Source organism: Dama dama, chromosome 18 (genome assembly GCF_033118175.1).
Source record: "Dama dama isolate Ldn47 chromosome 18, ASM3311817v1, whole genome shotgun sequence".
Taxonomy (NCBI): Eukaryota; Metazoa; Chordata; class Mammalia; order Artiodactyla; family Cervidae; genus Dama; species Dama dama.
The window spans coordinates 113987135-114129669 of NC_083698.1; the positions used below are offsets into that span (position 1 = coordinate 113987135).

Genomic DNA, 142535 nt, shown 5'->3' on the forward strand with positions numbered 1-142535 from the left:
GGACGCTGAAAACGCCTATGACTGTGGCGTTTGTCTCCGGAAGGTGCCTGCCACCAAGAGGTTGACTTTACACAGCACGTCCCAGGTCCTGGTGCTGGTGCTGAAGCGGTTCACACAGGTGAGCGGGGCCAAAAGGGCTCAGGAAGTGCGCTCTCCCCAGTGCCTCGACCTGCAGCCCTACACGTCTGAGCGGAAGGCAGGCCACTGGGCTACGTGCTCTATGCCGTGCTGGTGCACTCCAGGTGAAGCTGTGAGCGAGGACACTACTTTTCTTACGTGCGAGCGGGCAACGGCCAGTGGTATAAGATGGACGATGCCAAGGTGAGCGCTTGTGACGAGAGGGCTTCCCTGAGCCAGAGCGCCTACGTGCTCTTCTACTCCCGGGAGGGTGCGTGGCAAGGGGGAGCTGGGGGAGGGGCAGCGGCCCCCCTCACGGCTGACCCCACACACCCCGGGGAGCCTGACCCCTCCGGCCCCGGGGAGCCTGCGGGAGACGCCAGCGGCAGAGCTCCTGGGTCGCAGGTGTTCCCGGGGCACACAGAGGTCGAAGGAATCAGCTTAGAGCAGTGGAGACGCCTCCAAGAGCACAAGCGGCCGAAGCCGGCCTTCGACCTCCAGAAGATTCAGTCAGCCCTGCCTGCCGGAGCAGTCGTGATTCACCAGTCCAACCACGGAAGAGGGAGAAATGGCAAGCTGCCTGAAGAGGAGCACGACCGGCCCGGCCGTCCCAGCACGGACAGCCCGCCTCCGGGCCTCACGAGCGTTGGCAACGGCCCTTTTTCCAGCGGGAGGGCCCAAGCGACCAAGAGGAAGAACAAGAAGCCGCGGCCATCTCTGGGGCTGTGGCGGTAGGTAGGCTCTGAGGCACATGCGTGCAGACGCCCAGGCACACTCTGCGTGCGGCACGCACTGTGTGACCCACCAAGTGTTCCGGCGAGGAGAGAGTTCCTCTCGGCCGTGTGGCTGGTGCTGCCTCCTGGAAAAAGGCAGGGCCTGCAGTGTGCCCGGGGCCGCAGTGTTCACCTGGATCGTGCTGAGCAGCCGAACTCTCGAGGGCTTTCTCTGCTGGGAAGTTTCTGGAGAGGATGGGGTGCGTGACTGGGTTTGAGCACGATCCGAGGGCCTCGTACTTTGCGGGGGTGGGAGAGTCCTCTCTGGACGGGACTTTGGGTGTGGGTTTGCCTTTCTTTTCCCGTCTGCATTCTCTGGCCACACCGCTGGCCTCTGGTGAGTGATGCGGTCGGGAGACCCCTCCCAGTATGCCCACAGCCAACGGAACAAGGAGACGATCTCCTGAGCCCTCCGGGGGGCAGGGAGGAGCAGGTGCAGGTCTGTGAATCGTCTCCTTCTGGACGGTCCGGCTCTCCAAAACGCCCCAAACGTCGAGCAGGGTCTGGGGAGAAGATGGGCGACCAGACTCTATGAGTGGAAGGTCCTTGGGAGGCGTAGTGCTACTTGGCAAAGGGACCTCTGGCAGGAATGATGCAGGGATGTGTTCGTCACCTGCAGGACGCTCGTGCCCAGAGTTGCCTGGGCTCCATTTACGGTGCAAGACGTGTGCTGCAGAACCTCCAAGTGCCAAATGGGAGAAGCGATTCAGCGTGCCACAAGCACCAGCACCAGCACCACCGGCACCAACACGAAGGCCAAGGAGAGAAAGGCGACCCATGGAGTCCCAAAGAAACTTCTCCACCAGCATGTCACAGGTGCCTACGTGGAGATGGGTCATGCAACCGTTGCTTTCTGAAAGCAAAGGTCCTCCCTGCACTGAGGAAAGGCCCAAGCCGCCCTAGATTGTGAGAGCAAGACAACTGGACATCCGAATCTGTCCATCCTATGTGTCAGTCAGTTGTCTCGTCCAGCTTGGCTCCGGACAAACGCCGCTGGACCCGATGAGACGCCGCCGGCCTCTGAAGTGTCTGGGGCGGTGGGGAAACTGTCCTCTCCTAGCTGCTTTCCCGCCTGCCTCGTGATCCCGTTACCTGGTGGAGGGGCGCCGGAGGACCCTTATCGATCCCCTCTTGTGGTTGATTTCTTTCTCCTGGTTGCCGGATACAAACCCCAAACCCTCCATCAAACGGTGGACCTGGAATTAGCAATGTAGCATCTCGGACCGAGAGGGACAACTGTGGCTCCAGACCGCGCTAGTCGGCTCAGCAAGGAACAGAGAACGTTCTGCTGGCTTTTTACCCCCACTCGATTACCTACAAAGCACCGTGCCCACCACACACAGAGAGGAAAAACAATGATGAGCAGTATCTTCGCCCAAGAACACGAACAAGCGTGCCCTGGACGAGGAAGTCGAGCCACACACAGACCGCCCTCATTATCACCACCAATCTTCCTCTGCCCCATCGCCTCAAATGGACTTACTGCTTGCCCTATCTACACCCTCTGAAGGAGAAGAACGAGCAGAAAAGGAGAAGGAGAAGAAGAAGGAGAAGGAGGTGAAGAAGTTGAAGAAGGAGAAGAAGGAGAAGAACGGTGATTGGAATGGCGTGGCAGAGGGAAGGGGAATGTCGCCTGATGCTGGGGGAAATCCGTGCAAAAGAGAGACAAATACTGGCTGATCTGGCTTCTCTGTGCCATAGGAAGGAGGCAAAAGGACAGCAAGTGTGTGAGCACGTGCGTCATAAAGCACAAAGCAGTAGGGTCCTGGGATGGGATGGGGCAGCGGGAGGTGGGAGGGGTGCAATAGGCTAAGGAAGAAAATGGGGTCACGACCGTCTTTTCCTAGTAAGGATCAAAGGAATCACCACATCAGCTATGGGAACCCCATGGACTGTGGAATGCCCATAGTGTGGGAAGGCAAGCATAATATCCAGGTCGGGAGAGCAAACAAACATACCTGTCACACACCAAGAAGGAAAGCAACAGTCACCCTCCTCCAGGAGGGAAATCTGTTTATACCTTAAGTTATAGTGCGTTTTGAGACCCTACATTGGGAACATGTCACTAGAAGTCAACTAGTGTAAATAAAGTAGAAACAGAGAATAAAAACAAGCAAAAAAAAAAAATAATAAAATGAACAGAAAATACAAAAAAAAAAAAAAAAAGAAAGAAAAAGAAATAAAGAACAAGACAACTAAGGTAGAAAAGGAGCTGAAGAAATGAATCCAAATTTGCAGCAAGCCTATGGCTTTCTGAAGGAGCTGGCTTTGGACCATGACCAACGGCCCTGAAGGGAGAAAAGCATATGTGCCACAGTCGCGGCATGATTTGGTGCTAGGACCCTGAACGCTAGAAGAGTGGCTCGTGAGAAACCATAGAAATTGGAGTGGACCTCAGTCGAGAGCAAAGTTGAGGCAAGGGTTTCTTGTTGTCCGAGGAGGGTTTGTCCTCAGGCAGGGGACTGGGATGGGGAGAGCCCTCTAGGGGAGAGGGTAGGTGGGCAGACATATGTTCCCACAAGTGTGTTAGGATCTGAAGGGCGAGGCCACGGAATTCCTCCCCAGCCCGCATGTGTGTGCTGAACTTGGAAGCCCTGCAGTGACTGTCTAGCAGGCAAGTCTGGAAGGCCAAAGGCCCCGGGAATCATTTGCATCCTGAGCCCTTTGGTCCAGGGCCAGATCGGAAGTGCGTGCGGGGGTTCGTCATGGGGAATTCCCGGAGAAAAGTGTCGGTGGTGGGATGTCGGGAGTGGGAGTGAGCACGCCCTGGGACGCCTCAGCCAATGAGGAGCTTGCGTCTGCAGGGTTGGGGCTGTGGGAAAGCCATGAAAGGCCCGAGGGGGCGGGGCCCAGGCCCTTTTCAGAGTAGCACCATCTGCGGGAAGGAGGCGTCGGCGTGCAGAGGCAGGTAGGAGATGGAAACACTTGTGGGCCTTGTTGCAGAGACCCGGGGGCTGCTTCTGTGCACGGGGGAGGTGCGTGTCCATCTCCCTTCCATGTCTTCCCCGGAGGGCATGTTTGTCGGCCCAGCGCCAACGGTGCGGATGCCCTTCGGGGACCCTCTGTCCCTGAGGGGCCGTCGCCGGTGGTCGGGCGGCCCCAGCGGGGTGACTTGGCTCCTGGGTCAGCAGGGCTGGCGCCTGGCCACCAAGTCGCCCTGAGTTGGAGGGGTCGTGGGGGGTCAGGGCTTGGCTTCAGAATCTGGGGAACACCTGCTACGTGAATGCAGCGCTGCAGTGTCTGAGCCACACGCCGCCCCTGGCCAGCTGGATGGTGTCCCAGCAGCACGTCACCCTCTGTCTGGCCAGCACCTCCTGCACGCTGTGTGCCATGTGAGCTCACGTGACCCGAGTCCTCCTTCACTCGGGAGAGGTGATCCGGCCCCACAAGGACCTGCTGCCGGGCTTGCACAGACACCAGCAGGAAGATGCCCACGAGTTTCTGATGTTCACTCTGAATGCCATGCAGCAAGGGTCAGCATGTGTGAACCCAGTGTAGGGCCCTGGAAAGGGTTCCCCTTCCTGCAACGCTAAGAGGAACAGTGTCTAGACTTTCATCTACCATTGGGAATGAGAAAGCTGAACAAAATACATGAAACAACTTTTCTCATACCCTGAACAGCAGGCAGATAGGGTTCCAGGGCTAGGTTCCTCGACTGAAAGTGAACACACATGTCAACCTGACAGCTGCAGGTAGTAGGCTCCATAAACAATCTGGCAAAAGCCTGAATTGAGAACACTGGTGAGTTGGGACGCCAGGGAGGCTATAATCTGTGCGGCAGCACAGCAGAAAAGAGAAAGCAACTCAGAAACTTCCACACCTGCCTGATGATTCTTTTAGCCTTTATTGAATATCAGTCTAAGGACACACAGGTGATTCCATAGTGAATAAAAACACAAAAACAAAACACTGGTCTCACAAGCAAGAAATAAACCAATTCCTTCTACATTAATTTTTTTTTTTTTTCAAAATGTGGCAATTAAATGAAGGCTAATGAGCATTACACACATACGTTGGGTACATTTCTAGACAGCAATTTTTAAAAGATATCAATAACCCCATTCTTGTCATAATTCTACTAAGAAAGTGAAAAAAGTAATGTGAAAATGTCTTTGCATACAAAAGGTATTCAAATAGCTTTAGTATTCTTTAAATTTTTTTTTTTTAATTCGTGGCAAATTGTTTTACCATTGGTGGGAAATTGTTTTACCATTTTGTGTTGGTTTCTGCCCTACAACAGAGCAAATTAGCCATATTTATTTATGTGATATTTGTATATATCACTTGCTTCTTGAGCCTCGTCCCCCTCCTTGAATAGCTTTAGTTTTAGGATGGGAAAGTTATAAGGAGCCCTGTATTTATTGTCCAAATAGTAAGGAAATCCATTAACAATGTCACACATTCCTGACTCGATATTATGCTTCTATTATCATGTCTAGGAAGATTTTAAAATACAGATCAGTAAGTGCATTTAGTAGCTACTCTTTGCATTGCAAGGGGTCAGCCAGCACCACTTGCATCAGGCTGAGACTAAGGGTACACATAGGAGTGATAGCAAAATAGGAAGGGCATGTCCTTCTCAGGGCTTGTGATGTAGGGAAGCTGGAGGCAGGCTGAGGGGAAGAGGGGCACCCATGGGATTGCTGAGAGGAACGTATTTCTCCCCACCGCGTTTCTCTCCCCCCATTTGTTTCTAATTGGGAAGGATACCGGAGGAAACAGTCCCCCACCAACACCTGGCCGTAGGGCCTATTGCTGCTGCCGGGCATGGGGCAGGGCCTTGTGGGTTGTAGGGAGAGTTTTCTTTGCATTTGAACAAATATTTAAACATACCAAAACTCCTCTTTCGTCATTTCAACAAGTCAGCTCGCTATTCTGTGGGTAAACTTCATCATTAATTACAGACAATGGTAATAGAGTAACGCTGAGTAATAATAGTAATGTTAATTATAATTTCAATATCTTAGCAACTATAATTCACATTATGGCAAATTTCAAAGCCACAAGTTATCTGGTCGACCTTTCAGCGGTGATCACCTCGTTACAACCAAATAGCTTAAATGCCACCAGGACAAAGCCGCTGCAGGGATGCAAAGGCACGGTACCCCCGCTCCTCACTCATTTCCTCGGAGTCCCCTGCAGATTGCATATACATGTCTCCCGCGTTCTCCCATCAACGCGAGTTCAGAAGCTCTTCAGGCACAAAAGACCGCGCCAGGCTCGCGTCTCTTTGGTACTTCAGCGGACGGCACATGTCGCTTTCTGGGCCTCAGATATTTGGCGCCTCTGACCACCGCGACCGGGCAGGACTCGAGCCGTGCTTTGGGCGATCGCCCTATTCACCCGCGACATTCCGTGTTGTCACCTGCAGTGAAAACCGTGTGTGTTCACACAACTTCCGGGCCCGCAAGGGGCCACAGGCTCCACGGGAAGGCGCAGCCCGGCCTTGGACTATCACAGAGCTCGGTGACACGATAGCGGCCGTCGTGGAGCAGTTTCCACGACGCCCGGCTCTGGTGCGAACCTGGGACCCCAGGGGGCGAGGATGTGCGGCCTGGAGACACAAGCCCAGGGACCGCGGTGCCGGCCGTGCACGCAGCCCAGTGCCGCTTTGTTCCGAGCATCCGGCTTTGCCGAACTCCGCGGTAGGACGCCCGGAATCCAGGAAAGGCTGGCGAAACCCAGCCCCGTCCGCAGATGGAGACACACGGCTGCTACTCCTAGCTGAGACGGGAAAACTGGAAAATGTGACACAGAACTCCTCACCGGGCACGATCACTCACTCCTGGCCACAAGCAGTAGCCGAGGGGGCCCCTGCGGGCGGAGGAAACACCCGGACCGCTTTCCAGCTGTGAGGGTCACAGCCCGTTCTCGCCACACAAATCGGTACGTTCAAAACCAGCGGGAGTAAGACGCGTCCAGTCCGCGGAGACGAGGCCCCGGCGTACACGCTAACGAGCTCTCCGAGCACGCACCTGGTCGGGCTTGCCCAGTCCCGGAGCCTGGAGATCGATGAGGGGAAATGAACACGCCTAACAGCGACACAGGTGGCCGACCGCCGAGCCACAGGAGCTCCGTCGTGAAGACTCTCTCTCCCAGTTCTCTCCGGAGCCCCCACGGATGAAAAAGCGTGGGGAAATACTGGTCGACCAGAGCAACCGTCATGCCCCACTCTTTGGCCTGTAGCGTCAGAGCGCCTCACACAAGCCTGCAGGAGCAATTTTCAGCAGGAGCAGATCTACTCAGGCCTCTGCGTCACCGGGGTTACCGCCGCCAGTGCTGCCGGAGTGTGGAGCTCTGCTCCGTATCTGCCGGCTGAATCGCAGCCCTTGTGAAGGTCGCCGAAGGGACGGGATAATCTGAAAGCCACCACCAGGGGCGCCCGACAGCCGGTTCGAGCGTCCACGGGACGAGTCGCCGTCGCCGGCAGGCCGCAGCGGCACCGGCCGCCCGAACACCCGAGCTCACCCGGGGCCTCTGCCTCGGAGGGGGCGCCTGGCTCGAACAGCGCGATGCGGCGACGCGCAGCGGCCCCGGCAACAGACGAGGGCGGGCGAGAGGGGGAGGCTGCGGTGGAGGAGAGGCCCTCCCCGCGAAGTTGCAGGGCCGCAGGCCAACCTGAACAACCAGAAGGGAGATTCTGCAGGGGATTGGGTTGTGGGAACTGTAAGCTGCCGGGACCCAGCACACGAGATCCCACCCATGACAAGGTCATGAGGAGAAGGCCTGACAAGCAAGGCAGATCAGGACTTCAGGAATTTCGAAAAGCTGCCCTAGCGCTCACCTTAAAGATGATCTCTCTCTTTCTGATGCTTGCTATATTAAACTACTCCCTAATTTCTGTAATACAAGTAGAAGGCCTTCCCCGATTTCTCTCCAAACAGAATCAACTTAGAACTTTAAACAACATGTCCCCCAGATGGTGGTATCCTATAAGATTATCCAGGATGAAAGGAGTGTTTCAATTTAGACCCCTTTGATGGCATTCTAGCCTGCTTGGCAAATGCGTATTAATGTAACCCGAAAATATTATTTTAAAAGTGGTTAGAATTGTTCATTTTAACCAGGAATGCTAAACAGGGGCTGCCTCACCAGAGCTGCAGAGTCTCTGTGTTGTAAACCTTTTAGATAAATTCAACTAATAACTTCTGCAAAAGGAGTAACCTTTGTGTTCATTAAAGAACAGATTACAGGAAAACAGCTTTGCATTCACTAAGGTCATAAAATGTCAATAGGCCCTAGACCAGAAAATAATATATAAGACACTCACAAAGAAGTTACTGGAAACACCCTGGTTTCCTGAGGGACAAAATGATGTAATGTTAAACTTTCTTCTCCTAAAAATGTACTAACTTAGAATGACTGGCTTCTTACTTCAGCATTTGACAACATTTTGCTGTCACTTTCAACTAGGTATCAGAAGGAAGAGAAAGATGGAAAACTAAGTTTACATGGGACACATTGTGATATAAGGTCATTTTCCCCCTGGTTAATGTTTTCTTCCAGTGGTGATCCCCCTGGTTCTGGATGCTCATCTTTGTCAGACGGTGCTTGGCTGGTGGTCAAGATGCAGGTGCAAGGCCTCAGGAGCCCTCTTGGGCATCACCCTCTCAGCTCAGCTGTCTCCAGAGCATCTCCAGATCTAACTGAGAGAGTCAGCACACAGCCCTCCCACTGTTTCCCTGAGGCACCTCTGCCTGCAGTCCCTTCCTGCCCATGGGGAGGGCTTTCTTATCTATGCACATCTTCCCTTCCCTCTTTCTCAGGAGAGTGGCTTCTGAATTGCTTTTCAGGGGATACATATTATCGAATTACCTTTCCTCATTCTAACTCCCTGATACAAAGAAATTCTTCCTACCACTAGGGGGGCCATGTATCTTTTAAAAAGATACATTTTTTAAAGAAAAAATGTTAAATTTTGAAGAAATTCTTCCTACCAGTAGGGGCCCATGTATCTTTAAAAAGATACATTTCCCTGCCTGCTCATTTCTTATTGCTGGTATAACAAATGAGCACAAGCTCCTTTTCTCATCCCTATGAAGAGGTCCAATATGGATCTCGCTGTGTGTGCATCGAGGCGTCGGCGGGGTTGCGTTCCTTCTGGAGGATCGGGGTCTGTTCTTTCTAGGGGTCACCGCACTGCTCACTTGTGGGCCCAGCAACCACATTGGTCCTGTTGTGGCTCATGTCCGCACATCTCCTTCGCCAGCTGTGACCCTCCTGACTCCCTCTCTGACTTCTGAGGACCCTTGGGACCACATTGCACCCACACCAGTAACCTAGAAGGGCCTCCCCAGGTGTAGGTCCTTTTGTGAGGCTGTCACGGCTAACGCCATGGCAGGCAGCCTAGATTAGGAGTAGGCCTGGTTTCCCAGGGTAACATAATAATCAGGCCTCCTAGAGCCAGCCAATCAACAGATGCCTAGCCAGAGAAAAGGGAACCTCTCAGGGGAAAGCTGAAAGCCTCACGTTGGGCCAACAAAAATTACCTTGCAACTGTGTAACCTATCAGCTTGCGCCAACTACGCACTGTGTAACCAATCCGATTGTGCCAACTACCTGCTGCTTATTTTGACCTAATAAATACCCGAGAGAACTGGGGCTCGGGGCCTTTCTTCCTCACACACCTGGTGAGGGCGGGAGGCCCTGGCTCGAGTCAGTAATAAATTCCCCTATTGCGAGTTGCATTGTTTCGAGGAGTCTTCTTTCCCGACCGGGGACTCGGACTACGGGCAGAACATTTGGGGGTTCGTCCGGGATCCCTTGACCGGGGAAGAACGCTCTTTGGAACAAAGGGGAAAAAAAGATAGGGAATAGCACCGGTGCTCAGGCAGGTTTAGAAAAAGACCAGAGTAAAGCCGAGGCCCTGCTATGAAGCGGGAAGGTGTCTGGCGCAGAAAAAGACCAGAGTAAACCCGAGGCCCTGCTGTGAAGCGGGAAGGTGTCTGGCGTTAGGGAAAGCTTTCCATGAGGGAACGGACTGGCTGTTCCTGCTGGCGTGAGGCCGCGGCCAGCGAGCGCGCTGGGAGGCAGCCAGCTCTGCGGGAAGGAGACCTCCTCTCCTAAGCCCGAATCTGGAGAACAGTGGACGCCATACGGTAAGGAGACCCTTGTTCCAGAGGATCTGTGTCGTCGGCCGATGTATGTCTGTCTGTGTGTTTTTCTGTATAACTGCCGGCATTGTCTCCTGTCTCGTTGTTCTCTGGTGTGTCGTCATCTACTTCTTCCTATAAAGCCTTGGAGGCTCATTTCTGTTTCTGGGAGTTTCAGTGAACAGGCAGACAGTTGTCGGGGCAACTGACGAGTCCCGGCCAGGGCTACTCCCTGGCGGATTCTGAAGGCCTCCCAACAAGTCAGCCCTAGTAACGGGAGCCCGAGAGGGTGAAACTCCTTTCTTTTTTTCTCGTATTCTAATCCGAGAATCTGGCCAAATAAAAACCCGTCTGTGTGGGCACGGGACAGGCACTTAAGAGCTGATAGGGCGCCTGCCACTGGAAGACTCCCGTGAAAGGATAAAGGGGTCATGGAACGGGCTAGAAACCCTTAGGGTGCCCGCCCCCAGCAAGAAAACTTCCGTGCAATGACTAAGGCACTCAAATAGTTCCACAAAGCATACCACAAGCCCAACCTCCTGGCCGCCACCACTCCCGATAGGATTTATTGGTGGTAATTCTCGGTGACTTTCTTCTGACTCTCGCTATGGGGCAAGAAAATCTACCTCACTCTCTCTCATGACTGATCATTTCTTGGATGTCAGGGCTAGAGCGTATGATCTGTCTCTACTGGTTACAAAGAGTAAATTAATAACCTTTTGCTCTGCAGAGTGGCCCGCCTTCCAGGTTGGATGGCCTTCAGAAGAAACTTTTCAACCTTCTATTATTCGGGCAGTGAAAAAGAAAAAGTTATGGCTCCTGATCCCTGGGGCTACCCGAGCCAAGTCCCATATGTTATGGTCTGGCAAGATCTAGTAAAAGATCCGCCCGAATGGTTAAAACCTTTTGTTCACAAACTCCCTGATTCTCCTAATGTACAGGCCCTGGTTAGGAAAACTCCCACTGCCCCAGAGGAAGCCAAGAAGAATAAGGGCCCAAAACCGGTCTTGCAGGAATCCTCGGACCAGAACCTGATTGACTTGGAGACAGAAATTAGGCCCCTCCTCTGTTGCAGGTTCCCCCGGGGGGAAGAGCCCCCCCCCCCCCCAATGAATCAGAAGGGACAAGGGAATCCCGACCCCGGAGAAAGAATAGAGGAAATAGGGGTGAGCAGGATCATGGGGAACCTTCATCTACTGTACAGGCACTCCCCGTCCTGGTGGGACCAGCTAACCCGGACGGAGAGTGAACCTATCAATACTGGCCCTTTTCCCATTTTGTTCACTCATAACCCCACCTGGGATGATTGCCAGCAGCTGTTGCAGGTGCTCTTCAACACGGAAGAATGGGAGCAAATCCTGGCAGAGGCACGGAAACGGGTCCCGCGGGTCGACGGGAGACTAACCGCCCAGCCTCATCTCGTGGACGAGGGGTTTCCTCTGTTGCGGCCTAACTGGGATTTTGAGCGAGTGGAAGGTAGGGAGCGTCTCCGAGTGTACCGCCAGACTGTAATGGCTGGCCTGCGGGCCGCAGCTAGGAAGCCGACAAATTTGGCAAAGGTAAATTTAGTAAGGCAAGAGCCCACTGAGAGCCCGTCAGCCTTCCTAGAGAGGCTAATGGAAGCCTTTAGGCAATATACACCCATGGACCCCCAGGCTGAGGAATCACGCACTGCAGTTCTACTAGTGTTTGTGAATCAGGCAGCCCCAGATATTAAGAGGAAATTACAAAAGATAGAGGGGTTAGGAGAGCAGACAATACAAGACTTACTGAAAGCAGCTGAAAAGGTATTTAATAATAGGGAGACCCCAGAAGAAAGGGAGGAACGACTTCGTCGGGAGGAAAGGGAACTAGCTGAGAAGATCAGGAAAGAGGATAGGGAACATAGGGCAAAAGAAAACCGGAAGAACCAGAGAGAGCTAACCAAGATTCTTTTTGCGGGGATGAAGGCCGGAACAGAATTGAGGGAGCCTCGAGACCCCCAGACGGGAGAAACAGAGAGACCAAAAAGGCAGGCCCTAAAGAAAGATCAGTGTGCTTACTGCAAAGAACGGGGGAACTGGAAAAATGAATGCCCTAAGAGGGACCCGAAGAAAAGAACAACCCAGAGAAAGAATTTCCCCTGGAACTTGAGTTCTATATGCGGGGGAAGACAGTGACTAGGGGAGTCAAGACTCGACACCCCTCCCTGAGTCCTGGGTAACCATACATGTAGAGGGGAAACCCGTTGGCTTCATGGTGGACACTGGCGCCCAACACTCTGTTTTAAATCAAAAACTGGGACCAATGTCTAAGAAAACCAGCTTGGTGCAGGGAGCCACGGGGACAAAAAAGATATTGTTGGACCACAGAACGGAAAGTAAATTTGGGGACCCATCAGGTGTCCCATTCGTTTTTGGTGATACCAGAATGCCCTGCCCCTCTACTTGGACGGGACTTGTTGACTAAAGTTAATGCTCAGATCCATTTTGACCCTGGGGGAATGTCAGTCACGGATGGACTTGGACAGCCGATACATGTCTTGTCTCTAGCTTTAAGAGATGAATACAGACTTTTTGTGCCTAAGCCCTCAGAGGTTATAGCACCAGATATACAACCGTGGGTCCACAAATACCCGTTGGCATGGGCAGAAATGGCAGGAATGGGACTAGCTAAACAGAGACATCCGGTCGTCATCAAACTAAAACCCGAGGTGACTCCTGTGAGGGTGAAGCAATATCCTATGAGCCAGGAGGCTCGGTGGGGGATCACTCCCCACATTCGATGGCTCATGGATGCCGGAATTCTCAAGCGGTGCCAATCCCCTTGGAACACCCCCTTACTACCGGTGAAGAAGCTGGGGAATATGGATTACAGACCTGTCCAGGACCTATGAGAAGTCAACAAGCGGGTGAGTGACATACACCCTACTGTCTCCAACCCGTATACCCTCCTGAGCAGTCTGCTGCCTGAGTACACTTGGTACACTGTGTTGGACTTGAAAGATGCTTATTTTCAGCCTACCCCTGGTGGCCCAGAGCCAGGAAATATTTGCCTTTGAGTGGACTGAGGGGGAAGGCCAACCGGTAGTACAACTAACTTGGACCCGCCTCCCACAAGGGTTCAAAAACTCCCCTACCTTGTTTAACGAGGCTTTGAGTAAAGACCTCTATGAATATTGGACTCGCCACCCAGAGGTCATCCTGCTGCAATATGTGGATGACCTTATGTTGGCTGGAACCACAGAGGAGGCATGCAGCCATGCCACCGGTAACCTCTTACAGGCTCTAGGCACCTTGGGATATCATGCTAGCACAAAGAAGGTGCAAATATCCCGGCAAGAGGTCACCTATTTGGGGTATAAGATCAGGCAGGGGCAAAGGTGGCTAACTCAGGCCATGAAGGAAACAATATTGCAGGTACCAGAGCCCAAGACCCCCCGCCAGGTGAGAGAGTTTTTAGAGACTGTTGGATATTGTAGACTATGGATCATGGGGTTTGCTGAGAAGGCCCGGCCCTTATATGAGGGAAGTAAGGAGACCCCAAACTGGACTTGGACTGAGCCAATGAAACAGGCTTTCCAGACACTCAGACGGGCCCTACTAAAAGCGGCCAGCCGGGACTATGCCGCCCCCATATTAGCCATGGGACTTCCACCTCCTGGTACGGGGACTCTGCCTCCAGTCCCCAACTATTCCCTCCCTGACCTCATTTGGATCAACGAGGATACCACCCTCCAGAAGGATAACAAAGATGGATGGTACCGAGATCAAAACAACAACCTGATATTGCCTGCCATCCTGGGTCATCACCTATGTGAACATCTGCACACAACTACACACTTGGGAGAGAAAAAGACCTTGACTCTTCTCCAGACAGCCTGCCTGAGGTTCCCTCGACAAAATGCAACTGTACAAGAAATAATCCAGGCTTGTAAAGCATGCCAGCTGATGAGGACAGGGAAAAGGCAGCACACTGGAACGAGGTACCGAGGGGAAGAGCCAGGGCAACACTGGGAGATAGATTTCACTGAGGTAAGACCAGGCAAGTACGGGTATCGCTATCTGTTGGTTCTGGTAGATACCTTCTTGGGGTGGGTAAAAGCCCTCCCCACTAAGGGGGAGACAGCAACAGTGGTTGCTAAAAAGATCTTAGAAGCGATAGTGCCTAGATACAGGCTGCCAGTGACTATGGGCTCTGATAACGGACCTGCCTTTGTGAGCCAGATTGTACAAGGGCTGGCCCAAGCTCTGGGGACAAAATGGAAGTTACATTGTGAATATAATCCCCAGAGCTCAGGACAGGTTGAGAGAATGGATCGGACCCTAAAAGAAACTCTGACAAAGTTGGCAATAGAGACTGGCGGGGACTGGGTGACCCTCCTTCCCTTCGCGCTCTTTTGAGCGCGTAACACCCCATATAAGCTGAATCTTACCCCTTTTGAGATTCTGTATAGAAGACCCCCTCCTGTGTGTCCTATATTCGAGGGAAAATGCCTACCACCCCCTACCTTGGGACAATTTCAGCAAACACTGATACATGAGGGTCCAAGCAAGGGGACCATCTCCTCACATAATATTGGCCCGGGTGATTGGGTTTGGGTAAAACGACACTAATCTAAAGCATTAGAACCTAGATGGAAAGGCCCTTATGTTGTTCTCCTTACCACTCCTACTGCTGTTAAGGTCGACGGGATCGGGCCCTAGGTTCACTGCAATCACGTGCGGCAAGCCACCCCAGAAGAACAGGAGAAGATGCAAGCAGAATGGGAGGCAAGACCTCACCCGTCAAATCTTTTGAAACTGAAACTCGTACGACGGGAGCCCTCTTAACTCTCCTGCTGATAACAGTTTTCGTTGGCCCAGGAGGAACCAGCCACAACCCCCATCAGCCAGCTAACCTGACTTGGGTAATCTACAATCCTGAGACTGGAGAAATGCTTAATTCAAGCTCCAACGTGGCCCCAAAGGGACATGGTGGCCAGTACTGACCTTTGATTTGTGCGTGCTGGTGGCTGACGGTAATGGGTTTGGTCCCCACCAACTGACCAAGTTCTTTGCCCATGGCTCTTTCAGTCTGTTCACCTGTAACTGTGAGTGAAAAGGCCCAAAGTACTACGAACAGGTGCCTGTCTGTGTCTGCCTGGGGGAGAAGAAGGGATCAGAACCAAAATGAAAAATGTGGGGAAATTGACTCTTTTTATTGCGCCGCTTGGGGTTGCAAAACCAAGGGAACAGTCCATTTCGCACCTCCAAGAATCCTTGAGCTCCTTGGCTGAAGTAATGTTACAGAATAGGAGAGGTTTAGATTTGCTGTTTCTGCAACAAGGAAGATTATGTGCAGCACTGAGAAAAGAATGCTGTTTCTATATTCAGGGGTGGTACAAAAATCTCTCTAAAACGTAAGAGAGGGACTAGCCCAGTGGAAGAGAGAACGAGAAGCCCAACAAGGCTGGTTTAAATCTTGGTTTCAGCGCTCCCCCTGGTTGACCACTTTGATTTCCACCCTCCTGGGTCCACTCATAGTATTAATATTGTTACTGACTTTTGGTCCATGCATTTTAAACCATCTGGTCTCATTTATTAGGGAGCGCCTAAATATCATCCAAATTAAGGTATTGAGACAACAATATCAGTCAATTTCACAGAGTAAAGAGGAAGATTCCTCTACTTGAACAACAGACGGGGGAAATGTGAGGCTGTCACGGCTAACGCCATGGCAGGCAGCCTAGATTAGGAGTAGGCCTGGTTTCCCAGGGTAACATAATAATCAGGCCTCCTAGAGCCAGCCAATCAACAGATGCCTAGCCAGAGAAAAGGGAACCTCTCAGGGGAAAGCTGAAAGCCTCACGTTGGGCCAACAAAAATTACCTTGCAACTGTGTAACCTATCAGCTTGCGCCAACTACGCACTGTGTAACCAATCTGATTGCGCCAACTACCTGCTGCTTATTTTGACCTAATAAATACTCGAGAGAACTGGGGCTCGGGGCCTTTCTTCCTCACACACCTGGTGAGGGCGGGAGGCCCTGGCTCGAGTCAGTAATAAATTCCCCTATTGCGAGTTGCATTGTTTTGAGGAGTCTTCTTTCCCGACCGGGGACTCGGACTAGGGGCAGAACACCTTTCTGTAACCACACCCACACACGTGCCTTTTGCCATGTGAGCTAACACAGTCACAGGTTCTGGGGATTAGGACCCGGACATCTTTTGGGGGGAGGGAGCTGTTGATCACCCTACTCATTCTGCACAACTTGAAAGAAAATTACTTTAAACAATTGCAAAGTAACTTCACAACAGCTCAGAGTATAATCAACTACTAAAATATGATATACAGATAATAAAACAATTGGGTCATAATGCGGGTCAGAAGAAACAGGCCTAGAAGAATGCTTTCCTAATTTTTCACCAGCAAGAAACAATGATCAGACTGTATTTGGATGACACCTGTCAGGGCCGTGTCCTGAAACATGAGGTCGGGGAGGGTGTGTGGGGTGCGCACAGACAGGGCTGAGCCCCGAGGGTTCCAGTGACCGCAGGCCCAGAATCCACGGGACAGTGAGGCCTTCTGAGGGTTCAGGCAGGAGGAGCCCCAGACACTAGGGCGGGAGCTGGGTGGGCAGGATGTGGCTACCGGTGTGGGGGTCCCTGAGATGCTGAGGCTTCTCACCACCTATTTGTGCAAGTGTCCCATCGTCTTTAACTCTCAGTTACCGTGGGATGTCCTGATCTGTAGCGTCCATTCAACACAAAAGCACAACGTTTTAACAGCAGCCTGGCAGGGACTGAAGAGGGCGGTCCGGGCCGCTGAGATCAAGAAGCTCCTGAGAAAAGGAGCACCGCCGCTGAGCCCGGAGCCCGGGGGGACTCCTCCCGCCCCGCCCCTCGGTGATTCCCAGCCCCGGAGCTTCCCGCTGGGGTCCTCTGCTGGGGAGGCCCGGGCACCCGCACATCTGAGCCCTGGGCCCCGCGACCGAGCTCGGGGACAGGCCGCGCACCGATTCTCCTGGTCCTCCGCCCGCACGTTCCCGCGGAGGCGGCCGAGGCCCCAGGTCGGGCCCGGGGAGGCGAGCGGGCGGGGGACACGCGGCCCCGTCGGTGGCCGCGTGCGGGGAGCGGGTGCAGTTTCTCTCCGCGGTGCCGAGCCCGTATGATCGGAAGTCCTTAGCCCGGCAGAGGAGCCGCTGTGCCGCCGGCGGGGCCCCCGGGTCATCCTCCTTCCCGGTCCGCGGGGAATTGGGACCCGTCTCCGCGGCCCGTAGGCCGCCCGGCTCTCTCCTCGCCTCCTCCCGGCTTCTCGGGGCGCAGCCGGCTGCCGGGTTCCCGCGCCCGCCGAGGCGGCCAGGGGCCCAGAGCTCCTGCGGGGACAAGACTCCGGATCCCGCCCGGCCCCGTGCTCTCAGTGCGAGTCGCCTGGCTCGCGGGCGCGGCTTCCCGGAGCGGCCGGCCGAGCGGCAGCCCCAGTCGGGGAGACGCGGCCGCCGGATGCGCCGTCGGGCGGGGACACGGAGCCGCCTCCGCTCCTGGCCTCACCGGCCGCCCCGTCTGCAGCCCGAGAGCCGGGGTACACCGCGCGAGGCCGCTTCACCGTCTGCCCGCAGAGCGCAGGGGCGGCCCCGAAACTACGACTTGGGGTCAATTGCAGGCGCGCCGATTCTTTGATCCATGTCTCTGATGTGAAAGGGCCCAGATCTCCCACCCTGGGCCGAAGAAATATTCTTTATAAATGTTTTGTAGAAGGCATTCTTTCCGCTGCCAAAATAAGATGGTGGGTGATTTGAAACACCGCCGTCACCCACACTGTTGGCGGTGAGCCTGAAGGGCAGGTCTCAGTCCCGACTCCCTTTGGGTGCACGGAGCACAGAACACTGCCGACATGGCTGGTCATCAGCCGTCAGAGAGTCAGCTCCAGGGCTGGACTCCGGCTCCAGGGCTGGGGCTGGAAAGGCGGCTTCTGTCCCTCTAGGAGGCTCACTAGATACCGGTGACTTGATGGGTGAGGAACTGTGCCCAGAGAATAACTGCTGCTCAAAACTCGATGGGTGCCCAGCGCACAGCAGGAAAGAGGGTACCGGACAGGGCAGCTTCACCCCCTGCTGGAGGCTGAGGTCACACAGATGAGGTTGTTGCAGCAAAAATAGAAATGAAGCTTTTCCTCTCCTGAGAACAAGGAAAGTAAACAGCGAAGAGACTAGAGAAGAAACATGACTGGTCGTCAAAGAGTTAATCACTCCTAGTTTTAAGTGTTACTAACCTGCAGTGTCTGTAACCAGAAGTCCCCTAATTCTATGTAATTTTCATCCTGTACCACATTTTTGCTCTCCCTGCACCCTCTTGTAGCAAGTCACCCCTTAGAGCTGTTTGTACTTTGGAAGGAAGGTGGCAGGCTGACGGACCCAGGAGACCCAGGTTGTATACAGTCTCTCAGTTACCCCAGGTGGGGACAGGGCCCTGCTGCTGGTGTGCTAGCCCACTGTGTGCCCCCCTTGGCCAGCTGAGAAGTAAAGCCATCTACTTCCTCCAAAATTCCGTCTCCATATTTTTTAATGTGGTGGGTAGAGAAAGGCGAGATTTTGGCAGTAACAAGGTGGCCACGCATGAGCAGGGGAGGGGGCGGTGGACAGAGCATCCCTGGGGAAGGACTTTGCCCCCTCACACCTCAGGCAGCTTTTGGTAGTATGGTGTTTGATTTTTGATAATAAGTTTCATAGTTTCAGCACATGGCTAGTACAATCACTCTGTTTTGGAATGGTGATCTCTATGGGTGGGAGATTCCGCTATAACTGGATAGAATAGGGCATGCATCTTACATCCCATGGACCAAATTCTGCTCCCAGATTGTGCTGGTAGGACCTGAAAGCTAAAACTGGTTTTTATATCTTTAAATGGTTGAAAATAATTCTTAAAAGTAATATTTGCAGCATGAAAATTATTTTCATTCAGATTTTCTTGTCTATAAGTAATGCTTTATTGAGACAGGCTCTTTTATATACCTTTTATCTGTGGTGCTTCTTGGATACAATGACTGAACTGAGTAGATGCAACAGATGATACACGGCAAAGCTAAAATATTTACTTTCTGGATCTTTACAGAAGTTTGCCAACTGCCGCTCTAAAAATATGGTAGTTTTTTTTTTTTTTTTTTAAACACATATGCTGAGAGCTATACTTTAGAAACAGTTACACTGTGAATTTTGTTCTTTGAGACAAATCTCCTCTAGGTGGGTGTAAAACTGGTTACGTCACTCTCATTAATCTCAGTTAGAGAACTGTGTACTCAGATGCTACTCAGTTGCTAAGTTGTGTCTCTTTGTGACTCCATGGACTGTATCCCTCCAGGAACCTCTGTCCATGGAATTTTCCAGGCAAGAATACTGGAGTGGGTTATCACTTCCTCCTCCAGGAGATCTTCCCAACCCAGGGATCAAACCCAGGTCTCCCTTATTCTTTACCATCTGACCCACCAGGAAAACCTCTCAGGAGAATGGTCAAGTTGAATCAAGTTCTCAGAATGATGTTTACTCTACTTTCTGTCTCAACTGTCACTACTTAATTGAATCTCCCATCCTTTTCTACCTTGATTTGTCAAATTTTCCACCTCTGCCTGTCCCCTGCCCCCAAAGGGTCTTTCTGCATCCTTCTAATCTATCCTTCCTACAGCAGAATGTGTTACTTAAAAGAAAAGAAAGAAAGCATCACATCCTCCTTAAAAAATTTCAATAGTTTCTCACTACCTCCAGGCCCAAGATTCCAGGAACTTCCATAAAGGTCCCCTATGTTTCTCCTCACTGTAATCTTCCAGCCATTCTGGACTTTTAGTGCCTGACACTATACATTTCCCCCCGATTCAAGACTTTATCTATGCTGTTCCTCCTGGCTGGGGAACTCTTCTCCCTACCCCTTGTTCTACCAGCTCCCCATTATTTCACATTCATGTCTAATACCCCTTGTTTAGGGGAGTCTTCCCTAAACCATCAGCTCCCAGACCACCTGCATTCACCCTCGGCAACATTCATCAGATTGTCAGTTCTTATGTGATTTCCTGCTGGACCAAAAACTTCATGAAAGCAGGGCTCTGTCTTGCTCATGGTCCTTTGCTGGCACCTGACATGAGTTGATTCTCAGTCACTATTGAATGGATGATTGAAGGATGGGTGCCAAGGGTGTGCTATAAAGGGCCTGGCTCTGCGATGATCTGGAGGTGCCACACATCTTCAGAGGATTTGGAGATTGACCTAGGTAATCTCTAACATTCATCAGCTCTGACATGTATTAATCTTTGGGCTTACCCCCAAGCCTGTTCCATTTGCTCTTGGATATTTGGTTGAACATTGGTTGTACTCAGTGACTTGAGATTCAAGATTAGGCTGTGGATAAAAAAGTTAAAAGGGACAGCAGTTTGGTTGCAGATAAGTACACACATAAAATAATCTACATAATTTCTGTGATCTTCTTTAAGTTACACCATTCAGAGAATAGTCACCACAATCACACAGTCATGCACTTGGCCAGATAGTTTCCTGGGTACTAAATTACTATAGCCAAAGAACCAAGTGTTATCTCTGAAGGTCTAGGAACTAGCCACATTTGGCCAATGGAGAACTTAACTTATGGCAGTTTTCATCTTTTGCTAAATATAGACACTGGAAAGTGATAGATGACCCTCCAAGGGGACTAATCAAGCAGGTTAAAACTTGTACTCTAGAAACACAAGGGATCCTCTCCATGGGAATGTCACTTTATTCAAAGCTTTCAACATCCTCTGAAATGGGGAACATACAGGGTAAAACTCTGCCAGCTATACTTGCAATTAAAATTTGCTTGTGGCTTTTTATATGAGTGGATTCTCATTCATATCTCTCTGTAGATTTCAAGATCACAATTAATGTTTCCTGAATTACAGAAGTCAGTTCTGCATCACCTAGGATTAGGGCAGATTCAAACCCACTCTTGTGGTTTAATGTAAAAACAACCTTCTGTAAAGTGCTATAGAACACATGGTCAGCTGACTCTGTGGCTAAAATCTGGGGAAAGTCTCTTAGGGAGTTGTTTTCCTGCCAGATGTTTGATACTACAAGGGGAGAGGTTCAAGTATGGATTTGTGTTTCCAAACAGTTGCTCTAATTAATGCAGTGCTTATCAAAGGTGATGTCCGTTATCACCATTGTTGGAAACAGAGTCATTACTGAATGACCACACCCTTTTCTGATGTGGAGTGGAAATGCCCCAGAGCCGCACACTAGGGCTGGGAGAATCTGCCCCATGACAGGCGGTGGGAGGAAATCACATTCCTATCTCAGCGAGTTTACCATCCACTGAATGATCATTCTCACAGGCAGCCCCAAGACTCTACATGGAATGTTCAGAGGGTAACTGATCCAGGACCTCCTAAGACCTGCACTAGTCCTGCAGGCCGACAGAAAAAGGGTGATCTAACTTACACGTGGCATCTTAAAATAAATAAATAAGTAAAAAACAGAGCACCAAGGTCATCAATACAGGACACAGATTGGTGGTTTCAAAGGGTGGGCTGTGGTGATGTGAGGAGTGGGCGGAGGTGGTCAGAGGAACAGACTCACAATTATAGAAAAGTAACTCATGGGGTCATCATGTGTAGCATGGCAACTATAGCTAATAATACTATTTATTTTGTGCACTTAAATTTCCTAAAAGAGTGGATCTAAAAAGTCTTCATCACACACACGAAAGTTGTAGCTATGTAAGATGATGGACATGAGATGGACTTATCATGGTGATCATTTCAGAATATATATAGATAAGGAATCATTATGTTGCACACAGAAAGCTAATATAAAGATAAAAGTCAACTATGCATCAATTAATAAAAACTCGAAAATGGTGGAAGGATGATATGCGCTCTCACAATTGCTGAGAAAGATAAAGCATTGAGCTTTGCATCAGAGTCTGCAGTCTTCCTTCCTCTCATCAATGGAAAGGGTACGTACAGACTTGGATACAGCAGATGGGATAGGCCTGGGGTTCTGCATTTCTCATAAGCTCCCAGGAAATGACAATTCCTGCAGATCCCTGGCTGCACTTTGACTAGCAAGGTGTTAAAGCTCCTGAGGGTGGAGATTAACTGGGCTGGTTTCTAAGGGATCCAGTTACAATTATGATGAGTACAGCACAGGGGCTTTTTTGGCCTCCATTCCTGGCAGTGTGGACAGCTGCAGGGTGAGCTGAGGTGGCGATTCCTTGTGCAGAGAAGAGGAAGATGGCAACTTTCATCAGACTAGAAATGATGTGATTTCATGTTCATATACTGACCTCTGCAGACACATGGAGCCCACCAGCAAAGACCTTCAGCAATAAAGGCTAAAATAACACTATGATTTGTTAATTATAATTTTGGAATGCTATCCACAATAAATAAACTAGATTAAAACAAAATGATTTTATGCCACAGCTCAAGTGGTTCAATTACCTGGGAGTTTTTTTTCAAGTTTTATCTTTTTTTTTTAAATTGGATTGCGTCTAATCTTTTATTTATTTATTTTCAAGTTTTATCTTGAACTAATCTTGGAGGGCTCAGCAGGAACCCTTCTTAGAAGTGTCTGCAATTACATGAGGGCTTGCCTGAGTGTGTCACTGCTTCTCCAAAGCTCTGGTGGCAAATAAAACATAAATGACATAGGAAGGACCCTTTACTACACTTGTTAAAATATGGCAGGGACTTCCCTGGGAATCTATAAGTTCTTGGTCCCCGTGAGGAGTAGAAAGTGAGCCTGCAGAAGACGCAGATGGGCCACAGGAGAGGAGCCAGTCGAGCTCCTCGCACTCTCAGCTCCTCTGATAAAGGCTCTGTCTGACCCCCAAGACCCTCAGACACGCCTCCCGAGGGCCGCGGGTCCTGAGAGGCCTGGTGTGGGCCCCCGTGTTCTCCTCTGACCTGGGGGAGGAAGCGGTGGGCTCAGGAGAGACCCTGGGCGTGGAGTGAGGGCCCCGGGCTCGGGCTGGGCCACGCGCCGAGGGACAGCATCCCCGCGCTCGGCTGGGGTCAGCGTCCACGGGGGTAAGATGAGCGGCCCGGCCGCTCTGGGGTGTTTCTCACGGTCCCTTGATGCTTCAACAGTCCTTGGGCCCCAACAAAGCTGGCAGATGTCGGAAGTGTGTGACCTCGGGCAGGACTCAGCGGTAAAGAATCTGCCTGCCAACGCAGGAGACAGGTCCGGCCCAGGAAGGCCCCACACGCCGGAGCAGCTGAGGCCGCGCACCGCGACTGTCGCGCCGGTAGAGCGCGGAGCCGCAACTCCTGCTGCCCGTGCCTCCCGGAGCCTGTCTCTGCAGCAGGAGAAGCCGCCGTGAAGAGAAGCCCGTGTCCCACCGCTGGAGAAATGCCTCCACGGTAGTGAAGGCTCGGCACAGTCAAAATAAATGAACAAAAAGATTATTTAAAGAGAAGAGGTGTGTGGCCTCTGGGCCCTGAGCAGCCCCCTGGAGCCCGTGGGGAGGCTCTGGCCGAGGCCGTCTCCAGAGACGAAGGTGCCGTGGGGCTCGGGGCGCAGCTGGCCCCTGACACCCCGAGAGGACTGCCCTCTTCCTGCCCACCTTCTCCGCCGGCAGGCTGGCAGGGGGGCAAGTCCTGGAGCCTGTCCTCACTCCCAAGTCTGGGTGGCCTGTACACGGGGTCTGTGTGAATCGGCATAGGGCATTTCCGTCTGTCCGTCCCTTCTCTGTCCCTCCCCGGCTTGGAAGCCCCTGGAAGGCAGGGCTGGTGAACTGTGCATACGGTGATCCTGGGCCGCCAAAGACCCAGCGGCAGCAGACCCTGAAGAGTGACCAGGAGAGGGAGCCGGGGTGGGTGCACCAGAGGGCGAGGGGCTCTGCTGGGAGATGGGGAGACGGGGACGGGGGCTTCCTAGAGCAAAAGCTGCTCCCCCACAGCATGGACAGGGCCTGAGATGAGACCCAGATGGCCCTGCAGTCCTGATGTGGGAGCCGCAGGCCTCAGTCTCTGAGCAGGTGAACAGTGAGCACCTCTGGGCCTGAGCGAGTCGTGGAGACTGGATTCCGGCCCTCAGGAAGCCCTGGGCCTCAGAGGGGCGTCAGGCAAGACATAAGTGCCCCAGCTTGTGGCAGGTGCTCACCGAGAAAAGCCACACAGGGCCAGAAGAAAGACAAGGCGTGACGGCACAGACTGAGGGAGTCAGAGGGAATCAGCAGAGCGGTGGTTTTCAAGCCAAGGCCTCGGAGAAATGCAGTTCAGCAGCCAGGAACCAGGTGCCAGGGGCCAGCGGTAGGTGCAGCAGAGAGAGAAAGACCCCCTAAAAAGGCAGATGTGAAGGCAGAGCATTCATCTAAACTCCTGGGTGATGTCAAAGGCGGCGTGGACTGCTGGTTGGATGCAGGGGGTGAAGGCTGGCCGAGGAAGGGGTCAGGGGAGAGTGAAAGACCGTCAGAGCCTGGCTGTGGATGCCGCTCTCCTTCCAAGGGACATACGAGTCACTCAGATGCTATGAGTAGAGAACCAGTTAAAGCAGATGAGTTATCACAGGGAGAAAGCTAACGGGAGGCAGAGAGGCTGCAGCCAGAGGGTGGTCAGGAGCCCAGCAAAACCACCAGTGAGAGGAGCCCAGACTGAACTCAGGAGGTGGAGAGCTGGTGGGAGGAAGCCTGTCAGAGCAGTCCTGGAGGAGGAGAAGGAGGAGGCAGGACAGGAGGAACATGGAGAGCAGCTCCTACAGATGCTGAGGACCCTCGTTGTTTGGGGATGAAGGGAAGCTCAGAGAAGTCAGTCCCTGCAGGAGGAAAGTCTTGAGCTCTAATCTCTGTCCAGTGTTTCCCCAGATGCTACTCTCCGTCAGTTCCCCAATGAAGGCTGTGTTTTAAAACTAACACGGATTACATTACTATAACCCAGTTATCATCATCACAAAACCTATGAAAATGTTTAAAAGTTTGATCAATAAAAATTGAAATAAACAAGTGACCAAACCGAGCTACAATAATGGGCAAATGACTGCACCACTATTCACAATAACCAAGTTGTCCATTGACAGATGAATGCACAAAGATAAGGTGTATACACACATATTCCCTGATAGCTCAGTTGGTAAATAATCCACCTGCAATGCAGGACACCCCAGCTCGATCCCTGTGTTGGGAAGATCCACTGGAGAAGGGAAAGGCTACCCACTCCAGTATTCTTGGGCTTCCCTTGTGGCTCAGTTGGTTAAGAATCCACCTGCAATGTAGGAGACCTGGGTTCAATCCCTGGGTTGGGAAGATCCCCTGGAGAAGGAAACAGCTACCCACTCCAGTATTCTGGCCTGGAGCATTCCATGAACTGTATAGTCCGTGGGGTCTTAAAGAGTTGGATACGTCTGAGTGACTTTCACTTCATTTCACTTCATACACACATATACTGAAAGATTATTCAGTTTTCAAAAAGAAGTCAACCCTGCTCTTTGCAGGGACATGTATGAACCAGGAAGGACATTATGCTAAGTGAACAAAGCCAGAGGCAGAAAGAGAAATCCTGTATAATGTATACGATGAATAAAATAGTCAAACTCATCGATGCAGGGTGTAGAATTGTGGTTGCCGGGGGCAGGAGAAGGAAAATGGGGAGCTGCTGTTCACCAGGTAAGATGTTTCAGTACTGCAAGATACACACCTTCTGGAGATGTGCTGTATATACTTTGTCTATAACTAATGACACTTTGTTGTTGTGTAGTCACTCAGTCATGTCCGACTCTGTGACCCCATGGACCATAGCCCACCAGGATCCTCTGTGATGGGATTTCCCAGGCAAAAATACTGGGTTGGGTTGCCACTTCCTTCTCCAGGGTGTCTTGCCAATCCAGGGACTGAACTGAAGTCTCCTGTACCGGCAGGCAGATTCTTCACCACTGACCACCAGGGAAGCCCCAATGACACTGTGTTCTACACTTAGAAATTTGTTCAGAGTGTAGATCTCACTAGACTACTGTTGAATGTTCTCATTACAACTTAAATATAATATCCACAGAAGATCTGAAAGGACTTACTTCAATAGACATTTCTCTAAGGAGATATACAAATGGCCAACAAGCACAGAGAAGAATGCTCAACGCAAATAAAACTCACAATGAGATACCACTTCTTACCCATTAGGGTAGCAATTATCAAAAGACAGAAATAAGATATGTTGGTGAGAATGTAGGTGAAAATTGAATCTTGTGCAGAGTTGCTGACAATATAGTATAGTACAACCACTGTGGAAAGCACCATGGCCAGTCCTTAAAAAACTGGAACTAAAGTTACCACATGATCCAGGAATTCCACCTCTGGGTGTATATTCAAAAGAACTGAAAGCAGAAGTTTGAACAGATATTTGTGCAGCAAGGTTCATTGCTGCATGATGCACAATAGCCCACAGGTGGAAGGAACCCAAGAGTCCAGTAACAGATGACTGGGTAAACAGAATGTGGAGTATGCATAACCTGGAATATTGCTCAGACTGAAAACATAAAGGGAACTCTGGCACAGGCTACAGCATGGATGAACTTTGAGGACATCATGCTAAATGAAATAAGCCAGACACAAAAGGGCAAACACTTAACGTTCATTTATAAAAGGTACCCAGGGAGGGAAAGTCTCTCAGTCATGTCCGACTCTTTGAGACCCCATGGCCTGAATTCTTCAGGCCAGAATAGTGGAGTGGGTAAGCTTTCCCTTCTCCAGGGGAGCTTCCTAACCCAGGGTCGAACCCACATCGGCCACATTGCAGGGGGATTCTTTACTAGCTGAGCCACAAGGGAAGCCCATGAGGTACCTAGAGTACTTAATGACTCAAAGTAGTCAAATTCATAGACACAGAAGGTGGAATAGCGGTGGGCAGAGGCTGGGAATAGGGAAATGGGGACTGGGTCAGTGGGTGCAGAGTTTGAGTTTTGCAAGAAGAGTTCTGGAGCTGGGTTACACATTAATGTGAATGTACATGTCACAGCTGAACTGGCCACTTAAAGTGGCTAAGAGGCTAAATTTTAGGTTATGTGTATTTTATCTCAATCTTAATATATAAACAATTATTTACTCATCTTTCAGTTATTCAAAAGCCAGGCATTTTGCATGATGCACTCAGCAAAAAGAAAAAAAAATGTATATTTACAAATAAATAATTATTTACTCATCTTTAAGTTATGCAAAAGCCCTGCACTTTGCATGATGTACTATGCATAGAAATTAAATAAGCAGGGTGACAATATACAGCCTTGATGTACTCCTTTCCTGATTTGGTGCCAGACTGTTGTTCCATGTCCAGTTCTAACTGTTGCTTCCTGACCTGCATACAGATTTCTCGGGAGGCAGTAAGGTGATCTGATATTCCCATCTCTTGAAGAATTTTCCAGGTTGTTGTGATCCACCTAGTCAAAGACTTCGGCGTAGTCAATAAGGCAGAAACAGCTGTTTTTCTGGAACTCTCTTGCTTTTTCGATAACCCAACAGATGTCGGCAAGTTGATCTCTGGTTCCTCTGCCTTTTCTAAATCCAGCTTGACTGTCTGGAAGTTCATGGTTCATGTACTATTGAAACCTGGCTTGGAGAATTTTGAGCATTACTTTGCTAGTGAGTGAGATGAGTGCAATTGTGTGGCAGTTTGAGCATTCTTTGGCATTGCCTTTTTTGGGATTGGAATGAAAGCGGACCTTTCCCAGTCCTGTGGCCACTGCTGAGTTTTCCAAATTTGCTGGAATGTTGAGTGCAGCACTTTCACAGCATCATCTTTTAGGATTTGAAACAGCTCAACTGGAATTCCATCACCGCCACTAGCTTTGTTCATAGTGATGCTTCCTAAGGCCCACTTGACTTCACAGTTCAGGATATCTGGGTCTAGGTGAGTGATCACACCATTGTGATTATCTGGGTCATGAAGATCTTTTTTCTACAATTCTTCTTTGTACTCTTGCTGCCTCTTCTTAATATCTTCTGCTTCTGTTAGGTCCATACCATTTCTGCCCTTTATTGAGCCCATCTTTGCATGAAATGTTCCCTCGGTATCTCTAATTTTCTTGAAGAGATCTCTAGTCTTTCCCCATTCTATTGCACTAAGGGCAACTCATATTTAAATATTTCTAAACACATTCATCATATCTTTTAAAATCTTTTGGATAGCTTTAATCTTGGACATTTTCCAGCTTTACTCTTGGGAATCAGTGTGACTTTTCCTTTCAGAGAGCATTGTTTGATATGCTTGGTCTTTCCCCACAGATCTCTTCCCCAGGGTTAATTAGTAGAATCAGATAGTGAGTCACCTTTTTCATCAGATGAAATGTGGATAAGAAAGAAATTTGTTTTAACATTAATATTTGTACACAGAGTGTAGAGTCCTAATCACCAAGCTTCTCACTTCTCTCCAACTCAACATGCAATAGACTCTTGTTGTAGCCACCCAGATCCCAGGGACAGCTATGCCCATGAGTTCTGGCCAAGTTAAATTGAGTAGAACTTCCATTGGCTCTGAATAGGCCTGGCCTCTGAAAATGTCCCACAAGGCATCCTTTCCCATTTCTAGCTGAGCAGAACAGACCCAGTGCCAGGGCCAGATTTGAAACCACCGGTTGTTGATGACAAACCTATAACTCAAAGGTACCATGGCCGCTGAATCCTTTTGTTGAAAGGAAATCAACAAGCAGAGTCACTTGACATTTGAAAGCCTATGTTCAAGTAAAGGTAAGATTTTATGATGTTCATGCAGCTGATATTTTCTTGTTTATATGCTACAGTGAGTAACTGTAACTTACAGAATTATGGATTAAAAAATAAACTAAAAATTCTTTCAAATTCTGAATTAGAAAATAGTTTTTTGAATATTTGAAAAGATAAAAAATACATTTATTTATTTAAGAAACATTCAGCATGTTCTCTCAAGCATTGTTTTAGAATTTCAAGATGTACATTTGTGCCCGCATGCTAAGTCACTTCAGTCATGTCTGATTATGTGTGACCCTATGGACTGTAGCCCACCAGGTTCCTCTGTCCATGGGATTCTCCAGGCAAGGTACTGGAATGGGTTACTGTGCCCTCCTCCAGGGGATCTTCCTGACCTAGGAATCAAACCCGTATATCCTACAACTCCTGCATTAGCAGGTGGGTTCTTTTACCACTAGAGTCACCAAGATGTACATACACCAAGATGTATATACATTAAATATAATCCCATAATTTTGCTTTCAGACATTTTATAGTCAGTATAAAAATACAAAAGTGGCCACCACTCCTGCTTTGGATAATTGAAGTTGACGTGTGGTGGATATGGGTGGAGAGGCAGGAGGTGTGGATCATCTTTTTTTCTGGGAACACTCTTAGTTCTGGCTTTTGACAACAGTTTCAATATACAGAATTTTCTAAATCCAACTGGAGCCAAGGAACTTCTCAGCCCAATCTGTGAAGCCTTAATCCATAATCTGTAGCAACCAACCCAGAAAGCCCAGTCAGAACCCCTGCAGTATTAAACCTCAATTCTTCTTCTTCTTCTTCTTGCAGTCGCTCAATAGTGTCTGACTCTTTGTGATGCCATGGACTGTAGCCTACCAGGCTCCTCCGTCCATGGGATTCTCCAGGCAAGAATGCTGGAGTGGGTTGCCATTTCCTTCTCTAGGGGATCTTCCAGAGCCAGGGATAGTCAGACTTTAATACTGACAGCTTCCTTATTTTTAATCATCCTTCCTATTTAGAAGCAAAAGGGGGAAACCAAATATGTCCTTCAAACACACATAGAGGAGGCCCATCTTCTATCCAGTCCTCCCCCAGTTTTCCTGCATCACGATCTCTGATCACATGTGCTTCCTTTTTTCTACCAGAAAACTTTCTCATGCCTATGCCTGACTCTGGGAGATAGCAAAGGAGAGAAAGGCCTGGTGTCCTGCAGTCCATGGGATCACAAAGAGTTGGACCCAACTTAGTGACTGAACAAAGCAAGCACAATGCCCGAGTCTCTGCCGAACAAAAGGGGTGGTAACTGAGTCCTTCACATTATGGAGCAAGAGTGCAATAAACAGTGCTCGTTCTCTTTAGGGTGATTTTTGTTTGCCTACAGATGTTAGAAGAGTGAGAACCAAATAAAAGTCAGGACAACATGTGGTGCTTGTGTTAAATCTTAAAAAAAAAAAAATCCTTTATCTATCACAATATTTAAGTTGAAATCTGATTCACATAAAATTTATTCTGTAAAATGTACAACTGAATGATCTATCATCTGTTTACAAAGTTGTGCAACTATCACCACTACCTAAATCAGAGCATTTCATCTCCTCACAAAGAAAGCCACTATCCATTCAACAGTCACTTCCCCTTCCACCTTCCCCCAACTTCTGACAATCTGTGTGCTTGCCTGTTCTGCATATTTAAAGTGCATGGATTTGTACAACAGTGGCCATGTATGCTGGTTTCTTACACGTGGTGCTATGTCTTTGAGACCCACCTATGGCTTAGCACATGATTCATTCCTCTGTTTGACTTGAGAATTTTCCTTTCTAGGCAATTATAATACACACACACACACACACACACACACACACACAACCAAGTTCTTTTCTTTTTAATTGTGAAAAACTCACAGAATATAAAATCACCATTATGGCAATGTTACGTGCTCAGTTCACGTCACTAAGAACTGTGTTTGTGCAGGGACCCTCTTTGCTGCACCGGCCCTGAGCCACCAGCTAGCACAGCACACCAGCCCAGCCATGACACCCCGTCTCGGGACCCTCCGTACCACCCACCTGATTAGGACCCAACACAGGCCTCCCCATGGCGGCCTAAGAAGAGAACTCCATGGGGTGGGCAGTGGTGGTGAAGGAGAGAGATACCCAGGAGAAGGACAGGAGAGGCAGGTGGAAGAACCTCTCATGCTGAGCTCCTAAGTCTCAGTCATATGCTCGCCAGACCAGCCGTTCTTAACTGCTGGGGCCAGAACCGGTCAGACGGGTGGGGGAAGTGTGACCGTGGACGCCAGCAGCTTCAGCCAGACACCCGACAGTCTACACTGCAAACCTGCCAGGCCAGCTTCAGTCCCCGGGCCAGTTGCAGAGCCCCAGAGCCCCAGCCTCATGTGGGGGGCTATGCCAGCCACACCCTCCAGAGCTCCACATCCCCAGCTCTCAGGAGAGTCCTCTGAGCTCCCAGGAGATCATGTCCACTCAGGGTGAATGACAAGCGGCGTTAGGCTGGGACCAGTTGGACGTGGCCGCAGTGAGACCAAGTTTCTCTGTATCTCTTCTGCTCCTGAAGCACCCACTTTCTGTTACTCGCTCAAGCCTTGCTTTTTCCAGGCGTCCCCTCAAATACAGCCAGGCTGCAGGGAGGGGTTTCAGGGCAGAGCAAGAGCTGCAGCGTCTCATGGTGAGCAGGGCTGGCCACAACTCACCCTCGACTCTGGGAGAGCATCACTGTGGGTCAGAAAATGACCCTCTGAAGGCACAAGCGACTGCTCCTGGATCACACAGGGCTCTTAGAACTTAGGTTTGTCTTGTGACCTCTACAGCTGTCTCTAAAGGATGGACCATCTAGCGAGGAGACAAACTGATCCCTCGTAAACATAGTCAGATTGGTTAAGGACCAAGTGGGTGTGGTGGGGCTGTGGGAACGGGGATGGGACCTGCCTGCTTCCATTGGTTTCCCACCCCCCACTCCCCTGACCTTCTCCTCCTCAATATCATAACCTGTATTGGGCTTGCTTGGCCCAGACAAAATGGAAGTGATCATTCAGTTACTCAATATTCAGTGGAATAGTCATGAAGTGACATCAAGTGTAAAAAGAAATAAAACTGAAAATAAAATCTATTCAGACAGGTAATGTTTTAGATGAGGTTCGTGTCAGAGAAGATTCTTGGGCTCTGTGTAAAGGTTCCCCTGAAACTCTGGCCCTGGAAGGAGGGAGAAGAAGATGACACCTTTGGTGAATGTGACCTAAGCCTGGTTTGTGTTTAACCAGCTCATTGATTTGGTCATTCATCATCGTCACATTTTCTGAGCCCCATTCTGCATCTTCGAGGTCGTCACAGGGCTTACAAGCTGGAGAGCTCATTGAAGTGTAGTTAAAGACTTGAGTGGTCCTTAGTGAGGCAGAAAATGGTGCGGGCAGAGCAGGGGATGGAGAAAGGCATTGTGGACCAGGTGAGATCTGAGGTGGGTCTCCAAGGGTGAGTGATCAGTTAGCTAGGGCCTGGCTCTGAGCGGGACTCAAATACATGATGAATGAAAACAGAACTCTTCCTGAGAGAGCAAGAGTGCCAGCTCTTCTGTAACTGAGTCCAAGCTTGTAGTGCTCACCTCATGACAGGCCAATTAACTGAGAGATGAGTTGTTGGGGCAAGGACAGCAGCTTTATTCAGAAACCCGGGACTCTTGCACCAAGGACCCATCTTACCTGAGATAGAATTCAGGCTTCTTTTCTATTTATACAAAAAGGTGTTGGGGGGAAGGGGGGGAGGAAAGTCAAATATTTCTTCATTCCAATCATCCTCCAGAGGGGATGTGTTCATTTCTGCCTCCCTGCTGTGACTCACAGGAGAGTCTGGTCAGGAGGTTTCCTGTGAACTGAACAAAGCTATTTTAGCTTGGTGCTCATTACCTGGGATGCAGGGTTCCCAGAGATGGAACTTTATGTATAAGCATATAGGCAACATTCCTTTAGCTGTTACCTCATAATAGGTAGACTATGAAGGGTCCTTGTCTATGATGCATTCAGGCCAAAGCTCAGAACTGCAGTCACACGGGGGCGATGTGGAGAGGGCCCGCGGGGTGCCCACTCCACCCCCTCACAGTCTTGCTGACTAAGCAGCCTGTGTCTTGACTCCCCAGGGCACCTGTCTGGGCTGTTCTCTCAGACAGGGCTGTCAGAAGCAACAGTCAGCTGGGCTCCTCCCTGATCAGGCCCGAGGACACCAGCTGCCTCACCTGAAAGGGCTCTCAGTCATGTTTGAGGCTTTGCGACCCCATGGACTATAGCCCGCCAGGCTCCTCTGTCCATGGGATTCTCCAGGCAAGGATACTGGAGTGGGTTGTCATTTCCTTCTCCAGGGGATCTTCTCGACTCAGAGATCAAACCCAGGTCTCCTACATTACAGGCATATTCTTTACCATCTGAGCTACCAGAGACATGCATAAGAAACTGCTACTCCCAAAACTGGGGTCAGAAGCCTGGGTGTTTGGTTCAGGCTCTACGAGGCATTTCACATCCTCCTAGCATCTCCTCTCATCTCCCTGAGAAACTCTCATGTCTCAGGACACCTCTAACCAATACTCTGCTTTTGGTGGGATCTAGTGCTCAGAGGTTAATATTTTCAGCCCAGAGAGACACAGCCTGTGCTTTAGACATGAGAAACCCTCCCATCTAGCCCCAATCCATCCAAACCTCTCCCGTTCCCCAGATCCCACAGCCAGCAGACAGTCCCTGAGTCTGTTCAGCAGACAAGCTCCCACAGTGTCTGGCGCTGAGGCTCCTCCCGCCCCCGTGTCCCCTCGGCCCTGCACGATGAGCCCCAGTCCTGGGAATGGAGGGGCCCCTCTGCGCTTCTTCTGGGGCTGCTGTTGGACCTTCTTCCTCCTTCAACCAGAGCAGGGAGCTGGGCTCGTCCACGCCCGGGAGTGGGGGGTAGGAGGGGACGAGCTGTCACTCTCTCTGTCTCCCGCAGCCCTGGGGGAGGAGGCGCTGGGGGCGGAGGCGGACGGGGCTTGGCCTGCTCAGCGCTCAGGACTCAGGGCGCATTCGGGGCAGGCTGAACCTACTGGGGAATGTTGATGGTGACAAGCTCTTTCCATCTCTGTAGGAGCTGCTCCAGCTCACCAAGCTCTCTCAAAACTAGCACCCGTATATAAACACCCCGGCAACAGGGGGTGGGCTAAGTATTTTCCAGGAAACTCCTCTCTAACCTCTGGGAAACATTCTGACACGGTCTCTGATGATGCAACAGAGGTCCGATTTGGTTAAGAATCAACGAGGACTCACTGTTTGGCACATGGATCTCCAAGCTATGTAGCGGCCTTGATGGGAGGGGAGTTTGGGGGAGAAAGGACACATGGATGTGTATGGCTGAATTGCTCCCTTTGGTGTTCACTTGAAACTATCACAGCACTGTTTGCTAATGGGCTATACCTCAAATACAAGGCAAAAGTTAAAAAGACAACAACACGTGACCAAACACTCAGGAAAAGAAGACACTGGATGATTTGGACATTGGCTTCAAAAGTACATTTTGGTAACACAGAAAACCACAGTGTTTTAAAATCCTAGTTTATGATTTAGAATCTATGATATTTAGATGACTGATCAATTGTTTAATACAGGCACCAATAAAAATACTGAAGACTAACCGGTTTTAATATCATTTTCTGTTTTCATAAATTTTGCACTATAGACTAAAGCCAGGGCACATCATATCTGTTTATCTGTCTCCCTCCCTCCATCTCCCTCTTGCTGTAGTTTTAAATTTATGTCACTAGAGAGTTCACTCCAGCTTTCCTGCAACACACACCTTCATTCTGTAGGAGAAGTGATAACACTCGCTTGCACTCGTGGTGCACGGAAGGAAGGAGACTGGCGGGAGACCCGGCCTGGCCTCAGCCTGGGGGCTTTGCCCCGACACTCACTACCTGGTTCCCTGTTGACCTGTAACAGGGCCTGGAAAATCCTGTGAGGACCCCTGGCTAAGAACCTTCATGCACGTCTCGCCATTTACATCATGAGCACGGAGTTCCCAAAGATCTTCAGATTTCTGATTTCTTTTGTCTTCATTAGTCTTCTCACCAGGGGTGTCGTTAACTAAATCAGCCTATATATTATTAATTTTAACATATATATTATTGGTTTATAGATATTATTATAATAAAATAATAATACATCACATTTAATATTTACTTGCATTATATATACATGTTTATATAGCATTATGTTAAAATAAATTAAATTAATAAATATAAATAAACTAGCATAACAATATGAGTATATATTACTCCTCAGAGGCAGGCCTTTGCCTTTTGTATCGTCAGCTCTTCCTACTGACTATATTTTGTTTGCCAGAAAACAATGAAGACTGAGGCCAGAGGGAAAGTGAGGGGAAGGCAGGCAGAGAAGACCCAACCTGAAATTACAGGGGAGACACAATTGAATCACTCAAGTGAAAGAAGTGTGTTCCTGAGACCAATCTGAACTGCACAGTCTTAGTGAGGGGAGCGGATGTGACCCCTCACCCGGCCCATTGGCCCCTTCTGGGGAGGCTGAGCAGGAGGAAGCCTCCTCCAGGTGTCTCTCCTCCGGCTCCTCCCGGGGACCCTCTCATCCTCCCCAGTCTCTGCTGCGACCTTTGTCCTTTGTTGCCAGCAGGCCTGTTCACTGCCCTCCACTGTTCTCCTACCAGCTCTCTTTCCTTCCCTTCCTGATTCTCTGGGCTGCTACCAGCCAGGCTGGAGATGCAGGCATCACAAGACCTCCCTCCAGCCAGTGAGCTGTCCTTGCCCCGCCCTCCTCCTTGAGAGCTGGGTTAACGGGGTGCCTGGGGTTTATTACTGAGGCTTTCCTTGCTCTCAGAGTCCTCCCTTCCAGATGCTGAGATGTGCAGGGCAACTAAAGACATTTCTGCATTTCCCTGAATGTGGATTCTAGATGAACCTAGTTTGCTTAGAGCAGAATCATATTGTTCTAAACAAAGATTTTTATATTCCCCCAAACAGGAAATGGTGACACCTCAAAGTCATACTGTTACATGACAAAAGCAAGTTGTAAAACAACACACATTATTTGTCTAACTGAACTAAAACATGATACTACGTTATCTGTGTAAATATATATATATATATATATATATATATATATGAAAATGTTTTTTAAAAAGCTGGAGGAATATATACAAATGAACCACAGGCACCTTGATAGGGATGAAAGAGAAATTTTACTTTTACTCTAAATTATCCAGTTTTTTTCTGTGTACTTTTAATTCAGGATGAACTTGAACTAGAGTGTATGTTGTTTGTATTAAATAAACACTTTACATATGATTGTACAGGACTAGCTTATCATAAAAACCGAACCAATATATTTCAGAGTCAAACAAATGATAAGCTATGTGGAAGAGATTGAATATTGGCTGAAGGGTTAATGACAGAATGAGCACACAAGCAGCACAATCAATGAAATGCGGGCTGCACACTGCTGTCTCCTCCAGTCACTAGAACATCCCTTGAACACTTGCTGGGCTTAAGTCAGCCTGGAAATCAGTTACCTGTCCAAGGCAAGCCAGAATTAATGCCAGGCCCATATTAAAGAATTGTCTTAACTAATTTGGCTGCCAATATCTCTGAGGGGAAGAATATGTACACTTTATTCTCAAAAGTTATTTTGGCCTGTCCGACAATGGATTATTTCATTAAAAACAAAACACTCAAACTAACATTGAAAACCACCGTTTTGGTGTACCTTAAAGCTTTTGCCATTTTAGAGCTTTCTCTTTTTCTGTCATCTCTTAAACACATGCAAAATATATACAGTGGAGTCCCCAGCAGGAGCTGCCACTCAAGGAGCTCTGGGCCTCAGCCCTTACTAGGAGTTAAAGTGGCAAAGAGCATTTTTGCTCCAGAATTCTAAAGGCATTTTGGTGTTGGATAATCTGAACCTGTGGAAAGCGTATGATAGCCTGATAATGTTTCTTACAACTGCCACAGTTCAAAGATTTTCAATATCTTACTTTCTGTAAGCAAATATTGAGAATGCTCAGGAGAGAGCATAAATATGATGACATAACTCGTTATAAATAGCATATAAGTAGAAAGTGTAGTTAGATGTGAGTCTAACTTACCTTAAATTCCTAGTTCCTGTGACTCTCAGTCCATAAGGCTCAGACTACATTCTTTGGGCATTTCTACGGAGTGGACCGTAGGTGGCACTTTCAGCCTGTTTAAAAAACAGTTCACCGGCTTTGGCTTCTTTGCTTGCTTTTTAACTGTTTTACCACCATTGCACAGAAAACAAAGTCATTTTGTACATACGTGTATGAAGTCCAGATCAATGTCTTGGGAGCAATTTCAGAACACAAAGCCATTTAACTGAATCTATAGGAAGCATTTACAAATAACCACAGAAAAGACTTTACCTTTTTGTAGATCCAAACTGCAAAAAGAAAGTGAAAGTCACTCAGTCATGTCCGACTCTTTGTGACCCCTTGGACTGTAATCCCGCCAGGCTCCTCTGCCCATGGAATTCTCCAGGCAAGAATGCTGGAGTGAGTTTCCATTCCCTTCTCTAGGTGTTGGGAGCCACCAGGGTGTGCCCAAACCGTGACAAGGTCACGGGATGAGAGAGGAACCTGCAAGGCAGCTCTTTCTCACACGGGGCTGCCCCAGGGGCCCAATATGTCCCCTCTGGAGCCGCCAGGATGAGAAAGGAATCTGCAAGCAGCTCTTCCCCTCGAGGTTGTCCCGGGGGCCCGGTATGTCCCTTTCTTCCTTCTGTCTTACTGTTGTTGGGCTTTCTATTAATTTTTGGAAATATAATATATAGTAATAAGGCCTCCCTGGAAAAGTCCAAGCCTTTTTTGGAAATGCTCATGATTGCTCTGGCTCAGGACATGACCATAAACATCAAGTCAGCAAAGAAAAGGTCAGAGGTATAGTCTGGCTGCTTGCTTAAAAGATTATAATGTTCTAGAATAGAAAAGAGTAGAGGCATTTAGATTTAGAAGTAGATGTACTGCATCAGTTTACTTGCTCCTTGGTTGAGAGGGTTTTCATTATTGCTATTTCCTTGCTGCTATTTGTTTATTGTTTCCCTTTCTTTAAACAACATGATATTATGGGCATTTTTGTAGAGTTAGGAAATGGGGTACATAGATGTCAAGAGATTTATATTAACCAGCTTCACTGCCATTATCTCACTATTAATAGAGGTGTTTTGCTGCTTTAGAGGTGTTTTTGCTGTTTAATAGTTAATCATTGTAAATTGAGACTTTGTGGTTTCAGGTAAAGAAAAATATCAGGTTTTTCTCATGGTACTATTCTCAGAAATGTCAAACATGTTACTGTGACCCTTCCCATGTATTGTTTTATTGTCCAAAGAATTTACACTGTACCTGAGATTTGTAGGACATTGTTTTTGTTAGAGTGAAAATGTTAGGCCATTGAGGCAAGAAGACTATGTACGGGATTTTAAAAAATAAACCCTGTAATCAGAAACATTCTAGATGAATGCATAGGGGAAAAACATGGGAAAGAAAAATATTGACAGATGCATGAAACTATATCGGATGTAATATGTGGTGACGTAGGGGAGAGGAAATGTTCATTCTGTACAAACTGAGCTATCCTAAAAATAAAAAAAAGCTACCTCTTCTACTCAACCTTCTGTGTGTGTCTGTCTTCTTCCTAGCCGACGCCACTCATCCCTTGGGTATTCCTGGTCGTGTCGGGGCTGGACCTCGGCATCTAGGGAATCTTCCCAATCCAAATTATCCAGTAATAAAATGCTTTTGGTGTTTGTGTTGCAAATGCTCATTGCTACTTTAATTTCTGATAATGACAGAATCTCAGGTCAACCTAGGCCCTGTTCTAAACTAGTTTGTGCCCTGTAACCCTGGTCAGACACATAGACTTTATAAAGTTTGGTTTCTCTTGTTTGGAAACAATTTGACCCAGCTCAAAAGTGAAAAGCAAACTACTAGACCTTAAAATGTTTCAGTAGAGTACAATCAAATGCTGTTGATTCTAGGTACTTCATAGGATGTTTTTAAGCCTTGTCAGCCACCAGATTCTCTTGATTCTGAAAGCTGGGTTTACTAGGGACTGGTAGCAATGGAAGTGTGATGAAATCACTGCAGCAGTGTTCTGCTCCAATGCACAGGATCTGGACAGACTAGGAACAATGATAAAATATTCTGAAGGGGTGAAATCAGGGCATTTAATCTTATCTGAACAAAAGCTTGTGCACCGACGCATTTTATGCATCACTTCAGGGTGGCCACAGGCTCCCTGGGCTCTCCAAATCCCTCAGGTTAAGAGCTCCTGGCCCGGGAGTGAAAGAAAATAAAGGCAGCCCTTCCATCTTCCCATTCCGACCTCTGGTCCCATCACAGCCTCACCCCTGAGAGGGACGGTGGACGCTCAGCACGCTGTCCCAGCCGCACGGCTGCCAGGCGAGTTACAGGCGCAGCCCTGCCCAACGGCCTGCTGCTTCCTGCCTGCTGTCGGGCGTTGTGAGAAGGCCCCAAGGAGATCTAGGAAAAGCAAAGGGGAGTCCAACTCAGCACAGCGGCCGGGAAGCAGGAGGGAGCTAAAGAGACAGGAAGCACGAGTCAGTCAAGTAAGGACCCACTTCTGGCTGTGCTGATAACGGACGTGGCTGAAGCGTCCTGCCCCTTGCGCGCGCGTCTCTGCGTCTGCAGGCACTTCCGGTTTGCCCCACCGTGAGAGGCGACTGCTTGTCAGAAGGTAGATCTTTTCTGTCATCAATAAACTGTCTTTTCCTTGCTGTCAGCCCTGTAAGCTGGCACTATATGCTCCTTGTTCTATTGGCTGCTAACATTTCTGTAAAAGGAGATCTAACTGTCAAGAGTTCAAGATTCCAGTGGTCTGTGAAGTCCCACCACCAATCTACTCTCCAGAGTTGTGTTTGAATCAGGTAAAAATGCTCATTACAGACTTAGGATTGAACATACTAATGTGAGAACATGAATGAATTTAGAAGTTTTAGAATGTCTAATTTTAAAGGTATTTGTTTATCTTTAAAGCCCAATGAGAAAATTTTACTCTTGCTTATCTTGTCTGAGGAATAACCATGGACAGATACTGAAAAAAAGCTACAAAGTTTGAGGCTTTGAAGAATGGAATTAAAAGAGAATGGGTCTCATGTAGAGTAACTCCTTTGGGATGAAGAGCTGAGAGGAGAAACAAATTGATTCAAGAAAAGATCTTATTATTAGAGCTGAGGTCATCTGCCATTTAGTCAAATTTACTTTTCTGCATGCCAGATCAGACTTATACAGACTTGTACAGACACACAATACAACTACCATCTCCACTGATACACAGAGGGGTGCCCTGGCCACCACTTCAGACCACCTTGTGGGGCACTCAAGATGCTCAGGACTCCCTCCTATGTGTCCTGGGGAAGTGACTCCCATGAGGTCCAACCGCTGAGCCTAGTTTTACTCTGTTTTCAAACAGCCCTTTAAATCCCTGAGGACAGTGCTCCACTCTCTCACCACATAAAATGTCCCGGCATGTGTCACTGCTCCTCATCAACATGGCTGCTGGTTTGATAATCAGTCTTAAGATATGGTCACCTGATTCTAATATTCTTTATTATGCTGAAGTCAGTCAAGTGTTTTATATCTTACTAGCGTATTAATACGTCAGATTCAGAGAAATAATTCAATTATGAAGTCAAATGATTATCCTATCCACATGAAGTATATAAGTATAGTCTCTGGGAGATGGTGAAGGACAGGGAAGCCCAGTGTGCTGCAGTTCATGGGGTCAGGAAGAGTTGGACATGACTGAGTGACTGAGCAATGATAAAATATTATCTCAGTTCATAATGAATGTACAGTGCATAGGGGAAAGTGGGAGAAAAGTATTTTAAAAATTGGATCGAGCTTAGCTAATAAAATTAGCAGTGGTTAAAGTTGTTTGAGGGAAGAACATAATGAATTATGAATTAGGAAATTTTCCTCTTATGTGAAAGGAAAAAATCAAAAGTCACAGAACATTCTCATGAGTAGACATATTTATTTATTTATAAACTGTTTATTTTCTGTCAACCTACTTCCATTTTAAGAGTTTGTGGGGTTTCCATGATGGCTCATGGTAAAGATTCCTGCCAATGCAGGAGACATGAGTTCAATTCCTGGTCCAGGAGAATCCCACGTGCGTTAGAGGAACTAAGCTCTTGCACCACAGTCATTGAGCCTGTGCTCTAGAGCCTGGGGTCCACAGATGCTGAGCCCACGCTCTGCCACTTCGGCAGCCCATGACAGGAGAAGCCGCTGCGAGAGGAAGGCCGTGCCCCGCAACCAGACAGTGCGCCCCGCTCACCGCAACCAGAGCAAAGCCCGTGCAGCAGCAAGGACCCAGCACAGCCCCACCCAAGAAAAGAGCCTGTGCAAGACCAGCCGAAGCCCACTCCGTGTTGTCCCTCCCCACCCCGTGGCCTGAGCAGTGGGCGCTGCAGGCCAGCCCTCGGGGGCACTGCGGAGTGGGCAGCGAGCTCGCCTGCCCGCCTGTGGACTAGGCCACCACCTCAGATGGAGCAGCCTTGCACTCAGTTGCTGACGTCACCCATTCACCGTGACGTCCTCCTTGGTCAGAGCCTGCTCACTGCCACCTGCCTTTCCCTTTTAATCTCTTCAGAATGTGCAGACGTGGCGATCAGACACGACCTCCCGAGTGTTCACAGGAAACGGTGCTGCGCACGGGCAGAGCTGCCCGGGTGAGCATCCGCCATCAGACCCACCGACTGAGCTCCCTTTGTGCCGGGAATGGGTCGTCTCCAGAATGCAGAGGAGAGTCTGTCACGTAGACCGATGGTGAGAAGTTCACAGGAGTCTTGGCTCCTGGACGCTGCCTGGGTCTGGTTAGTGGAGGCTCCAGGAGTGAAATGGCCGACCACAGGCGGCGGCAGCAAACTGCCGCACAGCTCGCTGCCGAGGGTTCCTGGAGGAAGCAACGGTGACAGAGCTGGGTTTTCAGTGGCAACAATGGCATGAGCTGTCGACAGAAGTTTCTCCCAGGTTCTCTTTGATTCCTAATGTAGACGCCCTCACTTTTCCTTCTGTAGATGTACTGCGCCACTGGGAAGTAAAGGTTGGTGCCACCTAAGTGGGCTCCTGCTGCAAGGAACGTGATGATGTCCCCCTTCATTTGCCGGACATCAAGGACCCAGAAAGTGTAAAAGATTCTCTTCAAGTTATGACAAGAATCCAGACAGTGCCATATGGACCACTGTCTGGGGAGTGTGGAAAAAGCCTGAGAAGATGTTTTAGAGAAGCCAGATATAATCTTTCTGATAAAACAAACTTGACTTTCATTCAGTTGTTAGAAATAACACTATGAGCTTTACTCTTTAGAGCTTTAACATTTTTTATAATGTTTTGACATTTATGAGAAATTTATAATACATGTACAAGGTTCAAGAACCTAAAAATATAAAATATTTTATATTACGTTTTTCCTCCTTTCACAGTCAGTCATGGTGTTTCATTTCCCAGGAATCTTTCCAGAGACTTGAATTTTTTACAAATTATTTATTTGGCTGTGCCAGGTCTTAGTTGTGGCCTGTGGGACATTTTCCATGGGAACTCTTAGCTGTGGCATGTGGGGTCTAGTTTCCTGACAAGGGATTGAACTGAGGCCCCTACAATGAGAGTGCAGAGTCTTAGCCACTGGACCAGGAGAGATGTCCCAGAATGCCATTTATGCAGACACAAGCAATGAATATCTGTTTCTTCTTCATTCTACATGGTGGTGCTAGTGGTAAAGATCCCACCTGCCAATGCAGGAGACAGAAGAGACTCGGGATCAATCCCTGGGTCTGGAAGATCCTCTGGTGAAGGAAATGGCAATCCACTCTAGTACTCTTGCCTGGAGAATCTCCATGGGGCAGAGAAGCCTGTGGGCCTACAGTCCACAGAGTCACAAAGTGTCAGATATGACTGAATGACTTAGCACACAACCACATTTAAAGACATAAATGGTAGTATACTGTGCACAATATTTTATTATATCGTGCTTATATTCAGCTGACAATATCTTGGGGAAAACTCTCTCTTGGGACACTATTTTCTGCAATTCAGTCCACTGAATGGATGAGGTACTATAACACACTTTACTGGTCCACATTGGAATAAACACTAATATTCAGTTACATCTTGACATCACAAAAAACAATGTAATGCATAACCTTAGCCTATGTTATTCCACTGCAGGAAAATGTATAAATTTCTAATGCATTGAATAATGTCCAACGATCATGTGGGACTGAGAATCCCCACCAGCTAGAGTGAAGAAACCTCCTTGAATATGTGGGGCATTCAGCCAAGGCACAAAAAATGCATGTATTAGAGCTGAAACTAAAAAAAAAAGAAAAAAAAGAAAGAGGGAGAGAGAGAGAGATATGAAACTAATCACAAGCCTTAAAATAAAGGGAACATAGACTTGTACTAACAAACCTTAGCAATAATCCTGAAAAGTGTGTGTTATGCAAGTAACCATTGCCTACCAGGAAAAAAATAAATTAACACTTTCAGAAAACATATAAATAAAACAAAACAAAAGCATTTCTATCACCCAGGAACCTTTAAGACATTTAGGAGTTCTGTGTCAGACAGCAGGTCTGATGTATATTTCATATTATCTTATACCCACTCAAAAAAAATGAATGTAAACCCCTTTATATACACTTCAAATATTTTAGAATATTCAAGAAATTGACTACTTTTTGGAAAAATATGACTTGTCAAGACCATTAATTAAAGCAACTAAAGCAAAAGAAAAATGAGCAAGGAAGGCTATAAAGTAAAAGTTTTCGAGAATTACTTCTGAAAATCATGTAAAAGCTATGCAAGCAAAGAACAACTGGCTACAAAAGTACCACATAGTTTTAGAGAATCAAGAATAGAAGAACAGAAGACATCTGTATTTTGTGAATATAATTTAACCCTGCTGTCAGAACTTGATGTAAGTGACCTAAAACAAAAGCACACACCAATTTCACCTACTATTCTTGGCCTCAAAATCCTAATCTATTAAATACTAATAAATGATATATGAACATTTACAGAGAAATTCTCCATCTCTAAAAAACTTAGGTTTACTCACAAGTTTTGTTCTTTTAAAGTAAGTCAAGTTGTATATTCTAAGAAGTGCTTGCTCCAGAAGACGTGGAATATATGTACAATGGAAAACTGCTCAGCCATGAAAGTGAATGAAATAATGCCATTCGCAGCAACATGGATGAATATGGTGATTTCATATTAAGCGAAGTAAGTCAGATAGAAAAAGACAAACATCGTATGATATCACATTTGTGGAATACTGAAAAAATGATACAAATGAACTTATTTACAAGACAGAAGTAGACTCACAGACATAGAAAACAAGCTTATGGTTACCAAAGAGGATCACGGGGGATGTGGGGAGAGGTAAATTAGGAGTTTGGGATCAATATGCACACACTACTGTATATAAACTAGGTGGACAACAAAGACCTACTGTATAGTGCAGGGAGCTATACTCAATATCTTGCAATGATCTATAATGGGAAAGAATCTGAAAGAATATATAGTCTCTCAAAGAGTCATGTCCAACTCTTTGGGACCCCAGGGTCTGTAGCCTGCCAGGCTTCTCTCAAAGGAGAGGTCACAAAGAGCTGGACACAACAGAGGGACTAACATTACATCCCTACTACTATGCTCGTTCTTAGCCAACTTGGAGAAAGACATGAACTCCTTATCAGTGCCGCATTAAGTTTTGCTCTAAGATGCCTGCTATATAGGGAACAATTTGAACATATTCTGAATTTCAGTTGTGCTTGCAAGTAACTTTGTGAGGACAAACAGCTGGTGGATGAAAGCACAGGTGATCCAGAGGAACCTAACCAGGCAGGAAAACACAAAACACACTTAACACACAATAAAATAGTAAACTGACCGAGTACATGGCATCAAGTCATACTCCTTCGTTCTCCAGCTGTCCACATGTAATTGTCTACAGTCTGCTGTGATTCTTGGCTACTTTAAAATAGAGTGTATTAATAGGAAATTGAGACATAATAAGGCAAACAGATCAGGAGACAACTGTCATTGAAAAGAGAGTTGATGGATTACAGCTCCCAAGAGGAGGGACAGGCCACGCCATTGGGTCACATGGGAAAGGATCGGACTTGTCCAGAGAGGGAGGGAGGGGAATTCAAGGGAGGGGCCTTTACTGTGACTCCTCAGGAGGCAACAGTGATCTGGTGTTCAGGTTCAGGACTGACTAGTGTGTGTGGTTCTAGCAGCCATCCTTGGTGTCTGGCTCTGGTGACAAGGGAAGGGGGACTGAGGCCCGGAGCACAGCTAAAATGTCACCTCCTCAGAGATACGCCCATAGTGCTGGAAGGCAAGCATAATGTCCAAGACGGGAGAGCAAACAAACATACCTGTCACACACCAAGAAGGAAACAAACAGTCATCCTCCTCCAGGAGGGAAATCTCTTTATACCTTAAGTTATAGTGAATTTTGAGACCTAAATTAGAAAGATGACTCTAGAAGTCTACTAGTGTAATCAAATGGAAAAGTAGAATGAAAACAAGCAAATAAAATAAAATAAAATGAACAGAAAATACAAAAAATAAAAATAAAAATAAATGAAATAGCAAAAGAAAAAAAAAAAAGAAAGAGAAGAAGAAAGAAAGATAAAGACAACTAAGATTGAAAAGGAGCTGAAGCAATGAATCCAAAGTTGGAGCGAGCCTATGGCTTTCTGAAGGAGCTCGCTTTGGACCATGACTAACGACCCGGAATGGAGAAAAGCACATGAGCCACACTCCCAGCATCTATTGGTGCTAGGACCCTGAACGCCAGCAGAGTGGCTAGTGAGAAACCATAGAAAATGGAGTGGACCTCAGTCGAGAGCAAAGTTGAGGCAAGGGTTTCTTGTTGTCCGGGGAGGGGTTGTCCTCAGGCAGGGGTCTGGGGTGGTGAGACCCCTCAAAGGGAGAGGATACGTGGGCAGATATTTGTTTCCACAAGTGTGTTAGGATCTGAAGGGTGAGCCCACGGAATTCCTCCCCAGCCCGCATGTGTGTGCTGAACTTGGAAGCCCTGCAGTGACTCTCCAGCAGGCAAGTCTGGAAGGCCAAAGGCCCCCCGAATCATTTGCATCCTGAGCCCTTTGGTCCAGGGCCAGATCGGAAGTGCATGTGGGGCTTCGTCATGGGGAATTCCCCGAGAAAAGTATCGGTGGTGGGATGTTGGGAGTGGGAGTGAGCACCCTCTCGGATGCCTCAGACAATGGGGAGCTTGCGCGTGCGGGGGTGGGGCTGTGGGAAAGCCATCACAGGCCCGAGGGGGCGGGGCCCAGGCCCTTTTTCAGAGAAGCACCATCTGAGGGAAGGAGGCGTCATCGTGCAGAGGCAGGTAGGAGATGGAAACACTCGTGGGCCTTGTTTGCAGAGACCCGGGGGCTGCTTCGGCGCACGGGGATGGTGTGTGTCCGTCTCCCTTCGACGTCTTCCCCGGAGGGCAAGGTTGTCGGCCCAGCGCCACTGGTGTGGATGCCCTTCGGGGACCCTCTGTCCCTGAGTGGCTGTAGCCAGCAGTCGGGCGGCCGCAGCGGGGTGACTTGGCTCCTGGGTCAGCAGGGCTGGTGCCTGGCCACCGAGTCGCCCTGAATTGGACAGGGCCGTGGGGGGTCGGGGCTGGGCTTCATATTCTGGGGAACACCTGCTACGTGAATGCAGCGCTGCAGTGTCTGAGCCACACGCCGCCCCTGGCCAGCTGAATGGTGTCCCAGCAGCACGCCAGCCTCTGTCCGGCCAGCACCTCCTGCACGCTCTGTGCCGTGCGAGCTCACGTGACCCGAGCCCTCCTTCACCAGGGAGAGGTGATCCGGCCCCGCAAGGACCTGCTGGCGGGCTTCCACAGACACCGGCAGGAAGATGCCCACGAGTTTCTGATGTTCAGTCTGAATGCCATGCAGCAAGGGTGCTTGAGTGCATCCCAGCCGTCGGGCCATCCCTCCGAGGACACCACCCTCATCCGTCAGGTCTTCGGCGGAACTAGGAGGTCTCAGATCCAGTGCGTCCACTGCCTCAGTGTTGCAGACACGTTCGACCCTTATCTGGACATCAGCCTGGATATCACGGCGGCTCAGAGTGTGGAGCAAGCTCTGAGAGAGCTGCTGAAGCCTGAGAAGCTGGACGCTGAAAACGCCTATGACTGTGGCGTTTGTGTCCGGAAGGTGCCTGCCACCAAGAGGCTGACTTTGCACAGCACGTCCCAGGTCCTGGTGCTGGTGCTGAAGCGGTTCACACAGGTGAGCGGGGCCAAAGGGGCTCAGGAAGTGCGCTCTCCCCAGTGCCTCGACCTGCAGCCCTACACGTCTGAGCGGAAGGCAGGGCCACTGGGCTACGTGCTCTCTGCCGTGCTGGTGCACTTCGGGTGGAGCTGTGAGCGAGGACACTACTTTTCTTACGTGCGAGTGGGCAACGGCTAGTGGTATAAGATGGACGATGCCAAGGTGAGTGCCTGTGACGAGAGGGCTGCCCTGAGCCAGAGCGCCTACGTGCTCTTCTACTCCCGGGAGGGTGTGTGGAAAGGTGGTGCTGGGGGAGGGGCAGCGGCCCCCCTCACAGCTGATCCCACACACCCCGGGGAGCCTGCGGGAGACGCCAGCGGCAGAGCTCCTGGGTCGCAGGTGTCCCTGGGGGACACAGAGGTCGAAGCAATCAGCTTAGAGCAGTGGAGACGCCTCCAAGAGCACAAGCGGCCGAAGCAGGCCTTCGACCTCCGGAAGTTCCAGTCGGCCCTGCCTGCCTGCCGGCGCAGTCGTGATTCACCAATCCACACACGGAGGAGGGAGAAACGGCAAGCTGCCTGAAGAGGAGCACGACCGGCTTGGCCGTCCCTGCATGGACAGCCCGCCTCCGGGCCTCACGAGCGTTGGCAACGGCCCTTGTGCCAGTGGGAGGGCCCGAGCGACCAAGAGGAAGAACAAGAAGCCGCGGCCATCTCTGGGGCTGTGGCGGTAGGTAGGCTCTGAGGCACATGCGTGCAGACGCCCAGGCACACTCTGCGTGCGGCACCGCCTGGGTGACCCACCAAGTATTCCAGCGAGGAGCGAGTTCCTCTCGGCGGTGTGGCTGGTGCAGCCTCCTGGAAAAAGGCGGGGCCTGCAGTGTGCCCGGGGCCATGGTGTTCACCTGGATCGCGCTGAGCGGCCGAGCTCTCGAGGGCTGGCTCTGATGGGAAGTTACTGGAGAGGATGGGGTGTGTGACTGGGTCTGAGCACGGTCCGAGGTCCTCACACTTTTGCGGGGCTGGGAGGGTCCTCTCTGGATGGGACTTTGGGTGTGGGTTGACCTTTCTTTCCCCGTCTGCCTTCTCTGGCCGCACCACTGGCCTCTGGTGAGTGACGCGGCAGGGAGATGCCTCCCAGTACGCCCACAGCCAGCTGAGCAAGGAGACGATCTCCTGAGCCCTGCGGGGGCAGGGAGGAGCGGGTGCATGTCCCTGAATTGTCTCCTTCCAGCCGGTCAGGCTCTCCAAAACGCCCCAAATATCGAGCAGGGTCCGGGGAGAAGATGGGCGACCAGGCTCTATGGGTGGAATGTCCTTGGGAGGCGTAGTGCTACTTGGGAAAGGGACATACGGCAGGAATTATGTGGGGATCTGTTCGTCACCGGTGGGACACTCCTGCGCAGAGTTGCCTGGGGCTCCATTTCCTGTGCAAGGAGCATGCTGCACAACCTCCAAGTGCCAAACGGGAGAAGCGATTCAGCGTGCCACGAGCACCACCACCAGCACCACCGGCACCAACACGAAGGCCAAGGCGAGAAAGGCAACCCAACGAGTCCCACAGAAACTTCTCCACCTGCATGGCACAGGTGCCTAACTGGACATGGGTCATGCAACCGTTCCTTTCTGCAAGCAAAGGTCCTCCCTGCACTGAGGAAAGACCCAAGGCTGCCCTAGATTGTGAGAGCAAGACAACTGGACATCCGACTCTTCCCATCCTATCTGTCAGTCAGTTGTCTCGTCCAGCGTGGCTCCAGACAAACGCCACTGGACGCGACGAGACGTGGCCGGCCTCTGAAGTGTCTGGGGCAGTGGGGAATCTGTCCTCTCCTAGCTGCTTTCCCGCCTGCCTCATGATCCCATGACCTGATGGAGGGGCGCCCGAGGACCCATATCGATCACGTCTAGCAGTTTTTTCTTTCTCTTGGTTGCCGGCTTCAAACCCAAAACCGTCCATCAAACGGTGGACCTGCAATTTGCGATTGAGCATCTCAGACCTAGAGGGCGAAATGTGGCTCCTGACCCCGATAGTCTGCTTGGTAAAGAACAGAGAAAATTATGCTGGCTTTTCACCCCCACACGGTTACCTACAATGCACCATGCCCTCCACACACAGACAGGAAAAAGGGTGATGAGCAGTATCTTCCCCCAAGAACACGATCAAGGGTGCCCTGGATGAGGAAGTCGAGCCACCCACAGGCGGCCCTCCTTATCACCACCAATCTTTCTCCACCCCATCGCATCAAATGGACTTGCTGCTTGCCCCATCCACACCCTCTGAAGAAGAAGAAGAGGAAGAAGAAGAGGAAGAAGAAGAAGGAGAAGGAGAAGAAGACAGAGGAGAAGGAGAAGGAGGTGAAGGTGGTGAAGAAGGTGAAGAAGGAGAAGAATGGTGATTGGAATGGCGTGGCAGAGGGAATGGGAATGTCGCCTGATGCTGGGGAAAATCCGTGCAAAAGAGAGACAAATACTGGCTGATATGGCTTCTCTATGCCATGGGAAGGAGGCAAAAGGGCAGGAAAATTGTGAGCACGTGCGTCATAAAGTACAAAGCAGTAGGGTCCTGGGAGACGTTGGGGCCGCAGAAGGTGGGAGGGGTGCAATAGGCTAAGGAAGAAAGCGGGGTCAGGGCTGTCTTTTCCTAGTAAGGAGCTACGAAATCAACACTTTAGCTATGGGAAACCATGGACTGTGGAAAGCCCGTAGTGCTGGAAGGCAAGCATGATGTCCAGGTCGGGAGAGCAAGCAAACATACATGTCACACACCAAGAAGGAAACCAACAGTCATTCTCCAGGAGGGAAGTCTGTTTATACCTTAAGTTATAGTGCGTTTTGAGACCCTGAATTGGAAAGATGACTCTGGAAGTCAACTAGTGTAAATACAATAGAAAAAGAGAATGAAAGCAAGCAATAAATAAATAAATAAAATGAACATAAAATACACACACACAAAAAATATTAAAAATGAACGAAGCAGAAAAAAAAAAAAAAAAAAGAAAGAAAAGAGAAAGAAAAAGACAACTAAGATTGAAAAGGAGCTGGATTAAATGAATCCAAAGTTGAAGCAAGCTTATGCCTTTCTGAAGGAGCTCGCTTTGGACCGTGACCAATGGCCCTGAAGGGCGAAAAGCATATGTGCCACACTCGCGGCATCTTTTGGTGCTAGGACCCTGAACGCTAGAAACGTGGCTGGTGAGAAACCATAGAAATTGGAGTGGAACTCAGTTGCAGAGCTACATTGACTGAAGTGTTTATGTATGATGTAATAAAATCCCTTGTGTTTATACAGTGGAGGAAACAAGTAAGTTCAACGCATTTAGGTCTGATAGAGTGTGTGAAGTACTATAGATGGATATTCTTAAAATTTTACAGGAGACAGTGACCAAAACTCTCCCCCCAAGAAAGTATTGATTGTCAGAGGAGGCCCTACAAAGAACTGAGAAAAGACCAGAAGTGAAAGGCAATGGAGAAAAGGAAAGATATACCCATCTGAATCTAGAGTTCCAAAGAATAGAAAGGAGAGATAAGAGAATCTTAACTGAACAGTGCAAAGAAATAGAGGAAAGCAATAAAATGGGAAAGAGTAGTGATCTTGATGAACAAATTGGAGATATGCACAGTATGATAGTTGCCAAGCTAAATTTTATTTGGGGCAAAATGAGGACTGCAGCCCAGGAGACAGTACCTCAGATACCTCTGAGAGATTGCTCCAAAGAGGCAGTGGGGGAAGGTCACTATATAAGCCTTTGGTGAAGGGGAGTTCAGTGCAATCAAGCACTTATTTTACAAAAGGTTTTCTGCTGGTCATGAGGAGTTGATGTCACCATGAAGGGATTTAGTGATTTTCTAGATATGAAGAAATGTAAGAATTAGGATCAAGAAATCAGTTCCTGAAAATATCTGACTCTCTAAAAGACCAGTTCCACCAGTTTCCCCGGAACTCAGAGTGCTTTGTTCTCTACCCCGAATTTCCCTCAGCGGATGTTGAAGGCCGTCCACTTCAGCGGCACAGTGTTCAATCTCTGCCGAACCAGCTGGCAAATTCCGTTGTAGTCCTGCTGCTGCTGCTAATTCGCTTCAGTCATGTCCAACTCTGTGCGACCCCATAGACGGCAGCCCACCAGGCTCCTCTGTCCCTGTGATTCTCCAGACCTGAACACTGGAGTCGCTTGCCATTTCTTTCTCCAATGCATGCAGGCATGCTAAGTCGCTTCAGTCGTGTTCACCTCTGTGCGACCACATAGATGGCAGCCCACCAGGCTGCTCTGTCCAAGGATTTCTCTAGGCAAGAATACTGGAGTGGGTTGCCACTTCCTTCTCCCCTGTTGTAGTTCAGCCTCTGGCAAATGCTCTTCACAAGTGTCAATTTGTAGTTGACATAGATATCACATGGAAGTAGTAGAGAAAATATTGAAAAAATAAAACAGAGATGCATTAAAATGCACTGTTAGGTTTGTCAACCACAAAATGGCACTTGCAATGGTCACATGCCATCTACCTCTACAAGGATTAAATAATGTGCTGCTGTGGCTGCTGATTTACAATACCCCCTGAAAGGAGCTCAGGGTGGAGAGCAGAAATGAAGCCCTCTGTGCTGTGGGAAAAACTGGTGGAACAAGTCTTCAGAGAGATATTTTCAGGAATCCAGTTTACAAGGCCAACTCTAGTGTCTCCTCATCTCTAGAAAAGTGCTAAAATCCTTCATGGTGGTTCATTTCCTAGAAGGGGAAATAAGATCCTACTTCAAGACTAAGACTGTGCTCCCAGTGCAGGGGGCCCAGGTTCCATCCCTGGTTAGGGAATTAGATCCCACTTGCCACAACTAAAATATCCCATGTGCCACAGATAAGTCCTGGCACAACCAAGTCAATAAATAAATAAAAAGACTGCTATTCCTTCCAGAACATAAACACAGAATCCTGGCCCCAAGCAGCTGCATATCAAAGCATGAGATGCATATCAAAGGAATGATTTCAGTGAGCCCAGATTCTTGTATCTTCCCATACATAGAAAAATGCTAAATTCATTCATCTGAGATATCTGGTTTTCTTTTAATTAACAAGAATCTTTGATGTTCTGACTACTTGCCCTTTGTTGCAAAACTTCTATATAACCTGGCTCCTCTCTCACCTCACAGCAGTTCCCTTATGTTTTCTTGAGGTGCTGCCTCCCTGTCTTGAAGTCCTAAAAATTCCTGCTATATAAAACATAACTCTAAACTTTTAGGTTGTGCATAATTTTTAAGCAAGGACTTCACTGTCTTTAAAGGAATAAAATTATTTGTAATATATACTTCTTAGGGGGCTTCTGTGGTGGCTCAGATAGTAAAAAATCCACCTGCCAATGCAAGAGATTCAGGTTTGATCCCTGGGTCTGTTCGGGGAAGCACACTGACTGAAACCACCCACCCTGGCCAGGCAGCCTAGTAACCATTTGCATGAGTTGTTTTATGACAGGAGGTCCTGGTAAGGAACACTGAACTAATAAGCCCCCACCAACCGGAAGAGTTCAGGAAAGGTCAAAAGGAGACACCACGTGTCTGACCACCTCCCAGAATCCTCCTCTCTGACATCCATCTTGGCTGAGCAATGCGTGCACCACCAGGAAGGACTCTGAGTCAGATGATTGGCTAAAGACAACCTGGAAACTAATCCCGTCACCATAAAACCGAGACTGAGAGCCACACAGCAGATCAGTTCTCCTGGGTTCTCTTACCACCTACTCTCCACCCGGGCGCCCTTTCCCAGTAAAATCTCTTCCTTCGTCAGCACATGTGTCTCCTCAGACAATTCGTTTCCGAATGTTAGACAAGAGCCCACTTTCAGGCCCTGGATGGGGTCCCCCTTCCTGCAACAAGTCAGGAAGATCCCCTGGAGAAGGAAATGACAACCCACCACAGGATTCTTGCCTGGAAAAACTCACGGACAGAGAATCCTGGTGGGCTACAGTCCACGGGGTCGCAAAGAGTCAGACACAACTAAGTGACTTACAACAACAACATCTGCAACAACGACATCTGCTTAGACTTGCTTATGTCTTGTCTATCACATCTATCCATGGAGGATGTTTTATGTAGACCTGAGAAAATGTGTATTCTGGTTTCGTTGGATGGAATGTTCTATATATGTCTCTTAATTCAATTTGGTCTAAAGTTTGGTTTAATTCCAACATGTCATTCTTGATTTTCTGTTTGGATGATCTAGCCATTGCTAAGAGTGAGATGTTGAAAACCCTTACATTTTTGTAATGTTGTCTATTTTTTTTTCATATAGATCTGTTATTATTTGCTTAAAATACTTAGGTGATCCAATGTTGTTTTATATATTTACATATGTATATGTGTGTGGGTGTGTGCACGTGTCCATGTATGTATACTTTTTGGTGTATTAACTCCTTTGTCATATAATGGCCTCCTTTGATGTTTGTTATTCTTTTTTCTTAAAGTCTATTTTGTCTGATATAAGAATTACTATGCCCCCTTTCTTTCTGTTTTTATTCCTATGAAATACCTTTATGTATTCCCTCCCTTTGAACCTTTGTATCCCTAAAGCTGAAGTGAGTTTCTTGTAGATCACATATAGTTTTTTTTTTTTTTTTTTAATCATCTATGTCTTTTTATTGGTGAACCCACTCTATTTGGATTTAGACTGGATATTGATATGTAAGAACTGACTCCTGCCATCTGAATGATTGCTTTCTGGTTGCTTTTTGTCTCCATTGATTCCTTTTCCCTTTGTTTCTCCCTACTTTTGTAAATGGTGGCTTTTCATCATGGTATTGTTTCCCCTTTCTATATTTCTTGCATCTACTCTAGACTTTTACTCTGGTTACCATGAAGCTTACATTAAAATTTTATACCTAAAACAGTTTGTCTTGTGCTGATTGCAGCCTCTCTTTATTAGCCAATAAAGTTGCTCCACCATTTAACTCTTCCTCTGAATGTTCTGATGTCACAGTTCTCTCTTTTATGCTGTGTGTTTGTTAATAAGGTATATTAGATGTAGTTACTTTTAATCATCCTTTCCTTGAAACTTTATACTTGAAGTTGTTAATATACCGTTGTTCTAAGTAATTGGAATTAACTAAATCTATGTATTTTTACCTCACCTAGTGTGTTATATACTCTTGTGTGTGTTCATGTGTTACTTTGCATCTTTTTTCTTCTGCTTGAACTTCTCCAGTATTCTTTGCAAGGCAGGTCTGGTGGTAATGGACTCCCTCAGCTTTTCTTTAAGAAAGCCTTTACTTTCCCATCATATTTGAAGGATAAGTTTGGTGAATAGAGTTTTCCTGGTTGGCAATTTTTATTGCTCTGCCTTCTGAATATTTCATTTTACTGCCTCCTGGCATGTAGTTTTCTTCTGAGAAATCCACTAATATCTTCGTGGGGTTTCCTGTGTCAGCTACAGTCATCCCTTTAAGTAAATCAGACATTCCTATTTAGATAGGAAAATTTAATCAGTATTTTGTAACAACAGTAAGGAAAATTGTCATGGTCTGGGCCCCGGTTGGAAAAGAATTTCCTGACATGAGACAGAGTGAGAGGGAAATGAAGTTTATTGGAGTGGGAGACACCATTGGAACTGTGGGCCAGCTCAAGAGAGAACCATCGTTGAACAGGGGTCCTTATTCCAATTTTATACCCAGGGTACAGGGAGCAGGATAGGGGTCTTGCCGGTCATTTGCTGATTGGATGAGGCACATCTCCTGGGGGGAAGGGGGAGGGCGGAGAGTGAGGCAAAGACCTTCTCCCTATGGGGTAGGAAGGGAGACAGGTTATATTGCTCAGGAGGACCTGAAATCTGTTAATAGTTACAACATGGGGGAGGGAAGGATGAGAAGGGTCTGGTTTTCCATTCCTGCATTCCGTTCCCCCTTGGTTTTATCTGCTCTTCGGTCCTTGGGTCACTACTTTCATCCCTCTCTTTATTTTTAGGGCCAATTCTTTGACCCCTTTTGATACCCTGCTCACGTCTAACTATCTAACTATTTCCCTTCTCAGGCATTTGGAAACCCAGTCTCAGGGGAAAAGGCGCGATGACCACTCTGACTTCTTCAGGCTGTACAGGGGTGTTGTGCCTTTATGGAGGGAGATGAGAGTCCATGGAATGATAAGGCGGCTTGTTCCAGCATTGTCTGGGTGTTGGCCAGGAATATTCTTGTCAAACTATCACTTGGAGATTTGTTGTATTCTAGAATAAACAAATTTAACAGAAAGTTAAAAATACATGGCCCAAAGATTAAGAGAAGTAGAAAAGCTCCCGAGGAGCTAGCCAGGAGAACCAGGACTAGACATTGGTTCATGACATTAGTGTTTCTCTAGGTATAAGAAGATGCAAGAATTTGGGCTCATAAAAATCTTTACCTGAAAGCATCTGACTCTCCGAAGGCCAGTTCTTCTGGGTTTTTCCCAGAGCACAGAGTGCCTTATTTCTTATCTCCATCCTGAACTCCTTTCAAGGGGGGTTGAAGGTCAGCAACTTGCAGTGGTCATGATGAAATCTTTGTAGAGACAGCAGGTAAGTGCCAACTTCCAGTCAACATGGTCTCTTCACAGCCACATATTTGACCATGCTTTGGGGGCATTTCATGGCCTTTGTGTCCCAGGTCTAATGAAGATTCCATTGACAGGCCACTCTGTGCTGTTACTAGACCAGACCTTGCAAGTAGCAAGTCTCTGGACCATACCTGTCTCACTAGACTCTTGGCCCAGGAGAATATTCCCTCTTGTTGCTTCTTCCCATATCTAGAATTACATTATTACAGTCATTGATCTCATATGGAACTGCCTGTCAGCATTTTATCACAGGTCATTCACACATTTAGAAATATAAGAAACAATCTTCTGAAACAAGCAACATGGAAAATAATATAGCTAGCCATATTAGTAAGGTCACAAGCCAGAATTTAAGTCAAGAAATTTCATTAGGTAGAGCCCAGTATACCCCAGGTCATCTGACATTGTTAAATGATTATAGTCAGGTGTCAATCTTCTGGTTGTACATCGTGGAGGATCTGACCTTTATCCAAAGATTAGTTACTGAGATAAGCTTTCAAAACAAACTTAGAGTGTCCTTTTTAATAACTTAATTAATTAAATCTTTTAGCAATATAACATAACAACAAAGAACTATCTCAGAAGTGAGTCGTAGTAAACACAGACCTTAACTAACAAAACTAGAACTTAATATTAAGTGAAACATAATTTTTTTTTTTTTTTTTTGTCATTGTGAGGGCATTAACCCGGTAGCCAGGGAAGGCGTTAACCCATTAAATAAAAATGAGGTTTGTCAGGGAGCCAGGAAAAGCCAAGCGGCTGCCTTGGATTTCCCATAGCCCTGACTCTTTGATTTACAGCTACTGTTCCCGCATTTTTAATTCCCCATTTTAGGAGTAGATTGTTGTCATGTTTTAAGGACATCAGAATAGCAAAAGTCTAACAGTGAGGGGTTATTTTTATGTGGAAGCAGAATGAGCTTTTACATGCTCCATAATCTTAAATAATGCTTATTTACTTTACCAAAGTAACAAAAGATTTTTAAAAAATATATAAATCACTTATAGGCAAAGAAATTCATAATCTGTTTTTGAAAACCTCATTCTAAGAAAACTTATCATGTGGGTATGAGAGGTCGAGTAGGGGTCGTCTAGGAAACCTGATGGAGAGAGAGGGGGCCAGGAGACAGGGAGGCAACAGGAAGACATGCGGCATGAGTCCCTGAAATCCAGATTCCGACTGAGGGCCATGGAGGGCTGAACGTAAGGAAATTAGGAGTTCTCTCACTGCTTTTGGCCACAGCTAGTGTGCCTTTCAGAGGCCATTTTTGGGGGTTCCCCCATGGCACAGGAGCACCGCAGCATTGACAGCGCAGGAGTTTGGCCCAGAGGACCTACCCCACATCCAAGGTAAGGAGCAGCGGCTATGCTTTGCTGGAGCAGCCATGAAGAGATACCCCACGTCCAAGGTAAGAGAAACCCAAGTAAGACAGTAGGCTCTGAGAGAGGGCATCAGAGGGCAGACAGACTGAAACCACAATCACAGACAACTAGCCAATCTGGTCACACGGACCACAGCCTCATCTAACTCAATGAAACTAAGCCATGCCGTGTGGGGCCACCCAAGACGGACGGGTCATGGTGGAGAGGTCTGACAGAATGTGGTCCACTGGAGAAGGAATGGCAAACAACTTCAGGATTCTTTCGTTGAGACCCCATGAACAGTATGAAAAGGCAAAAAGAGGACGTTAAAGATGAGCTCCCCAGGTTGGTAGGTGCCCGATATGCTACTGGAGATCAGTGGAAAAATAACTCCAGAAAGAATGAAGGGATGGAGCCAAAGCAAAAACAACACCCAGTTGTGGATGGGGCCAGTCATAGAAGCAAGGTTTGATGCTGTAAAGAGCAATATTGCATAGGAACCTGGAATGTTAGGTCCATAAATCAAGGCAAATTGGAAGTGGTCAAAGAGGAGACTGTAAGAGTGAACATAGAGTTGGACTATAAAGAAAGCTGAGCACTGAAGAATTGATGCTTTTGAACTGTGGTGTTGGAGAAGACTCTTGAGAGTCCTTTGAACTGCAAGGAGATCCAACCAGTCCATCCTAAAGGAGATCAGGCCTGGGTGTTCATTGGAAGGACTAATGTTGAAGCTGAAACGCCAATACTTTGGCACCTGATGGGAAGAGCTGACTCATTTGAAAAGACCCTGATGCTGGGAAAGATTGAAGGCAGGAGGAGAAGGGGACGACAGAAGATGAGATGGTTGGATGGCATCACCAACTCGATGGGCATGAGTGTGAGCAAGCTCCAGGAATTGGTGATGGGCACGGAGACCTGGTGTGCTGCGGTTCATGGGGTCATAAAGAGTCGGATACGACTGAGTGACTGAACTGAACTGAGTTTGTATTGGGGCCAGGCCTTTTGCAGGGCTAAATTTTCCAGGTTCTGAGAATGTAGCCAAGGGGTGAGTCTGAGAGAGGCTCCCGGGATGTACCAGAGCCCACTCTTAGCCTCCCTGCCATGGGGTATTGAGAGTCACCGGCTGACAGAACGGTGTCCCTTTTGTCCCAGTGATCTCCCCGTGCGATTAATGCATGAAAATGGCCGACCGACCCAACAGTCGCGCCCGACAGTGAGAGGTGACCCCTGAGAACCGTGCAGCTAGGGCACCGTGTGACCCGGGCAGAGACAGACAGATTCCATACTTTGCACAAGTGCACGGGGAACATTCTCCAAAATTGACCACATGTTAGGCCAGAAAACAAGTCTACCATAAATAGACTCAAATCACACACAGGAACTTTTTCCTGTCACAATGCAATGAAACTAAAAATTAATAGTAGAAGGAAAAGTGGGAAAATCCACAAGTATGTGAAGATTAAATACACTCTTAAATAACCAGTAGGCAAATAATAATAACAAAAAAGAACTTAGAAAATACCTGGAGACAAATGAAAATATAAACAGAACATACCAAAATGTATGGGTTCTGCAAAAACATCACCAACAATGAAATGTAAAGCTGTTAATGCATACATTAAAAAGAAAGTTCAAATAAGCAACCTATCTTTACACCCAGGTAGAAAAGGGAGATCAAACCAAACTCAAAGCTAGAAGGAGGAATGAAAATACTAAAGACTAGCTCTCAGATAAATATACAGAAGAGGAAAACCAAGGAAATCAATTTTAAACAAAAGTTACCTCAAATAGGTTAACAAAAGCAACAGATCTTTAGCTATATTGACTAAGAAAAAAGACAACTAAAATCAGTAACAAATGAGGAAACATAACTGCTGATAAGACAAAATAGAAGAAGAAGGGAGTACTCTAACCTAGATGAAATTCTGTTATTTAAGCCTCAGTCTGTGGTATTTTATTCTGGCAACCCTAGCAAACTACCATAGCCTTATCATCTTTCTTGCAAATAAAAGTTATGAAAATAGTGCCAAAACCCACAAAGTTTATAAAGTATCTGAAAGGAGGAAAAGAGAAAAGGACAAATTACCTAGCGTGTTGAGAAATTTTTTTTTCTTTGGTTCTTACCAAAGTTAAAATAAAAACATCAAAACCACCAGAAAAGACTAATGAATAGACATTTTAGAGTAGGCAAACCACAGCTGTGGTAAAACAAACTGGAAATTCATTCAGTTGGTAAAAATAGTAAAATAATATAGTAAAATAAAAACAGTAAAATGCATTTTATTCTTGGGCGGTTTTAAAAAATTCAATGTATTGAAAATTCCAAAGAGGTTATAATACAGGTACATGATTCAAGATACTGAAAATATACTTTGCTTTAATTTGTGCCTCCTATCATTTAGCCTGTTTGTCCAGGGCCATCTGCCCTCCACAGGTAGTATTTTGTTTCTTATGGATCCTCCTAGAGTTCCTTATAAGCAAACACAAAAATATATTTCTCCTTCATTCCATGATTAAAAACACAAATAGTGGTATATTAAGCATGGTGTTTTGTTACATGCTGCTTTTATTTGTTTGACAACACCTTGGAAACTGTCCTCTCTCAGGACATAATCTCCTGAACGGAAGTGCACTGAATGGATGATGTACTATTATAACACACTTGGCCCATCCACATTGGGATGAACACGGATATGCAACAATCTGTTTACATTACAAACAATGCTGCAATATATAACTTTACCTGTGTTACTCTGCTGCTAGCAAAAGTGTAGGATATATTTCTAAAGGATTTGTAACCTGGAGTATTTGTAACTGAGAGAGCATTTGATAAGATGCTACCAGTAAGATCCTTCTGAGCCAGCAATGAGCCTTTCTCTTTAAACTGCAACTTCTCTATCACAGCACTCCTGCACCTGTGTTTAAAACTGCTTTCCAACGTGTTCTAACCTTCAGAAACCCCTTACAGTCTTCCCTTTCATCAGCACTGCCCTTTATTCTCAGTGTGGTTACAACCTCACTGGGTACATGCCTGTTGTCTCCACTCTTCTCTGGGCCCATCACTGCTCAACTCACTCCATTAGGGCTGGAGCCAGTGTGGCCAGATAACTCGAGTGTAGAGAAATGGGTCATGGATTTGAACCAGGGAGCCTGGTGCCCAGGAGAGAGGGAGGGCCTGTAAGGGATGTAACTGGGGAGAAGGAACGGTGTATTAGGTTTTTATTCAGGTGAAGATTCTACAGAGCCCAGACATGGGAGCAGGAGTCTTGGTTGGAGATAAATCCTTGGGAATTTGTATCCAAATATCACAGCTGAAATGGGAGCGGGGGACTCCAAAGGGAAGAGCATGTGAGTGAGTCTGCTGTGAACCTGCTGTGAGCGCCAGGGAGAGACACACAGGGAAGGACGCAGCGGAGAAGCAGGAAGGCAGCAGCAAGCGTTCCGAAAGGAAGGAGAGCGTCATGGCCACAGGACGTGTCACAGAAGCACATGCCGCAGAAGTGTGGGGGTAAATGGAAAGGGGGGTTAGAAGTCATTAATCAATCCTGGCAAGTTGCTTCATGACCAGCTAAGGGCAGAATCAGACCATAGGATACAGAAAGAGAGATAAAAATTGGTAGGTAAAACCCATTCATGTTCAAGTTGAGATTTTGTTAAGATGCTCTTTTAAGGAACATAGAAATAAAATCTCAGATGGGAATCCCAGGATCACAGGCTGCCAGCACTGAGCTAGGCCCTGACTCTTCCCCGCCCCCCGCCCTCCTCCCTCCTCCCTCCTCCCTCCTCCCTCCTCCCCTTCACCATGTATGCCTCACTCATGTCAACTGAGCCAACATGTGTTTCTACCCTCCAAGTTGGTGCCCATCTCAGGGCCTTTGTATTTGCTCTTCCCTCTGCCTAGAATGCCGTTGTCCTAGAGCTTAAAGTGGTTGCTGTTTTCTGCTCATCTGGTTGGCAGCTCAGATATTCACCTCTCAGATGAGCATTCTTGGACCACCCCATCTAATACTGGTGTTTCCCCTTTACCATCCCATGTGATCCTGATTTTTTCCATCATTGTTGTTTAGTCACTAAGTCATGTCTGACTCTTGCGACCCCATGGACTGCAGCCTGCCAGGATCCTCTATCCATGGGAGTTCCCAGGCAGGAATAGTGGAGTGGGTTGCCATTTCCTTCTCCAGGGGATCTTCCTGACCCAGAGATTGAACCCATGTCTCCTGCTTGGCAGGTGGATTCTTTACCACTGAGTCACCTGGAAAGCTCAGTTTTTTCTTTATAATGCTAATCAAAACTTTCCCCCCAATTAAAATTTTTATTTATAAGAGTCTGTGTACTCCAGAAAGTCACATGAGGTCAGGGTCCCTATCTATTCATTTATTAATGTGCCTCCAGTGATTACAATTCTCAGTTGATAAGTATTTATTGAGTAATGAATGCAAGAGCTTCAAAGTCCCTTTAATTCAAATCCATGGATTAGAAATGAGAAGTGAGCTGCCAAGTGTCACACAGGTGGCCACCTCAAGCCAATCCAGAGATAGTGAACCGCACACTTATAGCAGAATGAACTGCTAGTGGCTGAAAAAGAAGATGGACACGGGGATTCAGGGAAAAAAAAAAGTTATCCACAATATAACCTGTAGAAAATTTAGTGTGACTTATTAGACCAGCAGATCTTATTATGAAAAACAGGGGCAAAAACTGCCTCAGTGACTTGATAGTACCTGAAGGATTGAAATTCAGAGACTCCTAAGACCTACCCAGGATTTATTGGCATAACGTTCTTCTAGGGGGGAAAAAGCCATGTAAGTGTGTCTCCTGATATTTCCTTTTATTTTAACATGTTCATGAGCAAAACAAAGAATATGAAACAAAAGACAACTTGAAGCACGTGTGACTAGGTGATTTTAAACTATTGATTCAAAAGTATAATTTTCTCTTAAAATGTGATTTCTTCTTCCAAATACACACTGTCTGGACTTCCTCACCTACTACTGGTAATTAGAAAGCTGAACAAAATACTTGAAGTGAGCCTTGAGTCAGAATGCTTGGCCAGAGACAACCTGGAAACCAACCCATCACTGTAAAACCTGAGACTGCAAGTCAGGTGGCAGAGTCCCCTTGGGTTTCCTTTCAGTTTCAGTTCAGTTCAGTTGCACAGTCGTGTCTGACTCTTTGCGACCCCATGAACCGCAGCACGCCAGGCCTCCCTGTCCATCACCAACTTACCCTGCTGCTATCCTCCTGAGTACCTCTTCCCAATCAAGTCTCTTGCTTTGTCAGCATTGTGAGCCCACTCTAGGGCCCTGGAAAGGGTTCCTTTCCTGCAACAATAAGAGGAACAGTGTCTAGACTGCCTCACCTACAATTGGGAATTAGAAAGTTGAACAAAATACATTAAACAACTGTTCTCACACCCTGAACAGCAGGCAGTGTTAGGGTTCCAGGGCTAGGTTCCTGGAGTGAAGCTGAACACACATGTCAACCTGATGACTCCGCAGCTCTCTGCCTTCAGGCAGTTTTTACGCTGCAACTACAGGGCAAGGGGCCCATAAACATTCCTGCTAAAATCTGAATTGAGAACACTGGTGAGTTGGGAGGCCTATCTGTGTGGCAGGGTATTAAAAAGGAGGGAGCTACTCAGAAAGTTTCGCAGTTGCCTGATGATCCCTTTAGGTCTTTATCGAATATCAATCTGAGGACACACAGGTCATTCCATAATGAATAAAAACACAAAAACATAAAACATTGGTCTCACAAGCAAAAAATATAACAATTCCTTCTACATTAATTTTCTTTCAAAATATGGCAATTAAATGAAGGTTAGTGAGCAGTACACACATAAATAAATGGATATGTTTCTAGAAAGCAATTTTTTCAAGATGTCAATAAACCTCTTGTCATTCCAATTATAGAATTCTACTAAAAAAGTGAAAAAAGTAGTGTGGAAATATGTCTTTGCATACAAAAGGCATTCGAATAGCTGTAATATCTTTCTTAAAATTTTTTTTTAATTGGTGGGAAATTGTTTTACCAGTTTGTGTTGCTTTCCCTACAACAATGCAAATTAGCCATAATTATATATATATATATATATATATATATATATATATGTATGTATTTGTATATCACTTGCTTCTTGAGCCACTCTCCCCTCCTTGAATAGCTTTAGTTTCAGGATGGAAAAGTTATAAGGAGCCCTATATTTAATGTCTAAATAGTAAGGAAATCATTCACAATGTCACACATGTTCCTGACTCAATATTATGCTTCCATTATCATGTTTATGAAGATTTAAAAATACAGATCAGTAAGTGCATTTAGCCGCTACTCTTTGCATTGCAAGGGATCAGCCACAACACTTGCATTAGGCTGCGACTAGGGGTCCGCATAGGAGTGGTAGCAAAACAGGAAGGCACATCCTGCTCAAAGCCTGTGATGTAGGGAAGCTGGAGGCAGCCTGGACAGGAAGAGGGGTGCCCATGGGATTGCTTAAAGGAACATATTCCCAGCGATTTGTTTCTAATTGGAAAGGATACAGGAGAAAAGAGTCACTGACCAAGACCAGACCTTGAGGCCTCATGCTGCAGAGTTTAGGGGTCTGGACTTCCAGAATGGTTGCTCCAGGGCATGGAGCAGGCCGCGTGGGTTGTAGAGAGTTTCCTCTGCTTTTAAACCAATATTTAGACATACTGAAACTCCCTCTTTGGTCATCTTCAACTGAGCAGCTATTCTGTGGATAAACTTTATAATTACAGACAACGGTAATAATTACAGTAATGTAACAATAATAGTAATTTTCATTATTATATATTTCAGTACTCCAATTAAACACACACATAATCAATGTACAAAAACCTCAAAGTTGTCTGGCCGTCTGGTCGACCTGTCTGTGGTGACCATCCAGCTACAACGAAACAGCATAAACGCCAGTAGTATAAGTGCATATCTGAGGGCAGAAACGGCACAGCAACCCCGCTCCTCACTCATTTCCTCCTATTTCACCGCAGGCTGCATTCCTCTCCCCAAGCGTCCTCCCATCCACTCGTTTTCAGAGGCTTTTCCAGGACTAAAGTTAACGCCAGGATCGCGTCTCCCCTCGACTCTCACCGGACGGCCCCCTCCCGCTCCCTGCGTCTGAAACATTTGGAGCTTCCACCACCGCACCCGTACAAGACGGAAGGCGCGCACTGGGGTCCTCCTTGCTCGCCCACCACGTTCCCTGTTGTCAGCCGCGGTGAGAAACCCGTGTGTAGGGTCTACATAACCGCCGAGCCCCTAAGGGGAACAGAAGGGACCACAGGCGGTTCCCACAAAGACGCAGTCTACCCCGCCCCTAGGCCCTGGTGAGTATATGGGCCCCACGGGGCGGGGAGACCCGAGAACAGGCAACGCGGTGTCGCCCCAGCCCGCAGCCCAGCGTGTCCTTGTTCTGCCGTCCGGGCCCGTCTTTACTCCAGGGGAGGACGACCGGGATCTAAGGACAACCGGCGGGAACTCAGGGCCGTCCGCCAACGTAGACACACGGCCACTCCCAGGCGAGGCAAACGGAAAATGTGGACTCAGAACGCGCGGGGCACGTTCACTTTCTTCTGGCCGCGAGACATAGCCCAGGCGGCCCCCGCGGGCAGAGAAAACGTCCGAAACGCTCTCCAGCTCCTAGACACACCGACCGTCCTCGCCACGTAAATCTCCCCTTCAGATCCACCAGGAGCAAGACAAGTATTAGCCCTGAAACGGGGTTCCGGCACACACACTAACGAGCCCCCCCCGAGCACGGACTCGGGCGCTGGTCAAGCCACGGAGCTTGGAGCAGGAGGACTGAGGAGGGGAGACGAACGCCTCCAACGGTGACCCAGGAACCTGGCCGGCTAGCAACAAGCACTCCAGCACGGAAGACCATCTCCCTGCCCGCTCCGAGGCCCCGCGGATGGAGGGACTCGGGGGGATGCTGGTCGACCCGAGTGATCGGCAGTAAACACCACCCCCCCCACATAGACTCAGCGCCAGGCCACCTTACAAGGAACTGCAGATCCAATCTTCAGCAAGCGCAGGCGTGCCAAGACCCCCGCAGCACCGGGGTTATCACTGCCAGTGCTGCCGGCATCTGGAGCTCTGTGCTGCGTTCGCCGGCTGAATCGCAGCCCTAATGAAGGCCGCCGAAGGAAAAAAACACAAAGCGGTCGCCGGGGGCGCCCGACAACCAGTTCGAGCGTCCGGGACGAGTTGCCGTCGCCGGCAGGCCGCAGCGGCACAGGCCGCCCGAACGCCCGAGCTCGCCCGGGGCCTCTGCCTCGGAGGGGGCTCCCCGCTCGGGACAGCGCGACACAGAGCGCCCCAGGCGGCAGACAAGGGCGGACGGAGAGCGGGAGGCCGCGGCGGAGAAGAGCTCCCCTCGAGATTGTAGGGCCCAGGCCAACCTGGGCAAGGGAGATTCTGCCCGTGGCTGGGCTGTGTGAGCTGTAAGCTCAGTGAAAGTAAAACAGAAAGAAAGAAACCACGAAAAACATTTTACTCTGTAACTTCAGAGATGAGATGTTACTAAAGTATAAAAAGACAAGGCTCAGAAGCCATAAAGGAAACGACTGAAAAATTGACTACCTAATCGGTCTTTCAGTCTTTACCAAGCAAAGTCAGATGACAAGAAATGGGTGTGCGGAAACATTAATGCGACTACATGTATATTAAGTATGTTGATATCAGCATTAGTTAATAACAGAATATTTAGAAAACATGGCAAGAGACCAGTTAAGTAAATTGTCAGAGCATTCACATAACACAAGACTATCAATTTGCTTTTCGGTTTATTGTTGTTATTTAAATAAGTTAGATCTATAGGTATTGACTTGGAAAGACGTCGAGGGCAAACTTAAATGAAAACGATTTTAGCACTTCCAGTGGTATATATATGCATCTACCTTTTTAAAAAATGAAGTAGAAAAGTAAAGAGTTAGAATATTTACAGAATAGCTTCTTTAAAAAGCAAGAATCAAGTTTTTCCTATACCCTGGTGTCTGGACAGAAAGATGTGCCAGAAACAAAGATGGACCACGCTACGGGCTTTTCTGCTCCCTCCTACTATAGTCTTGGGACAGGCAGCTGGCATCTCAGCCCCTGCACCCCTCTGCTCCACTAACACCTAGAGCTCCTGCAGGCAATCAGAACTCTGACTCTGCAGGCCTGGGATCCCTATGTCCACAGCTCTTCCTTCACATCAGGAGCCTGTAGCAATTCACTTGGTTTTCCCAATCATCCATGCCCAGAGCTGCTGGCTCTAACATACGCCTGTGTAGTCCTTCTCTCCATAAGCTTTGAGCTGAAATCCCAAGGGAAGACCATTTCCCTCACAAAGCAGGGATGAACCATGGGAACAACTGGAACTTTGCACCTGGACCCATTATACAAACTCTGTGTGCACACTCAACTCCCAAAGACACTACCCTTTTCACTGTGCTCTTTGCATGGCATGGCCATTGCTGACTTGAAGCATCCAGGCTCACTTATGTGGCAGGAAGAAATACAAAGAACACGCACACACGCATGCACGTGCGCATGCATGCGTGCGTGCACACACACACACACACGCACACACACGTACAAACATACCCCAGGAGCTAATCTGTACTCCTGCTAGGGCTGGCAATGGTGGGAGCAGAAAAGAGATCATTGTTGCTATTTCTCGGGTCTTCTGAGTTGACAGACCCTGGTTGTTTTACTGATTTCACCCTGGGGGAGTGCGGGCTTGGAGCTCCCTAGTCTGTAGTTTGCTGTCCAGTGCCCTGCACTCTATTTGGTCCACTCTACCCTTTCTCCTCAATACACAGTCACCATTAAGAAGTAAGAATCTGCACATATTGCATTGAATTTTCAAATTTGAACAAAGTTTAAAGAACACAGAGAGATATTGAGTTATTGTGAAGAAGGTAGTGAGAAAATTTTATCTTTTTTGTAGCTTCCAAAATGTTCAAGTATAGTCTATAAAAGCTTAATTTTTTTTAATTAGGAAAATTAAATAACCCCTCATTACTCCTTCTTGCCCATGAACACCTCTGCCCCAGCTTCTGTCACACTGGGCTCACCCGACGACATGCCTGTTCTTCTGGTTTGGAGACTTCTTTCACACTCATCACTGTCATCTATGCTCACTACACACCTGAGGCTATGGTAGCCATTCACACAGTAAATCAGGGGATTTTTCTCCAGTGAGCCTGAGGGATGCATTTTTCTTTTCTTTTAATAGAAACTTCTCCCATCTGTCCTTTAAAGTCACAGCCTTTACGGATGCTGTAACAAGTGGGTGTGAATGATAGAAAGAGGCTGTTTCCATATCAGTCCCTGAGCTGCCATATGCCTAACAGAGTGGTGGATGGTACTGGCATTAATATTTCCTGGGTGCTGTTAGAGGATCCCGGCTGGAAGGAGAAACCAGACATTTTGGCAAGACACAGATCAAACCAGGAATGAGAGCAAGTCCCTCTCATTGTTTCAATGTCAAGACTCAGCCACCACCATCCTCCTCAGCATCCTCATGCAGGACAGCTGAAACTGACCAGATAAAGCTGAGGAGATGGAAAGCAGTCATGAGAGCCAAGCCTCCAGAGCCCTGCTAGATACCCCAGGCATGAGTCCCCAACCACTCACCTGGCGGGGGGGGGGGGGGGGGGGCTCCTACCAAACCACAGGCATGCAGAAATATGGTGACCCCTCCTCTCTCTGGGGTCAAAGCACTATGGGCTACTCCCCACATAAACAGGGTAGTAATATTTCCATTTTACACAGAAAAAAATGAACATCATGAGCTGTTATATTCTGATTAGACCTATTTGTTCAGAGTTATTTAATTAACATTCAATTTCTAGGATTTACATCAAATCCCAGGAAACCCTCAGAATGATCACTTGGGGAATCTTGAGTCCACAGAACAAACACCACTCTCAAACATTTCCATAACTAATTCTTGATCAAATGCATCCAACTTTGTCCTCCAATACCCACCGAAGTGGTTTAGAGTCCCCTGTCCTTCCTGCTGTGCCCTCCCCTGACCCTCTGGATGCAACTGCCTTCAGTCATCTTGACTCCCCCCAGTATGGGAATCCGGCAACTTTGGAGCCTTAACCTTCGTTCTGTCATCCATGGCCTCAGATATGTGGCCAAGCCACTCTGAATCTTTTCACTGGCAGGTGAAACAATCTAAGGAGTCATGTCTTGGTGGAAGATCAAGCACTCTGGTTGCACAGAAAAGCTCGTAAACCCCCTTGCACAGGAAAGAAGCAGAAGTATGTACATCATAAGTCCCCCACAGAGCAGACATGCTCATCAAATACAGAAGAAGTTTAATTTGGGGTGAAATTTAGTTGACACCTTCAGAGACATTGGTGAAATACTACATAGATTTCTGCCCTACTAAATATTATTGGCAGAAACAGTCTTCATTTCATAAATTTTGTATAGGAAAGTATTTGTCTTTAAGGAAAAAATTTAAGCTAATTACGTTCTTCTGAACAAATTTATGTGCCCACTCAAAGCATATTCTGACATTTACTTGATGCTCTCCATTTCACCCTGCTCATCTCCAGGTTTCCCATTTTCCCAGAAGGGTGTGCTTCCTCTGAGTACAAGTGCCACCTACTCTCTTGTCTTCATAAGATAGCTCAGGCCTGAACCATAAGTTCAGCCCTTGAAATAAACACCTCAGATGATCTGATGGCCACAGGAGAATGAGAAGCTGTCGCTAATGTGGTGAGAACTTGGGTTCCCTCCCCAACTAATCTTCTGCCAAGTCTCCCCCTGGCTGAGCGTTATCATCCTAAATGATGTCTGTGGGCAGGAGCTGATGTGAAAGAAAAGAGGGTGTCCAGAGGCCCAGCACCGCCTCATCCTCTCCCCCAGTAGCGCTAATTCTGGGCCTGGCTTCTTTTTTTGTTTGTTTTACCATGAGTACTATTTCCAGCCATCCTAGGACTTCCTTTAGAGTAGTTCTTGAAAGGTTACCCAACCACCATTGGCCTCACTTGTCACTGCTATACTTCCCTTCTGAAACTAAATTCAGTTCTTTCAGAAAGATTGAGTCCAGGGACTTCCCTGGTGGTGCAGTGGTTAAGAATCCACCGGCCAATGCAGGGGACACAGGTTTGATCTCTGATCTGGGAAGATCTCACACGCCACAGAGCAATGAAGCCTGTGCACCCCGACTGCCAGGGTCCAGCCTCAGCAGGATCCAGGGGGTACCCTCGGGATGAATGTCATCGGCGAGAGAAGACACATGAGACCAGCCTTGATAGGGCCAAGTCTGTGAGGGGGAGAGAGAGAGAAAGAGACCAGACCGGGGGGGGGGGGGGGGGGGGGCGGGGGGCGTGCAGCTGAGTCTGGCAGGGTCTGGCAATGCTTTATTTTTTTTTACCGTGGCTTTTATACCCTAAGTTAGTACATCTCTAAGGGGAAGATAGTTTAACATTACATCAGCTTGTTCTTCATGAAACCAGGGTGTTTCCTGCATACTTCTTTGTTTATGAGGGTCTTGTACATTATCTTCTGGCCTTGGGGCCCATTAACATTTTATGCAGGTCAGGTGAATGTAAACCTATTTTCCATTTCTGTGGTGACCTTAACTGAAAGGTAGCAGTCTCATATGGCAGCAGTACAGAATAGAAGTATAACCTTGTTAACATAAAAATTAATCCTTCTGCAGAAGTTGTCAGCTGAGTTTATCTAAGAAGTTTACCCCACACTGACTCTGTGACTTTGGTGAGGCAGGCAGCCTCTGCCTAGCACTCCTGGGTGACAATTAACAACCATCTCATTGTTACCACACTAGGGCTAAGCTCTTATTTTTCTACATCTGTAACTATATTAACAATGGCTTCTATAACACAACCTTAGCACATTAAGAGCAAAAACACAGCAAGCAAATGTTAACCCAATAGCTACTTTTAGAATAATTTTTCTTCTGTTTTCTAATAGGGCTTCCTCACTCCCCGAAGGGCTCTATGTCTGTTAGGGCCTTTGTATGATCAGGTTCTTTATGTTATTTTGTGATTAGGGTATTATAAGCAATCATGCAGATTAGTACCAAGGGCATAAATGCATTTGCCATACAAACTAAAATGCCAGCAAAGGAGTTTAAATTAAAACACTCCTCTCACCCTGGATAATCTCATAAAATACCACCACCCAGGAAACTTAATGATTAAAGTTTTAAATCGATTCTTATTTGGGAAGAGATAGGGGAAGGCCTTCTGCCTGTGTCACAGAAATTAAGGAGTAGTCTATTGAAGCAAGCATCAGAAAGACAGATATCATCTTTAAGGTGAGCACCCTGGGCAGCTTTTCGGAATCCCTGAAAACCTGATCTGCCTTGCCTGTCAGGTTTTCTCCCTCATGGCCTTGTCATGGGTGGGATCTCGTGAGCTGGCCTTTTCGAAACCCCTGAAAACATGATCCGCCTTGCCTGTCAGGTTTTCTCCCTCATGGCCTTGTCATGGGTGGGATCACATGTGCCGGCTCCCAGCACTCGACTACTGAAGTGTGCACACCCTGGAGCAGGCGCTCCACAACGAGAGAAGCCACGACAGAGAGAAGCCAGGCACCGCAGTGAAGAGGCGCCTCTGCAGGCCATGAAGGCCACACTGCCGAAAGCTGGTGTGCAGCAGTGATGGCCCAGAGCAGCCAAAAGAAATGAATTAACTAGTTAAATTTTTAAAAGACTGAGTCCAGAAAAAAAAAAAAAAAATGACATTTCATTTCTCTTTATTTTCCTCTTCTTCTGACATTTTGTACCTGATTTTGTTAGACATTTAGAGTGCTTACAAAACTCCAGGTCACAGAAAAGGAGGAATTCCTAGTTAGTGTTCAGCGTCTCAGGGAACAGGTATACATCACTTCTGCTGAATAGTCCAAGGAGAAGTGAGGGTAGCAATGAACCAAAACCACCAGAAAACCCCAAGAGGAGAGCAACCCATGGAGCCCAGAGCAGCTGTCTGTGGGCTCACCCCGGGGGCAGCAGAGGGCCCGCAGGCTGGCTGGGCTTCCTGAGCCCCAGATTGTGGGGAAGGTTGCGGTCTTTCAGTGATGGTTCAGAATCCCAACCAGGAAAACCAGGCCTGACCTCAGCAGCTCTGACTCAGTACATACCTTCAGGACCCACCCCAAGTCCGCCCTCTCCTCCTCTGTCTCAGGCAGAACGAATCGACTGCAGGCAGTGCGGGCTAGGTCACTGATCATCTGGGGTGCTAAGGCCAGGGCTGACTACATAACTCCCCACCCGGGATTCTTTGTGTCAAAAGAACTTACCCACTTCCTCATTCAGAGTTAGGAACAGCAGTGGCTGTGATAGGCAGGATGTCCCAGTAAGGCAGAGGGACAGGCTGAGTCAAGGAGAAACAACAGGAGGCTGTTTGTGCAGGAAGCTGACCAGGGTGGCGTGGCCAGCCCCTCTGTTCAGGGGCAGGCGGACGCTCTTGTTGCCAGAAGCAAACACAAATCAGCCGGGGCCCCAGGGCTGTGACTCACAACAGGTAATGACTCCAAGTTCTTCGTCCTTGTACCAGGCGGGCACTTGTGAATCTGGGATGGACACGGAGAGCCAAGCCAGGTGGACGGTCAGCCCATGGAGCCTGCAGACCTTGACACCCACTGGGGCGAACACAGAGAGAAGGGCTGACCAGTCACTAACTCTCAGTGAGGGGAGAGGGTGGGAAGCTTTGGCCTGAGTCTCATCCCTAGGACCTACCTACAAGGTTAAAGACTGACCTAACAATTACTAGATTATTTTAACAGAAGCCCAGTGTTCCTACTATACCCAGTTTCTAATGGGCCATGGTGAAGGTGGAAGAAAATGTTAGCATCATTCCTTTTTGGATTCATTGATAAATTCATCCAATATTTACTGGACATTTTTATCACTAGTGATAAAGAACAAAATCTGTCTTTGAGAAACCTATTCTCTGCTGGTAATACAGACAGTAACCCCCATCACAGGGCAGTGGAGAGTCCACTCGCCCCACCCAGCAGTCTGGAAGCCCTGACAGTCTCATAGTGGAGGGGAGGCTCAGGTGAGTCTTTAAAAGTGAGACTTTTTTTACCTGGAGGTGGAGGCAGCTAGTGTGAAGAACAAGAAAATTTGTGAAAATGAACCTCATTTCCCCTCTTCTCCTCTCAGGTGCTCAGACCACATGGGACCCTGTGCATTTCCTTGAAATCTCCATGCACTCTCCAGGCACAGAGCATTTCCCTTTTCTCTGTGATCCCCCTGAAACACGTTTCTCTTCCAGGGATAGACAGCTCACTCCTTCACTGGCTTCAGGCCTTTACTTAAATGCTCCCTCCTTGGAGAGAGTTTCACACCACACATGGAAAGCATCAGCTCCATCTTCCTCTGTCCACTGTCCTGCTCTCTCTCTCTCTGTCTTATTTTTTGTATCTCTGACATCCTCTAGGGATGGGGCTGTGGGTGGAAGGAGATGTGGGGAGAGGGTAGGGTGGTATCTTCTCCCCACAGGCTTTGCTGGAAAATAAACTATTTTTCTTCAGAGACAAGGCATGAATATAAACTGCAGGTAAATTGAAACTTAAATTGAAGGCATTAATAAATTGAACATTAAATTTGAAAGACAAAAACATGAAACCTTTTGAAGCATATATAACAGAATGCTATTATGATGCATGGGAGATGAAGAACTTCTTTAAAATGCCAAAAAACTGGTGAGCAAAAGATGGATAAATATGACCATGTTACAAGTAACAACTGCTGCTCATCAAAAGATATCATAAAATGAGGAAAACAAAAGCCAGGGAGTGGAAAGTGACATGTGCAACAAGTGTAAAGACCTTTCACCAGTAAACATTTCTAAAAAGTAGATGTCAAAAACACATTAACAGTCATTGCATGGAAGGTGAAACATGGAATTCCAACGAACATTTAAAATGTGATCAGATATAAAATTAACACACAGAAATCCCTTGCATTCCTATACACTAACAATGAGAAAACAGAAAGAGAAATTAAGGAAACAGTACCATTCACCATTGCAACAAAAAGAATAAAATACTTAGGAGTATATTTACCTAAAGAAACAAAAGACATATACATCGAAAACTATAAAACACTGATGAAAGAAGTCAAAGAGGACACAAACAGATGGAGAAATATACCATGTTCATGGATTGGAAGAATCAATATTGTGAAAATGACTATACGACCCAAAGCAATCTATAGATTCAATGCAATCCCTATCAAGCTACCAACGGTATTTTTCACAGAACTAGAACAAATAATTTCACAATTTGAATGGAAATACAAAAAAACCTCGAATAGCCAATGTAATCTTGAGAAGAAGAATGGAACTGGAGGAATCAACCTGCCTGACTTCAGACTCTACTACAAAGCCACAGTCATCAAGACGGTATGGTACTGGCACAAAGACAGAAATATAGATCAATGGAACAGAATAGAAAGCCCAGAGATAAATCCACGAACCTATGGACACCTTCTCTTTGACAAAGGAGGCAAGGATATACAATGGAAAAAAGACAACCTCTTTAACAAGTGGTGCTGGGAAAACTGGTCAACCACTTGTAAAAGAATGAAACTAGAACACTTTCTAACACCATACACAAAAAATAAATTCAAAATGGATTAAAGATCTAAATGTAAGACCAGAAATTATAAAACTCCTAGAGGAGAATATAGGCAAAACACTCTCTGACATAAATCACAGCAAGATCCTCTATGACCCACATCCCAGAATATTAGAAACAAAAGCAAAAATAAACAAATGAGGCCTAATGAAACTTAAAAGCTTTTGCACAACAAAGGAAACTATAAGCAAGGTGAAAAGACAGCCCTCAGATTGGGAGAAAATAATAGCAAATGAAGCAACAGACAAAGGATTAATCTCAAAAATATACAAGCAACTCCTGCAGCTCAAATCCAGAAAAATAAATGACCCAATCAAAAAATGGGCCAAAGAACTAAACAGACATTTCTCCAAAGAAGACATACAGATGGCTAAAAAACACATGAAAAGATGCTCAACATCACTCATTATCAGAGAAATGCAAATCAAAACCACAATGAGGTACCATTACATGCCAGTCAGGATGGCTGCTATCCAAAAGTCTACAAGCAATAAATGCTGGAGAGGGTGTGGAGAAAAGGGAACCCTCTTACACTGTTGGTGGGAATGCAAACTAGTACAGCCGCTATGGAAAACAGTGTGGAGATTTCTTAAAAAACTGGAAATAGAACTGCCATATGACCCAGCAATCCCACTTCTGGGCATACACACTGAGGAAACCAGATCTGAAAGAGACACATGCACCCCAATGTTCATCGCAGCACTGTTTATAATAGCCAGGACATGGAAGCAACCTAGATGCCCATCAGCAGATGAATGGCTAAGGAAGCTGTGGTACATATACACCATGGAATATTACTCAGCCATTAAAAAGAATTCATTTGGATCAGTTCTAATGAGATGGATGAAACTGGAGCCCATTATACAGAGTGAAGTAAGTCAGAAAGATAAAGAACATTACAGCATGCTAACACATATATATGGAATTTAGAAAGATGGTAATGATAACCCTATATGGAACACAGAAAAAGAGACACAGATGTACAGAACAGACTTTTGGACCCTGTGGGAGAAGGTGAGGGTGGGATGTTTCAAGAGAATAGCATCGAAACATGTATATTATCTATGGTGAAGGAGATCACCAGCCCAGGTTGGATGCACGAGACAAGTGCTCGGACCTGGTGCACTGGGAAGACCCAGAGGGATCAGGTAGAGAGGGAGGTGGGAGGGGGATCGGGATGGGGAATACGTGTAAATCCATGGCTAATTCATGTCAATGTATGACAAAAACCACTATAATATTGTAAAGTAATTAGCCTCCAACTAATAAAAATAAATGAAAAAAAGTGATCAATTTCATTTGTGATAAATTAAATACTAATTAAAATTGCAACAAAACACTATCTCACAGCTCGCAGTTGAGCAAACATTTATGAGTGACTATGAAAAAGCTGGCTCAGATGTGGAGCAGAAGAAGTTGTCATTCATTGTCAATCAGAATGTCAACTGTAGTGACATAGCATAGCTGAACAAGTGAACACCCTCAGTTTCATTAATTCCCATCCATCTGATAAAATAGATACGTGTGAACCATATTCTTAACAGCAAAGAGCTGTAAACAATTCCAATATCCGGCAACAATAGAATGGATAGATTTTGGTACATTTAAAGTATGGGCTACTATATAGCAGTAAAAGTAATTCAATGGCTTGCATATGAACGAATGAACCTCAGAAACCGATACCACACACAAAAGAAATATTATGTCACAAAAGGATAATCACTGTGATTCTACTTACATAAAGGGCCAAAAGAGGAAAAGCCTGTGTGCTGTTTAGGAACTCATGTGCATGTGCAAATCTCAAATTAAAGGCAGGGAGTGTCATAGAATTGAGATATACGGAAAAATTAGAATCTTTTTTAATGAAAGTGGGTGTTGAGAACATGAGAGTTTGCTTTACTATTATTCTGCAAATTATGTGCTTTTATTACCTACAAGGCTTTCTTTGTATAATCTATTCCTCAGTAAGATTTGTGCCACACATCAAAATAAATTCCAAGTGGCATTTAATATAAAATTTGATAGCATTAACCTTAAGAATAAAGTATAAATATGTATGCAATCTTGAGATGGGGAAGACCTTGATAATAAAATATAAATACATATGCAAGCTTGAGATAGGGAAGATCTTGATTAACTCTGATGGACTGGGTTTTGTCCCCCCAGGTAGATGTGTTGAAGTTCTAACCTGCAGAGACTCAGAATGTGACTGTATTTGCAGACAGAGTTTTTAAAGAGATAAATAAATTGAGGCCTTTAAGCTGTGCCCTAATCCAATATGACTCTTGTCCCTGTAAGAAAAGAAAGTTGAACACAGAAAGAAACCCCAGGGATGGGTGCACAAAGAGGAAGGGTGAAGTGAGGATGCAGAGAAAGTGGTTGTCTGCAAGTCAAGAAGCAAGTCCTCAGGAGAATCAACCCCAACCACACTATGATCTTGGATGTCCAGCCTCTGGAGCTGTAAGAAAGCAAATGTCTGCCATTCAAGCTTCTGGGGATATGCTACTTGGTCATGGCAGCCCCAGAAAACTAATATATAAGCATTACATTGAATGCCAAACTACATAGAAAAGTCTTCATGGGTTTTACTACAACATTGCTAAACTCTTACATGTCAAAAAATAAAAGGAAAATTACAAATTCAAAACTATAATACATTTGATAAAAGCTTGACATTACCAATACATAGCTCCTACAAGTATGTAATAAAACAAGTAATCTAGCAAAAAGTTTGGCAAGACCTATAAGCTGAAATGTTCATATAAAGAAATACAAATGTTTGTTAGAAAACAGAAAAAAAAAAGTCAACTTCCTTCAACAAGTTAAGCTTGAGGTATTATTTTGTCTTCCATTAAGAGACAAGAGCCTCATAAAATAATAGCATACACATTTAACAAAGATTGTAGCTCTCATCCTCAGCAGATCTAAGTATTCAACATTCCTTCTTGTTTGGACCTTTGAGGGTACATATAGATCAAAGAGCTGTAAAAATGATTTATGTTTGGCATGGAAATTTTAAGCCTCACTTCTGGGGATTTATACCAAGTAATTAGGTAAATATTTTGACTATTAGAATATGTTCTCTAAAATGAGAAATAATCTTTATTCTCAACATAAGGATTTGGTTAAACAAAGTATAGCAACTTTCACACCATGGAAATGTTTAAATTGGAAAGGACATAAACCAAGATATGAAGCAAGATCATCTCTGATAGTAGATTTTCTGAGCTGTATGCAGGTAAATTTAAATGTCGTCTTTCATAGTTACCAATATTTTTGAAAGTTTGCTATGATAAAATATAGATTGCTTTGATAATAATGTGGTGGTGGTTTAGTCGCTAAGTCGTGTCTGACTCTTTGTGAACCCATGGACTGTAGCCCTTCAGGCTCCTCTGTCCATGGATTTCCCAGGCAAGAACACTGGAGTGGGTTGCCATTTCCTTCTCCAGGGGATCTTCCTGACTCAGGGATGGAACCCATATCTCCTGCACTGCAGGCAGATTTATTACAGCTGAGCCTCCAGGGAAGCCCAAGAAGTCTATAAAGTCACTTCAAAAGCAACATGAAAGCAACTGCTGAGGGGTCTGAGTAGACTGGGAAGTGGACCTCCCGTGGGTCTGAGGCCAGGACAGGGCCATCTGCATCTGAACCGTGGTCACTCTCACTTGCTTTGCAACATTGGCTGGGTTTCTGAAAGTGCTGAAGTCTGAGTTTCGTCAGCTGCCTCAGAACCTTGTTTCTGGAATTCAAAGGGCTCAGTGTGGGCACAGAGAAAGGCTGCTTCTCACCAACTCCTCCAACCTTGTACAGTGAGAAGTAGATTTTTAAAGTTGAGAGTAATAAGGTCTTTTTGAATCAGGGGGGATACAGAAGTAGAAACAGGCCAGAGAGATGGAAAGAATCCAAACAGGACCAGAATCCAAAGGATGCTAAGCATGCTCACTCTGTGCTCAGTATCATGAGTCATTCCCTGGGATTTGGGGGGTTGCTAGCTACCCTCAGTATGCGAGGAAACCCTCACTCTGCTAGCTACCCTCACAGATGTGACGAACGGACTCATTGGAAAAGACCCTGATGCTTGGAAAGATTGAAGGCAGGAGAAGGGGATGACAGGCAATGAGGTGATTCAGTGGCATCACTGACTTGATGGACATGAGTGTGAGTAAGCTCCAGGAGTTGGTGATGGACAGGGAGGCCTGGTGTCCATGGGGTCACAGAGAGTTAGACATGACTGAGTGACTGAACCAAACTGAGCTACCCTCATATAAGTGCCAATATATGTCTTACCTCATGTAATTTCCCACACAGCTCTATGATGCAATAGGATTGTCATTTCTGCTCTAGAAGTAAAGAAACAGGTAATTAAAGACAGTAGGTGTCCTGTCCAAAATCACACAAGTAGACAGGGTAGCCAAAGGAGGTGGAAGTTTGTGTAACTCAGAGCCAGCTTGTGTCCATCCGCCCAGCATCCCTGTTTCTAAATGCATTCACCCCGACTCACACAAGCACAGGCTTGGGGGCTGAAAATGACCGGCTTCCTACTTCAGCATTTGACAACATATTGCTGTCACTTTCAACTAGGTATCAGAAGGAAGAGAAAGCTGGAAAACTAACTACATGGAACACTTTGTGATATCACGTCATTTTTCCCCTGGCTAATGTTGTTTTCTTCCAGTGGCGATCCCCCCTGTTTCTGCATGCTCATCTTTGTCAGATGGTGCTTGGCTGGTGGTCAAGATGCAGGTGCAAAGCCCCAGGAGCCCCCTTGGGCATCACCCTCTCAGCTCAGCTGTCTCCAGAGCATCTCCAGATCTAAGTGAGATCATTAAAACACAGCCCTGCCACTGTTTCCCTGAGGTGCCTTTGCCTGCAGTCCCTTCCTGCCCAGGGGGAGGGCCTTTCCTATTTACCCACATCTTCCCTTCCCTCTCTCTCAGGAGAGTGGCTTGTGAATTGCTTTTCAGAGGATACATATTATCGAATTACCTTTCCTCATTCTAACTCCCTGATACAAAAAAATTCTTCCCACCACTATGGGGGCCATGTATCTTTTAAAAAGATACATTTTTTAAAGAAAAGGTGTTAAATTTTGAAGAAATTCTTCCTACCAGTAGGGGCCCATGTATCTTTAAAAAGATACATTTCCCTGCCTGCTCATTTCTTATTGCTGGTATAACAAATGAGCACAAGCTCCTTTTCTCATCTCTATGAAGAGGTCCAATATGGATCTCGCTGTGCGTGCATCGAGGCGTCGGCGGGGTTGCGTTCCTTCTGGAGGATCGGGGTCTGTTCTTTCTAGGGGTCACCGCACTGCTCACTTGTGGGCCCAGCAACCACTTGAGGCCTGCTGTGGCTCATGTCCGCACATCTCCTTCGCCAGCTGTGACCCTCCTGACTCCCGCTCTGACTTCTGAGGACCCTTGGGGCCACATTGCACCCACACCAGTAACCCAGAAGGGCCTCCCCAGGTGTAGGTCCTTTCTGTAACCACACCCACACACGTCCCTTTTGCCATGTGAGCTAACACAGTCACAGGTTCTGGGGATTAGGACCCGGACATCTTTTGGGGGGAGGGGAGCTGTTGATCACAGTATTCGTTCTGCACAACTTGAAAGAAAATTACTATAAACAATTGCAAAGTAACTTCACAACAGCTCAGAGTATAATCAACTACTAAAATATGATATACAGGTAATAAAACAATTGGGTCATAATGCGGGTCAGAAGAAACAGGCCTAGAAGAATGCTTTCCTAATTTTTCACCAGCAAGAGACAATGATCAGACTGTATTTGGATGACACCTGTCAGGGCCATGTCCTGAAACATGAGGTCGGGGAGGGTGTGTGGGGTGCGCACAGATGGGGCTGAGCCCGGAGAGGTGCCAGTGACCGCAGGCCCAGAATCCACCAAACAGCAAGGCCTGCCGAGGGTTCAGGCAGGAGGAGCCCCAGACACTAGGGCGGGAGGTGGGTGGGCAGGATGTGGCTGCGGGTGTGGGGGTCCCTGAGATGCTGAGGCTTCTCACCACCTATTTGTGCAAGTGCCCCACCATCTTTAACTCCTAGTTACTGCGTGTCCTGATCTGTAGCGTCCATTCAACACAAAAGCACAACGTTTTAACAGCAGCCTGGCAGGGACTGCAGAGGGCGGTCCGGGACGCTGAGATCAAGAAGCACGTGAGAAACGGAGCACCACCGCTGAGCCCAGAGCCCAGGGGACTATTCCCGCCCCGCCCCTCGGTGATCCCCAGCCCCGGAGCTTCCCGCTGGGGTCCTCTGCGGGGGAGGCCCGGCAAGTCTGAGCCCTGGGCCCCGCGACCGAGCTCGGGGACAGGCCGCGCACCGGTTCTCCCGGTCCTCCGCCCGCACTTTCCCGCGGAGGCGGCCGAGGCCCCAGGTCGGGCCCGGGGAGGCGAGCGGGCGGGGGACACGCGGCCCCGTCGGTGGCCGCGTGCGGGCAGCTGGTGCAGTTTCTTCCCTCGGGGCCAAGCCCGTTAGATCGGAAGTCCTTAGCCCGGCAGAGGAGCCGCTGTGCTGACGGCAGGGCCCCCGGGTCCTCCTTCCCGGCCCGCGGGGGATTGGGACCGTCTCCGGGGCCCGGAGGCCGCCCGGCTCTCTCCTCGCCGCCTCCCGGCTGCTTGGGGTGCACCCGGCTGCTAGGTTCCTGCGTCCGCTGCGGCGGCCAGGGGCCCAGAGCTCCTGTGGGGAGGGCACTCCGGATCGCGCCCGGCCCCGGGCCCTCCGTGCGAGTCGCCTGCCCCGCGGCGAAAGCAGGGCTATGTCTTGCTCATGGTCCTTTGCTGGCACCTGACATGAGTTGATTCTGTCACTATTGAATGGATGATTGAAGGATGAGTGACAGGGGTGTGCTGGAAAGGGCCTGGCTCTGCGATGATCTGGAGATGCCACACATCTTTGGAGGATTTGGAGACTGACCTAGGTAATCTCTAACATTCATCAGCTCTGACATGTATTAATCTTTGGGCTTACTCCCAAGCCTGTTCCATTTGCTCCTGGATATTTGGTTGAACATTGGTTGTACTTGAGATTCAAGATTAGGCTGTGGATAAAAAAGTTAAAAGGGACAGCAGTTTGGTTGCAGATAAGTACATACATAAAATAATCTACATAATTTCTGTGATCTTCTTCAAGTTACACAATTCAAAGAATAGCCACCACAATCACATAGTCATGCACTTGGCCAGATAATTTCCTGGGTACTAAATTACTATAGCCAAAGAACCAAGTGTTATCTCTGAAGGTCTGGGAACTAGCCACATTTGGCCAATGGAGAACTTAACTTATGGCAGTTTTTATCTTTTGTTAAATATAGACACTGGAAAGGGATAGATGACCCTCCAAGGGGACTAATCAAGCAGGTTAAAACTTGTACTCTAGAAACACAAGGGATCCTCTCCATGGGAATGTCACTTTATTCAAAGCTTTCAACATCCTCTGAAATGGGGAACATACAGGGTAAAACTCTGCCAGCTATACTTGCAATTAAAATTTGCTTGTGGCTTTTTATATGAGTGGATTCTCATTCATATCTCTCCGTAGATTCCAAGATCACAATTAATGTTTCCTGAGTTACAGAAGTCAGTTCTGCATCACCTAAGATTAGGGCAGATTCAAACCCACTCTTGTGGTTTAATGTGAAAACAACCTTCTGTAAAGTGCTATAGAACACATGGTCAGCTGACTCTGTGGCTAAAATCTGGGGAAAGTCTCTTAGGTAGTTGTTTTCCTGCCAGATGTTTGATACTATAAGGGGAGAGGTTCAAGTGTGAACTTGTGTTTCCAAACAGTTGCTCTAATTAATGCTATGTTTAATCAAAGGTGATGTCCGTTATCACCATTGTTGGAAACAGAGTCATTACTGAATGACCACACCCTTTTCTGATGTGGAGTGGAAATGCCCCAGAGCCACACACTAGGGCTGGGGGAATCTGCCCCATGACAGGTGGTGGGAGGGGATCATATTCCTATCTCAGCGAGTTTACCATCCACTGAATGATCATTCTCACAGGCAGCCCCAAGACTCCACATGGAATGTTCGGAGGGTAACTGATCCAGGACCTCCTAAGACCTGCACTAGCCCTGCAGGCCGACAGAAAAAGGGTGATCTAACTTACACGTGGCATCTTAAAATAAATAAATAAGTAAAAAACAGAGCACCAAGGTCATCAATACAGGACACAGATTGGTGGTTTCAAAGGGTGGGCTGTAGTGATGTGAGGAGTGGGCGGAGGTGGTCAGAGGAACAGACTCACAATTATAGAAAAGTAACTCATGGGGTCATCATGTGTAGCATGGCAACTATAGCTAATAATACTATTTATTTTGTGCACTTAAATTTCCTAAAAGAGTGGATCTAAAAAGTCTTCATAACACACATGGAAATTTTAGCTATGTAAGATGATGGGCATGAGATGGACTTATCATGGTGATAATGTCAGAATATATACAGATAAGGAATCATTATGTTGCACACAGAAAGCTAACATAAAATAAAAGTATGCATCAATTAATAAAAACAAGAAAAAGGTGGAAGGACGATATGCACTCTCACAATTGCTGAGAAAGATTAAGCACTGAGCTTTGCATCAGGGTCTACAGTCTTCCTTCCTCTCATCAATGGAAAGGGTACGTACAGACTTGGATACAGCAGATGGGATAGGCCTGGGGTTCTTCATTTCTCATAAGCTCCCAGGAAATGCCAATTCCTACAGATTCCTGGCTGCACTTTGAGTAGCAAGGTGTTAAAGCTCCTGAGGGTGGAAATTAACTGGGCTGGTTTCTAAGGGATTCCGTTACAATTACGATGAGTACAGAACAGGGTTTTTTTTGGCCTTCATTCCTGACAGTGTGAACAGCTGCGGGGTGAGCTGAGGTGGCGATTCCTTGTGCAGAGAAGAGGAAGATGGCAACTTTCATCAGTCTAGAAATGATGTGGTTTCATGTTCATATACCGACCTCTGCAGACACATGGAGCCCACTAGCAAAGACCTTCAGAAAGAAAGGCTAAAATAACACTACGATTTTTTAATTATTATTTTGGAATGCTATCCACAATAAATAAACTAGATTAAAACAAAATGATTTTATGCCACAGCTCAAGTGGTTCAATTGCCTGGGAGTTTTTTTCAAGTTTTATCTTTTTTTTTTTTTTTTGATTGGATTGCGTCTAATCTTTTATTTATTTATTTTCAAGTTTTATCTTGAACTAATCTTGGAGGGCTCAGCAGGAACCCTTCTTAGAAGTGTCTGCAATTACATGAGGGCTTGACTGAGTGTGTCACTGCTTCTCCAAAGCTCTGGTGGCAAATAAAACATAAATGACATAGGAAGGACCCTTTACTACACTTGTTAAAATATGGCAGGGACTTCCCTGGGAATCTATAAGTTCTTGGTCCCCATGAGGAGTAGAAAGTGAGCCTGCAGAAGACGCAGATGGGCCACAGGAGAGGAGCCAGCCGAGCTCCTCGCACTCTCAGCTCCTCTGATAAAGGCTCTGTCTGACCCCCAAGACCCTCAGACACGCCTCCCGAGGGCCGCGGGTCCTGAGAGGCCTGGTGTGGGCCCCCGTGTTCTCTTCTGACCTGGGGGAGGAAGCGGTGGGCTCAGGAGAGACCCTGGGTGTGGAGTGAGGGCCCCGGGCTCGGGCTGGGCCACGCGCCGAGGGACAGCATCCCCGCGCTCGGCTGGGGTCAGCGTCCACGGGGGTAAGATGAGCGGCCCGGCCGCTCTGGGGTGTTTCTCACGGTCCCTTGATGCTTCAACAGTCCTTGGGCCCCAACAAAGCTGGCAGATGTCGGAAGTGTGTGACCTCGGGCAGGACTCAGCGGTAAAGAATCTGCCTGCCAACGCAGGAGACAGGTCCGGCCCAGGAAGCCTCCACACGCCGGAGCAGCTAAGGCCGCGCACCGCGACTGTCGCGCCGGTAGAGCGCGGAGCCGCAACTCCTGCTGCCCGTGCCTCCCGGAGCCTGTCTCTGCAGCAGGAGAAGCCGCCGCGAAGAGAAGCCCGTGTCCCACCGCTGGAGAAAAGCCCCCACGGTAGTGAAGGCTCGGCACAGCCAAAATAAATGAACAAAAAAAGTTATTTAAAGAGAAGAGGTGTGTGACCTCTGGGCCCTGAGCAGCCCCCTGGAGCCCGTGGGGAGGCTCTGGCCGAGGCCGTCTCCACAGATGAAGGTGCCGTGGGGCTCGGGGCGCAGCTGGCCCCTGATACCCCAAGAGGACTGCCCTCTTCCTGCCCACCTTCTCCGCCGGCAGGCTGGCAGGGGGGCAAGTCCTGGAGCCTGTCCTCACTCCGAAGTCTGGGTGGCCTGTACACGGGGTCTGTGTGAAGCGGCACAGGGCATTTCCATCTGTCGGCCCCTTCTCTGTCCCTCCCTGGCTTGGAAGACCCTGGAAGGCAGGGCTGGTGAGCTCTGCACACGGTGAACCTGGGCCCCCAAAGCCCCAGCGGCAGCAGACCCTGGAGAGTGACCGGGAGAGGGAGCCGGGGTGGGTGCACCGGAGAGCGAGGGGCTCTGCTGGGAGATGGGGAGATGGGGAGGGGGCCTTCCTAGAGTGAAAGCTGCTCCCCCACAGCATGGACAGGGCCTGAGATGAGACCCAGATGGCCCTGCAAGCCTGATGGGGGAGCTGCAGGCCTCAGTCTCTGAGCAGGTGAACAGTGAGCACCTCTGGGCCTGAGCGAGTCATGGAGACTGGATTCCGGCCCTCAGGAAGCCCTGGGCCTCAGAGGGGCATCAGGCAAGACATAAGTGCCCCAGCTTGTGGCAGGTGCTCACCGAGAAAAGCCACACAGGGCCAGAAGAAAGACAAGGAGTGACGGCACAGCCTGAGGGAGTCACAGGAAATCAGCAGAGCGGTGGTTTTCAAGCCAAGGCCTCGGAGAAATGCAGTTCAGCAGCCAGGAACCCAGAGCCAGGGGCCAGCGGTAGGTGCAACAGAGAGAGGAAGACCCCCTAAAAAGGCAGATGTGAAGGCAGAGCATTCATCTAAACTCCTGGGTGATGTCAGAGGCGGCGTGGACTGTGAGGTGGACACAGCGGGTGAAGGCTGGCCAAGGAAGGGGGCAGGGGAGAGAGTGAAAGACCGTCAGAGCCTGGCTGTGGATGCCACTCTCCTTCCAAGGGAGATACAAGCCACTCAGATGCTACTAGTAGAGAACCAGTTAAAGCAGATGAGTTATCACAGGGAGAAAGATAACGTAAGGTAGAGAGGCTGTAGCCAGAGGGCTGTCAGGAGCTCACCAAGAGCGCCAGTGACAGGAGCCCAGATTGAACTCAGGAGGCAGAGACCTGGAGGGAGGAAGCCCTTCAGACCAGTCCTGGAGGAGGAGAAGGAGGAGGCAGGACTGTAGGAACATGGAGAGCAGCTCCTCCAGATGCTGAGGACCCTCGTTGTTTGGGGATGAAGGGAAGCTCAGAGAAGTCAGTCCCTGCAGGAGGAAAGACTTGAGCTCTAATCTCTGTCCAGTGTTTCCCCAGATGCTACTCTCCATCAGCTCCCCAACTAAGGCTGCATTTTAAAACGAACATGAATTACATTACTGTAACCCAGTTATGATCATCACAAACGCTATGAAAGTGTTTAAAAGCTTGATCATTAGAAATTGAAATAAACAAGTGACCAAACTGACCTAAAATAATGGGCCAATGACTTTACCATTATTCACAATAACCAAGTTGTCCATTGACAGATGAATGCAGAAAGATAAGGTGTATACACACATATTCCCTGATAGCTCAGTTGGTAAATAATCCACCTGCAATGCAGGACACCCCAGCTCGATCCCTGTGTTGGGAAGATCCACTGGAGAAGGGAAAAGCTACCCACTCCAGTATTCTTGGGCTTCCCTTGTGGATCAGTTGGTAAAGAATCCACCTGCAATGTAGGAGATTTGGGTTCAATTCGTGCCTTGGGAAGATCCCCTGTAGAAGGAAACAGCTACCCATTCCAGTATTCTGGCTTGGAGTATTCGATGGACTGTATAGTCCATGGGGTCTTAAAGAGTTGGATGCGTCTGAGTGACTTTCACTTCATTTCACTTCATACACACATATGCTGAAAGATTATTCAGTTTTCAAAAAGAAGTCAACCCTGCTCTTTGCAGGGACATGTATGAACCAGGAAGGACATTATGCTAAGTGAACAAAGCCAGAGGCAGAAAGAAATCCTGTATAATGTATACGATGAATAAAATAGTCAAACTCATCGATGCAGTGTGTAGAATTGTGGTTGCCGGGGGCAGGAGAAGGAAAATGGGGACCTGCTGTTCACCAGGTAAGACGTTTCAGTTCTGCAAGATACACACTTTCTGGAGATGTGCTGTATATACTTTGTCTATAACTAATGACACTTTGTTGTTGTGTAGTCACTCAGTCATGTCTAACTCTGTGACCCCGTGGACCATAGCCCACCAGGATCCTCTGTGATGGGATTTCCCAGGCAAAAATACTGGGTTGGGTTGCCACTTCCTTCTCCAGGGTGTCTTGCCAATCCAGGGACTGAACTGAAGTCTCCTGTACCGGCAGGCAGATTCTTCACCACTGACCACCAGGGAAGCCCCAATGACACTGTGTTCTACACTTAGAAATTTGTTCAGAGTGTACATCTCACTAGACTACTGTTGAATGTTCTCACTACAACTTAAATATAATATCCACAGAAGATCTGAAAGGACTTACTTCAATAGACATTTCTCTAAGGAGATATACAAATGGCCAACAAGCACAGAGAAGAATGCTCAATGCAAATAAAACTCACAATGAGATACCACTTCTTACCCATTAGGATAGCAATGATCAAAAACAGAAATAAGATGTGTTGGTGAGAATGTAGGTGAAAACGGAATCTTGTGCAGAGTTGCTGACAATATAGTATAGTACAGCCACTGTGGAAAGCACCATGGCCAGTCCTTAAAAAACTGGAACTAAAGTTACCACATGATCCAGGAATTCCACCTCTGGGTGTATATTCAAAAGAACTGAAAGCAGAAGTTCGAACAGATATTTGTGCAGCAAGGTTCATAGCTGTGTGATGCACAATAGCCCACAGGTGGAAGGAACCCAGGTGTCCAGTAACAGATGACTGCATAAACAGACTGCATAACCTGGAATATTGCTCAGACTGAAAACATAAAGGGAACTTTGGCACAGGCTACAGCATGGATGAACTTTGAGAACATCATGCTAAATGAAATAAGCCAGACACAAAAGGGTAAACATTTATGTCCACTTATATAAAATACCCAGGGAGTGAAATCCTCTCAGTCATGTCCAACTCTTTGAGACCCCATGGCCTGAATTCTCCAGGCCAGAATACTGGAGTGGGTAGCCTTTCCCTTCTCCAGGGGAGCTTCCTAACCCAGGGTCGAACCCACATCAGCCACATTGCAGGGGGATTCTTTACTAGCTGAGCCACAAGGGAAGCCCATGTGGTACCTAGAGTACTTCAAAGTAGAGAAATTCATAGACACAGAAGGTGGAATAGTGGTGGGCAGAGGCTGGGAATAGGGAAATGGGGACTGGGTCAGTGGGTGCAGAGTTTGAGTATTGCAAGAAGAGTTCTGGAGCTGGGTTACACATTAATGTGAATGTACAGGTCACAGCTGAACCGGCCACTTAAAGTGGCTAAGAGGCTAAATTTTAGGTTATGTGTATTTTATCTCAATTTTAATATATAAATAATTATTTACTCATCTTTCAGTTATTCAAAAGCCCGACATTTTGCATGATGCACTCAGCAAAAAGAAAAAAAAAAAGTATATTTACAAATAAATAATTATTCACTCATCTTTAAGTCATGCAAAAGCCCTGCACTTTGCATGATGTACTCTGCATAGAAGTTAAATAAGCAGGGTGACAATATACAGCCTTGATGTACTCCTTTCCCGATTTGGAGCCAGACTGTTGTTCCATGTCCAGTTCTAACTGTTGCTTCCTGACCTGCATACAGATTTCTCGGGAGGCAGTAAGGTGATCTGATATTCCCATCTCTTGAAGAATTTTCCAGTTTGTTGTGATCCACACAGTCAAAGGCTTCAGCGTAGTCAATAAAGCAGAAACAGCTGTTTTTCTGGAGCTCTCTTGCTTTTTCGATAACCCAACAGATGTCGGCAAGTTGATCTCTAGTTCCTCTGCCTTTTCTAAATCCAGCTTGACTGTCTGGAAGTTCATGGTTCATGTACTATTGAAACCTGGCTTGGAGAATTTTGAGCATTACTTTGCTAGTGAGTGAGATGAGTGCAATTGTGTGGCAGTTTGAGCATTCTTTGGCATTGCCTTTTTTTGGGATTGGAATGAAAGCGGACCTTTCCCAGTCCTGTGGCCACTGCTGAGTTTTCCAAATTTGCTGGAATGTTGAGTGCAGCACTTTCACAGCATCATCTTTTAGGATTTGAAACAGCTCAACTGGAATTCCATCACCGCCACTAGCTTTGTTCATAGTGATGCTTCCTAAGGCCCACTTGACTTCACAGTTCAGGATATATGGGTCTAGGTGAGTGATCACACCATCGTGATTATCTGGGTCATGAAGATCTTTTTTCTACAATTCTTCTTTGTACTCTTGCTGCCTCTTCTTAGTATCTTCTGCTTCTGTTAGGTCCATACCATTTCTGTCCTTTATTGAGCCCATCTTTGCATGAAATGTTCCCTCGGTATCTCTAATTTTCTTGAAGAGATCTCTAGTCTTTCCCATTCTATTGCACCAAGGGCAGCTCATATTTAAATATTTCTAAACACATTCATCATATCTTTTAAAATCTTTTGGATAGCTTTAATCTTGGACATTTTCCAGCTTTACTCTTGGGAATCAGTGTGACTTTTCCTTTCAGAGAGCATTGTTTGATATGCTTGGTCTTTTCCCACAGATCTTTTCCCCAGGATTAATTAGTAGAATCAGAGAGTGAGTCACATTTTTCATCAGATGAAATGTGGATAAGAAAGAAATTTGTTTTAACATTAATATTTGTACACAGAGTGTAGAGTCCTAATCACCAAGCTTCTCACTTCTTTGCAACTCAACATGCAATAGACTCTTGTTGTAGCCACCCAGTTCCCAGGGACATCCATGCCCATGAGTTCTGGCCAAGCTAAATTGAGTAGAAGTTCAATTGGCTCTGAACAGGCCTGGCCTCTGAAAATGTCCCACAAGGCATCCTTTTCCCTTTCTAGCTGAGCGGAACAGACCCAGTGCCAGGGCCAGATTTGAAACCACCGGTTGTTGATGACAAACCTATAACTCAAAGGTACCATGACCCCTGAATCCTTTTGTTGAAAGGAAATCAACAAGCAGAGTCACTTGACATTTGAAAGCCTATGTTCAAGTAAAGGTAAGATTGTATGATGTTCATGCAACTGATATTTTCTTGTTTATACGCTATAGTGAGTAACTTTAACTTACAGAATTATGGAATAAAAAATAAACTAAAAATTCTTTCAAATTCTGAAATAGAAAAATTTTTTTTTAATATTTGAAAAGATAAAAAATGCATTTGTTTATTTAAGAAACATTCAGCATGCTCTCTCAAGCATTGTTTTAGAATTTCAAGATATACATTTGTGCCCGCATGCTAAGTCACTTCAGTCATGTCCGATTATGTGTGACCCTATGGACTGTAGCCCACCAGCTTCCTCTGTCCATGGAATTCTCCAGGCAGGACTACTGGAATGGGTTACTGTGCTCTCCTCCAGGGGATCTTCCTGACCTAGGAATCAAAGCCGCATATCTTACAACTCCTGCATTGGCAGGTGGGTTCTTTTACCACTAGAGTCACCAAGATGTACATACATCAAGATGTATATACATTAAATATAATCCCATAATTTTGCTTTCAGACATTTATAGTCAGTATAAGAATACGAAAGTGTCCACCACTCCTGCTTTGGATAATTGAAGTTGACATATGGTGCATATGGGTGGAGAGCCAGGAGGTGTGGATCATCTTTTTTTCTGGGAACACTCTTAGCTCTGGCTTTTGACAACAGCTTCAATATAGAGAATTTTCTCAATCCACCTGGAGCCAAGGAACTTCTCAGCCCAATCTGTGAAGCCTTAATCCATAATCTGTAGCAACCAACCCAGAAAGCCCAGTCAGAACCCCTGCAGTATTAAACCTCAATTCTTCTTCTTCTTCTTGAAGTTTCTCAGTCGTGTCCGACTCTTTGCGACATCATGGACTGTAGCCTACCAGGCTCCTCCATCCATGGGATTCTCCAGGCAAGAATACTGGAGTGGGTTGCCATTTCCTTGTCCAGGGTATCTTCCCGACCCAGGGAGAGTCAGACTTTAATCACTGACTGACAGCTTCCTTATTTTAATCATCCTTCCTATTTAGAAGCAAAAGGGGGAAACCAAATATGTCCTTCAAACACATATAGAGGAGGCTCATCTTCTATCCAGTCCTCCCCCAGCTTTCCTGCATCACAATCTCTGATCACAATGTGCTTCCTTTTTCTACCAGAAAACTTTCCCGTGCCTATGCCTGACTCTGGGAGATAGCAAAGGATAGAAAGGCCTGGTGTCCTGCAGTCCATGGGATCACAAAGAGTTGGTCCCAACTAAGTGACTGAACAACAACCACCACAATGCCCAAGTCTCTGCTGAACAAAAAGGGTGGTAACTGACTCCTTCACATTATGGAGCAAGAGTGCAATAAACAGTGCTCGTTCTCTTTAGGGCGATTTGTGTTTGCCTACAGATGTTAGAAGAGTGAGAACCAAATAAAAGTCAGGACAATATACGCTGCTGTGTTAAATCTTAAACAACAACTACAACAACAACAATCCTTTATCTATCACAATATTTAAGTTGAAATCTGATTCACATAAAATTTATTCTGTAAAATGTACAACTGAATGATCTATCATCTGTTTACAAAGTTGTGCAACTATCACCACTACCTAAATCTGAGCATTTCATCTCCTCACAAAGAAAGCCACTATCTATTCAACAGTCACTTCCCCTTCCACCTTCCCCAATCACCTGACAATCTGTGTGCTTTTTGTCCCTAATGATTTGCCTGTTCTGCATATTTAAAGTGCATGGATTTGTACAACAGTGGCCATGTATGCTGGTTTCTTACACGTGGTGCTATGTCTTTGAGACCCACCTATGGCTTAGCACATGATTCATTCCTCTGTTTGACTTGAGAATTTTCCTTTCTAGGCCATTATAATACACACACACACATACACAACCAGGTTCTTTTCTTTTTAATTGTGAAAAACTCACAGGATATAAAATTTCCATTATGGCAATGTTATGTGCTCAGTCCACGTCACTAAGAACTGTGTTTGTGCAGGGACCCTCTTTGCTGCACCGGCCCTGAGCCACCAGCTAGCACAGCACACCAGCCCAGCCATGACACCCCGTCTCGGGACCCTCCATACCACCCACCTGATTAGGACTCCACACAGGCCTCCCCACGGCGGCCTAAGAAGAGAACTCCATGGGGGGTGGGCAGTGGTGGCAAAGGAGAGAGAGACCCAGGAGAAGGACAGGAGAGGCGGGTAGAAGAGCCTCCCATGCTGAGCTCCTAAGTCTCAGTCGCATGCTCGCCAGACCAGCCCTACTTAACCGCTGGGGTCAAAACCGGTCAGACTGGTGGGGAGGTGTGACCGTGGATGCCAGCAGCTTCAGCCAGACACCCGACAGTCTACACTGCAAACCTGCCAGGCCCAGCTTCAGTCCCCGGGCCAGTTGCAGAGCCCCAGAGCCCCAGCCTCATGTGGGGGGCTATGCCAGCCACACCCTCCAGAGCTCCACATCCCCAGCTCCCAGGAGATCGTGTCTGCTGAGGATGTATGACAAGCGGCGTTAGGCTGGGGCCAGTTGGACGTGGCCGCAGTGAGACCAAGTTTCTCTGTATCTCTTCTGCTCCTGAAGCACCCACTTTCTGTTACTCGCTCAAGCCTTGCTTTTTCCAGGCGTCCCCCCAAATACAGCCAGGCTGCAGGGAGGGGTTTCAGGGCAGAGCAAGAGCTGCAGCGTCTCATGGTGAGCAGGGCTGGCCACAACTCACCCTCGACTCTGGGAGAGCATCACTGTGGGTCAGAAACTGACCCTCTGAAGGCACAAGCGACTGCTCCTGGATCACACTGAGGCCTTAGAACTTAGGTTTGTCTTGTGACCTCTACAGCTGTCTCTAAAGGATGGACCATGTAGCGAGGAGACAAACTGACCCCTTGTAATCACAGTCGGGTTGGTTAAGGACCAAGTGTGTGTGGTGGGGCTGTGGGAACAGGGATGGGACCTGCCTGCTTCCATTGGTTTCCCACCCCCCGCTCCCCTGACCTTCTCCTCCTCAATATCATAACCTGTATTGGGCTTGCTTGGCCCAGACACAACAGAAGTGATCATTCAGTTACTCAATATTCAGTGGAATAGTCATGAAGTGACATCAAGTGTAAAAAGAAATAAAACTGAAAATAAAATCCATCCAGACAGGTAATGTTTTAGATGAGGTTAGTGTCAGAGAAGATCCTTGCGCTCTGGGTAAAGGCCTCCCTGAAACTCTGGCCCTGGAAAGAGGGAGAAGAAGATGACACCTTTGGTGAATGTGACCTAAGCCTGGTTTGTGTTTAACCACCTCATTGATTTGATCATTCATCATCATCACATTTTCTGAGCCCCATACTGCATTGTCGAGGTCCTCACTGGGCTCACAAGCTGGAGAGCTCATTAAAGTGTGGTTAAAGACTTGAGGGGCCCTGGGTGAGGCAGAAAATGGTGCAGGCAGAGCAGGGGATGGAGAAAGGCATAGTGGACCAGGTGAGGTCTGAGCTGGGTCTCCAAGGGTGAGTGATCAGTTAGCTAGGGCCTGGCTCTGAGCAGGACTCAAATACATGATGAATGAAAACAGAACTCTTCCTGAGAGAGCAAGAGTGCCAGCTCTTCTGTAACTGAGTCCAAGCTTGTAGTGCTCACCTCATGACAGGCCAATTAACTGAGAGATGAGTTGTTGGGGCAAGGACAGCAGCTTTATTCAGAAACCCGGGACTCTTGCACCAAGGACCCATCTTACCTGAGATAGAATTCAGGCTTCTTTTCTATTTATACAAAAAGGTGTTGGGGGGAAGGGGGGGAGGAAAGTCAAATATTTCTTCATTCCAATCATCCTCCAGAGAGGATGTGTTCATTTCTGCCTCCCTGCTGTGACTCACAGGAGAGTCTGGTCAGGAGGTTTCCTGTGAACTGAACAAAGCTATTTTAGCTTGGTGCTCATTACCTGGGATGCAGGGTTCCCAGAGATGGAACTTTATGTATAAGCATATAGGCAACATTCCTTTAGCTGTTACCTCATAATAGGTAGACTATGAAGGGTCCTTGTCTATGATGCATTCAGGCCAAAGCTCAGAACTGCAGTCACACGGGGGCGATGTGGAGAGGGCCCGCGGGGTGCCCACTCCACCCCCTCACAGTCTTGCTGACTAAACAGCCTGTGTCTTGACTCCCCAAGGCACCTGTCTGGGCTGTTCTCTCAGACAGGGCTGTCAGAAGCAACAGTCAGCTGGGCTCCTCCCTGATCAGGCCCGAGGACACCAGCTGCCTCACCTGAAAGGGGTCAGTCTCTCAGTCATGTTTGAAGCTTTGTGACCCCATGGACTACCCCGCCAGGCTCCTCTGTCCATGGGATTCTCCAGGCAAGGATACTGGAGTGGGTTGTCATTTCCTTCTCCAGGGGATCTTCTCGACTCAGAGATCAAACCCAGGTCTCCTACATTACAGGCATATTCTTTACCATCTGAGCTACCAGAGACATGCATAAGAAACTGCTACTCCCAAAACTGGGGTCAGAAGCCTGGGTGTTTGGTTCAGGCTCTACGAGGCATTTCATATCCTCCTAGCATCTCCTCTCCTCTCCCTGAGAAACTCTCATGTCTCAGGACACCTCTAACCAATACTCTGCTTTTGGTGGGATCTAGTGCTCAGAGGTTAATATTTTCAGCCCAGAGAGACACAGCCTGTGCTTTAGACATGAGAAACCCTCCCATCTAGCCCCAATCCATCCAAACCTCTCCCGTTCCCCAGATCCCACAGCCAGCAGACAGTCCCTGAGTCTGTTCAGCAGACAAGCTCCCACAGTGTCTGGCGCTGAGGCTCCTCCCGCCCCCGTGTCCCCTCGGCCCTGCACGATGAGCCCCAGTCCTGGGAATGGAGGGGCCCCTCTGCGCTTCTTCTGGGGCTGCTGTTGGACCTTTTTCTTCCTTCAACCAGAGCAGGGAGCTGGGCTCGTCCACGCCCGGGAGTGGGGGGGTGGGAGGGGACGAGCGGTCAGTCCCTCTGTCTCCTGCGGCCCGCGCTCTTGCCGGAGGAGGCGCTGGGGGCGGAGGGAGGACCGGGCTTGGCCTGCTCAGCGGTCAGGACTCAGGGCGCATTCGGGGGAGGCTGAACCTACTGGGGAATGTTGATGGTGACAAGCTCTTTCCATCTCTGTAGGAGCTGCTCCAGCTCACCAAGCTCTCTCAAAACTAGCACCCGTATATAAACACCCCGGCAACAGGGGGTGGGCTAAGTATTTTCCAGGAAACTCCTCTCTAACCTCTGGGAAACATTCTGACACGGTCTCTGATGATGCAACAGATGTCCGCTTTGGTTAAGAATCAACAAGGACTCACTGTTTGGCACATGGATCTCCAAGCTATGTAGCGGCCTTGATGGGAGGGGAGTTTGGGGGAGAAAGGACACATGGATGTGTATGGCTGAATTGCTCCCTTTGGTGTTCACTTGAAACTATCACAGCACTGTTTGCTAATGGGCTATACCTCAAATACAAGGCAAAAGTTAAAAAGACAACAACACGTGACCAAACACTCACGAAGACACTGGATGATTTGGACATTGGCTTCAAAAGTACATTTTGGTAACACAGAAAACTACAGTGTTTCAAAATCCTAGTTTATGATTTAGAATCTATGATATTTAGGTGACTGATCAATTGTTTAATACAAGCTAAAGGCTAACCTGTTTTAATATCATTTTCTGTTTTCATAAATTTTTCACTATAGACTGAAGCCACGGCACGTGATGTCTGTTTATCTGTCTCCCTCCCTCCATCTCCCTCTTGCTGTAGTTTTAAGATTTATGTGACCAGTGAGTTTGCTCCAGCTCTCCTGCAACACACACCTTCATTCTGTAGGAGAAGTGATAACACTCGCTTACACTAGTGTAAGTGAGGAGGTGACGCGCAGTGACAGAAGGAAGGAGACTGGTGGGAGGCCCGGCCTGGCCTCAGCCTGGGGGCTTTGCCCCGACACTCGCTACCTGGTTCACTGCTGACCCGTAACAGGGGCCTGGAAAAGCCTGTGAGGAGCCCTGGCTAAGAACCTTCATGCTTGTCTCGCCATTTACATCGTGAGCATGGAGTTCTCAAAGATCTTCAGATTTCTGAATTTTTCTGATTTCTTTAGTCTTCTTTAGTCTTCTCACCAGGGGTGTCGTTAACTAAATCAGCCTATATGTTATTAATATTAACATATATTATTGGTTTATAGATATTATTATAATAAAATAATAATAGTGCATCACATTTAATATTTACTTGCATTATATATACATATGTTTATATAGCATTATGTTAAAATAAATTAAATTATTATAAATAAATTAGCATAACAATATGCATATATATTACTCCTCAGAGGCAGGCCTTTGCCTTTTGTATCGTCAGCTCTTCCTACTGACCACATTTTGTTTGCCAGAAAACAATGAAGACTGAGGCCAGAGTGAAAGTGAGGGGAAGGCAGGCAGAGAAGACCCAACCTGAAATTACAGGGGAGACACAACTGAATCACTCAAGTGAAAGAAGTGTGCTCCCGAGACCAACCTGAACTGCAGTCTTAGTGAGGGGAGCGGATGTGACCCCTCACCCGGCCCATTGGCCCCTTCTGGGGAGGCTGAGCAGGAGGAAGCCTCCTCCAGGTGTCTCTCCTCCGGCTCCTCCCGGGGACCCTCTCATCCTCCCCAGTCTCTGCTGCGACCTTTGTCCTTTGTTGCCAGCAGGCCTGTTCACTGCCCTCCACTGTTCTACCGGCTCTCTTTCCTTCCCTTCCTGATTCTCTGGGCTGCTACCGGCCAGGCTGGAGATGCAGGCATCACAAGACCTCCCTCCAGCCAGTGAGCTGTCCTTGCCCCGCCCTCCTCCTTGAGAGCTGGGTTAATGGGGTGCCTGGGGTTTATTACTGAGGCTTTCCTTCCTCTCAGATTCCTCCCTTCCAGATGCTGAGATGTGCAGGGCAACTAAAGACATTTCTGCATTTCCCTGAATGTGGATGCTAGATGAACCTAGTTTGCTTAGAGCAGAATCATATTGTTCTAAACAAAGATTTTTATATTCCCCCAAACAGGAAATGGTGACACCTCAAAGTCATACTGTTACATGACAAAAGCAAGTTGTAAAACAACACACATTATTTGTCTAACTGAACTAAAACATGATACTACATTATCTCTGTAAATATATATATATATATATATATATATATATATTTGAAAATGTTTTTTAAAAAGCTGGAGGAATATATACAAATGAACCATAGGTACCTTGATAGGGATGAAAGAGAAATTTTACTTTTACTCTAAATTATCCAGTTTTTTTGTGTGTACTTTTAATTCAGGATGAACTTGAACTAGAGTGTATGTTGTTTGTATTAAATAAACACTTTACATATGATTGTACAGAACTAGCTTATCATAAAAACTGAACCAATGCATTTCAGAGTCAAACAAATGATAAGCTATGTGGAAGAGACTGAATATTGGCTGAAGGGTTAATGACAGAATGAGCACACGAGCAGCACAATCAATGAAATGCGGGCTGCACACTGCTGTCTCCTCCAGTCACTAGAACATCTCTTGAACACTTGCTGGGTTTAAGTCAGCCTGGAAATCAGTTACCTGTCCAAGGCAAGTCAGAATTTATGCCAGGCCCATAGGAAAGACATGTCTTAACTAATTTGGCTGCCAATATCTCTGAGGGGAAGAATATGTACACTTTATTCTCAAAAGTTATTTTGGCCTGTCTTACAATGGATTATTTCATTAAAAACAAAACACTGAAACCAACATTTAAAACCACCGTTGTGGTGTACCTTAAAGTTTTTGCCACTTTAGAGCTTTCTCTTTTTCTGTCATCTCTTAAACACATGCAAAATAAATACAGTGGAGTCCCCAGCAGGAGCTGCTACTCAAGGAGCTCTGGGCCTCAGTCCTTACTAGGAGTTAAAGTGGCAAAGAGCATTTTTGCTCCAGAATTCTAAAGGCATTTTGGTGTTGGATAATCTGGACCTGTGGAAAGCATATGATAGCCTGATGCTGTTTCTTACAACTGCCGCAGTTCAAAGATTTTCAATATCTTACTTTCTGTAAGCAAATATTGAGAATGCTCAGGAGAGAGCATAAATATGATGACATAACTCATTATAAATAGCATACAAGTAGAAAGTGTAGTTAGATGTGAGTCTAACTTACCTTAAATTCCTAGTTCCTGTGACTCTCAGTCCATAAGGCTCAGACTACATTCTTTGGGCATTTCTACGGAGTGGACAGTAGGTGGCACTTTCAGCCTGTTTAAAAAACAGTTCACCGGCTTTGGCTTCTTTGCTTGCTTTTTAACTGTTTTACCACCATTGCACAGAAAACAAAGTCATTTTGTACATAAGTGTATGAAGTCCAGATCAATGTCTTGGGAACAATTTCAGAACACAAAGCCATTTAACTGAATCTGTAGGAAGCATTTACAAATAACCACAGAAAAGACTTTACCTTTTTGTAGATCCAAACTGCAAAAAGAAAGTGAAAGTCACTCAGTCATGTCTGACTCTTTGTGACCCCTTGGACTGTAATCCCGCCAGGCTCTTCTGCCCATGGAATTCTCCAGGCAAGAATGCTGGAGTGAGTTTCCATTCCCTTCTCTAGGTGTCGGGAGCCACCGGGGTGTTCCCAAACCGTGACAAGGTCACGGGATAAGAGAGGAACCTGCAAGGCAGCTCTTTCTCACACGGGGCTGCCCCGGGGGCCCAATATGTCCCCTCTGGAGCCGCCAGGATGAGAAAGCAATCTGCAAGCAGCTCTTCCCCTCAAGGTTGTCCCGGGGGCCCGGTATGTCCCTTTCTTCCTTCTGTCTTACTGTTGTTGGGCTTTCTATTAATTTTTGGAAATATAATATATAGTAATAAGGCCTCCCTGGAAAAGTCCAAGCCTTTTTTGGAAATGCTCATGATTGCTCTGGCTCAGGACATGACCATAAACATCAAGTCAGCAAAGAAAAGGTCAGAGGTATAGTCTGGCTGCTTGCTTAAAAGATTATAATGTTCTAGAATAGAAAAGAGTAGAGGCATTTAGATTTAGAAGTAGATGTACTGCATCAGTTTACTTGCTCCTTGGTTGAGAGGGTTTTCATTATTGTTATTTCCTTGCTGCTATTTGTTCATTGTTTCCCTTTCTTTAAACAACATGATATTATGGGTATTTTTGTAGAGTTAGGAAATGGGGTAGATAGATTTCAATAGAAGATTTATATTAACCAGCTTCACTGCCATTATCTCACTATTAATAGAGGTATTTTGCTGCTTTAGAGGTGTTTTTGCTGTTTAATAGTTAATCATTGTAAATTGAGACTTTGTGGTTTCAGGTAAAGAAAAATATCAGGTTTTTCTCATGGTACTATTCTCAGAAATGTCAAACATGTTACTGTGACCCTTCCCATGTATTGTTTTATTGTCCAAAGAATTTACACTGTACCTGAGATTTGTAGGACATTGTTTTTGTTAGAGTGAAAATGTTAGGCCATTGAGGCAAGAATACTATGTACAGGACATTTAAAAATAAACTTTGTAATCAGAAACTTTCTAGATGAATGCATAGGGGAAAAACATGGGAAAGAAAAATATTGACAGATGCACGAAACTATATCGGATGTAATATGTGGTGACTTAAGGGGGAGGTAACGTTCATTCTTTACAAACTGAGGTATCCTAAAAATTAAAAAAAGCTACCTCTTCTACCCAAACTTCTGTGTGTGTCTGTCTTCTTCCTCGCCGATGCCACTCATCCCTTGGGTATTCCTGGTTCTGCCAGGGCTGGACCTCGGCATCTAGGGAATCTTCCCAACCCAAATTATCCAGGATAAAATGCTTTTGGTGTTTGTGTCACAAATGCTCATTGCTACTTTAATTTCTGATAATGACAGAATCTCAGGTCGACCTAGGCCCTGTCCTAAACTAGTTTGTGTCCTGTAACCCTGGTCAGACACCTAGACTTTATAAAGTTTGGTTTTTCTTGCTTGAAAACAATTTGACCCAGCTGCTCTCGAGTGAAAAACAAACTACTAGACCATAAAATGTTCCAGTAGAGTACAATCAAATGCTGTTGATTCTAGGTACCTCATAGGATGTTTTTAAGCCTTGTCAGCCACAAGATTCTCTTGATTCTGAAAGCTGGGTTTACTAGGGACTGGTAGCAATGGAAGTGTGATGAAATCACTGCAGCAGTGTTCTGCTCCAATGCACAGGATCTGGACAGACTGGGAACAATGATGAAATATTCTGAAGGGGTGAATCCAGGGCATTTAATCTTATCTGAACAAAAGCTTGTGCACTGACTCATTTTATGCATCACTTCAGGGCGGCCTCAGGCTCCCTGGGCTCTCCAAATCCCTGAGGTTAAGAGCTCCTGGCCCGGGAGTGAAAGAAAACAAAGGCAGCCCTTCCATCTTCCCATTCCGACCTCTGGTCCCATCACATCCACACCCCTGAGAGGGACGGTGGAAGCTCAGCTCTCTATCCCAGCCACAAGGCTGCCAGACGAGTTACAGGCGCAGCCCTGCCCAACGGCCTGCTGCTTCCTGCCTGCTGCCTGGCGTCGTGAGAAGGCCCCAAGGAGATCTAGAAAAGCAAAGGGGAGTCCAACTCAGCAGAGCGGCCCCGAAGCTCGAGGGAGCTAAAGAGACAGGAAGCACGAGTCAGTCAAGTAAGGACCCACTTCCGGCTGTGCTGATAACGGACGTGGCTGAAGCGTCCTGCCCCTTGCGCGCGCGTCTCTGCGTCTGCAGGCACTTCCGGTTTGCCTCACCGTGAGAGGCGACTGCTTTTCAGAAGGTAGATCTTTTCTGTCATCAATAAACTGTCTTTTCCTTGCTGTCAGCCCTGTATTCTGGCACTATATGCTCCTTGTTCTATTGGCTGCTAACATTTCTGTAAAAAGAGATCTAACTGTCAAGAGTTCAAGATTCCAGTGGTCTGTGAAGTCCCACCACCGATCTACTCTCCAGAGTTGTGTTTGAATCAGGTAAAAATGCTCATTACAGACTTAGGATTGAACATACTAATGTGAGAACAGGAATGAATTTAGAACTTTTAGAAAGTCTAATTCTAAAGGTATTTGTTTATCTTTAAAGCCCAATGAGAAAATTTTACTCTTGCTTATCTTGTCTGAGGAATAAACATGGACAGATACTGAAAGAAAGCTACAAAGTTTGAGGCTTTGAAGAATGGAATTAAAAGAGAATGGGTCTCATGAAGAGTAACTCCTTTGGGATGGAGAAGCTGAGAGGAGAAACAAATTGATTCAAGAAAAGATCTTATTATTAGAGCTGAGGTCATCTGCCATTTAGTCAAATTAACTTTTCTGCATGCCAAATCACCTTATACAGACTTGTACAGACACACAATACAACTACCATCTCCACTGATACACAGAGGGGTGCTCTGGCCATCACTTCAGACCACCTTGTGGGGCACTCAAGATGCTCAGGACTCCATCCCATGTGTCCTGGGGAAGTGATTCCCATGAGGTCCAACCACTGAGCCTAGTTTTACTCTGTTTTCAAACAGCCCTTTAAATCCCCAAGGACAGCGCTCCACTCTCTCACCACATAAAATGTCCCCCCATGTGTCACTGCTCCTCATCAACATGGCTGCTGGTTTGATAATCAGTCTTAAGATATGGTCACCTGATCTAATATTTTTTATTGTGCTGAAGTCAGTCAAGTGTTTTATATCTTACTAGCGTATTAATATGTCAGATTCAGAGAAATAATTCAAGTATGAAGTCAAATGATTGTCCTATCCGTATGAAGTATATAAATATACTCTCTGGGCAATGGTGAAGGACAGGGAAGCCTGGTGTGCTGCAGTCCATGGGGTCAGGAAGATTGGTCATGACTGAGTGACTGAGCAATGGTAAAATATTATCCCAATTCATAATCAATGTACAGTGTATAGGGGAAAGTGGTAGAAAAGTATTTTAAAAATTGGATCGAGCTTAGCTAATAAAATTAGCAGTGGTTAAAGTTGTTTGAGGGAAGAACATAATGAATTATGAATTAGGAAATTTTCCTCTTATGTGAAAGGAAAAAATCAAAAGTCACAGAACATTCTCATGAGTAGACATATTTATTTATTTATAAACTGTTTATTTTCTGTCAACCTACTTCCATTTTAAGAGTTTGTGGGGTTTCCATGATGGCTCATGGTAAAGAATGCTGCCAATGCAGGGGACATGACTTCAATCCTGGTCCAGGAGGATCCCACGTGCGTCAGAGGAACTAAGCCCTTGCACCACAATCATTGAGCCTGTGGTCTGGAGCCTGGGGTCCACAGATGCTGAGCCCACGCTCTGCCACTTCGGCAGCCCATGACAGGAGAAGCCGCTGCGAGAGGAAGGCCGTGCCCCGCAACCAGACAGTGCGCCCCGCTCACCGCAACCAGAGCAAAGCCCGTGCAGCAGCAAGGACCCAGCACAGCCCCACCCAAGAAAAGAGCCTGTGCAAGACCAGCCGAAGCCCACTCCGTGTTGTCCCTCCCCACCCCGTGGCCTGAGCAGTGGGCGCTGCAGGCCAGCCCTCGGGGGCACTGCGGAGTGGGCAGCGAGCTCGCCTGCCCGCCTGTGGACTAGGCCACCACCTCAGATGGAGCAGCCTTGCACTCAGTTGCTGACGTCACCCATTCACCGTGACGTCCTCCTTGGTCAGAGCCTGCTCACTGCCACCTGCCTTTCCCTTTTAATCTCTTCAGAATGTGCAGACGTGGTGATCAGACACGACCTCCCGAGTGTTCACAGGAAACGGTGCTGCGCACGGGCAGAACTGCCCGGGTGAGCACCCGCCATCAGACCCACCGACTGAGCTCCGTTTGTGCCGGGAATGGGTCGTCTCCAGAATGCAGAGGAGAGTCTGTCACGCAGACCGATGGTGAGAAGTTCACAGGAATCTTGGCTCTTGGACGCTGCCTGGGTCTGGTTAGTGGAGGCTCCGGGAGTGAAGCGGCCGACCACAGGAGCGGCGGCAGCAAACTGCCGCACAGCTCGCTGCCGAGGGTTCCTGGAGGAAGCAACGGTGACAGAGCTGGGTTTTCAGTGGCAACAATGACATGAGCTGCCGACAGAAGTTTCTCCCAGGTTCTCTTTGGATTCCTAATGTAGACGCCCTCACTTTTCCTTCTGTAGATGTACTGCTCCACTGGGAAGTAAAGGCTGGTGCCATCTAAGGGCTCCTGCTGCAAGGAACGTGATGATGTCCCCCTGCATTTGCCGGGCATCAAGGACCCAGAATAGTGTAAAAGATTCACTTCAAGGTATGACAAGAATCCAGACAGTGCCATATGGACCACTGTCTGGGTAGTGTGGGAAAAGCCTGAGAAGATGTTTTAGAGAAGCCAGATAATCTTTCTGATAAAAGAAACTTGACTTTCATTCAGTTGGTAGAAATAACACGATGAGCTTTACTCTTTAGAGGTTTAACATTTTTTAAAATAATATTTTGACATTTATGAGAAACTTATAATACATGTACAAGGTTCAAGAACCTAAAAATATAAAATATTTTATATTACATTGTTCCTCCTACCCCTCCCTTCTTGTGAAAGCTCTGCTGCTTTGACGGTCAGTCATGGTGTTTCATTTCCCAGGAATCTTTCCAGAGATTTGAATTTTTTACAAATTATTTATTTGGCTGTGCCAGGTCTTAGCTGTGGCCTGAGGGACCTTTTCCATGGGAACTCTTAGCTGTGGCATGTGGGGCCTAGTTTCCTGACAAGGGATTGAACTGAGGCCCCTACAATGAGAGTGCAGAGTCTTAGCCACTGGACCAGGAGAGATGTCCCAGAATGCCATTTATGCAGACACAAGCAGCTATGAATATCGTTTCTTCTTCATTCTACATGGTTGTGCTAGTGGTAAAGAACCCACCAGCCAATGCAGGAGACAGAAGAGACTCGGGTTCAATCCCTGGGTCTGGAAGATCCTCTGGTGAAGGAAATGGCAATCCACTCTAGTACTCTTGCCTGGAGAATCTCCATGGGGCAGAGAAGCCTGTGGGCCTACAGTCCACAGAGTCACAAAGTGTCAGACATGACTGAGTGTCTTAGCACACAACCACATTTAAAGACATAAATAGTAGTGTGCTGTGCACAATGTTTTGTTATATCTTGCTTATATTCAGCTGACAATATCTTGGGGAAAACTCTCTCTTGGGACACTATTTCCTGTAATTCAGTCCACTGAATGGATGAGGTACTATAAGACACTTTACTGGTCCACATTGGATTAAACACTAATATTCAATTACATCTTGACATCACAAAAAACAATGTAATGCATAACCTTAGCCTATGTTATTCCACTGCAGGAAAATGTATAAATTTCTAATGCATTGAATAATGTCCAACGTTCATGTCGGACTGAGAGTCCTCATCAGCCAGAGTGAAGAAACCTCCTTGAATATGCGGGGCATTAAACCAAGGCACAAAACGTGCATGTATTAGAGATGAAACTAAAAAAAAAAAAAAAGAAAAAGAAAAGAAAGAGGGAGAGAGAGAGAGAATAAATCAACACTTTCAGAAAACATATAAATAAAACAAAACAAAAGCATTTCTATCACCCAGGAAGCTTTAAGACATTTAGGAGTCCTGTGTCAGACAGCAGGTCTGATGTATGTTTCATATTATCTCATACCCACCCATAAAAAGTGAATGTAAACCCCTTTATATACACTTCAAATATTTTAGAATATTCAAGAAATTGACTACTTTTTGGAAAAATATGAACTGTCAAGACCATTAATTAAAGCAACTAAAGCAAAAGGAAAATAAGCAAAGAAGGCTATCAAATAAAATTTTTTTGAGAATTACTTCTGAAAATCATGTAAAAGCTATGCAAGCAAAGAACAACTGGCTACAAAAGTACCACATAGTTTTAGATAATCAAGAATAGAAGAACAGAAGAAATCTGTATTTTATGAATATAATTTAACCCTGCTGTCAGAACTTGACGTAAGTGACATAAAACAAAAGCACACACCAATTTTACCTACTATTCTTGGCCTCAAAATCCTAATCTGTTAAATACTAATAAATATATAAGAGTATTTGCAGAGAAATTCTCCATCTCTAAAAAACTTAGGTTTACTCACAGTTTTTGTTCTTTGAAAGTAAGTCAAGTTGTAAATTCTAAGAAGTGCTTGCTCCAGAAGGCATGGAATATATGTGCAATGGAAAACTACTCAGCCATAAAAGTGAATGAAATAATGCCATTCACAGCAACATGGATGAATATGGTGATTTCATATTAAGTGAAGTAAGTCAGATAGAAAAAGACAAACATCGTATGATATCACATTTGTGGAATATTGAAAAATGATACAAATGAACTTATTTACAAGACAGAAGTAGACTCACAGACATAGAAAGCAAGCTTATGGTTACCAAAGAGGATCACGGGGGATGTGGGGAGAGGTAAATTAGGAGTTTGGGATCAATATGCACACAGTACTGTATATAAACTAGGTGGACAACAAAGACCTACTGTATAGTGCAGGGAGCTATACTCAATATCTTGCAATGATCTATAATGGGGAAGAATCTGAAAGAATATATAGTATCTCAAAGAGTCATGTCCAACTCTTTGGGACCCCAGGGTCTGTAGCCTGCCAGGCTTCTCTCAAAGGAGGGGTCACAAAGAGCTGGACACAACAGAGGGACTAACATTACATCCCTACTACTATGCTCATTCTTAGCCAACTTGGAGAAAGACATGAACTCCTTATCAGTGCTGCATTAAGTTTTGCTCTAAGATGCCTGCCATATAGGGAACAATTTGAACATATTCTGAATTTCAGTTGTGCTTGCAAGTAACTTTGTGAGGACAAACAGCTGGTGGATGAAAGCACAGCTGACCCAGAGGAACCTAACCAGGCAGGAAAACACAAAACACACTTAACACACAATAAAATAGTAAACTGACCGAGTACATGGCATCAAGTCATACTCCTTCGTTCTCCACTTGTCCACATGAAATTGTCTAGAGTCTGCTGTGATTCTTGGCTACTTTAAAATATAGTGTATTAATAGGAAATTTGAGACATAATAAGGCAAACAGATCAGGAGACAACTGTCATTGAAAAGAGAGTTAATGGCTTACAGCTCCCAAATAGACGGACAGGCCACGTGTTGGGCCATACAGGACAGGACCGGACTTGCGCAGAGAGGGAGGGAGGGATATTCAGTACAGGGTCATTTACTGTGACTCCTCAGGAGGCAACAGTGAGCTTGGTGTTCAGGTTCAGGACTGACTAATGCATGTGGTCCTAGCGGCCATCATAGCTGCCTGGCTCTGGTGAAAGGGGAAGTGTGAAAGAGGCCTGGAGCCCATCTAAAATGTCACCTCTTCAGAGACAGGCCGTAGTGCTGTAAGGCAAGCATAATGTCCAAGATGGGAGAGCAAACAAACTTACCTATCACATAACAAGAAGGAAACCAACAGTCATCCTACTCCAGGAGGGGAATCTGTTTATACCTTAAGTGATAGTGCATTTTAAGCCCCTATATTGGAAGGATGACTCTAGAAGTCAACTAGTGTAATTAAAGTAGAAAAAGAGAATAAAAAAAAAGCAAAAATAATAAGAATAAAATGAACAGAAATTAGAGAAAAAAAAAAAAAAAGAAGAAGAAGAAGAAATAAAGAACAAGACAACTAAGATTGAAAAGGAGCTGAAGAAACGAATCCAAAGTTTCAGCGAGCCTGTGGCTTTCTGAAGGAGCTCGCTTTGGACCATAACCAACGGCCCTGAAGGGAGAGAAGCATATGTGCCACAGTCGCGGCATGTTTTGGTGCCAGGACCCTGAACGCTAGAAGAGTGGCTTGTGAGAAACCATAGAAATTGGAGTGGACCTCAGTCGAGAGCAAAGTTGAGGCAAGGGTTTCTTGTTGTCCGGGGAGGGGTTGTCCTCAGGCAGGGGACTGGGGTGGGGAGAGCCCTCAAGGAGAGAGGGATGGTGGGCAGATATGTCTTTCCACAAGTGTGTTAGGACCTGAAGGGCGAGCCCACGGAATTCCTCCCCAGCCCACGTGTGTGCTGAACTTGGAAGCCCTGCAGTGACTGTCTAGCAGGCAAGTCTGGAAGGCCAAAGGCCCCGGGATTCATTTGCATCCTGAGCCCTTTGGTCCAGGGCCAGATCGGAAGTACGTGCGGGGGTTCGTCATGGGGAATTCCCGGAGAAAAGTGTCGGTGGTGGAATGTCGGGAGTGGGAGTGAGCACGCCCTGGGACGCCTCAGCCAATGAGGATGTTGCGCGTGCGGGGGTGGGGCCGTGGGAAAGCCATGAAAGGCCCGAGGGGGCGGGGCCCAGGCCCTTTCTCAGAGAAGCACCCTCTGAGGGAAGGAGGCTTCGTTGTGCAGAGGCAGGTAGGAGACGGAAAGACTCGTGGGCCTTGTTTGCAGAGACCCGGGCGCTGCTTCTGCGCACGGGGGAGGTGAATGTCCTTCTCCCTTCAACGTCTTCCCCGGAGGGCAAGGTTGTCGGCCCAGTGCCGCGGGTGTGGAAACCCTTTGGGAACCCTGTGTCCGTGAGGGGCCGTGGCCGGCGGTCGGGCGGCCCCAGAGGTGTGACTTCGCTCATGGGTCAGCAGGGCTGGTGCCTGGCCACCAAGTCGCCCTGAATTGGAGGGGGCCGTGGAGGGTCTGGGCTGGGCTTCATATTCTGGGGAATACCTGCTACGTGAATGCAGCGCTGCAGTGTCTGAGCCACACGCCGCCCCTGGCCAGCTGGATGGTGTCCCAGCAGCACGCCACCCTCTGTCCGGCCAGCACCTCCTGCACGCTCTGTGCCGTGCGAGCTCATGTGACCCGAGCCCTCCTTCAGCCGGGAGAGGTGATCCGGCCCCGCAAGGACCTGCTGGCGGGCTTCGAAAGACACCAGCAGGAAGATGCCCACGAGTTTCTGATATTCACTCTGAATACCATGCAGCAAGGGTGCTTGAGTGTATCTCAGCTGTCGGGCCATCCCTCCGAGGACACCACCCTCATCTGTCAGATCTTTGGCGGGACTTGGAGGACTCAGATCCAGTGTGTCCACAGCCTCGGAGTCTCGGACACGTTCGATCCTTACCTGGACATCAGTCTGGATATCACGGCGGCTCAGAGTGTGGAGCAAGCTCTGAGAGAGCTGCTGAAGCCCGAGAAGCTGGACGCTGAAAACGCCTATGACAGTGGCGTTTGTCCCCGGAAGGTGCCTGCCACCAAGAGGTTGACTTTGCACAGCACGTCCCAGGTCCTGGTGCTGGTGCTGAAGCGGTTCACACAGGTGAGCGGGGCCAAAAGGGCTCAGGAAGTGCGCTCTCCCCAGTGCCTCGACCTGCAGCCCTACACGTCTGAGCGGAAGGCAGGCCACTGGGCTACGTGCTCTATGCCGTGCTGGTGCACTCCGGCTGGAGCTGTGAGCGAGGACACTACTTTTCTTACGTGCGAGCGGGCAACGGCCAGTGGTATAAGATGGATGATGCCAAGGTGAGCGCCTGTGACGAGAGTGCTGCCCTGAGCCAGAGCGCCTACGTGCTCTTCTACTCCCGGGAGGGTGCGTGGCAAGGGGGAGCTGGGGGAGGGGCAGCGGCCCCCCTCACGGCTGACCCCACTCACCCCGGGGAGCCTGACCCCTCCGGCCCCGGGGAGCCTGCGGGAGCCGCCAGCGGCAGAGCTCCTGAGTCGCACGTGTCCCCGGGGGACACAGAGGTCGAAGGAATCAGCTTAGAGCAGTGGAGACGCCTCCAAGAGCACAAGCGGCCGAAGCCGGCCTTCGACCTCCGGAAGATCCAGTCAGCTCTGCCTGCCGGAGCAGTCGTGATTCACCAGTCCAACCACGGAGAAGGGAGAAACGGCAAGCTGCCAGAACAGGAGCACGACCGGCTCGGCCGTCCCAGAACGGACAGCCCGCCTCCGGGCCTCACGAGCGTTGGCAATGGCCCTTGTGCCAGCGGGAGGGCCTGAGCGACCAAGAGGAAGAACAAGAAGCCGCAGCCATCTCTGGGGCTGTGGCGGTAGGTAGGCTCTGAGGCACATGCATGCAGACGCACAGGCACACTCTGCGTGCGGCACGCCCTGTGTGACCCACCAAGTGTTCCGGCGACGAGCGAGTTCCTCTCGGCGGTGTGGCTGGTGCAGCCTCCTGGAAAAAGGCGGGGCCTGCAGTGTGCCCGGGGCCACGGTGTTCACCTGGATCACGCTGAGCAGCCGAGCTCTCGAGGGCTGTCTCTGCTGGGAAGTTCCTGGGGAGGATGGGGTGCGTGACCGCGTTTGAGCATGATCCGAGGGCCTCGCACTTCTGCGGGGGTGGGAGAGTCCTCTCTGGACGGGACTTTGGATGTTGGTTTGCCTTTCTTTCCCGGTCTGCATTCTCTGGCCTTACTGCTGGCCTCTGGTGAGTGATGCGGCAGGGTGACGCCTCGCAGTATGCCCACAGCCAACGGAGCAAGTAGACCATCTCCTGAGCCCTCCGGGGGGCAGGGAGGAGCGGGTGCAGGTCCGTGAATCATCTCCTTCTGGCTGGCCAGGCTCTCAAAAACGCCACACACGTCGAGCAGGGTCCGGGGAGAAGATGGGCGAACAGGCTCTATATGTGGAATGTCCTTGGGAGGTGTAGTGCTACTTGGGAAAGGGACCTTCGGCAGGAATGACGCAGGGATGTGTTCGTCACCGGCGGGACACTGGTGCACAGAGTTGCCTGGGCTCCATTTCCGGTGCAAGGAGACTACTGCAGAACCTCCAAGTGCCAAACGGGACAAGTGATTCACCGTGCCACGAGCATCACCAGCAGCACCACAGGCACCAACACGAAGGCCAAGGGGAGAAAGGCGACCCATGGAGTCCCAAAGAAACTTCTCCACCAGCATGGCACAGAGGCCTAAGTGGAGACGGGTGATGCAACCATTGCTTTCTGAAAGCAAAGGTCCTCCCCACACTGAGGAAAGACCCAAGCCCGCCCTAGATTGGGAGAGCAAGACAACTGGACATCCGAGTCTGCCCATCCTACCTGTCAGTCAGTTGTCTCGTCCAGCTTGGCCCCGGACAAAAGCGGGTGGACGCCATGAGAGGCGGCCGGCCTCTGAAGTGTCTGGGCCGGTGGGGAAACTGTCCTCTCCTAGCTGCTTTCCCTCCTGCCTCGTGATCCCGTGACCTGGTGGAGGGGCGCCCGAGGACCCTTATCAATCCCCTCTTGCGGTTTCTTTCTTTCTCTTGGTTGCCGGCTTCAAACCCAAAACCCTCCATTAAACGGTGGATCTGGAATTAGCGATTTAGCATCTTGGACCTAGAGGGACAACTGTGGCTCCTGACCGCGCTAGTCGGCTTGGCAAGGAACAGAGAATGTTCCGCTGGCTCCTTCCCCCCGCACGGTTACCTACAAAGCACCGTGCCCACCACACGCAGAGAGGAAAAAGAATGATGAGCAGTACCTTTGCCCAAGAACACGAACAAGCGTGCCCTGGACGAGGAAGTCGAGCCACCCACAGGCCGCCCTCAGTATCCCCACCAGTCTTCCTCTGCCCCATCGCCTCAAATGAACTTACTGCTTGCCCCATCTACACCCTCTGAAGAAGAGGAAGAAGAAGAAGACGACGAAGAAGAAGAAGGAGACAGAAAAGGAGAAGGAGGTGAAGAAGTTGAAGAAGGAGAAGAAGGAAAAAACAGTGATTGGAATGGCGTGGCAGAGGGAAGGGGAATGTCGCCTGATGCTGGGGGAAATCTGTGCAAAAGAGAGACAAATACTGGCTGATCTGGCTTCTCTGTGCCATAGGAAGGAGGCAAAAGGACAGCAAGTGTGTGAGCACGTGCGTCATAAAGCACAAAGCAGTAGGGTCCTGGGATGGGATGGGGCAGCGGGAGGTGGGAGGGGTGCAATAGGCTAAGGAAGAAAATGGGGTCACGACCGTCTTTTCCTAGTAAGGATCAAAGGAATCACCACATCAGCTATGGGAAAGCCATGGACTGTGGAACGCCCGTAGTGTTGGAAGGCAAGCACAATATCCAGGTCGGCAGAGCAAACAAACATACATGTCACACGCCAAGAAAGAAACCAACAGTCATCCTCTTCCAGGAGGGAAATCTCTTTATACCTTAAGTTATAGTGCGTTTTGAGCCCCTACATTGGAAAGATGACTCTAAAAGTCAACTAGTGTAATTAAGGTAGAAACAGAGAATAATATCAAGCAAAAATAAATAAATGAATAAATAAAATGAACAGACAATACAAAAAAAATAACCAAAAATAAATGAGCGAATACACCCCCCCCCCCAAAAAAAAGAAGCAAATAATAAAGAAGACAACTAAGGTTGGAAAGGAGCTGAAGAAATGAATCCAAAGTTTCAGCGAGCCTGTGGCTTTCTGAAGGAGCTCGCTTTGGACCATAACCAACGGCCCTGAAGGGAGAGAAGCATATGTGCCACAGTCGCGGCATGTTTTGGTGCCAGGACCCTGAACGCTAGAAGAGTGGCTCGTGAGAAACCATAGAAATTGGAGTGGACCTCAGTCGAGAGCAAAGTTGAGGCAAGGGTTTCTTGTTCTCTGGGGAGGGGTTGTCCTCAGGCAGGGGACTGGGGTGGGGAGAGCCCTCAAGGAGAGAGGGTAGGTGGGCAGACATGTCTTTCCACAAGTGTGTTAGGACCTGAAGGGCGAGCCCACGGAATTCCTCCCCAGCCCACATGTGTGTGCTGAACTTGGAAGCCCTGCAGTGACTGTCTAGCAGGCAAGTCTGGAAGGCCAAAGGCCCCGGGATTCATTTGCATCCTGAGCCCTTTGGTCCAGGGCCAGATCGGAAGTACGTGCGGGGGTTCGTCATGGGGAATTCCCGGAGAAAAGTGTCGGTGGTGGAATGTCGGGAGTGGGAGTGAGCACGCCCTGGGACGCCTCAGCCAATGAGGATGTTGCGCGTGCGGGGGTGGGGCCGTGGGAAAGCCATGAAAGGCCCGAGGGGGCGGGGCCCAGGCCCTTTCTCAGAGAAGCACCCTCTGAGGGAAGGAGGCTTCGTTGTGCAGAGGCAGGTAGGAGACGGAAAGACTCGTGGGCCTTGTTTGCAGAGACCCGGGGGCTGCTTCTGCGCACGGGGGAGGTGAATGTCCTTCTCCCTTCAACGTCTTCCCCGGAGGGCAAGGTTGTCGGCCCAGTGCCGCGGGTGTGGAAACCCTTTGGGAACCCTGTGTCCGTGAGGGGCCGTGGCCGGCGGTCGGGCGGCCCCAGAGGTGTGACTTCGCTCATGGGTCAGCAGGGCTGGTGCCTGGCCACCAAGTCGCCCTGAATTGGAGGGGGCCGTGGGGGGTCTGGGCTGGGCTTCATATTCTGGGGAATACCTGCTACGTGAATGCAGCGCTGCAGTGTCTGAGCCACACGCCGCCCCTGGCCAGCTGGATGGTGTCCCAGCAGCACGCCACCCTCTGTCCGGCCAGCACCTCCTGCACGCTCTGTGCCGTGCGAGCTCATGTGACCCGAGCCCTCCTTCAGCCGGGAGAGGTGATCCGGCCCCGCAAGGACCTGCTGGCGGGCTTCGAAAGACACCAGCAGGAAGATGCCCACGAGTTTCTGATATTCACTCTGAATACCATGCAGCAAGGGTGCTTGAGTGCATCTCAGCTGTCGGGCCATCCCTCCGCGGACACCACCCTCATCTGTCAGATCTTTGGCGGGACTTGGAGGACTCAGATCCAGTGTGTCCACAGCCTCGGAGTCTCGGACACGTTCGATCCTTACCTGGACATCAGTCTGGATATCACGGCGGCTCAGAGTGTGGAGCAAGCTCTGAGAGAGCTGCTGAAGCCCGAGAAGCTGGACGCTGAAAACGCCTATGACAGTGGCGTTTGTCCCCGGAAGGTGCCTGCCACCAAGAGGTTGACTTTGCACAGCACGTCCCAGGTCCTGGTGCTGGTGCTGAAGCGGTTCACACAGGTGAGCGGGGCCAAAAGGGCTCAGGAAGTGCTCTCTCCCCAGTGCCTCGACCTGCAGCCCTACACGTCTGAGCGGAAGGCAGGCCACTGGGCTACGTGCTCTATGCCGTGCTGGTGCACTCCGGCTGGAGCTGTGAGCGAGGACACTACTTTTCTTACGTGCGAGCGGGCAACGGCCAGTGGTATAAGATGGATGATGCCAAGGTGAGCGCCTGTGACGAGAGTGCTGCCCTGAGCCAGAGCGCCTACGTGCTCTTCTACTCCCGGGAGGGTGCGTGGCAAGGGGGAGCTGGGGGAGGGGCAGCGGCCCCCCTCACGGCTGACCCCACTCACCCCGGGGAGCCTGACCCCTCCGGCCCCGGGGAGCCTGCGGGAGCCGCCAGCGGCAGAGCTCCTGAGTCGCACGTGTCCCCGGGGGACACAGAGGTCGAAGGAATCAGCTTAGAGCAGTGGAGACGCCTCCAAGAGCACAAGCGGCCGAAGCCGGCCTTCGACCTCCGGAAGATCCAGTCAGCTCTGCCTGCCGGAGCAGTCGTGATTCACCAGTCCAACCACGGAGAAGGGAGAAACGGCAAGCTGCCAGAACAGGAGCACGACCGGCTCGGCCGTCCCAGAACGGACAGCCCGCCTCCGGGCCTCACGAGCGTTGGCAATGGCCCTTGTGCCAGCGGGAGGGCCTGAGCGACCAAGAGGAAGAACAAGAAGCCGCAGCCATCTCTGGGGCTGTGGCGGTAGGTAGGCTCTGAGGCACATGCATGCAGACGCACAGGCACACTCTGCGTGCGGCACGCCCTGTGTGACCCACCAAGTGTTCCGGCGACGAGCGAGTTCCTCTCGGCGGTGTGGCTGGTGCAGCCTCCTGGAAAAAGGCGGGGCCTGCAGTGTGCCCGGGGCCACGGTGTTCACCTGGATCACGCTGAGCAGCCGAGCTCTCGAGGGCTGTCTCTGCTGGGAAGTTCCTGGGGAGGATGGGGTGCGTGACCGCGTTTGAGCACGATCCGAGGGCCTCGCACTTCTGCGGGGGTGGGAGAGTCCTCTCTGGACGGGACTTTGGATGTTGGTTTGCCTTTCTTTCCCGGTCTGCATTCTCTGGCCTTACTGCTGGCCTCTGGTGAGTGATGCGGCAGGGTGACGCCTCGCAGTATGCCCACAGCCAACGGAGCAAGTAGACCATCTCCTGAGCCCTCCGGGGGGCAGGGAGGAGCGGGTGCAGGTCCGTGAATCATCTCCTTCTGGCTGGCCAGGCTCTCAAAAACGCCACACACGTCGAGCAGGGTCCGGGGAGAAGATGGGCGAACAGGCTCTATATGTGGAATGTCCTTGGGAGGTGTAGTGCTACTTGGGAAAGGGACCTTCGGCAGGAATGACGCAGGGATGTGTTCGTCACCGGCGGGCCACTCGTGCACAGAGTTGCCTGGGCTCCATTTCCGGTGCAAGGAGACTGCTGCAGAACCTCCAAGTGCCAAACGGGACAAGTGATTCACCGTGCCACGAGCATCACCAGCAGCACCACAGGCACCAACACGAAGGCCAAGGGGAGAAAGGCGACCCATGGAGTCCCAAAGAAACTTCTCCACCAGCATGGCACAGAGGCTAAGTGGAGACGGGTCATGCAACCATTGCTTTCTGAAAGCAAAGGTCCTCCCCACACTGAGGAAAGACCCAAGCCCGCCCTAGATTGGGAGAGCAAGACAACTGGATATCCGAGTCTGCCCATCCTACCTGTCAGTCAGTTGTCTCGTCCAGCTTGGCCCCGGACAAAAGCGGGTGGAAGCCATGAGACGCGGCCGGCCTCTGAAGTGTCTGGGCCGGTGGGGAAACTGTCCTCTCCTAGCTGCTTTCCCGCCTGGCTCGTGATCCCGTGACCTGGTGGAGGGGCGCCCGAGGATAATTAACAATCCCCTCTTGCGGTTTCTTTCTTTCTCTTGGTTGCCGTCTTCAAACCCAAAACCCTCCATTAAACGGTGGATCTGGAATTAGCGATTTAGCATCTTGGACCTAGAGGGACAACTGTGGCTCCTGACTGCGCTAGTCGGCTTGGCAAGGAACAGAGAACGTTCCGCTGGCTCCTTCCCCCCACACGGTTACCTACAAAGCACCGTGCCCACCACACGCAGAGAGGAAAAAGAATGATGAGCAGTACCTTTGCCCAAGAACACGAACAAGCGTGCCCTGGACGAGGAAGTCGAGCCACCCACAGGCCACCCTCAGTATCCCCACCAGTCTTCCTCTGCCCCATCGCCTCAAATGAACTTACTGCTTGCCCCATCTACACCCTCTGAAGAAGAGGAAGAAGAAGAAGACGACGAAGAAGAAGAAGGAGACAGAAAAGGAGAAGGAGGTGAAGAAGTTGAAGAAGGAGAAGAAGGAGAAAACAGTGATTGGAATGGCGTGGCAGAGGGAAGGCGATTGTCGCCTGATGCTGGGGGAAATCTGTGCAAAAGAGAGACAAATACTGGCTGATCTGGCTTCTCTGTGCCATAGGAAGGAGGCAAAAGGACAGCAAGTGTGTGAGCACGTGCGTCATAAAGCACAAAGCAGTAGGGTCCTGGGATGGGATGGGGGCAGCGGGAGGTGGGAGGGGTGCAATAGGCTAAGGAAGAAAATGGGGTCACGACCGTCTTTTCCTAGTAAGGATCAAAGGAATCACCACATCAGCTATGGGAAACCCATGGACTGTGGAACGCCCGTAGTGTTGGAAGGCAAGCACAATATCCAGGTCGGCAGAGCAAACAAACATACATGTCACACGCCAAGAAGGAAACCAACAGTCATCCTCTTCCAGGAGGGAAATCTCTTTATACCTTAAGTTATAGTGCGTTTTGAACCCCTACATTGGAAAGATGACTCTAAAAGTCAACTAGTGTAATTAAGGTAGAAACAGAGAATAATATCAAGAAAAAATAAATAAATAAATAAATAAATAAAATGAACAGACAATACAAAAAAAATAACCAATAATAAATGAGCGAATACCCCCCCCCCCAAAAAAAAAAAGAAGCAAATAATAAAGAAGACAACTAAGGTTGGAAAGGAGCTGAAGAAATGAATCCAAAGTTTCAGCGAGCCTGTGGCTTTCTGAAGGAGCTCGCTTTGGACCATAACCAACGGCCCTGAAGGGAGAGAAGCATATGTGCCACAGTCGCGGCATGTTTTGGTGCCAGGACCCTGAACGCTAGAAGAGTGGCTCGTGAGAAACCATAGAAATTGGAGTGGACCTCAGTCGAGAGCAAAGTTGAGGCAAGGGTTTCTTGTTGTCCGGGGAGGGGTTGTCCTCAGGCAGGGGACTGGGGTGGGGAGAGCCCTCAAGGAGAGAGGGTAGGTGGGCAGACATGTCTTTCCACAAGTGTGTTAGGACCTGAAGGGCGAGCCCACGGAATTCCTCCCCAGCCCACATGTGTGTGCTGAACTTGGAAGCCCTGCAGTGACTGTCTAGCAGGCAAGTCTGGAAGGCCAAAGGCCCCGGGATTCATTTGCATCCTGAGCCCTTTGGTCCAGGGCCAGATCGGAAGTACGTGCGGGGGTTCGTCATGGGGAATTCCCGGAGAAAAGTGTCGGTGGTGGAATGTCGGGAGTGGGAGTGAGCACGCCCTGGGACGCCTCAGCCAATGAGGATGTTGCGCGTGCGGGGGTGGGGCCGTGGGAAAGCCATGAAAGGCCCGAGGGGGCGGGGCCCAGGCCCTTTCTCAGAGAAGCACCCTCTGAGGGAAGGAGGCTTCATTGTGCAGAGGCAGGTAGGAGACGGAAAGACTCGTGGGCCTCGTTTGCAGAGACCCGGGGGCTGCTTCTGCGCACGGGGGAGGTGAATGTCCTTCTCCCTTCAACGTCTTCCCCGGAGGGCAAGGTTGTCGGCCCAGTGCCGCGGGTGTGGAAACCCTTTGGGAACCCTGTGTCCGTGAGGGGCCGTGGCCGGCGGTCGGGCGGCCCCAGAGGTGTGACTTCGCTCATGGGTCAGCAGGGCTGGTGCCTGGCCACCAAGTCGCCCTGAATTGGAGGGGGCCGTGGAGGGTCTGGGCTGGGCTTCATATTCTGGGGAATACCTGCTACGTGAATGCAGCGCTGCAGTGTCTGAGCCACACGCCGCCCCTGGCCAGCTGGATGGTGTCCCAGCAGCACGCCACCCTCTGTCCGGCCAGCACCTCCTGCACGCTCTGTGCCGTGCGAGCTCACGTGACCCGAGCCCTCCTTCAGCCGGGAGAGGTGATCCGGCCCCGCAAGGACCTGCTGGCGGGCTTCGAAAGACACCAGCAGGAAGATGCCCACGAGTTTCTGATATTCACTCTGAATACCATGCAGCAAGGGTGCTTGAGTGCATCTCAGCTGTCGGGCCATCCCTCCGAGGACACCACCCTCATCCGTCAGATCTTTGGCGGGACTTGGAGGACTCAGATCCAGTGTGTCCACAGCCTCGGAGTCTCGGACACGTTCGATCCTTACCTGGACATCAGTCTGGATATCACGGCGGCTCAGAGTGTGGAGCAAGCTCTGAGAGAGCTGCTGAAGCCCGAGAAGCTGGACGCTGAAAACGCCTATGACAGTGGCGTTTGTCCCCGGAAGGTGCCTGCCACCAAGAGGTTGACTTTGCACAGCACGTCCCAGGTCCTGGTGCTGGTGCTGAAGCGGTTCACACAGGTGAGCGGGGCCAAAAGGGCTCAGGAAGTGCGCTCTCCCCAGTGCCTCGACCTGCAGCCCTACACGTCTGAGCGGAAGGCAGGCCACTGGGCTACGTGCTCTATGCCGTGCTGGTGCACTCCGGCTGGAGCTGTGAGCGAGGACACTACTTTTCTTACGTGCGAGCGGGCAACGGCCAGTGGTATAAGATGGATGATGCCAAGGTGAGCGCCTGTGACGAGAGTGCTGCCCTGAGCCAGAGCGCCTACGTGCTCTTCTACTCCCGGGAGGGTGCGTGGCAAGGGGGAGCTGGGGGAGGGGCAGCGGCCCCCCTCACGGCTGACCCCACTCACCCCGGGGAGCCTGACCCCTCCGGCCCCGGGGAGCCTGCGGGAGCCGCCAGCGGCAGAGCTCCTGAGTCGCACGTGTCCCCGGGGGACACAGAGGTCGAAGGAATCAGCTTAGAGCAGTGGAGACGCCTCCAAGAGCACAAGCGGCCGAAGCCGGCCTTCGACCTCCGGAAGATCCAGTCAGCTCTGCCTGCCGGAGCAGTCGTGATTCACCAGTCCAACCACGGAGAAGGGAGAAACGGCAAGCTGCCAGAACAGGAGCACGACAGGCTCGGCCGTCCCAGAACGGACAGCCCGCCTCCGGGCCTCACGAGCGTTGGCAATGGCCCTTGTGCCAGCGGGAGGGCCTGAGCGACCAAGAGGAAGAACAAGAAGCCGCAGCCATCTCTGGGGCTGTGGCGGTAGGTAGGCTCTGAGGCACATGCATGCAGACGCACAGGCACACTCTGCGTGCGGCACGCCCTGTGTGACCCACCAAGTGTTCCGGCGACGAGCGAGTTCCTCTCGGCGGTGTGGCTGGTGCAGCCTCCTGGAAAAAGGCGGGGCCTGCAGTGTGCCCGGGGCCACGGTGTTCACCTGGATCACGCTGAGCAGCCGAGCTCTCGAGGGCTGTCTCTGCTGGGAAGTTCCTGGGGAGGATGGGGTGCGTGACCGCGTTTGAGCACGATCCGAGGGCCTCGCACTTCTGCGGGGGTGGGAGAGTCCTCTCTGGACGGGACTTTGGATGTTGGTTTGCCTTTCTTTCCCGGTCTGCATTCTCTGGCCTTACTGCTGGCCTCTGGTGAGTGATGCGGCAGGGTGACGCCTCGCAGTATGCCCACAGCCAACGGAGCAAGGAGACGATCTCCTGAGCCCTCCGGGGGGCAGGGAGGAGCGGGTGCAGGTCCGTGAATCATCTCCTTCTGGCTGGCCAGGCTCTCAAAAACGCCCCACACGACGAGCAGGGTCCGGGGAGAAGATGGGCGAACAGGCTCTATATGTGGAATGTCCTTGGGAGGTGTAGTGCTACTTGGGAAAGGGACCTTCGGCAGGAATGACGCAGGGATGTGTTCGTCACCGGCGGGACACTCGTGCACAGAGTTGCCTGGGCTCCATTTCCGGTGCAAGGAGACTGCTGTAGAACCTCCAAGTGCCAAACGGGACAAGTGATTCACCGTGCCACGAGCATCACCAGCAGCACCACAGGCACCAACACGAAGGCCAAGGGGAGAAAGGCGACCCATGGAGTCCCAAAGAAACTTCTCCACCAGCATGGCACAGAGGCTAAGTGGAGACGGGTCATGCAACCATTGCTTTCTGAAAGCAAAGGTCCTCCCCACACTGAGGAAAGACCCAAGCCCGCCCTAGATTGGGAGAGCAAGACAACTGGATATCCGAGTCTGCCCATCCTACCTGTCAGTCAGTTGTCTCGTCCAGCTTGGCCCCGGACAAAAGCGGGTGGACGCCATGAGACGCGGCCGGCCTCTGAAGTGTCTGGGCCGGTGGGGAAACTGTCCTCTCCTAGCTGCTTTCCCGCCTGGCTCGTGATCCCGTGACCTGGTGGAGGGGCGCCCGAGGATAATTAACAATCCCCTCTTGCGGTTTCTTTCTTTCTCTTGGTTGCCGTCTTCAAACTCAAAACCCTCCATTAAACGGTGGATCTGGAATTAGCGATTTAGCATCTTGGACCTAGAGGGACAACTGTGGCTCCTGACTGCGCTAGTCGGCTTGGCAAGGAACAGAGAACGTTCCGCTGGCTCCTTCCCCCCACACGGTTACCTACAAAGCACCGTGCCCACCACACGCAGAGAGGAAAAAGAATGATGAGCAGTACCTTTGCCCAAGAACACGAACAAGCGTGCCCTGGACGAGGAAGTCGAGCCACCCACAGGCCACCCTCAGTATCCCCACCAGTCTTCCTCTGCCCCATCGCCTCAAATGAACTTACTGCTTGCCCCATCTACACCCTCTGAAGAAGAGGAAGAAGAAGAAGACGACGAAGAAGAAGAAGGAGACAGAAAAGGAGAAGGAGGTGAAGAAGTTGAAGAAGGAGAAGAAGGAGAAAACAGTGATTGGAATGGCGTGGCAGAGGGAAGGCGATTGTCGCCTGATGCTGGGGGAAATCTGTGCAAAAGAGAGACAAATACTGGCTGATCTGGCTTCTCTGTGCCATAGGAAGGAGGCAAAAGGACAGCAAGTGTGTGAGCACGTGCGTCATAAAGCACAAAGCAGTAGGGTCCTGGGATGGGATGGGGCAGCGGGAGGTGGGAGGGGTGCAATAGGCTAAGGAAGAAAATGGGGTCACGACCGTCTTTTCCTAGTAAGGATCAAAGGAATCACCACATCAGCTATGGGAAACCCATGGACTGTGGAACGCCCGTAGTGTTGGAAGGCAAGCACAATATCCAGGTCGGCAGAGCAAACAAACATACATGTCACACGCCAAGAAGGAAACCAACAGTCATCCTCTTCCAGGAGGGAAATCTCTTTATACCTTAAGTTATAGTGCGTTTTGAACCCCTACATTGGAAAGATGACTCTAAAAGTCAACTAGTGTAATTAAGGTAGAAACAGAGAATAATATCAAGCAAAAATAAATAAATAAATAAATAAATAAAATGAACAGACAATACAAAAAAAATAACCAATAATAAATGAGCGAATACCCCCCCCCCCAAAAAAAAAAAGAAGCAAATAATAAAGAAGACAACTAAGGTTGGAAAGGAGCTGAAGAAATGAATCCAAAGTTTCAGCGAGCCTGTGGCTTTCTGAAGGAGCTCGCTTTGGACCATAACCAACGGCCCTGAAGGGAGAGAAGCATATGTGCCACAGTCGCGGCATGTTTTGGTGCCAGGACCCTGAACGCTAGAAGAGTGGCTCGTGAGAAACCATAGAAATTGGAGTGGACCTCAGTCGAGAGCAAAGTTGAGGCAAGGGTTTCTTGTTGTCCGGGGAGGGGTTGTCCTCAGGCAGGGGACTGGGGTGGGGAGAGCCCTCAAGGAGAGAGGGTAGGTGGGCAGACATGTCTTTCCACAAGTGTGTTAGGACCTGAAGGGCGAGCCCACGGAATTCCTCCCCAGCCCACATGTGTGTGCTGAACTTGGAAGCCCTGCAGTGACTGTCTAGCAGGCAAGTCTGGAAGGCCAAAGGCCCCGGGATTCATTTGCATCCTGAGCCCTTTGGTCCAGGGCCAGATCGGAAGTACGTGCGGGGGTTCGTCATGGGGAATTCCCGGAGAAAAGTGTCGGTGGTGGAATGTCGGGAGTGGGAGTGAGCACGCCCTGGGACGCCTCAGCCAATGAGGATGTTGCGCGTGCGGGGGTGGGGCCGTGGGAAAGCCATGAAAGGCCCGAGGGGGCGGGGCCCAGGCCCTTTCTCAGAGAAGCACCCTCTGAGGGAAGGAGGCTTCATTGTGCAGAGGCAGGTAGGAGACGGAAAGACTCGTGGGCCTTGTTTGCAGAGACCCGGGGGCTGCTTCTGCGCACGGGGGAGGTGAATGTCCTTCTCCCTTCAACGTCTTCCCCGGAGGGCAAGGTTGTCGGCCCAGTGCCGCGGGTGTGGAAACCCTTTGGGAACCCTGTGTCCGTGAGGGGCCGTGGCCGGCGGTCGGGCGGCCCCAGAGGTGTGACTTCGCTCATGGGTCAGCAGGGCTGGTGCCTGGCCACCAAGTCGCCCTGAATTGGAGGGGGCCGTGGGGGGTCTGGGCTGGGCTTCATATTCTGGGGAATACCTGCTACGTGAATGCAGCGCTGCAGTGTCTGAGCCACACGCCGCCCCTGGCCAGCTGGATGGTGTCCCAGCAGCACGCCACCCTCTGTCCGGCCAGCACCTCCTGCACGCTCTGTGCCGTGCGAGCTCACGTGACCCGAGCCCTCCTTCAGCCGGGAGAGGTGATCCGGCCCCGCAAGGACCTGCTGGCGGGCTTCGAAAGACACCAGCAGGAAGATGCCCACGAGTTTCTGATATTCACTCTGAATACCATGCAGCAAGGGTGCTTGAGTGCATCTCAGCTGTCGGGCCATCCCTCCGAGGACACCACCCTCATCCGTCAGATCTTTGGCGGGACTTGGAGGACTCAGATCCAGTGTGTCCACAGCCTCGGAGTCTCGGACACGTTCGATCCTTACCTGGACATCAGTCTGGATATCACGGCGGCTCAGAGTGTGGAGCAAGCTCTGAGAGAGCTGCTGAAGCCCGAGAAGCTGGACGCTGAAAACGCCTATGACAGTGGCGTTTGTCCCCGGAAGGTGCCTGCCACCAAGAGGTTGACTTTGCACAGCACGTCCCAGGTCCTGGTGCTGGTGCTGAAGCGGTTCACACAGGTGAGCGGGGCCAAAAGGGCTCAGGAAGTGCGCTCTCCCCAGTGCCTCGCCCTGCAGCCCTACACGTCTGAGCGGAAGGCAGGCCACTGGGCTACGTGCTCTATGCCGTGCTGGTGCACTCCGGCTGGAGCTGTGAGCGAGGACACTACTTTTCTTACGTGCGAGCGGGCAACGGCCAGTGGTATAAGATGGATGATGCCAAGGTGAGCGCCTGTGACGAGAGTGCTGCCCTGAGCCAGAGCGCCTACGTGCTCTTCTACTCCCGGGAGGGTGCGTGGCAAGGGGGAGCTGGGGGAGGGGCAGCGGCCCCCCTCACGGCTGACCCCACTCACCCCGGGGAGCCTGACCCCTCCGGCCCCGGGGAGCCTGCGGGAGCCGCCAGCGGCAGAGCTCCTGAGTCGCACGTGTCCCCGGGGGACACAGAGGTCGAAGGAATCAGCTTAGAGCAGTGGAGACGCCTCCAAGAGCACAAGCGGCCGAAGCCGGCCTTCGACCTCCGGAAGATCCAGTCAGCTCTGCCTGCCGGAGCAGTCGTGATTCACCAGTCCAACCACGGAGAAGGGAGAAACGGCAAGCTGCCAGAACAGGAGCACGACCGGCTCGGCCGTCCCAGAACGGACAGCCCGCCTCCGGGCCTCACGAGCGTTGGCAATGGCCCTTGTGCCAGCGGGAGGGCCTGAGCGACCAAGAGGAAGAACAAGAAGCCGCAGCCATCTCTGGGGCTGTGGCGGTAGGTAGGCTCTGAGGCACATGCATGCAGACGCACAGGCACACTCTGCGTGCGGCACGCCCTGTGTGACCCACCAAGTGTTCCGGCGACGAGCGAGTTCCTCTCGGCGGTGTGGCTGGTGCAGCCTCCTGGAAAAAGGCGGGGCCTGCAGTGTGCCCGGGGCCACGGTGTTCACCTGGATCACGCTGAGCAGCCGAGCTCTCGAGGGCTGTCTCTGCTGGGAAGTTCCTGGGGAGGATGGGGTGCGTGACCGCGTTTGAGCACGATCCGAGGGCCTCGCACTTCTGCGGGGGTGGGAGAGTCCTCTCTGGACGGGACTTTGGATGTTGGTTTGCCTTTCTTTCCCGGTCTGCATTCTCTGGCCTTACTGCTGGCCTCTGGTGAGTGATGCGGCAGGGTGACGCCTCGCAGTATGCCCACAGCCAACGGAGCAAGGAGACGATCTCCTGAGCCCTCCGGGGGGCAGGGAGGAGCGGGTGCAGGTCCGTGAATCATCTCCTTCTGGCTGGCCAGGCTCTCAAAAACGCCCCACACGACGAGCAGGGTCCGGGGAGAAGATGGGTGAACAGGCTCTATATGTGGAATGTCCTTGGGAGGTGTAGTGCTACTTGGGAAAGGGACCTTCGGCAGGAATGACGCAGGGATGTGTTCGTCACCGGCGGGACACTCGTGCACAGAGTTGCCTGGGCTCCATTTCCGGTGCAAGGAGACTGCTGCAGAACCTCCAAGTGCCAAACGGGACAAGTGATTCACCGTGCCACGAGCATCACCAGCAGCACCACAGGCACCAACACGAAGGCCAAGGGGAGAAAGGCGACCCATGGAGTCCCAAAGAAACTTCTCCACCAGCATGGCACAGAGGCTAAGTGGAGACGGGTCATGCAACCATTGCTTTCTGAAAGCAAAGGTCCTCCCCACACTGAGGAAAGACCCAAGCCCGCCCTAGATTGGGAGAGCAAGACAACTGGATATCCGAGTCTGCCCATCCTACCTGTCAGTCAGTTGTCTCGTCCAGCTTGGCCCCGGACAAAAGCGGGTGGAAGCCATGAGACGCGGCCGGCCTCTGAAGTGTCTGGGCCGGTGGGGAAACTGTCCTCTCCTAGCTGCTTTCCCGCCTGGCTCGTGATCCCGTGACCTGGTGGAGGGGCGCCCGAGGATAATTAACAATCCCCTCTTGCGGTTTCTTTCTTTCTCTTGGTTGCCGTCTTCAAACCCAAAACCCTCCATTAAACGGTGGATCTGGAATTAGCGATTTAGCATCTTGGACCTAGAGGGACAACTGTGGCTCCTGACTGCGCTAGTCGGCTTGGCAAGGAACAGAGAACGTTCCGCTGGCTCCTTCCCCCCACACGGTTACCTACAAAGCACCGTGCCCACCACACGCAGAGAGGAAAAAGAATGATGAGCAGTACCTTTGCCCAAGAACACGAACAAGCGTGCCCTGGACGAGGAAGTCGAGCCACCCACAGGCCACCCTCAGTATCCCCACCAGTCTTCCTCTGCCCCATCGCCTCAAATGAACTTACTGCTTGCCCCATCTACACCCTCTGAAGAAGAGGAAGAAGAAGAAGACGACGAAGAAGAAGAAGGAGACAGAAAAGGAGAAGGAGGTGAAGAAGTTGAAGAAGGAGAAGAAGGAGAAAACAGTGATTGGAATGGCGTGGCAGAGGGAAGGCGATTGTCGCCTGATGCTGGGGGAAATCTGTGCAAAAGAGAGACAAATACTGGCTGATCTGGCTTCTCTGTGCCATAGGAAGGAGGCAAAAGGACAGCAAGTGTGTGAGCACGTGCGTCATAAAGCACAAAGCAGTAGGGTCCTGGGATGGGATGGGGCAGCGGGAGGTGGGAGGGGTGCAATAGGCTAAGGAAGAAAATGGGGTCACGACCGTCTTTTCCTAGTAAGGATCAAAGGAATCACCACATCAGCTATGGGAAACCCATGGACTATGGAACGCCCGTAGTGTTGGAAGGCAAGCACAATATCCAGGTTGGCAGAGCAAACAAACATACATGTCACACGCCAAGAAGGAAACCAACAGTCATCCTCTTCCAGGAGGGAAATCTCTTTATACCTTAAGTTATAGTGCGTTTTGAACCCCTACATTGGAAAGATGACTCTAAAAGTCAACTAGTGTAATTAAGGTAGAAACAGAGAATAATATCAAGAAAAAATAAATAAATAAATAAATAAATAAAATGAACAGACAATACAAAAAAAATAACCAATAATAAATGAGCGAATACCCCCCCCGAAAAAAAAGAAGCAAATAATAAAGAAGACAACTAAGGTTGGAAAGGAGCTGAAGAAATGAATCCAAAGTTTCAGCGAGCCTGTGGCTTTCTGAAGGAGCTCGCTTTGGACCATAACCAACGGCCCTGAAGGGAGAGAAGCATATGTGCCACAGTCGCGGCATGTTTTGGTGCCAGGACCCTGAACGCTAGAAGAGTGGCTCGTGAGAAACCATAGAAATTGGAGTGGACCTCAGTCGAGAGCAAAGTTGAGGCAAGGGTTTCTTGTTCTCCGAGGAGGGGTTGTCCTCAGGCAGGGGACTGGGGTGGGGAGAGCCCTCAAGGAGAGAGGGTAGGTGGGCAGACATGTCTTTCCACAAGTGTGTTAGGACCTGAAGGGCGAGCCCACGGAATTCCTCCCCAGCCCACATGTGTGTGCTGAACTTGGAAGCCCTGCAGTGACTGTCTAGCAGGCAAGTCTGGAAGTCCAAAGGCCCCGGGATTCATTTGCATCCTGAGCCCTTTGGTCCAGGGCCAGATCGGAAGTACGTGCGGGGGTTCGTCATGGGGAATTCCCGGAGAAAAGTGTCGGTGGTGGAATGTCGGGAGTGGGAGTGAGCACGCCCTGGGACGCCTCAGCCAATGAGGATGTTGCGCGTGCGGGGGTGGGGCCGTGGGAAAGCCATGAAAGGCCCGAGGGGGCGGGGCCCAGGCCCTTTCTCAGAGAAGCACCCTCTGAGGGAAGGAGGCTTCATTGTGCAGAGGCAGGTAGGAGACGGAAAGACTCGTGGGCCTTGTTTGCAGAGACCCGGGGGCTGCTTCTGCGCACGGGGGAGGTGAATGTCCTTCTCCCTTCAACGTCTTCCCCGGAGGGCAAGGTTGTCGGCCCAGTGCCGCGGGTGTGGAAACCCTTTGGGAACCCTGTGTCCGTGAGGGGCCGTGGCCGGCGGTCGGGCGGCCCCAGAGGTGTGACTTCGCTCATGGGTCAGCAGGGCTGGTGCCTGGCCACCAAGTCGCCCTGAATTGGAGGGGGCCGTGGGGGGTCTGGGCTGGGCTTCATATTCTGGGGAATACCTGCTACGTGAATGCAGCGCTGCAGTGTCTGAGCCACACGCCGCCCCTGGCCAGCTGGATGGTGTCCCAGCAGCACGCCACCCTCTGTCCGGCCAGCACCTCCTGCACGCTCTGTGCCGTGCGAGCTCACGTGACCCGAGCCCTCCTTCAGCCGGGAGAGGTGATCCGGCCCCGCAAGGACCTGCTGGCGGGCTTCGAAAGACACCAGCAGGAAGATGCCCACGAGTTTCTGATATTCACTCTGAATACCATGCAGCAAGGGTGCTTGAGTGCATCTCAGCTGTCGGGCCATCCCTCCGAGGACACCACCCTCATCCGTCAGATCTTTGGCGGGACTTGGAGGACTCAGATCCAGTGTGTCCACAGCCTCGGAGTCTCGGACACGTTCGATCCTTACCTGGACATCAGTCTGGATATCACGGCGGCTCAGAGTGTGGAGCAAGCTCTGAGAGAGCTGCTGAAGCCCGAGAAGCTGGACGCTGAAAACGCCTATGACAGTGGCGTTTGTCCCCGGAAGGTGCCTGCCACCAAGAGGTTGACTTTGCACAGCACGTCCCAGGTCCTGGTGCTGGTGCTGAAGCGGTTCACACAGGTGAGCGGGGCCAAAAGGGCTCAGGAAGTGCGCTCTCCCCAGTGCCTCGACCTGCAGCCCTACACGTCTGAGCGGAAGGCAGGCCACTGGGCTACGTGCTCTATGCCGTGCTGGTGCACTCCGGCTGGAGCTGTGAGCGAGGACACTACTTTTCTTACGTGCGAGCGGGCAACGGCCAGTGGTATAAGATGGATGATGCCAAGGTGAGCGCCTGTGACGAGAGTGCTGCCCTGAGCCAGAGCGCCTACGTGCTCTTCTACTCCCGGGAGGGTGCGTGGCAAGGGGGAGCTGGGGGAGGGGCAGCGGCCCCCCTCACGGCTGACCCCACTCACCCCGGGGAGCCTGACCCCTCCGGCCCCGGGGAGCCTGCGGGAGCCGCCAGCGGCAGAGCTCCTGAGTCGCACGTGTCCCCGGGGGACACAGAGGTCGAAGGAATCAGCTTAGAGCAGTGGAGACGCCTCCAAGAGCACAAGCGGCCGAAGCCGGCCTTCGACCTCCGGAAGATCCAGTCAGCTCTGCCTGCCGGAGCAGTCGTGATTCACCAGTCCAACCACGGAGAAGGGAGAAACGGCAAGCTGCCAGAACAGGAGCACGACCGGCTCGGCCGTCCCAGAACGGACAGCCCGCCTCCGGGCCTCACGAGCGTTGGCAATGGCCCTTGTGCCAGCGGGAGGGCCTGAGCGACCAAGAGGAAGAACAAGAAGCCGCAGCCATCTCTGGGGCTGTGGCGGTAGGTAGGCTCTGAGGCACATGCATGCAGACGCACAGGCACACTCTGCGTGCGGCACGCCCTGTGTGACCCACCAAGTGTTCCGGCGACGAGCGAGTTCCTCTCGGCGGTGTGGCTGGTGCAGCCTCCTGGAAAAAGGCGGGGCCTGCAGTGTGCCCGGGGCCACGGTGTTCACCTGGATCACGCTGAGCAGCCGAGCTCTCGAGGGCTGTCTCTGCTGGGAAGTTCCTGGGGAGGATGGGGTGCGTGACCGCGTTTGAGCACGATCCGAGGGCCTCGCACTTCTGCGGGGGTGGGAGAGTCCTCTCTGGACGGGACTTTGGATGTTGGTTTGCCTTTCTTTCCCGGTCTGCATTCTCTGGCCTTACTGCTGGCCTCTGGTGAGTGATGCGGCAGGGTGACGCCTCTCAGTATGCCCACAGCCAACGGAGCAAGTAGACCATCTCCTGAGCCCTCCGGGGGGCAGGGAGGAGCGGGTGCAGGTCCGTGAATCATCTCCTTCTGGCTGGCCAGGCTCTCAAAAACGCCACACACGTCGAGCAGGGTCCGGGGAGAAGATGGGCGAACAGGCTCTATATGTGGAATGTCCTTGGGAGGTGTAGTGCTACTTGGGAAAGGGACCTTCGGCAGGAATGACGCAGGGATGTGTTCGTCACCGGCGGGACACTGGTGCACAGAGTTGCCTGGGCTCCATTTCCGGTGCAAGGAGACTGCTGCAGAACCTCCAAGTGTAAAACGGGACAAGTGATTCACCGTGCCACGAGCATCACCAGCAGCACCACAGGCACCAACACGAAGGCCAAGGGGAGAAAGGCGACCCATGGAGTCCCAAAGAAACTTCTCCACCAGCATGGCACAGAGGCCTAAGTGGAGACGGGTCATGCAACCATTGCTTTCTGAAAGCAAAGGTCCTCCCCACACTGAGGAAAGACCCAAGCCCGCCCTAGATTGGGAGAGCAAGACAACTGGACATCCGAGTCTGCCCATCCTACCTGTCAGTCAGTTGTCTCGTCCAGCTTGGCCCCGGACAAAAGTGGGTGGACGCCATGAGACGCGGCCGGCCTCTGAAGTGTCTGGGCCGGTGGGGAAACTGTCCTCTCCTAGCTGCTTTCCCTCCTGCCTCGTGATCCCGTGACCTGGTGGAGGGGCGCCCGAGGACCCTTATCAATCCCCTCTTGCGGTTTCTTTCTTTCTCTTGGTTGCCGGCTTCAAACACAAAACCCTCCATTAAACGGTGGATCTGGAATTAGCGATTTAGCATCTTGGACCTAGAGGGACAACTGTGGCTCCTGACTGCGCTAGTCGGCTTGGCAAGGAACAGAGAACGTTCCGCTGGCTCCTTCCCCCCGCACGGTTACCTACAAAGCGCCGTGCCCACCACACGCAGAGACGAAAAAGAATGATGAGCAGTACCTTTGCCCAAGAACACGAACAAGCGTGCCCTGGACGAGGAAGTCGAGCCACCCACAGGCTGCCCTCAGTATCCCCACCAGTCTTCCTCTGCCCCATCGCCTCAAATGAACTTACTGCTTGCCCCATCTACACCCTCTGAAGAAGAGGAAGAAGAAGAAGACGACGAAGAAGAAGAAGGAGACAGAAAAGGAGAAGGAGGTGAAGAAGTTGAAGAAGGAGAAAACAGTGATTGGAATGGCGTGGCCGGGGGAAGGGGAATGTCGCCTGATGCTGGGGGAAATCTGTGCAAAAGAGAGACAAATACTGGCTGATCTGGCTTCTCTGTGCCATAGGAAGGAGGCAAAAGGACAGCAAGTGTGTGAGCACGTGCGTCATAAAGCACAAAGCAGTAGGGTCCTGGGATGGGATGGGGCAGCGGGAGGTGGGAGGGGTGCAATAGGCTAAGGAAGAAAATGGGGTCACGACCGTCTTTTCCTAGTAAGGATCAAAGGAATCACCACATCAGCTATGGGAAACCCATGGACTGTGGAACGCCCGTAGTGTTGGAAGGCAAGCACAATATCCAGGTCGGCAGAGCAAACAAACATACATGTCACACGCCAAGAAGGAAACCAACAGTCATCCTCTTCCAGGAGGGAAATCTCTTTATACCTTAAGTTATAGTGCGTTTTGAGCCCCTACATTGGAAAGATGACTCTAAAAGTCAACTAGTGTAATTAAGGTAGAAACAGAGAATAATATCAAGCAAAAATGAATAAATAAATAAATAAAATGAACAGACAATACAAAAAAAATAACCAATAATAAATGAGCGAATACCCCCCCCCCCCAAAAAAAAAAAGAAGCAAATAATAAAGAAGACAACTAAGGTTGGAAAGGAGCTGAAGAAATGAATCCAAAGTTTCAGCGAGCCTGTGGCTTTCTGAAGGAGCTCGCTTTGGACCATAACCAACGGCCCTGAAGGGAGAGAAGCATATGTGCCACAGTCGCGGAATGTTTTGGTGCCAGGACCCTGAACGCTAGAAGAGTGGCTCGTGAGAAACCATAGAAATTGGAGTGGACCTCAGTCGAGAGCAAAGTTGAGGCAAGGGTTTCTTGTTCTCTGGGGAGGGGTTGTACTCAGGCAGGGGACTGGGGTGGGGAGAGCCCTCAAGGAGAGAGGGTAGGTGGGCAGATATGTCTTTCCACAAGTGTGTTAGGACCTGAAGGGCGAGCCCACGGAATTCCTCCCCAGCCCACATGTGTGTGCTGAACTTGGAAGCCCTGCAGTGACTGTCTAGCAGGCAAGTCTGGAAGGCCAAAGGCTCCGGGATTCATTTGCATCCTGAGCCCTTTGGTCCAGGGCCAGATCGGAAGTACGTGCGGGGCTTTGTCATGGGGAATTCCCAGAGAAAAGTGTCGGTGGTGGAATGTCGGGAGTGGGAATGAGCACGCCCTGGGACGCCTCAGCCAATGAGGATGTTGCACGTGCGGGGGTGGGGCCGTGGGAAAGCCATGAAAGGCCCGAGGGGGCGGGGCCCAGGCCCTTTCTCAGAGAAGCACCCTCTGAGGGAAGGAGGCTTCGTTGTGCAGAGGCAGGTAGGAGACGGAAAGACTCGTGGGCCTTGTTTGCAGAGACCCGGGGGCTGCTTCTGCGCACGGGGGAGGTGAATGTCCTTCTCCCTTCAACGTCTTCCCCGGAGGGCAAGGTTGTCGGCCCAGTGCCGCGGGTGTGGAAACCCTTTGGGAACCCTGTGTCCGTGAGGGGCCGTGGCCGGCGGTCGGGCGGCCCCAGAGGTGTGACTTCGCTCATGGGTCAGCAGGGCTGGTGCCTGGCCACCAAGTCGCCCTGAATTGGAGGGGGCCGTGGAGGGTCTGGGCTGGGCTTCATATTCTGGGGAATACCTGCTACGTGAATGCAGCGCTGCAGTGTCTGAGCCACACGCCGCCCCTGGCCAGCTGGATGGTGTCCCAGCAGCACGCCACCCTCTGTCCGGCCAGCACCTCCTGCACGCTCTGTGCCGTGCGAGCTCACGTGACCCGAGCCCTCCTTCAGCCGGGAGAGGTGATCCGGCCCCGCAAGGACCTGCTGGCGGGCTTCGAAAGACACCAGCAGGAAGATGCCCACGAGTTTCTGATATTCACTCTGAATACCATGCAGCAAGGGTGCTTGAGTGCATCTCAGCTGTCGGGCCATCCCTCCGAGGACACCACCCTCATCCGTCAGATCTTTGGCGGGACTTGGAGGACTCAGATCCAGTGTGTCCACAGCCTCGGAGTCTCGGACACGTTCGATCCTTACCTGGACATCAGTCTGGATATCACGGCGGCTCAGAGTGTGGAGCAAGCTCTGAGAGAGCTGCTGAAGCCCGAGAAGCTGGACGCTGAAAACGCCTATGACAGTGGCGTTTGTCCCCGGAAGGTGCCTGCCACCAAGAGGTTGACTTTGCACAGCACGTCCCAGGTCCTGGTGCTGGTGCTGAAGCGGTTCACACAGGTGAGCGGGGCCAAAAGGGCTCAGGAAGTGTGCTCTCCCCAGTGCCTCGACCTGCAGCCCTACACGGCTGAGCGGAAGGCAGGCCACTGGGCTACGTGCTCTATGCCGTGCTGGTGCACTCCGGCTGGAGCTGTGAGCGAGGACACTACTTTTCTTACGTGCGAGCGGGCAACGGCCAGTGGTATAAGATGGATGATGCCAAGGTGAGCGCCTGTGACGAGAGTGCTGCCCTGAGCCAGAGCGCCTACGTGCTCTTCTACTCCCGGGAGGGTGCGTGGCAAGGGGGAGCTGGGGGAGGGGCAGCGGCCCCCCTCACGGCTGACCCCACTCACCCCGGGGAGCCTGACCCCTCCGGCCCCGGGGAGCCTGCGGGAGCCGCCAGCGGCAGAGCTCCTGAGTCGCACGTGTCCCCGGGGGACACAGAGGTCGAAGGAATCAGCTTAGAGCAGTGGAGACGCCTCCAAGAGCACAAGCGGCCGAAGCCGGCCTTCGACCTCCGGAAGATCCAGTCAGCTCTGCCTGCCGGAGCAGTCGTGATTCACCAGTCCAACCACGGAGAAGGGAGAAACGGCAAGCTGCCAGAACAGGAGCACGACCGGCTCGGCCGTCCCAGAACGGACAGCCCGCCTCCGGGCCTCACGAGCGTTGGCAATGGCCCTTGTGCCAGCGGGAGGGCCTGAGCGACCAAGAGGAAGAACAAGAAGCCGCAGCCATCTCTGGGGCTGTGGCGGTAGGTAGGCTCTGAGGCACATGCATGCAGACGCACAGGCACACTCTGCGTGCGGCACGCCCTGTGTGACCCACCAAGTGTTCCGGCGACGAGCGAGTTCCTCTCGGCGGTGTGGCTGGTGCAGCCTCCTGGAAAAAGGCGGGGCCTGCAGTGTGCCCGGGGCCACGGTGTTCACCTGGATCACGCTGAGCAGCCGAGCTCTCGAGGGCTGTCTCTGCTGGGAAGTTCCTGGGGAGGATGGGGTGCGTGACCGCGTTTGAGCACGATCCGAGGGCCTCGCACTTCTGCGGGGGTGGGAGAGTCCTCTCTGGACGGGACTTTGGATGTTGGTTTGCCTTTCTTTCCCGGTCTGCATTCTCTGGCCTTACTGCTGGCCTCTGGTGAGTGATGCGGCAGGGTGACGCCTCTCAGTATGCCCACAGCCAACGGAGCAAGTAGACCATCTCCTGAGCCCTCCGGGGGGCAGGGAGGAGCGGGTGCAGGTCCGTGAATCATCTCCTTCTGGCTGGCCAGGCTCTCAAAAACGCCACACACGTCGAGCAGGGTCCGGGGAGAAGATGGGCGAACAGGCTCTATATGTGGAATGTCCTTGGGAGGTGTAGTGCTACTTGGGAAAGGGACCTTCGGCAGGAATGACGCAGGGATGTGTTCGTCACCGGCGGGCCACTCGTGCACAGAGTTGCCTGGGCTCCATTTCCGGTGCAAGGAGACTGCTGCAGAACCTCCAAGTGCCAAACGGGACAAGTGATTCACCGTGCCACGAGCATCACCAGCAGCACCACAGGCACCAACACGAAGGCCAAGGGGAGAAAGGCGACCCATGGAGTCCCAAAGAAACTTCTCCACCAGCATGGCACAGAGGCCTAAGTGGAGACGGGTCATGCAACCATTGCTTTCTGAAAGCAAAGGTCCTCCCCACACTGAGGAAAGACCCAAGCCCGCCCTAGATTGGGAGAGCAAGACAACTGGACACCCGAGTCTGCCCATCCTACCTGTCAGTCAGTTGTCTCGTCCAGCTTGGCCCCGGACAAAAGCGGGTGGACGCCATGAGACGCGGCCGGCCTCTGAAGTGTCTGGGCCGGTGGGGAAACTGTCCTCTCCTAGCTGCTTTCCCGCCTGGCTCGTGATCCCGTGACCTGGTGGAGGGGCGCCCGAGGATAATTAACAATCCCCTCTTGCGGTTTCTTTCTTTCTCTTGGTTGCCGTCTTCAAACCCAAAACCCTCCATTAAACGGTGGATCTGGAATTAGCGATTTAGCATCTTGGACCTAGAGGGACAACTGTGGCTCCTGACTGCGCTAGTCGGCTTGGCAAGGAACAGAGAACGTTCCGCTGGCTCCTTCCCCCCGCACGGTTACCTACAAAGCACCGTGCCCACCACACGCAGAGAGGAAAAAGAATGATGAGCAGTACCTTTGCCCAAGAACACGAACAAGCGTGCCCTGGACGAGGAAGTCGAGCCACCCACAGGCCGCCCTCAGTATCCCCACCAGTCTTCCTCTGCCCCATCGCCTCAAATGAACTTACTGCTTGCCCCATCTACACCCTCTGAAGAAGAGGAAGAAGAAGAAGACGACGAAGAAGAAGAAGGAGACAGAAAAGGAGAAGGAGGTGAAGAAGTTGAAGAAGGAGAAGAAGGAGAAAACAGTGATTGGAATGGCGTGGCAGAGGGAAGGCGATTGTCGCCTGATGCTGGGGGAAATCTGTGCAAAAGAGAGACAAATACTGGCTGATCTGGCTTCTCTGTGCCATAGGAAGGAGGCAAAAGGACAGCAAGTGTGTGAGCACGTGCGTCATAAAGCACAAAGCAGTAGGGTCCTGGGATGGGATGGGGCAGCGGGAGGTGGGAGGGGTGCAATAGGCTAAGGAAGAAAATGGGGTCACGACCGTCTTTCCCTAGTAAGGATCAAAGGAATCACCACATCAGCTATGGGAAACCCATGGACTGTGGAACGCCCGTAGTGTTGGAAGGCAAGCACAATATCCAGATCGGCAGAGCAAACAAACATACATGTCACACGCCAAGAAGGAAACCAACAGTCATCCTCTTCCAGGAGGGAAATCTCTTTATACCTTAAGTTATAGTGCGTTTTGAGCCCCTACATTGGAAAGATGACTCTAAAAGTCAACTAGTATAATTAAGGTAGAAACAGAGAATAATATCAAGCAAAAATAAATAAATAAATAAATAAATAAAATGAACAGACAATACAAAAAGAATAACCAATAATAAATGAGCGAATACCCCCCCCCCAAAAAAAAGAAGCAAATAATAAAGAAGACAACTAAGGTTGGAAAGGAGCTGAAGAAATGAATCCAAAGTTTCAGCGAGCCTGTGGCTTTCTGAAGGAGCTCGCTTTGGACCATAACCAACGGCCCTGAAGGGAGAGAAGCATATGTGCCACAGTCGCGGCATGTTTTGGTGCCAGGACCCTGAACGCTAGAAGAGTGGCTCGTGAGAAACCATAGAAATTGGAGTGGACCTCAGTCGAGAGCAAAGTTGAGGCAAGGGTTTCTTGTTGTCCGGGGAGGGGTTGTCCTCAGGCAGCGGACTGGGGTGGGGAGAGCCCTCAAGGAGAGAGGGTAGGTGGGCAGACATGTCTTTCCACAAGTGTGTTAGGACCTGAAGGGCGAGCCCACGGAATTCCTCCCCAGCCCACATGTGTGTGCTGAACTTGGAAGCCCTGCAGTGACTGTCTAGCAGGCAAGTCTGGAAGGCCAAAGGCCCCGGGATTCATTTGCATCCTGAGCCCTTTGGTCCAGGGCCAGATCGGAAGTACGTGCGGGGGTTCGTCATGGGGAATTCCCGGAGAAAAGTGTCGGTGGTGGAATGTCGGGAGTGGGAGTGAGCACGCCCTGGGACGCCTCAGCCAATGAGGATGTTGCGCGTGCGGGGGTAGGGCCGTGGGAAAGCCATGAAAGGCCCGAGGGGGCGGGGCCCAGGCCCTTTCTCAGAGAAGCACCCTCTGAGGGAAGGAGGCTTCATTGTGCAGAGGCAGGTAGGAGACGGAAAGACTCGTGGGCCTTGTTTGCAGAGACCCGGGGGCTGCTTCTGCGCACGGGGGAGGTGAATGTCCTTCTCCCTTCAACGTCTTCCCCGGAGGGCAAGGTTGTCGGCCCAGTGCCGCGGGTGTGGAAACCCTTTGGGAACCCTGTGTCCGTGAGGGGCCGTGGCCGGCGGTCGGGCGGCCCCAGAGGTGTGACTTCGCTCATGGGTCAGCAGGGCTGGTGCCTGGCCACCAAGTCGCCCTGAATTGGAGGGGGCCGTGGGGGGTCTGGGCTGGGCTTCATATTCTGGGGAATACCTGCTACGTGAATGCAGCGCTGCAGTGTCTGAGCCACACGCCGCCCCTGGCCAGCTGGATGGTGTCCCAGCAGCACGCCACCCCCTGTCCGGCCAGCACCTCCTGCACGCTCTGTGCCGTGCGAGCTCACGTGACCCGAGCCCTCCTTCAGCCGGGAGAGGTGATCCGGCCCCGCAAGGACCTGCTGGCGGGCTTCGAAAGACACCAGCAGGAAGATGCCCACGAGTTTCTGATATTCACTCTGAATACCATGCAGCAAGGGTGCTTGAGTGCATCTCAGCTGTCGGGCCATCCCTCCGAGGACACCACCCTCATCCGTCAGATCTTTGGCGGGACTTGGAGGACTCAGATCCAGTGTGTCCACAGCCTCGGAGTCTCGGACACGTTCGATCCTTACCTGGACATCAGTCTGGATATCACGGCGGCTCAGAGTGTGGAGCAAGCTCTGAGAGAGCTGCTGAAGCCCGAGAAGCTGGACGCTGAAAACGCCTATGACAGTGGCGTTTGTCCCCGGAAGGTGCCTGCCACCAAGAGGTTGACTTTGCACAGCACGTCCCAGGTCCTGGTGCTGGTGCTGAAGCGGTTCACACAGGTGAGCGGGGCCAAAAGGGCTCAGGAAGTGCGCTCTCCCCAGTGCCTCGACCTGCAGCCCTACACGTCTGAGCGGAAGGCAGGCCACTGGGCTACGTGCTCTATGCCGTGCTGGTGCACTCCGGCTGGAGCTGTGAGCGAGGACACTACTTTTCTTACGTGCGAGCGGGCAACGGCCAGTGGTATAAGATGGATGATGCCAAGGTGAGCGCCTGTGACGAGAGTGCTGCCCTGAGCCAGAGCGCCTACGTGCTCTTCTACTCCCGGGAGGGTGCGTGGCAAGGGGGAGCTGGGGGAGGGGCAGCGGCCCCCCTCACGGCTGACCCCACTCACCCCGGGGAGCCTGACCCCTCCGGCCCCGGGGAGCCTGCGGGAGCCGCCAGCGGCAGAGCTCCTGAGTCGCACGTGTCCCCGGGGGACACAGAGGTCGAAGGAATCAGCTTAGAGCAGTGGAGACGCCTCCAAGAGCACAAGCGGCCGAAGCCGGCCTTCGACCTCCGGAAGATCCAGTCAGCTCTGCCTGCCGGAGCAGTCGTGATTCACCAGTCCAACCACGGAGAAGGGAGAAACGGCAAGCTGCCAGAACAGGAGCACGACCGGCTCGGCCGTCCCAGAACGGACAGCCCGCCTCCGGGCCTCACGAGCGTTGGCAATGGCCCTTGTGCCAGCGGGAGGGCCTGAGCGACCAAGAGGAAGAACAAGAAGCCGCAGCCATCTCTGGGGCTGTGGCGGTAGGTAGGCTCTGAGGCACATGCATGCAGACGCACAGGCACACTCTGCGTGCGGCACGCCCTGTGTGACCCACCAAGTGTTCCGGCGACGAGCGAGTTCCTCTCGGCGGTGTGGCTGGTGCAGCCTCCTGGAAAAAGGCGGGGCCTGCAGTGTGCCCGGGGCCACGGTGTTCACCTGGATCACGCTGAGCAGCCGAGCTCTCGAGGGCTGTCTCTGCTGGGAAGTTCCTGGGGAGGATGGGGTGCGTGACCGCGTTTGAGCACGATCCGAGGGCCTCGCACTTCTGCGGGGGTGGGAGAGTCCTCTCTGGACGGGACTTTGGATGTTGGTTTGCCTTTCTTTCCCGGTCTGCATTCTCTGGCCTTACTGCTGGCCTCTGGTGAGTGATGCGGCAGGGTGACGCCTCTCAGTATGCCCACAGCCAACGGAGCAAGTAGACCATCTCCTGAGCCCTCCGGGGGGCAGGGAGGAGCGGGTGCAGGTCCGTGAATCATCTCCTTCTGGCTGGCCAGGCTCTCAAAAACGCCACACACGTCGAGCAGGGTCCGGGGAGAAGATGGGCGAACAGGCTCTATATGTGGAATGTCCTTGGGAGGTGTAGCGCTACTTGGGAAAGGGACCTTCGGCAGGAATGACGCAGGGATGTGTTCGTCACCGGTGGGACACTCGTGCACAGAGTTGCCTGGGCTCCATTTCCGGTGCAAGGAGACTGCTGCAGAACCTCCAAGTGTAAAACGGGACAAGTGATTCACCGTGCCACGAGCATCACCAGCAGCACCACAGGCACCAACACGAAGGCCAAGGGGAGAAAGGCGACCCATGGAGTCCCAAAGAAACTTCTCCACCAGCATGGCACAGAGGCCTAAGTGGAGACGGGTCATGCAACCATTGCTTTCTGAAAGCAAAGGTCCTCCCCACACTGAGGAAAGACCCAAGCCCGCCCTAGATTGGGAGAGCAAGACAACTGGACACCCGAGTCTGCCCATCCTACCTGTCAGTCAGTTGTCTCGTCCAGCTTGGCCCCGGACAAAAGCGGGTGGACGCCATGAGACGCGGCCGGCCTCTGAAGTGTCTGGGCCGGTGGGGAAACTGTCCTCTCCTAGCTGCTTTCCCGCCTGGCTCGTGATCCCGTGACCTGGTGGAGGGGCGCCCGAGGATAATTAACAATCCCCTCTTGCGGTTTCTTTCTTTCTCTTGGTTGCCGTCTTCAAACCCAAAACCCTCCATTAAACGGTGGATCTGGAATTAGCGATTTATCATCTTGGACCTAGAGGGACAACTGTGGCTCCTGACTGCGCTAGTCGGCTTGGCAAGGAACAGAGAACGTTCCGCTGGCTCCTTCCCCCCGCACGGTTACCTACAAAGCACCGTGCCCACCACACGCAGAGACGAAAAAGAATGATGAGCAGTACCTTTGCCCAAGAACACGAACAAGCGTGCCCTGGACGAGGAAGTCGAGCCACCCACAGGCCGCCCTCAGTATCCCCACCAGTCTTCCTCTGCCCCATCGCCTCAAATGAACTTACTGCTTGCCACATCTACACCCTCTGAAGAAGAGGAAGAAGAAGAAGACGACGAAGAAGAAGAAGGAGACAGAAAAGGAGAAGGAGGTGAAGAAGTTGAAGAAGGAGAAGAAGGAGAAAACAGTGATTGGAATGGCGTGGCAGAGGGAAGGGGATTGTCGCCTGATGCTGGGGGAAATCTGTGCAAAAGAGAGACAAATACTGGCTGATCTGGCTTCTCTGTGCCATAGGAAGGAGGCAAAAGGACAGCAAGTGTGTGAGCACGTGCGTCATAAAGCACAAAGCAGTAGGGTCCTGGGATGGGATGGGGCAGCGGGAGGTGGGAGGGGTGCAATAGGCTAAGGAAGAAAATGGGGTCACGACCGTCTTTTCCTAGTAAGGATCAAAGGAATCACCACATCAGCTATGGGAAACCCATGGACTGTGGAACGCCCGTAGTGTTGGAAGGCAAGCACAATATCCAGATCGGCAGAGCAAACAAACATACATGTCACACGCCAAGAAGGAAACCAACAGTCATCCTCTTCCAGGAGGGAAATCTCTTTATACCTTAAGTTATAGTGCGTTTTGAGCCCCTACATTGGAAAGATGACTCTAAAAGTCAACTAGTGTAATTAAGGTAGAAACAGAGAATAATATCAAGCAAAAATAAATAAATAAATAAATAAATAAAATGAACAGACAATACAAAAAAAATAACCAATAATAAATGAGCGAATACCCCCCCCCCAAAAAAAAGAAGCAAATAATAAAGAAGACAACTAAGGTTGGAAAGGAGCTGAAGAAATGAATCCAAAGTTTCAGCGAGCCTGTGGCTTTCTGAAGGAGCTCGCTTTGGACCATAACCAACGGCCCTGAAGGGAGAGAAGCATATGTGCCACAGTCGCGGCATGTTTTGGTGCCAGGACCCTGAACGCTAGAAGAGTGGCTCGTGAGAAACCATAGAAATTGGAGTGGACCTCAGTCGAGAGCAAAGTTGAGGCAAGGGTTTCTTGTTGTCCGGGGAGGGGTTGTCCTCAGGCAGGGGACTGGGGTGGGGAGAGCCCTCAAGGAGAGAGGGTAGGTGGGCAGACATGTCTTTCCACAAGTGTGTTAGGACCTGAAGGGCGAGCCCACGGAATTCCTCCCCAGCCCACATGTGTGTGCTGAACTTGGAAGCCCTGCAGTGACTGTCTAGCAGGCAAGTCTGGAAGGCCAAAGGCCCCGGGATTCATTTGCATCCTGAGCCCTTTGGTCCAGGGCCAGATCGGAAGTACGTGCGGGGGTTCGTCATGGGGAATTCCCGGAGAAAAGTGTCGGTGGTGGAATGTCGGGAGTGGGAGTGAGCACGCCCTGGGACGCCTCAGCCAATGAGGATGTTGCGCGTGCGGGGGTGGGGCCGTGGGAAAGCCATGAAAGGCCCGAGGGGGCGGGGCCCAGGCCCTTTCTCAGAGAAGCACCCTCTGAGGGAAGGAGGCTTCATTGTGCAGAGGCAGGTAGGAGACGGAAAGACTCGTGGGCCTTGTTTGCAGAGACCCGGGGGCTGCTTCTGCGCACGGGGGAGGTGAATGTCCTTCTCCCTTCAACGTCTTCCCCGGAGGGCAAGGTTGTCGGCCCAATGCCGCGGGTGTGGAAACCCTTTGGGAACCCTGTGTCCGTGAGGGGCCGTGGCCGGCGGTCGGGCGGCCCCAGAGGTGTGACTTCGCTCATGGGTCAGCAGGGCTGGTGCCTGGCCACCAAGTCGCCCTGAATTGGAGGGGGCCGTGGGGGGTCTGGGCTGGGCTTCATATTCTGGGGAATACCTGCTACGTGAATGCAGCGCTGCAGTGTCTGAGCCACACGCCGCCCCTGGCCAGCTGGATGGTGTCCCAGCAGCACGCCACCCCCTGTCCGGCCAGCACCTCCTGCACGCTCTGTGCCGTGCGAGCTCACGTGACCCGAGCCCTCCTTCAGCCGGGAGAGGTGATCCGGCCCCGCAAGGACCTGCTGGCGGGCTTCGAAAGACACCAGCAGGAAGATGCCCACGAGTTTCTGATATTCACTCTGAATACCATGCAGCAAGGGTGCTTGAGTGCATCTCAGCTGTCGGGCCATCCCTCCGAGGACACCACCCTCATCCGTCAGATCTTTGGCGGGACTTGGAGGACTCAGATCCAGTGTGTCCACAGCCTCGGAGTCTCGGACACGTTCGATCCTTACCTGGACATCAGTCTGGATATCACGGCGGCTCAGAGTGTGGAGCAAGCTCTGAGAGAGCTGCTGAAGCCCGAGAAGCTGGACGCTGAAAACGCCTATGACAGTGGCGTTTGTCCCCGGAAGGTGCCTGCCACCAAGAGGTTGACTTTGCACAGCACGTCCCAGGTCCTGGTGCTGGTGCTGAAGCGGTTCACACAGGTGAGCGGGGCCAAAAGGGCTCAGGAAGTGCTCTCTCCCCAGTGCCTCGACCTGCAGCCCTACACGTCTGAGCGGAAGGCAGGCCACTGGGCTACGTGCTCTATGCCGTGCTGGTGCACTCCGGCTGGAGCTGTGAGCGAGGACACTACTTTTCTTACGTGCGAGCGGGCAACGGCCAGTGGTATAAGATGGATGATGCCAAGGTGAGCGCCTGTGACGAGAGTGCTGCCCTGAGCCAGAGCGCCTACGTGCTCTTCTACTCCCGGGAGGGTGCGTGGCAAGGGGGAGCTGGGGGAGGGGCAGCGGCCCCCCTCACGGCTGACCCCACTCACCCCGGGGAGCCTGACCCCTCCGGCCCCGGGGAGCCTGCGGGAGCCGCCAGCGGCAGAGCTCCTGAGTCGCACGTGTCCCCGGGGGACACAGAGGTCGAAGGAATCAGCTTAGAGCAGTGGAGACGCCTCCAAGAGCACAAGCGGCCGAAGCCGGCCTTCGACCTCCGGAAGATCCAGTCAGCTCTGCCTGCCGGAGCAGTCGTGATTCACCAGTCCAACCACGGAGAAGGGAGAAACGGCAAGCTGCCAGAACAGGAGCACGACCGGCTCGGCCGTCCCAGAACGGACAGCCCGCCTCCGGGCCTCACGAGCGTTGGCAATGGCCCTTGTGCCAGCGGGAGGGCCTGAGCGACCAAGAGGAAGAACAAGAAGCCACAGCCATCTCTGGGGCTGTGGCGGTAGGTAGGCTCTGAGGCACATGCATGCAGACGCACAGGCACACTCTGCGTGCGGCACGCCCTGTGTGACCCACCAAGTGTTCCGGCGACGAGCGAGTTCCTCTCGGCGGTGTGGCTGGTGCAGCCTCCTGGAAAAAGGCGGGGCCTGCAGTGTGCCCGGGGCCACGGTGTTCACCTGGATCACGCTGAGCAGCCGAGCTCTCGAGGGCTGTCTCTGCTGGGAAGTTCCTGGGGAGGATGGGGTGCGTGACCGCGTTTGAGCACGATCCGAGGGCCTCGCACTTCTGCGGGGGTGGGAGAGTCCTCTCTGGACGGGACTTTGGATGTTGGTTTGCCTTTCTTTCCCGGTCTGCATTCTCTGGCCTTACTGCTGGCCTCTGGTGAGTGATGCGGCAGGGTGACGCCTCGCAGTATGCCCACAGCCAACGGAGCAAGTAGACCATCTCCTGAGCCCTCCGGGGGGCAGGGAGGAGCGGGTGCAGGTCCGTGAATCATCTCCTTCTGGCTGGCCAGGCTCTCAAAAACGCCCCACACGACGAGCAGGGTCCGGGGAGAAGATGGGCGAACAGGCTCTATATGTGGAATGTCCTTGGGAGGTGTAGTGCTACTTGGGAAAGGGACCTTGGGCAGGAATGACGCAGGGATGTGTTCGTCACCGGCGGGCCACTCGTGCACAGAGTTGCCTGGGCTCCATTTCCGGTGCAAGGAGACTGCTGCAGAACCTCCAAGTGCCAAACGGGACAAGTGATTCACCGTGCCACGAGCATCACCAGCAGCACCACAGGCACCAACACGAAGGCCAAGGGGAGAAAGGCGACCCATGGAGTCCCAAAGAAACTTCTCCACCAGCATGGCACAGAGGCTAAGTGGAGACGGGTCATGCAACCATTGCTTTCTGAAAGCAAAGGTCCTCCCCACACTGAGGAAAGACCCAAGCCCGCCCTAGATTGGGAGAGCAAGACAACTGGACATCCGAGTCTGCCCATCCTACCTGTCAGTCAGTTGTCTCGTCCAGCTTGGCCCCGGACAAAAGCGGGTGGACGCCATGAGACGCGGCCGGCCTCTGAAGTGTCTGGGCCGGTGGGGAAACTGTCCTCTCCTAGCTGCTTTCCCGCCTGGCTCGTGATCCCGTGACCTGGTGGAGGGGCGCCCGAGGATAATTAACAATCCCCTCTTGCGGTTTCTTTCTTTCTCTTGGTTGCCGTCTTCAAACCCAAAACCCTCCATTAAACGGTGTTTCTGGAATTAGCGATTTAGCATCTTGGACCTAGAGGGACAACTGTGGCTCCTGACTGCACTAGTCGGCTTGGCAAGGAACAGAGAACGTTCCGCTGGCTCCTTCCCCCCGCACGGTTACCTACAAAGCACCGTGCCCACCACACGCAGAGAGGAAAAAGAATGATGAGCAGTACCTTTGCCCAAGAACACGAACAAGCGTGCCCTGGACGAGGAAGTCGAGCCACCCACAGGCCGCCCTCAGTATCCCCACCAGTCTTCCTCTGCCCCATCGCCTCAAATGAACTTACTGCTTGCCCCATCTACACGCTCTGAAGAAGAGGAAGAAGAAGAAGGAGACAGAAAAGGAGAAGGAGGTGAAGAAGTTGAAGAAGGAGAAGAAGGAGAAAACAGTGATTGGAATGGCGTGGCAGAGGGAAGGGGATTGTCGCCTGATGCTGGGGGAAATCTGTGCAAAAGAGAAACAAATACTGGCTGATCTGGCTTCTCTGTGCCATAGGAAGGAGGCAAAAGGACAGCAAGTGTGTGAGCACGTGCGTCATAAAGCACAAAGCAGTAGGGTCCTGGGATGGGATGGGGCAGCGGGAGGTGGGAGGGGTGCAATAGGCTAAGGAAGAAAATGGGGTCACGACCGTCTTTTCCTAGTAAGGATCAAAGGAATCACCACATCAGCTATGGGAAACCCATGGACTGTGGAACGCCCGTAGTGTTGGAAGGCAAGCACAATATCCAGGTCGGCAGAGCAAACAAACATACATGTCACACGCCAAGAAGGAAACCAACAGTCATCCTCTTCCAGGAGGGAAATCTCTTTATACCTTAAGTTATAGTGCGTTTTGAGCCCCTACATTGGAAAGATGACTCTAAAAGTCAACTAGTGTAATTAAGGTAGAAACAGAGAATAATATCAAGCAAAAATAAATAAATAAATAAATAAATAAAATGAACAGACAATACAAAAAAAATAACCAATAATAAATGAGCGAATACCCCCCCCCCCAAAAAAAAGAAGCAAATAATAAAGAAGACAACTAAGGTTGGAAAGGAGCTGAAGAAATGAATCCAAAGTTTCAGCGAGCCTGTGGCTTTCTGAAGGA

General features: G+C 49.8%; 1 protein-coding gene, 3 long non-coding RNA genes and 5 pseudogenes across 8 annotated transcripts; 7 read left to right on the forward strand and 2 right to left on the reverse strand.

Annotated features, from left to right (window-relative positions):
* The first annotated feature begins 9526 nt into the window (after positions 1-9526).
* Positions 9527-15623, forward strand: LOC133072682 (uncharacterized). Of its 2 annotated transcripts, XR_009696794.1 has the most exons (3): positions 9527-9988; positions 11299-11458; positions 14647-15623. XR_009696794.1 is itself a non-coding variant. In XM_061166263.1 (2 exons), exons 1-2 carry the CDS (start codon positions 11161-11163, stop codon positions 14949-14951), a joined length of 603 nt encoding a protein of 200 aa, XP_061022246.1. In that variant the 5' UTR covers positions 11130-11160; the 3' UTR covers positions 14952-15623. The 2 variants fall into 2 exon arrangements, 1 of the variants encoding a protein (XP_061022246.1); XM_061166263.1 differs by lacking the exon at positions 9527-9988 and having other exon boundaries at positions 11130-11458.
* An 18643-nt stretch (positions 15624-34266) lies between these two features.
* LOC133072685 (uncharacterized) lies at positions 34267-39133 on the reverse strand. 2 transcript variants are annotated; one of them, XR_009696799.1, is made up of 4 exons: positions 39029-39133; positions 37049-37065; positions 36755-36849; positions 34267-34735 (listed from the first exon to the last, which is right to left on the reverse strand). It is a non-coding gene; the product is annotated as an uncharacterized LOC133072685 (long non-coding RNA). The 2 variants fall into 2 exon arrangements; XR_009696798.1 differs by lacking the exons at positions 37049-37065; positions 39029-39133 and having other exon boundaries at positions 36755-37037.
* A 218-nt stretch (positions 39134-39351) lies between these two features.
* Positions 39352-41782, forward strand: LOC133072686 (uncharacterized). Its single transcript, XR_009696800.1, has 3 exons — positions 39352-39567; positions 40915-41473; positions 41725-41782. It is a non-coding gene; the product is annotated as an uncharacterized LOC133072686 (long non-coding RNA).
* Positions 41783-46129: 4347 nt separating this feature from the next.
* LOC133073117 (ubiquitin carboxyl-terminal hydrolase 17-like protein 6) lies at positions 46130-48274 on the forward strand (annotated as a pseudogene).
* Positions 48275-54482: 6208 nt separating this feature from the next.
* Positions 54483-65155, reverse strand: LOC133072687 (uncharacterized). Of its 3 annotated transcripts, none has more exons than XR_009696802.1 (5): positions 64879-65155; positions 63418-63602; positions 62088-62182; positions 55309-55689; positions 54483-55135 (listed from the first exon to the last, which is right to left on the reverse strand). It is a non-coding gene; the product is annotated as an uncharacterized LOC133072687 (long non-coding RNA). The 3 variants fall into 3 exon arrangements; XR_009696803.1 differs by lacking the exon at positions 64879-65155 and adding an exon at positions 64026-64850; XR_009696801.1 differs by lacking the exon at positions 64879-65155 and having other exon boundaries at positions 63418-64846.
* Positions 65156-115747: 50592 nt separating this feature from the next.
* Positions 115748-116607, forward strand: LOC133072979 (ubiquitin carboxyl-terminal hydrolase 17-like protein 6; annotated as a pseudogene).
* Positions 116608-125002: 8395 nt separating this feature from the next.
* Positions 125003-125862, forward strand: LOC133072980 (ubiquitin carboxyl-terminal hydrolase 17-like protein 6; annotated as a pseudogene).
* Positions 125863-134248: 8386 nt separating this feature from the next.
* On the forward strand, positions 134249-135108 carry LOC133072981 (ubiquitin carboxyl-terminal hydrolase 17-like protein 6; annotated as a pseudogene).
* A 3767-nt stretch (positions 135109-138875) lies between these two features.
* Positions 138876-139735, forward strand: LOC133072982 (ubiquitin carboxyl-terminal hydrolase 17-like protein 6; annotated as a pseudogene).
* The last annotated feature ends 2800 nt before the right edge of the window (positions 139736-142535 follow it).

Bases quoted from the DNA above. Each gene is read 5' to 3' on its own strand.
- LOC133072682 (XM_061166263.1), top strand. From the start codon at position 11,161: ATGGGGAACCTTCATCTACTGTACAGGCACTCCCCGTCCTGGTGGGAC. The intron at 11,459-14,646 runs GTAGGGAGCGTC...ACTGCTGTTAAG, and splicing joins GGATTTTGAGCGAGTGGAAG to GTCGACGGGATCGGGCCCTA.